This window comes from Budorcas taxicolor, chromosome 1, assembly GCF_023091745.1.
Source record: "Budorcas taxicolor isolate Tak-1 chromosome 1, Takin1.1, whole genome shotgun sequence".
NCBI lineage: Eukaryota > Metazoa > Chordata > Mammalia > Artiodactyla > Bovidae > Budorcas > Budorcas taxicolor.
This window is the reverse complement of record NC_068910.1, coordinates 129,645,777-129,789,955: the sequence shown is the minus strand read 5'-3', so window position 1 is coordinate 129,789,955 and position 144,179 is coordinate 129,645,777. Positions and strand designations below refer to the sequence as shown.

At 42.7% G+C, this 144,179-nt stretch overlaps 2 protein-coding genes across 2 annotated transcripts in view; both read left to right on the top strand.

Moving 5' to 3' along the window:
• The first annotated feature begins 33,569 nt into the window (after positions 1–33,569).
• On the top strand, positions 33,570–88,707 carry FSTL1 (follistatin like 1). The gene is made up of 11 exons (XM_052652477.1): positions 33,570–33,660; positions 33,822–33,878; positions 70,737–70,841; positions 73,004–73,133; positions 73,963–73,995; positions 75,268–75,398; positions 78,489–78,607; positions 80,440–80,552; positions 81,388–81,498; positions 82,554–82,630; positions 88,486–88,707. The coding sequence occupies exons 1-11, from the start codon at positions 33,658–33,660 to the stop codon at positions 88,528–88,530; spliced, it is 924 nt and encodes a 307-aa protein (XP_052508437.1). The 5' UTR covers positions 33,570–33,657; the 3' UTR covers positions 88,531–88,707.
• A 43,067-nt stretch (positions 88,708–131,774) lies between these two features.
• Positions 131,775–144,179, top strand: part of LRRC58 (leucine rich repeat containing 58) — an 18,144-nt gene continuing 5,739 nt past the window's right edge. The window contains exon 1 of the mRNA XM_052648859.1: positions 131,775–132,274. Coding sequence (XP_052504819.1) covers positions 131,775–132,274 — 500 coding nt within the window. The remainder of the gene's footprint in view (positions 132,275–144,179) is intronic.

The window sequence follows — 144,179 nt, the reverse complement described above, 5'->3', positions numbered from 1 at the left end:
AGTCAATCCATCAGGAAGATAGCTGTCACTGTTTAGTCTCCAAGTCGTGTCCAAGTTTTTGAGACCCCATGGTGGGTGACCTGCCAGGCTCCTCTGTCCATGAGATTTCCCAGGTAAGAATACTGGAGTGGGTTACCACTTTCTCCTCCAGGGGATCTTCCCAACTCAGGGATCGAACCCAGGTCTCCTGCACTGGCAGGTGAAAGTTCTTTACCACTAAAGCCACCTGAAAGAAAGTGAAAGTGAAAAGTCGCTCAGTCGTGCCTGACTCTTGTGACTCCGTGGACTATACAGTCCATGGAATTCTCTAGGCCAGAATACTGGAGTGGGTAACTTTTACCTCTCCAGGGGATCTTCCCAACCCAGGGACTAAACCCAGGTCTTCCGCATTGCAGATGGATTCTTGATCTGCTGAGCCACAAGGGAAGCCCAAAGCCACCTGGGAAGACTTAAATATGTTTGTGCTAAACAACAGAGCTGCAGAAAACAATGGAAGTGCAAGAAGAAATAGAGGAATTCTGAAGGAAGAGCAGAATCACTAGAGAATTGGAACCCAGAAAACATGACAGGATTGGAAATCAGTAAAGATGGGCTTTGCACTGATGAGCCAGGCTGGGCCCTGTGAGAGAGAGAGTCAGCTAGATATGACGGGACCTGAGGACTCTGGCAGAGTGTGGTATGCAAGATGATTTCAGGAGGCTTACCACTGCAATGTTTGTTTGCTTTTTACATTATGCATAAGTGCTTTAATGTTATTAGGGGCACAGGTACTTGGGCACAGAAGATAGAAACATGGTTTCATAGACCACCTAGATTAACAGACTGCCATGAATATTTCAGACCTGCATGTATTCAGCATTTCACCACAACTTCTTGGAACCAGGGATGGTAAGAACGACTGCTCTTATCATCCCTCCCATAGTGGTCATGGTAGGTTATCATTCCCATATTGAGACTGCTGTCAAGGTGGCCCGACTATGTCTCACCACCAAGCCGGGGCCCGCCCACTCTGAACCAAGGAAGCATCTAGGCTTGGTGGCAACATCGAGCACCAGTTGGACAGTCGTGAACTTGAACCAAGAAGTTTTTCACATGTTTAAATTAAGCACTTTTCGTACATGTATTTAAACACTATATTTTCTACTTGTTTATCATTTTTTTAGTACAACTTGTGTTTTTGCAGTGTTTGTGTCAGCAGTGTTTTGTTCCCAAGTCTCCTTAAAACCTGACCCGGTGGGAAAGCTTTTTTTTTTTTTTCTAACTCTTAGGTAAAAGACAGTACAGTCTTTTATGTTCTAATTCAGTCTTAATTTGATCATTTGAATATCAGGTCCTTGATACTAGCCAACCCTTCAACCTCCTCCCCCTCCCCTGGGCAAGGCCTCGACTTGACAGCTGCCTGCCTTCCAGGAAGGGAGTGTGTTTGGCATCTGCTCTTTCCACTCACTTCCTCCTCCACTTGTTAGCTGCTGTTTTACTTCTTCCCTGGTTAGAGAAGGGGAGGTCCAAGACAGAAGAGGTACAAGCACTAGGACAGGATTTTCTGACAGGTGGCTGAGTGCTCTGTGGGCCGAGGAGGTCACATCTGAGTCCTTCTTGCCTGGGCACCTGAATAGAGATCTCTGTCCCTCCCTGGAGCTGCGGAGTTATGTATTTCTAGTCCTGTCACAGCATTCCCTCCTAGCTTCTTTTTGCTGAACTTCCTCCAGGATCCTAGATGATCTGACCCAACTCCTCTTTCTCCCAAATGGCCCAAATCTGGCCCATGACAAAGAGTCATACCTTCCTTGTCCCCAAAACACTGGTAATTCAGCCCGCTCCTAACAAAGTCACTTCTACCCTTCATGGGGTGGGAATTAGTTGCAATTACTCTATTTCCCTTAACTGTAGGGAACATAGTCCACAGCTCTGTGTATGTGTGGTCCCGAGGAAACTTGTCACTCTAAGTTTGAAGAGAAGGACCCTTCTCGGGTCTCTGCAATAGCAGCAGAATCCTAAGAGCGCCTCCACACATCCTCCTCTCCCTCCACACTCTGACTCATTTTAAATATCATTGATCTGGCTAAGGGGTACAAAAATCATGAAACCAGTTCTCCACAACTTCCTATGTAAATTGCATATGAGGACTCCACCTTACACTACTTTGGCAATATACATTATATATTGCACTGGAGTCTTGGTCAAAAACCATGGTTGGAAACCACATTCTGACATCCTGCTATATTTATTTACATGATTACTTTCTATTTAAGGAAAGTGATATCAGTTATGGTAGTGTATTTTTTAAATTAATGTATTTAGTTATAGACTGAGTTGTTTTTTTTTTTAAGATATTAAGTAATGAAATACAAGAGGTAACATAGATAAGGCTAAAACACAGAGACAGTATATGAGTAATAGTCATCATAGATTGGGCTTCCCTGGTGGCTCAGTGGTAAAGAATCCTCCTGCAATGCAGGAGACATGAATTCAATCTCTGGATTGAGAAGATCCCCTGGAGGAGGAAATGGCAACCCACTCCAGTATTCTTGCCCGGAGAATCCCATAGATAGAGGAGTCTAGCAGGCTATACTCCATGGGTTTGCAAAGAGTCTGATACAACTTAGCAACTAAACACACACACACATACCATAGATTATAAATCTAAGGTATTTTATAGAGATTAATTCAGTAGAAGTGAGATTAATACATTGGAGGAAAGAGAAAATGTAGTTTTCCCATAAATTCCCAAAATACAAATTCACAATCATGAAGAAGGCTTAATAGATAGTACAGAATTTTGTACTTTGGGAACTAGAATTCCTTTTGAGAGTTAAAGTATAACACAGCTGCAGTGGACTATTGTGTCCTTTGTTTGCCACATTCTCCGACTTTTGAGGAAACTGCCCTATTCCTCTCAAATGAACATAAAATAAAAGTAGTATATTCAAAGCGACCTTGTTCCCTAGCCACAGTTGATTGTTCCAGGGCAGGAAATTGACTGGAGTTTGGCTAATTATACTCCTTCCTTAGGAATTTGAAATTAAGAGCAAGAGATTACAACTCAGTTTAACTATCCTGCGGGAATGCATTAACCATGAGTGCACTGGCAGATTGTATTTCTGAACTTGGGAAACAGACAGCCCCCATCTCAGAACCTGATGATATGCATTACCCAAAGTCATGAAAATTAGTGAGTGAAAAGCCAAAACTCTGGTTTTTAGATTTATATTGAGAAATATAATGATCCAACAGACTAAATACTCAGGCATACAGAACAGCATATCCTGTCACTGCTTAATCTGCATAAGCACCCAAATTATTAGAAAATTACTTGAAATCAGAACAACGGATGCTAACTCAGTGAGCATAGTGGCTGGTATCCGGACCAAAAAAAACATGGTGCATTTATCTCCTCCAGGGGGATATGCAATCTGGTGGGTCACAACCTGTGTTCTTTGCATCTGCAGGCCTTTTATTCCATCTGGTACTGAAAACACTCTTTGACATTCCATTGCCAGCTAATGCCATTTTTTTTTTTTTTCAGTTTAATTTATTTATTTATTTTAAGTGAAAAAATGAATATTTTTAATGATAAAAGGTACAATTCACAAAGAAGATAGCTAACACCATTTTTAATTGACATTTTATTTTTAAATATGCCAAATGTTGTAGGCCATATGATGGTCCCCTAGAAGATATTGATGTCCTAATCCCTCGAATCTGTGAATATTACCTTATATAGCAAAAGAAGTCTTTGCAGATGTGATAACATTACATATCTTGAGATGAAAGATTATCCTGGATTATCCGGGTGGGCCTAAATGGAATCACTGTGTCCTTTTAAGAGTAGGGATAGTTGATGCCCAGGCAGCAGATGGGAAAGCAACATGGCTCCAGAGGCAGAGACTGAAGTGACTGATGTGGCCACAAGTCAAGGAACTGTGGCAGCCACTACAAGCTGGCAGAGGTAGGAAGCAGATTTCTCCTGGAGTCTCTGAAAGGAGCACACCCCTGGAGTGAGCATGGCCCTACTGACACTTGATTTTATTCCAGTGATACTGACTTTGGACTTCTGGCCTCCAGAACTTAAGAAAATTAATTTCTAGGTTTTTAAGCCACCAAGTTCATGGTAATTTTTTCTTACAGAAGCCATAAGAATACAGCACACCAATACTTACAGATTCAGGTTGAGAGTCATTCTTTCTCTTACAGATGACTACTTGACTGAATTCTAATTCATTATGTGTATGAAGTAACAGAAACTGATTTTAGTAGCCATAAGCCAAAAGGGAATTTGTAATTAGGGCCCAAGGGAGCCTTACGAATTCTGAAGGCAGGAGACTGATTGGATCTCAGGAATAGGCGGAACTATGCCACCTGGGAATCCTCTTTCACGGTCTCTCATCTCTGCTCCTTTCTGAGCATCCCTCTGCTTCCTAGCCTCTCTTGCACCAGTGCAGGCTTTCTCTGTTACTCAGCCCACATAGCAGGTAATGGCTTCTTCCTTCAAAAGTTCTCAGCTGTAAATTTTGTTTTCTCAGCTGTTAAATGAAAAAGTTGGATAATATGCTTTGCAAGCTCTCTCTGGCTCTGAAATTCGATGGAATTCTATTAAGGGTCCCGTGTGGTAGATGATGGAAGGAATGGAAAGCCAACTACAGTGGGTGTGAGGGAGCAGAAGTGCCACAGAGAAGGTAGCTATGGGGTGAAGCTCAGAGCTGGAATCTCTCAAGACCCACTGAGCTCGTAGGCTTAGCCAATGGGAGGAGAGATTTTGACAGGTGGCCTGGAGCGGGGAGATTCACACTTTGTTGTTCAGTTGTGCAGTTGTTTCCTACTCTTTGTGACCCCATACACTACAGCATGCCAGGCCTCCCTGTCCTTCACCATCACCTGGAGCTTGCTCAAACTTTAGTCCATTGAGTTGGTGGATGCCATCCAACCATCTCGTCCTCTGTCATCCCCTTCTCCTCCTGCCTTCAACCTTTCCCAGCATCAGGGTCTTTTCCAATGAGCCAACTTTTTGCATCAGGTGGCCAAAGTGTTGGAGCTTCAGCTTCAGCATCAGTCCTTCCAGTGAATATCCAGGATTGATTTCCTTTCAGATTTAGTGATTGGATCTCCTTGCAGTCCAAGGGACTTGCAAGAGTCTTCTCCAGCACCACCATTCAAAAGCATCAATTCTTTGGTGCTCAGTTTTCTTTATAGTCCAACTCTCACATCTATACGTGACTACTGGAAAAACCATATCTTTAACTAGATGGACCTTTGTTGGCAAAGGAATGTCTCTGCTTTTTAATATACTATCTAGGTTTATCATAGCTTTTCTTCCAAGGAGAAAGTGTCTTTTAATTTCATGGCTGCAGTCACCATCTGCAGTGATTCTGGAGCCCAAGAAAATAAAGTCTTACTGTTTCCATTGTTTCCCCATCTATGCCATGAAGTGATGGGACTAAATGCCATGATCTTCATGTTTTGAATGCTGAGTTTTAAGCCAGGTTTTTCCACTCTTCTCTTTCACCTTCATCAAAAGGTTCTTTAGTTCCTCTTCACTTTCTGCCATAAGTGTGGTGTCATCTGCATATCTGAGGTTCTCGATATTTCTCCTGGCGATCTTGATTCCAGCTTGTGCTTCATCCAGCCCAGCATTTCACGTCATGTACTCTGCATATAAGTTAAATACACAGGGTGACAATATACAGCCTTGAGGTACTCCTTTCTCAATTTCGAACCAGTCCATTGTTCCATGTCTGGTTTTAACTGTTGCTTCTTGACCTGCATACAGGTTTCTCAGGAAACAGGTTAGGTGGTCTGGTATTCCCATTTCCTTAAGACTTTTCCAGTTTGTTGTGATCCACACAGTCAAAGGCTTTAGCGTAGTCAATGAAGCAGAAGTAGATGCACTTTTTGGTAAGCACTGTGCACTTACACGTAATAGCTGACAGAAACTCTAGCTAGATTGTTCTTTACCTGTAATTGGCATATATTATCTATGAATTCTTTCCCTTTTTTTGAGTAGGAGGACACTTTCTTTATTTTTAATAGAAATGAGTCAGACTGCCCCATTCTATATGGGTAGTCCCTCAGAGTACTTCCTATTGGCTTTGGAGGCATGTTCAGTCTGTACTTGGAACCACAGTGTGACAACTAGGTGCATCCCCGCCCATGCCCTTCACCTGGATAGTCCTACACACTCACATGACACCTCCTTTGGGACCCTACCCCTGAGGCCGTCTTATTTAGAGCACCCTTATATGTACCTACTGCACCCATTACTTGTTACTAAGCTTATCACCCTGGCTGGGAGCCAGCCGTTCACTCCACCAGCCTATGTTTACAAACTGTTCCTTTTCCACCTACATCTCCTGTGTCTCGCACAGAGCACGGAACATGGTGGAGACCCCACAAATACTGAATGTTGAGAAGGTTAAGTGTCCATTTACCCGTCTTAATGATGCTGCTCTTCCGACAGAAACCACTAGCCCCTTCCACATTCCCTGCTTTCCAAGTGCGATCCTACTTACATTATAATGAACATTGCATCCTGAGGTACAGTGAAAAGTGAGATGCCTACTACCCTAAACAGAGAAGAGCTAATGGTTTCTTAGATTAGCTTGACTTTTTTGTTCACAAAAAATCTAAACGAGACTTTTTAGGCATTTTGAGTTTGAAGAGAAAATGTTCTAGGAAATATAGGAAGGGGTCGGGAGGAAAACCAGCCCTTCCTGCTCTCAACTTAGACCCTGAAAGGAAAGCCTTTCCAGCATCTTCCAGTCTTGCTACAGGATGACATACACTTACCCACTCCAAGTTCCCCTTGTGGCTTTATTTCTTGTGTTCTCATAGTTTGGGAAACAGAGTGAATTCATTTCGAGACTTCCGTTTATATGCAATATTTTCATGATTAAATCTATCTAGGGATGGGGGAGCCTGGTGGGCTGCCGTCCATGGGGTCGCGCAGAGTCGGACACGACTGAAGCAGCTTAATAGCAGCAGCAGCAGCAGCAGCAGAGAAACATCACTCATTGCCTGACTGGGGTTATTGTTGTCTGGTTAGCTAGGCACATATTTTCCGAGCATGAAAGGAAAGGGTTGATATGTGGAGCCTCAGAAGAAATATCTTACTTGGCACCTGCTCCAACTACTTCCTTAGTACCACCCCACGCCCAGGCAACCTACCTTGTCTCAGAGGTCACAGGTCGTATCCAGGGCCCCAGAAGTTTAGAGGAGCTGTAAAGCATCTCAAGGAGGGGCTCCCATTCAGGAAGGAGGCCTTCTCCCATGAAATTAGGCTAGGGAAAATGACTCAGTTTTACGTGACTAGGAGTATGACTTCTCTGTTTTTCTTTTTAATACTAAGCAGCATAGACATAATTATTGCTCTGTCAAGGCCGTACTGCTTCTTCCAACACCAAAGTGAGTATCTGGGTGGAGGAACAGGATAGAAGGGTAGGTGAGGTCATGAGGCAATGAGGGAGAACCCTCACTTGACTCGGCAGAGCCAAGCCTTTGCAGAGGTGCACACATTCACACGCTGACCTTCAATGCTGCCTGTCACTCTGCATCAGTAGTTCTCCACTGGGAGCAATTTTGCTCTCCAGGCAACATCTGACGATGTCTGGGGACATTGCTGGTTGTCACAAGCATAGGAGGTGCTACTGGCAACTAGTGAGTAAAGTCTGGGGATGGTATAAATTAGCACTTTCTATATGATAGGCACTATACTCATGATAGAAATGCAGGAGTAAAGAAGATAGGCTTTCTGCCACCTTAAAAATTCTGGTTTGGTGGAATGTCTAACCAGCCAAATAAGAAATTATAATATTGAGTGAAAAGTGATCATTAATTAAGCAGAAAACTGGGTTTTAGAATTGGTGAGAACTGTATTCTTGCCTGGGAAAGCCCATGAACAGAGGAGCCTGGCGGCCTACAGTCCATGGGGTCACAAAAGAGGTGGACATGACTTAGGGACTAAGCAACAACAACGTTCAAATACACTGTAGAGCTTGTAGGCAAATTCCATTCTACAGTTGTAGGCTTAAAGGATACAGCTTTCAGCCAAAGGGAAAGAGATATCAACTAGAGACTCTAGATAAGTACAAATTCTAGGATCTCCTCTAGTCCCCTAGCCAGTCCCTCCTGACAAACGCTTTCTGTTGGTGACAGTGGCTGATCTGGGAGGGGAGTTGGGAGTTGGGTTCCGGTCCGGGAGTAGGAAGCTATGAACTCAGGCCCTTGGGCATGTTGCCCTGAAACTGTAGCTTAATTATCTTCATTGGTTGTAATTTCATTTTTTGTTTATTTTTTCATCTGTACATCAAGATTCAAGACATAATTTCTTACTTTGCCGTAAATGCCATGTTTTTGCCCTATCCAGAGGCTAGGTAATAATAAATAGACTCTACACATAGGCTGTGGCACTGTTTTTACATAAATCACATTTAGCTTGAGGACATAGAGTATCATTTAACTACTACAACATAGGCCTGGAAGAATTAAATGTGGCAGACTATCAAACAGTGCTTTTTTAAAGTACAATCTATTTATTTTATATTTGGGTCTGTGCCAGGTCTGTCGCCATGGAGGCTTTTCTCTAGTTGCAGCGAGCAGATACTACTCTCTGGTTGCAATGTTCGGGCTTCTCACTGTGGTAGCTTCTCTTGTTGTGGAGCGCAGGCTCTAGAGTACAGGCTCAGCAGTTGTGGCGCATGGGCTTAGCTGCTCTGAGGCATATGGGATCCTCCTGGACGGGGGACTGAACCCACGTCTCCTGCATTGTCAGGTGGATTCTTTACTACAGAGCCACCAGGGGAGCCCCCAGGTGGTGCTTTAAGAGGGAAAATTTAACTCAGGCTTGGAGGTTAGGGAAGGATTCCTGAAGAAGGAGCTCTCAAGATGTGACCTGAGGTACCAGGGAAAGTTATTCAGATGGTGTGTTGTAGTTCAGTCACTCAGTCGTGTCCCACTCGTTGTGCCCCAGGGACTGCAGCATGCCAGGCTTCCCTGTCCTTCACTATCTCCCAGAGTTTGCTCAAACTCATGTCCATTGAGTCGATGATACTCTTGGAGTAGGAAATGGCAGCCTGCTCCAGTATTTTTGCCTGGAAAATTCCATGGACAGAGGAGCCCGGTGGGCTATAGTCATTGGGGCCGCAAAGAGTTGGACACACTGATATCCATCAACACGAATGAGCCATAGGTATATATAGATATATCCCCTCCCTCTGGAACCTCCCTCCTGCCCTATCCCACCCCTCTAGATAGTCACAGAGCACTGGGTTTGAGCTCCCTGCATCAAACAGCAAATTCCCACTAGCTGTCTATTTTACAAAATATATCTATTTTTACATATCTTACATGTCTGTTTTACATGTCTAGTGTATGTTTCAATGCTTCTCTCTCGATTTTTGCCACCCTCTTCTTCCCCCACTGTGTCCGCAAGCCTGTTCTCTATGCCAGCATCTTGGAAGACTATTCTTTACTCAGTTTACAGATTCAAGTGTTAACCCCACCCAGAAACACCCTCACAGAAACACCGAAAATAATGTTTGACCAAACATTTGGGCATGCATGACCCAGTCAAGTTGGTAGACAAAAAATAACAGTCATATCACTTTAAAAATTCTATTTGTTTTAAATATATATAAATCAGGCTTCACTTAGGCCTCTCACTATATCCCTACATGGAAGAAACTATTCAAAATCTCATTTAAACAATGCTCTTCTGTTTCAGAATACTGCATTTTTTCATGACTATATTTAGCTGTGTTGTTCATAGGTAACCATTACATTTTAAGCAACTCACAGCATGTTAACTTCCAGGAACAAGGATTTCTAAACAAAGTAGTATGTGGAAAAGCAGTTTCCCCTGAGAGGCAGGGGTGTGGTTAGCTGCCAGAAACTTGGCCAAAACTTGTTTGGGAAAGTGGGGTCTCTAACAGAGACACACCCAGATCATGCCAAAGGGAGCAGAGAAACGAGTTACAGAGCAAAGAAAGGCTGGGATGTGGTCCTGGTGACACCACTTGAGTTAGAATGAATGACTGTAAAGAGCTGGTGGTGGAGGTATGAATATCCCGTGGTCAGTACAGCTTATCAGTCAAGTCTCAAAGTCAGCTGTGAGCAACCAAACTTCATCTTTCTGTTTAAATAGAATGAGAATACTGGAGTTGGGGGAGGGGTGGTGGTGGAGTAGATTTATCTTCTAGAAAATATGAGTAAGAAAGGCGAACTGATATGTCTTTATAGTACCTAATTTAATCTTTAAAGTAGGAGTTACTATATCCACTTCATAGAAGATAAAAATAAGGCGTTGACAGATTAAGCTACTTGTCCAGGGATACAGAGGTAGAAGTTGACTATGGAAAACTTACACACACAGCTTTCTCTAGTTTCTCTTCATTATGCTGAAGGTAACAGTTTGGGGTTGAATTGTGTGACCCCCATATGTTGAAGTCCTAACGCCAGTATCTTAGAATGTGACCTTATCTGGAGACAGGGTCTTTATGTGCCTGTGTGCGTGCTCAGTGACTCAGTCATGTCCAGTTCTTTGCAGCCCTATGGACTGTAGCCTGCCAGGCTCCGCTGTCCATGGAATTTTCCAGTCGAGAATACTGGAGTGGGTTACCATTTCCTACTCCTGAGATCTTCCCAACCCAGGGATCGAACCTGCCTCTCCTGTGTCTCCTGCATTGGCAGGCTGATTCTTTACAACTGCAGCCATCTGGGAAGCCCCAGGGTCTTTGTAGAGGTAATCAAATTAAAGTGAGATCATTAGGATGAGTTCTAATCCAGGACGACTGGTGTCTTTCTGAAAAGGGAAAATTTGGAAACGCCTATGGAGGAAAGATGGTATGAAGGGAAGGACATAGCGAGAAGATGGCCATTTAAAGGATAGAGGCAAGGAACAGATCCTTCCCTCACGGCCCACAGAAGGAACCAACCTTGCCAACACCTTGCCTTCAGGCTTCCAGCCTCCAGATCTCTGAGGCAATAAATGTCTGCTGTTGAAGCCACCCAGTTGGTGATAGTTTACAATAGCAACCCTAGCAAACTAATACGGTGACCTCATAGTAAGGATTTAATCAAGAAAATAAAAACTTCATCAGCTATTTTTTTTACAGAAAGTATTTGACTACTGAAATTGATTAAGCAGGTATTGGAGACTGAAAGGTGAAGGAGGAGCATGGAGGTAACAGAGAATTCAGGCAGCAGCTCCCATGCTAGGGCAAGGGGAAAAGAGAAGAGAGCAGGGTCCTCAGAATCTAAAGGCTTAGAGGAGTCGCCCTCCAGAGCCGGGATCCAGATGTGGGGGCTGCCTGTCAGTGCTGGTGCCTCCGGAGCTCAGGGGATGGACCCACCAACCTGGAACTCATCTCTGAGGAGACGTGGCCCGTGGCTGGGGCTGGTGTCTCGAGGGGGGATGAATGGTGGGAACCAGAACCCATTGTCATCAACAGGGTGAGCAGTCTTTCCTGAGGTGACACTGACAGGAACAAAAAGCAAAACCACTCCAAGAATCCCCTCAGCCTTCCTTAGTGTCACCTATTGTCAGAGTGTCACAGGGACCAGCTACTTGAGGAGAAATGTGGCTTGGTGACCTCTGTCTTATTCTAAAGATCTAAATGACTTTCCTTCAGGAAGGCCCTGCTCACCATCTCTCCTTCACCCCATTGCTAGTCATCCTGCTGCTGCTGCTCCTAAGCCGCTTCAGTTGTGTCCGACTCTTAGCGACCCCATGGACTGCAGCCTACCAGGCTCCTCCGTCCTAGGACCTGGCAAAACTTATCTGTACCATCTGGTATACCAGTTCTTCATAAATTCCCTGAAACACATTCGTCATCACATTGCTCCTCTCCTCAAAAACTTTTAGTAACTCACTGTTTTCTCTATAACCCTATTTTCTCCCTACCTTGACCAGGCTCTCAGCCCTGACCATCAGTGATTTCACTTGTCCCTACTAAATGCCCTTTCTCATTCTCCATGTTGACAATTCCACATACTCTCCACAGCCCTTCCTCCAGCCTATTTGTCACAAATAAAATGGACTATCAGGCCAGAACCCTTCAACTCCTCTCTCCTCTTCCTCTCAACTTACCTGCTCACTTTCCTCCTTCCTGCCTGGCTCAGAAGAAGAGCTTTCAGTCCTCTTGCCCCCGGCTAACCTCCTCACCTGCCTGGGCCTCAGCCCAGTCCTGCCTGTCTCTCCCAGGCCTTGCTCTCTTGTCTGTACTTTTATATCTGGCCCTTTCTGAGAGCTACTTCCTCTTCACCAAGAGTATATCCAGGTCTTCTCCCATCTGAAAAAAGGGCTCCCCAAATTGAGCTCCCTTATCATGTTCTCAGCGTATCTTCACTTCCTCACTTCTCAGTCACTCTTCCGCCCAAGCACTCTGGCATCTGTCACTGTCATTTACTTAAATGCCTGCCGTTAAGGTCAGCAACAACCAAATAATCAAGCGTGTTTTGTACTCTCTTGTTCATTCGTGTCCAATTCTTTGCAATCCCATGGACTGCAGCACGCCAGGCTTCCCTGTCCTTCACTATCTCCTGGAGTTTGCTCAAACTCATATCCATTCAGTAGGTAATGTCATCCAACCATCTCATCCTCTGTCGTCGCCTTCTCCTCCTGCCTTCAATCTTTCCCAGTATCAGGGTCTTTTCCAATGAGTCAGTTCTTTGCATCAGGTGGACAAAGCATTGGAGCTTCAGCTTCAGCATCCGTCCTTCCAATGAACATTCAGGATTGATTTCTTTTAGGATGGACTGGTTGGATCTCCTTGCAGTCCAAGGGACTCTCACGTCTTCTTCAGCACCACTATTTGAAGCATCAATTCTTTGGCACTCAGTCTTCTTTACGATCCACTCTCACATTCATGCATTGACTACTGAAAAAACCATAGCTTTGACTTGACTGATACTTGCCAGCTTTTTATATCTGTCTAGGCTTGTCATAGCTTTTCTTCCAAGGAGCAAATATCTTTTAATTTCATGGCTACAGTCACCATCCATGGTGATTTCAGAACTCAAGAAAATAAAATCTGTGACTGTCTTACTTGATCTCTCTTGTACTATCTCATCTTCGGTAAAGATTTATGATGGTTTTTGTCTTGGTTTAAAGTTAATACTCAGTCATTACATACATTTGGGGGAATATGGAAAATAACAAAATATATTAAAAAAAAAAAAAGATTCTCAGACTTCCCTGGCAGTGCAGTGGTTAAGACTCTGTGCTTCCAAAGCAAGGAGCATGGGTTTGATCCCTGGTTGGGGAACTAAGATCCTGTATACTGTGAATAGCATGGCAAAAATTTTTAAAAATAAAAATCTCCAAACCAGATAATACTTACTGTAAAGTTCCTAGGGGTTACATTCTAAGGTACTGGAAGTTCGAGCTTCAACATATGAGTTTTGAGGGAGACACAGTTTAGCCCATAACAGTCTTTGCAGAAGAAGTTTTAAGATCTAAAAGCTTGGCTTTTAGTTATTAAATGCTAATGCTCCAAAAGATTTAGGGCATAAAATCATGTGACACTATTATTATGTCATATTATTAAATTTTGAATCCCATATTTCATACTTGGATTAGATTCCTCTGAATTTCCACTGAGCTTTAAGACACTGATCAATTATAGTTCTGATTACAGAAACAAAAGAGAAATTTGAGACATGCTATTTTTACACTGATATCCCTAGACAGCACTGAAGCTTTAAATGTTTATATCTGATTTTTTGTTGTATTTCTGACTCCTCTGTCACTATCAGCAGTTTTTCTTACTGTTTACAATGTACAACTAGATCCTTCTATCACTTACCAACCTCAGTCTGGCATAGAAACTTGATAACTTGAGTGTCTTTGAATACGTAACAAAAACAAATAAGCTTTATTGGAGGGTTTAAGGGGCTTGCCTATGAATGGACTCTTTGGTGTATGGCTTCTGTGAAACCTGTTTTCATGACTTCTTTTGCTACTTCCTATCCCTAGCTGTGTTTAGATTAAGTTCAGTCCAGGTTTCAGGTGGATGAGAAGTCATTGTACAGCAGAGTTTGGGCAAGAGAAAAATCTTTTACCTTTTCACAGAAGAAAACCTTGAGCTTGTCAGTGGGAACTCTGGGATCTATTTAAATCCTCCAGTTCATGAATACTCCACTGTCATATAGAGTGGATAATATGACACAATGTCTTCTCCTCCTCCCCACCCCCGCACTTTCTGCTGTCCCTTGTCCAGTCTGCATTTGACCTAAGTTGGCATTGTCTGAGGGTAGATTTGTTACAACATAATGCAAATAGCAAAGAAGTCAGTTCTTAGTTTCAAAATAGGCTTTGCAAGAAAAAAGGGTTTTGTGATCCAAAAGCTTTGCCTTTAGATAGCAAAAGCTAATACCCACCCCCCAAAATTCAGGGCATGAAATCTTGCCAAATTATATATTATTAAACTGTGACCCCCATGTTTCTAAAAGAGCAATATAGAAAGGCTCTCTTTGTTAGTTCTGGTTATTTTGTAATTAAAGAAAACAACCAAATAAGCTAGTTCTGTGTAGGTACTCTAGTGAGAATAAAACACTGTGTTTTAAGAGAAACATTCCATAAACATGAGAAGACTTCCAGGGAAGGGTCTAGGATCCAGTCCGCCATCCCACAGTTGCACAAAAGGAAAGAAAGAAAGGCTTGAGAGAGGCCCCTGTGCCCTTCCACATGCTAAGCCAGGGAAGAAGGTGAACAAAATGCTCACAACCTGTTGGGGAGATAAAAGCCCAGGGAGTGGAGTGGTATGACTCTACCCCTGCCAGCAGTGGAGCAGTGGCAGGGTCTGGCCCTAGAGAAGGTGTGGGCTTAGAGGCCAGAAGTGCCTCAGAGAGTAGCTGTGCCCCGAGGCAGCAGGTCAGGACCCCAAGAGAGCAGGAGGGCCAGGAAGATCAGAGGGTGAGGGAAATCTTTGAAGGTGTTAGGCATGCATCAGTGGTGATGAACCCAGGGTGATAGCCCATCCTCACCAACTCGCTCCCCCAGGGGAAAAGAAGAAAGACACTGAACCCAGGGAGCAAACTCAGACTCTGCCACCAGGTAGAAGGAAGGCTGAAGAGAGTACTTAAATACAGCATTGAAAAGGAGCAGATGTCACTCCACCTACCCCCTGGCCCACACCTGAGGATGTGGTCTGAGATAGGTTCCCACTACACATGTGATTTATCCTTTCAAAAGCTGTAAAGTACAGCTGAAAAATATGCTCCCAGTTAATACTTTTATTCCAGGTCGACTTCACTGAGATGCAGAAGCTGGCAGTCTGCAAGGCATACTCTCCAGTTAGGCCACTCTTCCCCACCTCAGCTCAGAGGAGAAGGCTCATGCATGCCCCAGAGCACCTGTTACCACAGACCCGCCAGGGGGCTTGATGGGAGTCCATTTATTCACAAGGGCCAGAACCACTCAAGATATCTTAAGCAAAATAACAATAAATGATAAAAAGTTACTGGAAGACTACTAGGGTATTTCATGAACCTCTGAGACAGAAAGAGGAGGTAGACCTTGCACCAGAACCAGGCCTCTGGAGGCAGAGCCAAGCAGTCAGGAATGCACCCCATGCTCCCATTTCCCAGGGATCTTAGGCTCTCTCCCCCCTGAGTGTTTCTGCATCTCTGTTTCCTCTGTCTCTCTCAAAAGTACAGCTTTCTCTTCTGTGCATGCTTGGCCCTCCACCCAAGATCACATGCAGTTTCTCAGTTCAAAGCCTGGGAGAAACAGCCAGAAATTCAGGAGTTCATTGTAACTCAAGGAGTTTTATTTATTTTTACTTTTTATATTAAATAACTTTTTAAAAATGCAGTGTAATTGCTTTACAATGTTGTGTTAGTTTCTGCTGTACAACAATGTGAATCAGCGATAAGTAAACATATAATCCCCTCCCCCTTGAGCCTCCCTCCCACCCCACCCCCATTCCACCCTTTTAGTTCATCACTGACCTTTTTAAAAATTACTCAGCCATTAAAAAGAATACAGTTGAATCAGTTCTAATGAGGTGGATGAAACTGGAGCCTATTATACAGAGTGAAGTAAGCCAGAAGGAGAAACACTAATACAGTATACTAACACATATATATGGAATTTAGAAAGATGGTAATGATAACCCTCTATGCGAGACAGCAAAAGAGACACAGATGTATAGAATGGATTTTTAGACTCTATGGGAGAGGGAGAGGGTGGGATGATTTGGGAGAATGGCATTGAAACATGTATACTAGAAACGAATCGCCAGTCTATGTTCGATACAGGATACAGGATGCTTGGGGCTGGTGCACGGGGATGATCCAGAGAGATGACCTGGGGTGGGAGGTGGGAGGGGGGTTCAGGATTGGGAACTCATGTACACCTGTGGCTGATTCATGCCAGTGTATGGCAAAACCAATACAGTATTGTAAAGCAAAATAAAGTAAAAATAAAAATTAAAAAAAAAATAAATAAAAGGGCTTTCTATTTCCCATTGAAATCTTTTCCAATATTTAAAATTTTAAACACACACACACAAAACTCTGAAATAACAGTGCAGTGAACATTTATACATCCTTCAATTAGATTTATTAATTGTTTTAATTCTGTGATACTATCTCTCCCTGTACAGTGTATATACATATACACAGTTTTTCCTGAACCAATTGAAAATAAATAATGTATATCATGAGATGTGACCCCCAATTTCTTCTTCATGTATCTCCTGAAAACGAGAACAATTCAGGAGAGAAAGGCAGTTTGATCCAGACACCAGATCAGCTCCCCCTGCGTTGTGTGTCCCAGCAGCTGTGGTGTGGGGTCGCAAGGCACAAAGCTTCCTCCAAGGGCCCACCTCTTTTGTGGGGGACAGTTCTCAGAGAAGGCAATGACTGGGTAGGTACTCAAAATGATTCTACTGCATCCTCACTGCTTCTTACCCCTTTTAGGTTAAGGTTATATGTGTGTATATATTACATATATAATGTATACCATGTCACAACCCTTGAGACAGTTTATGAATACTTGAAACCACGAGACTGAAATCCATGGAAGACAAAGGCCTACTTCATTTTATAAACGGCTCAACCTACCCCTCCTTAATGTCTGTAAAACATTCTGCTCTTGACCACTTACAGTGATGAGATTCTGATGTTGGAAAGTTCTGGAATAAAGTAATTGTATGCAGGTTCAGTACCTATGAAAAAATAAAAGTTAAATAGCTAAGTGGTATTTGAGCACTCACTCTGTGCTAGGCATTATGCTAAGTATTTTATATAAATTATCCAGTTCCATCCTCACAAAAACCTGTGTGATATTATTATTCACATTTTACAGAAGAAACTAATGAGCAAAGAGCTTAGGTAACTGGCCCAACTAACTTACTAACTTAGCTAGTAAGCTGCAGATCTCTCATATACGTGAATCTGTAGTCTTAACCACAACTCTGTATATAAAAGCATAACTGTGCTCTGAATGCTTCTAAGGGAGCTATTAATTTTCCCCTCCTTCTATAGAGAAAGAAAACTTGAGCCCATTTTTAATCATAAAGAATGGAAATGGCCCCAATACTAAAACTGGATCATCTCAGACAACCCTTCGCATTTTAACTGCAGGAAGCTCACCAGGGAACAGTGATCACGGAGCAAGTATTCCTGTCCCATTCAGAACTATCTCTGAACAACCCTAAATACTTCCAGTTCAACTATAAGGTCACATGCCAGATAAAGAGAGGTTATCTACCCTTTTCTTAAGAAGGTGACGGTGTTGGAATGAAACCAGCCTTTCTAATCAGTCCTGCCTCATGCAACATGTCAATGGGAGTCTCTGAAGTGCTTAGCCAGGTAGCAGGCACTGTGTTCCCCACACTGACTGCATGTTCTGAGGGCCTTTCACAAGAACATCCTGGGCTAGGGGGTGTGCCCACGAAGCCTACTCCTAATTAGCCTCATCCTTGCAGAGACCCAAAATGTTGACACTTGAGTTATATTTAATCCACAGACAAGTTGATAAATACACTATACTCCTTCTCTGAGCCTGATTTGGATGCAGGGGGTGAATGTTGCCTCCCACTGGGTCCATCAGAATGTTTCCACTTACTGTTCAGGTCTGGTGTAGGGCTTCTGGGACTCAAATCCTCAGGGGCTACTCTCAACTTTATAGACCCTACTGACTGCCTCATCAGAGGAACCCTTGCTTCAGGCCATCCTGAGCTGGTCCTGCCCAGGACACTAGAGTTATGTCTTAGGAGATCATCACTCTCCTTCCTGACATCCATCTCATAGGAGACGAAATAGTCCCAACATATTGAGCTTTTCCCAATAACTCCTTATGACTCAACCACATAGATATGTTTTGAAGCTTTTCTTAAGCCCATCTATGTTTTCTATTTTTGAGGGACTGAAATGTGTTCTGAAACTTCCTTTCTGCAGTGTAAGGTACTATTTCCTGTTATTGACCTAAATAGTACTCTTTCAAGTTTCCTTGGACACTCTTTAGTACAATCTTTTCATTTTAGTTGCCAAATCTCTTTGTAAAGGAAGTATTTACACCATGTTCTCTAGGCTTTTTCAGGCTGCTTGGAAAAGACACAGCCGTATCAGTTAAGGAATTTATCACAAGGATACATGAGAATGTCAGACAGGAGGGTTCCTCTCTGTCTTGGCCGTAGACTTCCAAGATTGAGGAGCACAGCAATCTTCATAAAGACCTGGAACAACAACTCAACGTTGCTTGACTCAGTCTGAGCTCTAGTCACCCACTTTCCCTTTCTCCATCTAGCATTTATTTTTCAAAAGACAATGGATGGGATCAGTCAGTTATGCCCCACCATAACATCCCCCTTTCTGGTTGGACTCTGTGACTCTTGGCCTAGGTCATATCCAACTGCATTCTTAGCTTTTGACTCAAGGACTAATCTCTTGTTTCATCATTTATGGCCAGGAGAACAGGATAAACATGTGACATATAAACCCAGTTTGAAAGAAAGGTGGGGTCATGACAAACATTTGAGGCTTCGTGGTTTATCTCCCAATATATATTTAATAAGTTCTGTTTTATAACTTCAAGTTTTCCTTAATGCAGGAAAAGCTACAGACACTGGAAAATTGTGGAGATTAAGGAGTTAACATAGCGGATCTGAGACAGCTTTCCTTAGAAAGTCCTGACTGCAAGGTTGGTCCATGGCTGGCCTGAGGAAACTTGGATTTCAGGAGGGTTCCCAGCATTCCCAGAAATTATGAGAGTGGTCCATTGTGCCTAAATTGTGCAAACAGTGTGGCTATGCCAAACACTTGCTTTTCTTCTAAAGCTCTGGAATTCTGATAGGTACGAGGCAGAGTGTGCCTGCATGATCAACTCCCACTAAAACTCCTGGTCATAAGTCTTAATCAGCTTCTCTGATGGGCAGCATCTCACATATGTTGTCCCAATTTGTGGCTGGAAGATTTCAGTGCATCATGACTGACTCCAATAGCAACAGACTCCTGGAAGCCTGCACCTGATTTCCTCTGGTCTTTGCCCCATGTGCCTTTTCTCTTTGCTGCTTTGCTCTGTATCCTTTCACTATAATAAAGCATAGCTGTAAACACAACTATGTGCCCAGTCCTGTTAGTCCCCCTAAAGAATCACGGAACTGGAAGTGGTCTTCGGGATCCTCAACACACAGTCAACTTGGTCCACAGATTTCCATTCATATTGCAGTAGCACCATCTCTTCACATTAAAAACAAAAATAGTCTCTCTGCAAGGACGAGACATTACATTCCTCTCCTCCATATATCCATTACAGCTATTTAAGTCTGTAACTTGAAAGAGCCAGCTTTCTTTGGAAGAAGCCTTAAGTGTCTAAACATTTAATGAGGGCAAAAGAAGAAACACCAAGGGGGCAGACCCAGCTGGAGGGTGCTTCTCTGGCAGGCTCACTCTGAGCTGTATTCAGCAGGTTAATTGTGACATTTCTATCTCATGAAGAGCCAGTAAAAATGAACAGTTTCTGCCACTTTTGCGTATCCTTAGTGAACCAAATTCTTAGTTTCTGCCACTTTTGCGTATCCTAAGGGAACCAAATTCTTAGTTTCTGCCACTTTTGCGTATCCTAAGGGAACCAAATTCTTAGTTTCTGCCACTTTTGCGTATCCTAAGGGAACCAAATTCTTAGTTTCTGCCACTTTTGCGTATCCTAAGGGAACCAAATTCTTAGTTTCTGCCACTTTTGCGTATCCTAAGGGAACCAAATTCTTAGTTTCTGCCACTTTTGCGTATCCTAAGGGAACCAAATTCTTCGTTTCTGCCACTTTTGCGTATCCTTAGTGAACCAAATTCTTAGTTTCTGCCACTTTTGCGCATCCTAAGGGAACCAAATTCTTCGTTTCTGCCACTTTTGCGTATCCTAAGGGAACCAAATTCTTCGTTTCTGCCACTTTTGCGTATCCTAAGGGAACCAAATTCTTCTATAGCATGACCTTCATGTGCAGGTCAGTTCCTTTAACCAGCTGCATCTATTCACTTTCATTTTTAGGTTTTGCTGGTACATTAAAAATAATACCTAAGAATCTGAAAGAAGCCCTGCCATTGCTCAAAAGTGCCTGATTTGCTCCTAGGGAGTAGCCTAGACTCTGGAAGAATCTGTCTGTGAAGTTTTATGATAAATATCAATGATTATGCTGATAATAGAGCGCTCCACCAAAACTAGGCAGGGAAGGCATTGCTTTTCAGCTGGGGAAAAAAATCATAAACTGCTTTCTACAAAGCCCACAACTGGTGCGTTAACATCCTGCTTCTTCTCCTGAGGGTAGGAGTTAGGAGAGACAACGAGAGAAAAAAAGAGGAAGGGAGGTTAAAAGGGGGAACAGAGAGGGAAATGAAGTTGCCAGAAAATGACAAAGGGCTCTCTTCAGCCTTGAGCTCTGGCCATGAAAATCCCCATCCCCAGGGGTCCTCTCAGGAGAGGCCCAGCCCATCCACAACCTGCAACTGCCAATTAACTAACTTCATGGCACCACTGAGGCCACCTCTCATCCAGCCTAGACCAGTCCCACTCTCACTGGAACCTATAGGAGGGTGGGACCAACATTTTGATCAAACATGCAGCTTTTCTGATCTACACATAAATTCCAAAGGCAGTTCTTTACACCTACATCTGGATTGAAAGTGAAAAAGTGAAAGTGATCATCACTCAGTCGTATCTGACTCTTTGAGACCTCATGGACCATAGCCTGCCAGTCTCCTTTGTCCATGGGATTCTCCAGGCTAGAATACTGGAGTGGGTTCCATTCCCTTCTCCTGGGGATCTTCTCAACCCAGGGATCGAACTCAGGTCTCCTGCATTGTAGGCGAATTCTTTACCGGCTGAACCACCAGGGAAGCCCATACATCTGAATCAGAGGAAGGAATATCCAATAGCCCATGTCCCAGGGACAAGTCTGTTGTTCCTCTGCCCACAACCCTACACAGCCTCATGGTGTCCCAAGCTAGGAAAGAATCCAGGAATCTGGCCAAATGCCTTGTTATGGATATTTGTTGTTTCAGTCCACCTCATCTCTTTTCTTAGGAAAAACCTCTAGCCCCATGTGGTTTAGGAAGTTGTTGATCAGCATGTGATGCCTGCTACAGGGATGGTACCACAACCAAAATACAGCCAAGAAAAGGACCACCCAGTTGACAGTATGCTTTGTCCAAACACATGGTGATGGGGGTGGGGTGCAGAACATTAAACAAACAGAACCAATCAGAAACCTTCCCTGGGTTGGATGTAGGGACCTTGGGAAAATATCAGTAAACATTCCCTTCTTGTTGCAGTACCAAAGCTGAGAGGATGCAATCTGGGCACTTGCACTAGCCATCTCTTCAGCCAAATGGAGAAACTACAACTACAGATTCAGCAGAGAGTCTTCCCAGATGGTGCTAGTGGTAAAGAGCCCGCCTGACAATGCAGGAGACATAAGGGATGCGGGTTAGATCCCTGGGTCGGGAAGATCCCCTGGAGGAGGGCACGGCAACCCACTCCAGTATTCTTGGCTGGAGGATCCCATGGACAGAGGAGCTTGGCAGGCTACGGTGCATGGGGTCACAGAGAGTAGGACACGACTGAAATGACTCAGCACGTGCACTGATGAGAGAGAGAGAAAGAGCAAGTACTTCTAGTATTGAATATTGTATACATTTCCTGGGGAACCATAAAATATTACCACAACTTTGGTTGCTTACAGCCACAGGAATTTATTCTCTCCTCGTTCTGGAGACCAGAAGACTGAAATCAAGCTGTGGGGAGGGCATTTCTCCCTCTGCAGACTCGGGGGGAGACTCTGTCCTTTGCCTCATTCAGCTTCTGGGGACTGCCAGTACCATTCCCACCTCTACTTCCATCTTCATAACACCTTCTCTCTGTGTCTCCTCTCCTCCTTTGTCTGCATAGAATATCCATTTGCCTCTCTCTTATAATAATGTATGTGATCCAGGATAAGCTCCTCCTCTCAAGATCTTCAAATTAATCACATCTTTGCCATATAAGTAATATTCACTCTTTTGCATTAAAAGGTAACGTTTGCAGGTTCCAGAGATTAGGAAGTAAGTATATCTTGATGGGAGTTGGGGAAGCTTTTTTTTTTTTTTTTTGCCTACATGTCTCATTCAAGTCCCTGAGACCTTATTTCTTGCAGCTCTTCCTTAAACATCATATATCATCACCAGTCAATGAGTTCCTTCCTGGCTTCCCTGGTGGCTCAGATGTAAAGAATCTGCCTGCAATGCAGGAGACCTGGGTTCTATCCCTGGGTTGGGAAGATCCCCTGAAAAATGAAATGGCTACCCACTCCAGTATTCTTGCCTAGGAAATCCCTTGAACAGGGGAGCCTGATGGGTTATAGTCCATGTGGTCACAAAGAGTCAGACATAACTGAGTAACTTACACTTGGCTTAGGCTACCATAAGTTGGGCTCTTCCCTGGTGGCTCAGATGGTAAAGCGTCTGCCTACAATGTGGGAGACCTGGGTTCGATCCCTGGGTTGGGAAGATCTCCTGGAGAAGGAAATGGCACCCTACTCCAGCACTCTTGCCTGGAAAATCCCATGGACAGAGGAGCCTGATAGGCTACAGTCCATGGGGTCGCAAAGAGTTGGACACAACTGAGCAACTTCACTTTCACTAAATAATACACATGCCAGTGTCTGCAGCAAGCTGGGAAATGGAGGAGGCAGCCTGGTACCGTAGTCAGAACATCTGTTCTTTTGCAAGAGTTTGAGAAAATAATTTCCGTTTCCCAGCTTTGATGTTTCATAACTCTTACAAAGATAAGGCTTAAAGGACTGTTGCATTTGCTTATGCTAGGTATTTTATTGGCTTAAACACTGTGTAACTATATTTATGGCCTGATGATCAGCTGGGACTTTCTGAAATTGTGACCAAAATACTCAACATAAGACGCTTAAGCAAAACGAAGCAGACAACAGAGCTAAAAAGTCTGGGGCTTATCAGGTGCCTCTCAGTTTGAGGCTCTGATGATATTATTGGGCTCCATCTCTTGGCTCCGTCTCTTTACAGTTGGCAGCATCTCAAGTCCCAGGAGGTGGCCCCTTGCAGTTTCAAACACACATGTCTTGTACCCTGACCAGTGGAAAAGAAAGTAGATTTCCCAGATGGGTGGAACAAAAATCTTGAAATTAGATCTCATTGGCTCAATTGGTCTGACTCCTGCCAGATGCCTACTGCTAAACTGTGGTCAGAGGAATGAAAGGCAGTGACTCGCTTACCCTAGAGATCATTGCTTTACCTCTAGAGTGGAGTCGAGCACAAAGATGAGGAGTGAAAGAAGACTGATATTCTAGAGGGAAATGCAACATGGTTACCTAAAGTGGGGTGAAGGCACGCTGGCTACAAAAGGAATAAATGCATACTAAATATTGGAGTGTTTCAGGATACATATTCCTTTATTTATTCAAAGGAATAGGTTTGCCAAGTGTATGAGAGATTGTTATCATAAACCATAGTTTTGTGAATATAACATGATAATTTATACTACCAATTTATAGAACTTTCAGAAATTAGCTTGTAGAAGATTGTGTGGCTCTAGCACCTTTAGACAGGGTAGAATAGGCATACATATAAATTATACGTTGTTCTGTGTATGTAAATAAACACATAAATAGGTACCAAATATTTGCCCAAGTTGCTGATGAAAGCATCTTGTCACAGTACTCTCAATGATTAAACAAAATGTCACAATGAATTTGATTAATGTCAAAATGAATGTGATTAACAATAGTAAATATTGTATTCATTTCTAGAAATCTTTTGGCCTAAGTGTGAGATTTCGTTTTCTGTAGCAGTGGTCTTCAAACTTTTTGGTGACATACCTCCTCCAATAACAATGAACCGACCAAATATATTATAAAACATACAGGAAATATGAAATAAGAAGACAAGTTAAAGCAATCAACATTCAAAAAACACATCATTTTACTTATCAATGGTCAAAAAACCTTTATGCTCCTCTGGGAAAAATAATGATAATAAATTTAGTGAGAGTGGTGTTTTTATTTTATTTAGAAAATATTTGCTTAACATCTTGTGACAGAGAAAATTGAAGGTATGATCCTAAGTCTAGTTTATTCTGATATTTGGCTTAATGACTCTGAGGAGTAAGAAAGACAACTTTTTTTTTGTAGACAGAATTGCGTTTTCCCAAAACTCACATGTTGAACCACCAATGTGGCTGTATTTGGAAATAGGGCTTTTAAGGAGGTAATTAAGGTTCAAAGTCTTTCCTGGTGGCTCAGGATGGTAAAGAATCCACCTGCATTGCAGGAGACCTAGCTTCAATCCCTGGTTGGGGAAGATCCCCTGGAGAAGGAATGGCAACCCACTCCAGTATTCTTGCCTGGAGACTCCCATGGACAGAGGAGCCGGGTGGGCTGCAGTCCATGGAGTCGCAAAGAGTCAGACACAACTTAATGACTTGCACACATACAAGGTTAAAAGAAGTCAGAAGGGTGGAGCCCTAATCCAATAGGACTGCTGTCTCTAAAAGAAGAGGAGGACACCAGGGATGCAATCACACGTGAGAACACACCAAGGAGGTGCCCATCTGCCAGCCAAGGAGAGAGACCTCACCAGAAACCAATGCTGCCAGCACCTTGATCTCACACTTTCAGCCTCCAGAACTGTAAGAAAATAAATTGCTGTTGGGTAAGCCACCAGTTTGTGGTGTTCTAGGCATTCTACTACGGCAGCCCTAGCAGACTAATACATTCCAAACATTCACAGATCTAGATGGCAGGTGTGTATCAATGGCCCAGTCACAAGATGGTGCTAAGCCACTCAGTCATGTCTGACTCTTTGTGACCCCATGGACTGCAGCCCATCAGGCTCCTCTGTTCATAGAATTTTCCAGGCAAGAATACTAAAATGGGTTGCCATTTCCTACTCCAGACAGCACTATAAACCAATCATGCAAAAAGTTTTTTGTCTAAATTCGGCTAGTAAATTTCCATCTCCTCCGGAAAGCATTTGCTCTTCAAATTAAGTGAAAGTTACCTTCTTTAACTTTTTACAAATGCATAGATAAACTACTAAATCTCTTTGTTGGAAGATTTTAAACAGGGTTAGAAAATTTTGTGAAAGGTTTTAAAATGTGCGTACAGGTGAGTTTTTATGGGTGCCTCACCATTTTTGTTTGGGACAACAAAATCACCTAACAATGAAACGCTTCCAAATATCCAATTTCAAAATATTTTTTCCACAGCATGTTTATTTCAAAGAGCAATTACTTTCTCACTCATTAGCATCACAAATTTTCCATGTAGTGGTAGATTGTATGTAGGTTATTTTTTTAATCTGATAGGTAGCATTCTATTTGTTATCACATAAAAAGCTAACAAATTTGGAACAGCAGTCTTTATATCAGGCAAAGATTTGTGTTTTCAAGTTCAACAACATTTACGGCCTGGGTCTCAAGACAATCTGTGAGCCTCTGTGTGGCACAAAATATTTTCATAGTCACTTCCCATATCAATATTAAATATTAAAATATCCTGCTCTATGTTAATTTATAAAATTAACCACACCAATGATTCTCTATAGCATGGTATGCAGCTCTGACCACAGTATCCTTGCTGCAGTAACTCATTTGTAGCTCATCTGTGAATTGCCAGGCGCAGGATTCCATCTGTAAGGGTAGCTGTGGAATGTTATCCTGAGTCCTTCTGCTGAATTCAAAGCAGCCACTCTTCCTCGGTTTTACTTACACAGTTCTTCCAGAAGATACTGAGTTCATTCAGTTCAGTTCAGTTCAGTCGCTCAGTTGTGTCCGACTCTTTACGACCCCATGAATTGCAGCATGCCAGGCCTCCCAGTCCATCACCATCTCCCGGAGTTCACTCAAATTCACGTCCATCTAGTCAGTGATGTCGTGATGCCATCCTAAAGAAGTCGTTTATTATTAGGAATGTATCTTTTCCAACTACAGCTTTCTGTATTTGCTCATACACAAAAAGCAGTTTCTTGATTTCATTATTGAAACAATATAGTCAATCTTTAAGAAGAGAAACATTGAGACATCCATATTTTCATCCCTATGTAGTAACTTTGCATGGTGTAACTTGCTTTAATACTTGCTTTTCCTGCTAATTTTCAGATGTGTTTATGTATAAACCATATATATATATATATATATATATAATTTTTGTTTGTTTGTTTTTTGCCAATTCCAATGGTGTATGCTGACCAAAAATGTGTTTTAGCTTGTCATCATATTGTTTTCCATGTACTATTTCTACTATTCTTAATTAGAGCAGGAAGATAATTGTTTCCCCTCAACATATGTCCTTTGCTATTTTTTTTTAATTTTTATTTTTACTTTATGTTGCTTTACAATAGTCCTTTGCTGTTAAGTAAGAAACCTAAGAGTGTCTCTAAATATTTAATATCAAATTGAGTGAAATTTTCTAAAGTACTAAAATGAGTATTGCAAATATCACCCTCCAAAAACAAGTATCTGTCTTAATATCTTTATGTTCTAGATACATGGTTTCTAAAGTTCTTGGTAATTCCAAGTATTCCTACTAAGTAACTCAAAACATACTAAGGATGAAGATATCACCAATAATGATGAATATGAATCCATATTTCAAATAGTCTTATTGTTATTTTTGAGTTTGACTCATCAGATCTAATTAAGTCATTTGTTTTTACCTTGTTAGTGTGGCAGTCAGTGAGCTGTTTTCAGAAGTAGAAAATATGTCAGCTCTACCCTTTTCTTGTTAATAGGAAGGTTTATCCTCAATTTATGGTTCTGTAGCTAAAATGTTTTAATCTAGTTAAAACTAGATTGTATACCATGTAAATCCATGTAAGGGGGCATACCACAGTATATCACAATATATTAAAGGGAGCGAGCTGCAGCCATCCCTTTGTGGGGAGAACCCCTACTGTTCTTGGCAGTGGTGTTTGGCAATAGGGTGTAATCCATGACTGTCTGACACAGGGACCAAATATGAGGAACAGAGCCTGTCTACTACTTGCAAAGTTAATTTCTATTTTTAGATTGGAAATGAGTAAACATAGACATTCTAATATTCTTTTCCCATACCCTCTGGGAAAAGGGGCACCCCAACTTTGGAGAGTGCTGGTTTCACAGTGTAGGTTGGTGATTCATTGCTGTAGTGGACATTGTTGACTTGGTCCCAGCATTCAATTCCTGCCTTTCCTGTCAACATTACCCTGATTTTCTTCTGAGTAGATCCTCATTGGCTTAAACCAGTCAGCCCAGTCCAGCCTCCAATCAAAGTGATTGGTATGGAGATGTCAAGACACTCAATTCCAGCTATCTTTTTAAAACAGTGAACGCTGGGAATTTCCTGGCTGCCCAGTGGTTATAATTCAGTGCTTTTACTGCCATAGTCCAGGTTTGGTCTCTGGTCAGGGAGCTAAGATCCCATAAGGCAGTCAAAAAAAAAAAAAAGTGAACCCAAAGAGACTCTCTCCCTCACCTAGATGGGGGTAGTCCAAGGGCATGATAAGACTGGCACTGCAGGCAGTTTACCACAGTGAGAGCATAGACTGGAACTCCCAGGAGCCGCCATGTGGAATCCAGGGATGAAAAAAGATGCTGAAGGTAAAGGGGAGAGATGGCAAGAAATTAGATCGTTGGTGACCTTATTTGAGCTCCAGCTGAAGGCTTTCCTGAAGTCAAATTTACCCCTGGATTTCTTAGCTGGTAGGTGAATAAATTCATGTAATTGCAAAAGCCATTTAGTCAAGTTGACTTCCCTATCATCTGCAACCAAAAAATTCCTCATGATACAGCTATCAATCTTTTGGTTTTTTGTTTTATTATCATTTTTGATTAATCTTGTTTTATTTAGTGTTTATTATAGTGTGCCAAGTTAACCATACTCTAGCACAGAATTATCATCAGTATCCTGCAAGGTCCTTCCATTGAATTATTCCCCTAGTAGCACTATATTATCCCCATTTTACAAAACAGGAAACTGAGACCAGAGAAAGTAACTTGCCCAAGGTTACTGAGTAAGTAATAAAGCCAAAATTTACTACCAAGGCAAATTTGAACCAAGGCAACCTGGCTCCTAAGCCCATGTTCTTAATCACTACAGTGTATCAGAAAGACTACGCTACTCACATACTGTAATTCGGCATTGTCCAACTCTCTCATTTTTGCCACTATAATGAATATAAAGTAATATTTACTATTTCTTATGTAATTTTGAACAAGTTACTTAAACTCTCTGTGTCTCAATTCCCTTACCTATAAAATGGAGGTAATAAGATAATACTGATTTTATAAGGTTGTTGGATAGTTTAAATTGTACCAGTTACTTTGAACATCTTTTCTGTATTTATTGGCCATTTAGGATTCCTTTTTTGAGAAACTGCCTGTTCATACCTTTTGCCCATTTTTCTATTGAGTTTGTATCTTTTTCTTATTGATTTTCAGGGGTCATATATTGAAGTTATGTCCATTTTAGATATTGAACATCTTCTAATCTATCACATTTCTGTGGTGCCCTTGATCAACAGGAATCTTTAGTTTTTATATAATCAATTTGATCAATTGTGCCCCAAATGTGGAAAGAATAAAGACACGAAAAACAATGTTTATGCCATCAACAACTTAAAATCTAACTGAAGAATCAAAACCAACAACTAAACAAACGGGTGTTAGACACTGTATGTGTGAGTGCGTGCTCAGTCGCTTCAGCTGTGTCCTACTGTTTGCAACCCTATGGACTGCAGCCCGCCAGGCTCCTCTGCCCATGGGATTCTCCAGGCAAGAATACCAGGGTAGGCTGCCATGCCCTCTTCCAGGGGATCTTCCTGACCTAGGGATATAACCCTCATCTCTTGAGTCTTCTGCATTTGCAGGTGGATACTTTACCACTGTGCCACCTGGGAAACCCCTATATAATCAACTCTTAACCTCAGAGAAGTACCCCAATTTTTCTGAGTTTCAGTTTCCTTACTTGGAAAGTGGAAGCAATGACAAAATACTTTTCAGTTTGTTGTGATAGTTAAATAAATTAAGACCTGTTCTTGTAGTTGGTACCTGGGATATAATAATTGCAATTCATAAAGCAGAGCACATCAACAAAATAACGGCTACCATTTATAGCCACCAAGGCTGTATATTGTCACCCTGCTTATTTAACTTATATGCAGAGTACATCATGAGAAACGCTGGACTGGAAGAAACACAAGCTGGAATCAAGATTGCCAGGAGAAATATCAGTAACCTCAGATATGCAGATGACACCATCCTTATGGCAGAAAGTGAAGAAGAACTAAAAAGCCTCTTGATGACAGTGAAAGAGGAAAGGGAAAAAGTTGGCTTAAAGCTCAACATTCAGAAAACTAAGATCATGGCATCTGGTCCCATCACTTCATGGGAAATAGATGGGAAAACAGTGGAAACAGTGTCAGACTTTATTTTGGGGGTTCCCAAATCACTGCAGATGGTGATTGCAGCCATGAAATTAAAAGACGCTTACTCTCTTAGAAGAAAAGTTGTGACCAACCTAGATAGCATATTCAAAAGCAGAGATATTAGTTTTCCAACAAAGGTCTGTTCAGTCAAGGCTATGGTTTTTCCTGTGGTCACGTATGGATGTGAGAGTTGGACTGTGAAGAAAGCTGAGTGCTGAAGAAATGATGAGTTTGAACTGTGGTGTTGGAGAAGACTCTTGAGAGTCCCTCGGACTGCAAGGAGATCCAATCAGTCCATCCTAAAGGAGATCAGTCCTGGGTATTCATTGGAAGGACTGATGCTGAAGCTGAAACTCCAATACTTTGGCCACCTCATGCGAAGAGTTGACTCATTGGAAAAGACCCTGATGCTGGGAGGGATTGGGGGCAGGAGGAGAAGGGGACAACAGAGGATGAGATGGCTGGATGTTCATCATTATCCTCTGTCCATCACCAACTCGATGGACATGGGGTTGGGTGAACTCCAGGAGTTGGTGATGGACAGGGAGGCCTGGCGTGCTGTGAGTCACCACAAAGAATCGGACACGACTGAGCGACTGAACTAAACTGAGCCATTTATAGAGGTCTACTACCTACTTGGCACTTACTCTAAGTTACCATATTTAAATTCCACAAGCCTCTGCAAGACATTATTGCTGCCATTTGTCAGATGCAGAAATCTATCTTCAGGGAGCTCAAGTAATTTGACAAAGTCACACAGCTGGTATAAGGTGGCAACAATACTGAAAGTGTACTAGACACTAGACACTGTCGAGTCTGACTCTCCGACCCCATGGTCTGTCCATGTAATATTGAAAGCCAGGTTCATTTGACCTTAGACCTCACGTGCTTTCCACTATGTCAGTTTATCGCCAGAAACGATGCTAGAAAAAAGCAATGAAACTTTACTTGGATCCTGAAGAAAAAGAGAAAAGAAAAAGACAGAATTTTAATAGACAAAAGGAGGAAGGCGGAGAGGACACCCTGCCAGATTCTGAGGGAGTACAGTACATATGCCAGGGATGGAAAGTACTGTGAGTTACTAGAGGGCAGAAGGAAAACTTGTACAACATAGTTCCCTTCAGTCCAAGCACAGAGATGGGGACAGGGTAACTATTGGGGAGGGGGTGTCTATTCCCTACTTCTATTTCCATGACGAGGAAGCAGGAGTATACTGCCTGTCTAGTGAGCTTGAAGGAAGAATTGGCATTGTGTCCTTCTGAACCCTCAGGTTTGGAAAGCAGGCCTGCCCCAGGAAGCATGTATTTTCTGCTTTTCCAGAAGTTGTAAAACTACAGTCAGCTTTTACAAGCAGACTTTCCAACTCTGCTGGTGACTGGTGTTTGTTGTTGTTGTTTAGTCTACTAAGTTGTGAGTCTTTGAGATCCCATGGACCGTAGCCCACCAGGTTCCTCTGTCAGTGGGATTTCCCAGGTAAGAATACTGGAGTGTGTTGCCATTTCTTTCTCCAGGGGAATCTTTCCAACCCAGGGATCAAACCCACATCTCCACTGTGGGATATGTTCAATTCTGGGCTGAAGTACAAGCCAGTCTTTATCCCTGCGGATCTAAAAGCCATGGCTACTGTTCCAGTTTTTCCCAGGGACAAAGCTGACATTTTGTTTTCCACCCGTCTGACTCCTGCAGCTATCTTGATGGATTTTGAACTTGAATGGGCCTTGTGGGTGTTATCTGAAGACCTCTAAGACTGCAACAGTATGCATTCAACAAATCATGGTAAAAGAGTGAATACGACAAGTTCAGAGAATGAGAAGATGGCCTGATTTGAGTAGAGAACATAAAAGTAGCTTTTGTGAGGATTCATGGGATTATCCAGGCAAGAATACTGGAGTGGTTGCCATGCCCTCCTCCAGGGGACCTTCTGGACCCAGGGATCAAACCTGCATCTCTTGTGTCTCCTGCATTGGCAGGTAGGATCTTTACCACTAGCACCATCTGGGAAGCCCTATTATAAGTAACTTGTAAGGTTAGATGGATGACTTACAAGAAGATTTTGTTTTTGACATGGAAGAGCGCTTAAGTTTCTGAGCAGGGAAAGAGCATGAGGAAGACAGTGTTTATGTAGAGATAATATGGCAATGGGCTGCAGTGAAGGCCAGGGGAGGAAAACCAGGAGCTGAAGGGCAACCAGAAGTGGTTTCTAGAATTCCTGAGTGAGGAAGGATGAAGGTCTGGTCCAGGGAAGTGGAAATATGAACTGGGGTGAAGGGATGAACCAGAGAGATCAAGGGAAAAGTGCCAGGATACGGTCACAACTGGGGTCTGAGAAATGAGATACCTTTTTCAGGCACCACTCTGGAAGACGTAGATAAACGCACCCAGAGCTGGTGGGAAGCGGGTCTCAGCCTTCCGTTCAGTTCAGTTCAGTCGCTCAGTCGTGTCCGACTCTTTGCGACCCCATGAAATGTAGCACTCCAGGCCTCCCTGTCCATCACCAACTCCCGGAGTCCACCCAAACCCATGTCCATTGAGTTGGTGATGCCATCCGGCCATCTCATCCTCTGTCGTCCCCTTCTCCTCCTGCCCTCAATCTTTCCAAGCATCAGGGTCTTTTCCAATGAGTCAGCTCTTCGCATCAGGTGGCCAAAGTATTGGAGTTTCAGCTTCAACATCAGTCCTTCCAGTGAACACCCGGGTCTCAGCCTTGGGCACCTTAAATCTGAGGTATCAAGTGGACTTGTTCTTGGCAGCAAGGACACCAGGTACAGGCTAGAAAAGAAGTTAGGGTTGGGAGCAGTTTGGGGAGTCGACATCGGCAAAGAGGTAGCACATATTTGAAAGCCTCTGGGCAGCAGTTGGTGGAGATGTGAAGCATGAACATGGAGAGGACTTGGGATGGCAGGGATGGGAATAGGGACACAGGTGAAGCTGGGAGGAGAGCAAGGGGACACCGGTCGCTCCTGGACTGAAGGGAAGGACAGGATGAGGCGGCCGGCTAAGCTTGGAATTAGGATCTTGTCAGCAGAGGAGGATGGCTTCCACCTCCCTCTTCCCTGTCCCGGCCCCCCAGGAAATCCACAGCTGGATCCAAAGCAGCTTTCCTCAGGCTGGCCTGTCTCTTCTGGGCCCTGAGTCCCCTTTCTCATGCTCTGGCGACAGTGATGCCTCGGACCACGGGCTGCAAGGGTCCCTCTATCAGCTGTAGGGGGCGACTCCAGCTCCCCACGCCGCAGGGATTTTTCCCCCAGGTTCCTGCCGCCCATCAGAGCCGGGGCCCTCCCCAGCACCGCCCCACCTGGCCACCGCCGCAGCCAGCCCGCGCCCGCAGCCAGCCCGAGCTGCCGCAAGCCACCCGCCCCTCCCGGGGGTGGGGTTTAGGCTCCCCCTTCCACACTCGCTTTGTTGCAGGGGCCCCCAGGACAACCCCGCCACGCTGTCTCCACATCCTGGGAGTCAGAAAGGTGCTAAACTAGGGGCCTGGTGGGAAAAGGGGCTCAGCAGCGCTCGGACGCTCGCGGGCTCGAGGTAGCTAGGGATTGGGAGGAGGGAGCGGAGCCTGAGCCGCGGGGGCCGCTGCTGCAGAAGGGGGAGGAGAATGGGGAGGAGCTGGGGGGCAGGCTGTCGGGGAAGGAGGGGTCTTAAGGGGCGGCGAGCCCAGGTCGGATTTCCTCTGAGGCTGGCGATCCGCGAAGCTCCCACCTTCCCTTAGAGCTTGCTGCAGCCGCCTGCCCCGCGCCCTCCGGAGACCGGGACGGGACCATGGTGAGAGCGGGGTGCGTGGCGCGAAGCCGAACGCACTGGTGCGACCCCTCTGAGCGGCCGAGGGTGGCCGGGCGGAGGGGGCGAGCCGCCGGGACCCAAGGAAGTTTCCGGGGTCGGCACGGGGCCCGGAGCCTTCAGTCTGGCTCTTCTCTCTTCCGCAGATGTGGAGACGCTGGCTCGCGCTCGCGCTGGTGGCGGTCGCCTGGGTCCACGCCGAGGTAGGTGAGCCTCTGAGCAGGTCCGAACTCGGGCGCCGGGGCCACTGGGGTCTGCGCGTGGCGCGGGCGGTGCGTGCGTCCCCGGGGATGCTCTCCCCGGGTCGGACTGGGAGTTTCCATCCGCCGGGTGAGGGGGCGCTCGGAGCAGAAATGCTACTTAGGAAACTTAAACCTTAAAAATCAGGAAAAGTAGTTTGGGCCGTAAGCTGGAGCCCCACCAAGGCTAATATGGAGGGAGAGTGGGGAGGGGGAGTGAGGACGAGCAGGGCCGATTGGGACAGAGGCGGCGACACGAGCAGGAGCCGAGTTCAAAAAGGCGCCTGAGTTCTTTCCTTCACTTGAGAGGAAACTGAGAATAGTTGGAGCCTTCTCCCTTCCGAGTCTGTCTCCTGGGGGAGGGCGGGGGGGCGGTCCGGGGAGCTCAAGAGATTCTTCTTTCAGGGTAGGATATATATATATATTTTTTTCCCTCTCTTTTATAAAGTAAGATTATGATTCTCTGATTTTTTTTTCTTTCTTTGTAAAGTGCCCTGGAATTTTGTGCTACTATCAGAGCCAAATAACGGCCTTTTAAAAATCTCAGTTTTTTCCTAAACTGGGCATTGCGCAAGTATGAGCAATCCGTGGCTCTGCTCTTTGAGGGCTCCGCGTTTCCAGTCAAAGTATTTCAGCGCTTTTGGGGTAATGTTTTCTTTTCAACTCCAGTGACCTTCCTGAAACACTACAAACAAACCAACAAACCCTTCACTCACAAGCCCCTCCATTAACTCAAAGGTTTATGGACAGAAAATAAACAATTCTAAGTTCCCTGGGCTCTAGTCTCCAGAAAAGTGAGGTCAGAAACCAAACATTTGATAATTATGGCAGGAAATGTGGAAGGAATTAAAAAGCATGAGGGAGAAGAAATGGAATGTACATTACAAAAGAAATAGTTCCCTGGTGGGTGGTTATTCTCCCTCTTTGAATTTTTTTCTTCATATTACAGTTTAGCCCCACCCTTAGCATCACAGCTTTTCTGCCCAGAAAAGTCATAAAAGCCTGCAAGGTCTTCACGACTTAAAAAAATAAATGCACATTATACTGAACTCTCATTTAATTCACTACATTGTTGGGTTGATCTGGAAACAGGAGCTGTTTTTACTCACAATGAAATTAAAAATCGGGCTTCCCTGGAAGCTCATACAGTGAAGATTCTGCCTGCATTGCAGAAGACCTGGGTTCGATTCCTGGTTTGGAAAGATTCCCTGGAGAAGGAAATGGCAACCCACTCCAGTATTCTGGCCTAGAGAATCCCATAGACAGAGAAGCCTGGCAGGCTATAGTCCATGGGGTCGCAAAGAGTCAGACACGACTGAGCAACTAATACTATATTAAATTTAAAAGAGCTAATTTTTTTGGATATCTACTTGTGTTGTAATAAAACTCCATTTGAATGATGGGGAGACTAAGTCAGAAAGGTCACATAACTTATCTAGAGTCTTAAGTTGTTAAATGGTAGAAGTGAGATTTGAAGACAGTCTGGCATCACACCCCAGGCTCTTAACCACTACCTCCCACAAGGACTTCATATTTGCCATGTACTTCTTGGCATAGAGCAGACCTTGGCTGGGCTGCATACATCATTTCATTTAAAGCTTCCCAGAACCTTGTAGGGTCACTTTTGTTATCCACATTTTACAGGGGAAGAAGATTAGGTTCCAGGAGATTAGGTAACCTGCCCAAGGTCACACAGCTAGTTAGTTCCGAAGAAGGATCTGAACCCAGCTCTTTCCACCGGCAGAGATCATCTTGAACTGCAGATCAGTTTCTCATGCATTTTGTCTTCCAGGGTTTGAGTTTGAGGGAGGACCCTTCTTCACTGGCTGATTTAGTCTTAGCTAAGCAACACCCTTGCATCCCCACTGTTGCCCTCAAAAGGCAAAAACCACAGTCCATTGATGGTTGAGGAGAATCCCTGATTTGTTTTACTGCAGGTTTAGGAATTGCCAGCTAGTGTGTGAAATCGCTCTGTGAACTGGAATGCAAGTGTGAGGAGTGAGGGGGCCATAGGTTCACGCGTCACAAGGCTGTGTAGCCCAAGGTCTGGGATCTATTCTCAGAAGCTGTTTGTACTACACCCCCTCCCCCCAGTGCATTGCAGGGAAAAGCTTAGCCCTCATAGGAAGTTCCCTCAGCAGCAATTTCCTGCTTGAGGTGGAAGAGCAGAAAGTACTCTCACAGAATTCCCAAGGCAAAATCTGCGGGGAGAGAGGCAAAATCAAGAAGTGCTGAGCCATGAAAACTGAGGAAAGGAGTGGTGCAGAAAGAAGGCTGCGAACTCAAGGTATGTGAAGAGTAGGTATGATGTAGGTTTCATTTCATGACCCCAGATTATTAGGGATTACTTTTTAATGAATACAATCTCTTGGTGTCTGGACCTGGTAACATTTGGCAAGTCTTTAATCCACATTTTAATAATAACATACCTTTAATTATTAATGAAAAGATAAATTAGTGTTAGCAGTTTAGATATTACTTTCAGCATTTTATCATGTAGTTAATGGTGCTTGCAGTAGAAATTTTTTTCCTTGTTAGCTATAATAACATATAGCAAACAAAGCCAAAACTTTACTGTCTTTATTGACATCCACTTTAGTAGTCTTTAGGGCTAAAATTATACGAATATGATGAGCTTTTAAAATGAAATTTAAAAAACAAAGAGTTTTCTTGGTCCTTTTTGATTTAGTATAAGCACAAGGATTCAATTCGGCATATTTTTAAAACATGTGATTGTACAACAAATTATGTTGATATTTGAAGAAGTAAAGCCTTTGGAAATAGCTGCAGACCTCTAGAATCAGAGGTGTGCCAAGCTGGAGAAAAGGTGGTTGTCTTCATTATCAGTGTCGTCTGTAGAAATCCTGTTTGGTTGGATTCAAGGAACTATTAGCAAATCTCGTTAAAGAAAGTGTTCTGTTTTGAATGTTTTCCATGGTCTCTTATTGGCACCTCAGGGTTTTTTTGATTGCTTCCTCTCTGTCTTTCTGTCTTAATACTTCAGGCAGCCTCCATCAAAATTCCATCCCATTCAGCTGAGCTCACTCCCATGTGCTCATTAGAGTCTTCTTAGAAGGGGTGTTGGCCCATGTCTCTTGATGAGCCCTGTCTCTTGATATATTAGTGTCTGCTATGGATGAGGATTGGGGAGTGGCAGCACAGAGCAAACTACCTCTTTTCAGAACCTTTTGGGAGGAGGCTGTATGGACCTGCTCACTCTCCCTCACCACCCCCTCTCTCAGTGAGAATTACTACAATTCACTGAGAAGTGTGGATAGCAGAGGCTGGGAAAGGTTGAGAAGTCAGGTATTAGTGCGTGTGCCCTGGAGTCTTAGTGGGTGGGTCTGAGTCCAACACCATAGGCTGGAGGGGACCCTGTGGCTCAACTGCCTGCTTCCAGAAGGCAGCCTTGGCAAGTGCCCAAGCACACTCCACTTTCTGCTGGTCGTTATGTCTGCTGGCACTCTGATTTCCAACATTCCAGGTCTATAAATTCACAGGTCACATGATAAGTCACAAGTACAGGAGACTGATTCACAAATCAGAACACTTATTCCAGGGAGGGGATGCTTAACCCGTGAACTGTGAGTGCATCGCTTAAGATAATAGTGACAAGAATAACAACAATTATACAGATAGGCAAGAAGATTATTAGTGCATTGTTCCTCTGAAGCCAGATTTCTTAACCTCCTTCATACCCTATTATCAACATACAGTTAATCAACCACTAGGGGTATTATTGGCCAATATGGGATCTTTATATTCTTGAGAATTATTCTAATAGTGGATTCCAGTGGGCCAAGGTGTGACTTTTTTTCCCCCCCCCCATTTTCCCTTGATTTCCCCCGCATCTTCTTCAGGAAAAGCTAGGATTTTGATATCTGTCTTGTATATTGACCACTAAAATAATCTCTTGTTTGTTCATCCTTTGGCAAAGAAACTCCTTACTGTGATTCTGGAGGTCATTGTTAGAAAATGGGATGTTAAAATATAGCAGGGACTGTGCTGAATAGCCAAAACAGAGGGACAAGCACCCTGCAAATTGAAGCCTTGGATACTGAAAGCATCTTTAGAAGGAACATATCACAGTTCCTATAGAAGTCTCTGGATTGGGAAACAGAAAGCAGGGGTCCATTCTCGTCTATTCAGAGGAACGAGTTTGAGAGGAGCTGTGAGGTGGGGGCATGGCTGCTATGAATGTAATGTCTTGAATAAGGAAATAAAGTCTTCAAATTCAGTGAGGCAAGAAAATACAGGTTTCCAGGAGAACAGAGAAAGTAAAGGATGATCTGTAAATACCAGTGGTCACACACAGACAATTGAAAATGTCATGGTGTCTTCTTCCTACTCCTTTTAAATAAATGGACATCCAGACAGAAATTTCTAGTAGCCACAAATAGTATTAGCTTATGGCACCCCACTCCAGTACTCTTGCCTGGAAAGTCCCATGGACGGAGGAGCCTGGTAGGCTGCAGTCCATGGGGTTGCTAAGAGTCGGACACGACTGAGTGACTTCACTTGCACTTTTCATTTTCATGCACTGGAGAAGGAAATGGCAACCCACTCCAGTATTCTTGCCTGGAGAATCCCAGGGACGGGGGAGCCTGGTGGGCTGCCGTCTATGGGTTTGCACAGAGTCGGACACGACTGAAGTGACTCAGCAGCGGCAAGGACACCAGATATTATAGGATTGAAAAACAACTTATCTTTAGATAGGTTCATTTTTAAGCTAGGTGACTGATGTCCTGCAGATCAAATACATGCTTTTCTCTTAAGGTGCCATCTTCTATCATGTATGACTTTGGTGTGGGATGCTTTCTCTAGGAGTGAGTCATCAACAGCACAGACCTTGCCTTCCCGGTGGCCATCAGGCAGTATTCCCTGCTGCAGGCTGAGCATGCCCTACACAGGGCAGAGTCATGGATGAAGTTCAGGACAAGGTCTCTGCCCTCAGGTTGCTTTCAGTCTAATGGTGCGCCAGGAGATTTAAACGGTGGCAGCTAAAATATGTAAGATTATCACTACCTGATGAGCCAAGTATCTTCACTATTATTATTATTGCTTTTTTTTACATTAACAGAGGACGTCCCTTGATTTTTAAAGTTCCTTTACATTAATACAGTGCACAAATTTTTAATGTATAGCTTGAAGAACTTTTACATATGAATATACCCATGTAGCCACCACCCAATCAAGACTGAGGGAATTGATGCAGTAAGGAGGCCATAAACGCGGGGTGTGTGGAAACAGTTACAATGAAAAAAGTGAGGAATAGATATGATCAAGGTTACATTTCATCACTTGATGATCATTATCATTTAATTAGTCCAATCTCTTAATGTCTGGCCCTACTAACAAGTTTTTTGGCAAGTTTTAATTCATGTTTTAACAATGAATTAAATGAACCTTTAATAATTAATGGAAAGGTAAACGAACCCTCTCCATATGAGATTTGCGATTTGGATATTAAGCATTTTAACTTATAGGTCACAATGCTTTCAGTAGGAAATTGTTTTCCTTGTTAGCTACAAAAACATAACAAACACAGTTGAATACAGTCTTTATTGACATGAATTCATTTTAGCAAACTTCGTATAAGCTTTGGGGGAGCTGACTTGACTGTTTTGCCAATAGATATTCCAGGGCTCAATATAATCTACATTGAGAAACTAAATCAAGGATAGAAACTCAAGTAATTCCCTTTGACCACTTTGCCCTGGTCAGTATTATTTTTAAAGGGACTCTACATAAGATGCCTATCACATTAGTTCTGAAAGCTAAAAACTTTAAACCTACAAGAGAAGAGTTAAGAGTTAACAGCAATATATGCCAGTAAAAGTTATGTTTACAAAAATTTAAGGCTCTAGCAAATAATTATGATTTAAAAAGCAGAACACTCCCCACTCCAATACCCCATCCTCACACCTATGTAGAATTTATAGAGAAGTATGACAAAATGTCTTAAAAGCCATCATGAGGATTCTTGTGACATCTCACATTTTCCAAGAGGAATTTATCCTCCTAATACATGCTATTTTATTTAAATAAAAAAGTAGTATTATTTTCTGATAAAATATGGATATATGTTAATAAGAAGCTCAGGGAATATAGAAAAAACTAGAGCAAAGAATAAAGTTGCCTGTACTTCTACCACCTAAACTTAAACTAGCCTTTCATCCTTCATTTCAGAGAAATTATCAGTCAGTTAACAGATGTATGTGATGTGCCTACTAGACCCTCAGCTCAGTTCAGTTCAGTTCAGTCGCTCAGTCGTGTCCGACTCTTTGCGACCCCATGAATCGCAGCACACCAGGCCTCCCTGTCCATCACCAGCTCCCGGAGTTCACTCAGACTCACGTCCATCGAGTCAGGGATGCCATCCAGCCATCTCATCCTCGGTCGTCCCCTTCTCCTCCTGCCCCCAATCCCTCCCAGCATCAGAGTCTTTTCAAATGAGTCAAGTCTTCGCATGAGGTGGCCAAAGTACTGGAGCTTCAGCTTTAGCATCATTCCTTCCAAAGAAATCCCAGGGTTGATCTCCTTCAGAATGGACTGGTTGGATCTCCTTGCAGTCTATAGGTAATGAAAATTAGTACCTCCCTACACTAGGATAAGGGGCTTCCCTAGTGGTTCAGACAGTGAAGTATCCGCTGACAGTGTGGGAAATCCGGATTCAATCCCTGGGTTGGGTAGATCTCCTGGAGGAGGGCATGGTAACCCTCTCCGGTATTCTTGCCTGGAAAATCCCCATGGACAGAGGAGCCTGGCAGGCTACAGTCCACAGGGTCACAAAGAGTTGAACACAACTTGAGAGACTAAGCAGAGCAACACTAGGATAAATCGCCTGCAGAGATGAAACAAACATGATGAAACAAACATGATGTGTGTGTCATCACTACCTTCTCCCTTACCTATGACAGACCTTGCTAATCAATCACAGAATTCTTCCTTCTGAGGCTGGAGAAAGTTAGAAAATCCTTCTCAGGGATGCAGTGTGCGTGTGCGTGCTCAGTCTCTCTGTCGTGTCTGACTCTTTCTGACTACATGGCCTGTAGCCTGCCAGGTTCTTCTGTCCATGGGATTTTTCCAGGCAAGAATACTGGAGTGGGTTGTCATTTTCTCCTCCAGAGGATCTTCCTGACTCAGGGATCAAACCCGCATTTCCTGCGTCTCTTGCCTTGGCAGGCAGATTCTTAACCACTGAGCCACCAGGGAAGCCCCAATGCTCTGGGTAGCCGCTAGCAATCCGTTAGTCTGTGTGTGAGATAAAAAGATACTTGCTTTTTCTGTTGGAGAAGTCAATCCAATTTGGAAGTCAATCCAGACAGTGGTATGGCTTTAGCCAGAATTAAGATGATTTAGAAGGCAGAGTTTGGGACTATGTGAAACAAAGACGACATGGGGTGATAGAACTCGGGTTGCAAATGCAATGGATGAAAATGTCAGGAAAACAGTAGTCTGTTCTAGCTCCAGCTTCTAAGTTCTTTAGATGAATTCAAGCATCTTAATACCTAAGGCAAACTTTTTAACATTGGCCATCAACAAAAATATGAGAGTTGTCTTGGCTCTTCTGGTGGAGTAAATAGTTGCTCTTGCTCAGGCTCTAAGAACTGCTGTTGTCATAGATAACAGCCACCTGGCAAGAAATGGAAAGCTCTTTGGGTAGTTAGAGTACAAAATATATCCTGTAAATCTGCATTTTCTGCTGTGGTTGGAGAATTTCCATGTAATCTCTTCACAGACTTTTTATATGCTCATTTGGAAGCCATCACCAGTAAGCTGTTCCCAGGATTGTCTGAATTTATGACCTTTAAAATGTTTCCTGTATAATCTCAGACACTGTATATGACCAACTAAGCTGTTGCCAAAACAAGTCATGTGACACATGGCAAAAACCTGATATGATGCATGCACGGTTTATAATGTGTGTGGCATGGCATATTGGCTTGAATTGGCTTGAGGTGGGGAAAATGTCTCTGTTTTCTACCTTTTATTGTATTCAAGATTAAAATCCTGAGTCTGAGGCAAAATTTGCCTTTTTCCTCACAGTTTGTCATTCTGCCCTTCAGTGATAGTAAATGAATGCAATTTATTGATCTCCTACAGCAGTGCCAGGCATTATGGCAGTCAGTCTGCACATATGCTTCTATTAAGAATAGTGTGGAACTAAAAAGCAATACCATATTGGTCCCTATTCTGAAGTAGCTGCTACCACCATAGCTACTGTACAGCTCAAATGGGAGGCACATCACCTCCTTCCTTACCTCCTGCTGCTGGTGCAGAAATCTTTGCAATGCAGCTGTGGGATGGATGCATTCTCAGAATTTAAGAGGCTCCACCAGAGCTGCTGGGGCCATTTTCAGCCTGTTCACCTAGCCCACTTGACCAGTCTATCCAGTAGGTGGCAGCTTTTTGTGTGGAACTTCATCTGAAATTGTCTGTTCCTTGAGTGCTGGTGCTTTTCTTTTATTTCCCATTTTGCTGTCACTTGAGTCTTCCACTGAGTTCCTTTCTTCATTCTCTTCTCTTGTTCTTGTATCTGGGTGTTTTCAAGTTTTATCTTTTTTGTGGATCCTGTTACAAAACTTCTTGTGATTGAAAAGAACCTTATAAAATAATGAAAGAGTCCTTGACTTAGAAGTCCTGCTCTTCCCCTTTCTTACTGGTATTACCATTTTAAAGCCACCTAATTAATATCTCTGACTTGCAGCTTCAGTTAAGAGCAGGTGCTTTGAGGTAATGAACCAGGTTTGAATTCTGGCCTTGCTGAGCTGTGAAACCATGAGCAAGTTACTTAACCTCCCTGAGCTCGCTTTCCTCATTTGTAAAATGAATAATGGCCATCTCTCCTGCCAGTCAATCAATTAGATAATAGAAAAGGCTTCTCATAGCACACGGTCAATGCCAAACATTTGCAAAAATGAAGTGCCTCTTCCCAGAATGTTTTTGACTCATGATTTCAATGAGAGAATTCTCAGTTTACACATTGACATTCACAAGGTATTGTCTGCATTTGTATAGCCTGTGCCCTAGCTCAGGTTATTACTGTGTTTACTGATTTATCCTTGACAGGAAGTATAGCATAATGGTTTAGCACTCAGGCTTTGAGGCTATATTGTACTGTGCTCTGCTAAGTCGCTTCAGTAGTGTCCGACTCTTTGTGACCCTATGGACTGTAGCCTGCGAGGCTCCTCTGTCTATGGGGATTCTCCAGGCAAGAATAATGGAGTGGGTTGCCATGCCCTCCTCCAAGGGATCCTCTGGACCCAGGGATGGAACCCACCTCTCTTCCATCTCCTGCATTGGCAGATGGGTTCTTTACCACTAGCAGCCCTTGGGAAACCCTGAAGCTATACTACCTGAGTTTAAATCCTAGGCCTTATTAGCTCTGTGAACCTGGGGAAGTTATTGACCTTCTGGCTCTGTTTGCTCATCTATAAAATGGCCTTAATATGGAGTATTCACCCCATAAGTTAGCTGTGAGAATCCAACTGTACCATGTAAAGCAATGAGAAGAGTGGTTTGGCACATAGAGTGCAGTAAATGTTAGCTATTATTATCAATCTGTGGCATCTCTACTTATTGAAGGAACTTCAAAGCTGTGTATGTGTGTGTTGTGTGTGTGTGTGTGTTTGCATATTCTCACGTGCTCATGGCTGGCAGAATTCCCCTTGCCTCCTTTACTCTCTCTAGGCATTAAGGATCACCTTTTAAAAGACAACTAGAGTATTCACTTCAGTGGAGACTTTGTCACCCAGAATTCATATCAGAATGCTGCCTCCACTTAGACTTAGCCAATCTTGCCTTCAGACTTCCAGCATGTCCTCTGTAACGCCACAATTCTGTCATTCCTCTGAGAAAAGAGTTAAGGACTCATCAACCTCCTGTGCGCAGGCAGTGAGCGGTGTAAGCCAGCATAGGTCCTCTCTGAAGACTGAGTGAAGAAGGCAGAGAACTGGAAAGGGAAGAAGAGTGAGAAAAGGCAAAAAAGAGCGGTAATCAAACTCCTGTGGAATTTTTGCAGATCCAGCTGTTTAGCTGTGTCCCACCTTCTGACGTATGGAGGTGGCCACCAGATAGCTTCGGATTTTTGTGGGATTTGTCATTTACATTTGTTCTTGCTGTAGTCCCCATAGCACGGCCTGTTCCCAGGCCACAGATGCTAAATTTGGGTTTTAGAAAATGTGACCAGGCAAAGGAATAGAACCCTTTGCTTTCACTGTTTGAAAAATAAATACCTTCTCTCAAAGACAGGGTAGGAAGTGTTGCTGGAGCAGGCTGATTTGTCTGTTTGGGAACCAAGGCAGCACCGCAGTGTTTTGCATACAAACTTGAATCCTCTGCTGGGCACTGCTGTGTCTGGCAGCCAGCCCTGACTGCAGCCTCACGTGGTTGCCAGTTCCCAGGCCCCAGAGCCTGTCTCTTTATTGTTCCGTGTGTTGCTCACTTCATCTTTTCCCCCTCTACTTTCTTGTCTTTCCTCTTCTTTCTCATTTCCTTCCTCCACCATAACAGAGAGGTCATCATGGAGTGTTTAGCTGCCAAAACATGCACAGAGCACTAGGCTCACATCTCATACAGAAAGAAAACTGCACACAATCTTGATGCATTATTTTGCTTCATCCATCTGGGACAAAGTAACATTTCTCCGAGTAAACTCAAGGAGGGAAAGTAGAAAGTATCACAAGCCTGTTCTCTATGACACTCTGAGTTAGTGCTGGTGACAAAGACACAGACCTGTCCCCAAGGAGCTTGCAGACCAGTAGGGGAGGCTGACAGGGTCACCCGCCATGGTAAGTGATAGGACAGGGCTGACAACCCAACTCATCACTGGGGGTTGCAGGAAGGCCTCAGAGAGGGTGTATCCCCAAGCTGAGCCCCAAATATGAGTGGTGTTAGCCAGACAACAGCAGGGAGAGGTAAAGAGTCTTATCTAATGCTCACAACATGATGATGCTGTTACTATAATCTTCATTTATCAGTGAAAAAACCATAGCTCAGAGGATTCAGTTAGTTACCCCGAATCAGCCACCTGGTAAATAAATAGTAAAGCCAGGATCCAAATCCAGGACTTCAATTCTCAATGCAAATACTCTGTGTTCAAGTGTGCTTAAGGTCCTCTTAGTTTTATTTATGAAAGTGACTTTGAAAACAAAGCAAAGACCTTTTCTCTAGGTAACTCGAACTCAAAAACAGCTGCCCAAGCTCTGCCATTTACCATTTCACACTCTATCAGCTACCATTTCACACTCTATCACAAGTGCCTGGATCAGTGTTTCAGGCCTGGTCATGGTCATTCTAGCCACATCAGCCTGGACATGGCCTCGACTTGGTTCACGTCCAGGTGCTTCTTTGAGCCACAGTGAAGTGTAGATGTACCATCAGAGTGCTTGCTGCATAATGGTCAGTGACTCAGGAGATTCTTTATAGCAGTGCCCTTGTCCTTCAGATGTATTCACAACTGTTCCACATTGAATAAGACCAAATGGCAAGACAGCTGTAAATCTCCAGCTAAGTGTCTGGGTATGGTTGTCCACACTGTTGGCTGCACAACAGTGGCTGGCCAAGGGCGCAAATTGGGCTGACCCCATCCTGTGCTCTGCTTACAAGTCTCTATGCCCTGTCCTGGGGCTTTTCTGACCTCCCAGAGGGTCACCGTTTTTCTAACTGATGTGCAGAGCTCCCCAAACCCACCATTTTCTCTCAGATGTGTGATGCTTATTGGACTGTGGTGGCCATTTCTCCTCCATACATTTTGTAAATCAATATCATTTTAGGGTCTTAGTTTTCATAACTGGCCTCCATCAAAAGCCAGTTCTTTGTTTTTGTGGATTTTCCTTATGGATAACCTAAGATGATACAAATGGAAATTTTTAAAAAATCTGTTGTTTTGCAACCAAAAATGTGCTGCTTTTGGCTCTTGTCCAACTCAATCTAGTTGGGGAACTATGATTCCCCAGGAATTGAGAAAAGCATTCCTAGCTTCCCCCTGACTGCTGGATTAGCACAACTTCCCTCAGCCCACAGCTGAATTCCAGCTCTGAGGAAGAAATGTCTTAGACAGAGTGAACTCCCAGCCCGGAACCCATCAGAGGTTGTGTCATGTGTTTGCATTAGCTGAGCAAAAAGCAAGCAGGCTTTCCGGCCTTGCTCCCCGTCCTATCCCCCCCCTCGACCCCCACCCCGGAGAGGCCAGTTACAGTCTAGACAGTGTCTGCTTGGCAGTGAGCCTTTGCAGCACAATCTGCACAGTTCTGCAGCTCTGACTTCAGTTGCCTCTGTTCACTCATCCCCGCCCTCTCACCCCGTTTTCTTAGTTAGCCTTAAACTGTCTCAGGGTACTGGCCACATATATAAGCAGCAGGTGAATGAATTTGTGAGACCATGAGGATTCAGCGGTCTTGAGAGGTTCAGAGATGAGAAAATATCAGCAGTGCTGGCTGCAGCTGTGGCTGGGTTTGCAGTGATCCCTGATGTGAGCCAGCTTCCAGTAAGCCTCCATTTACTGGCCAGAGATGGGCTGGAGCGAACCCAGGACTGACAGTGGCACCTCGGTAATGAGCCTTGGTGAGCTGTCCTTGGTGGAGTGAACTTGGGCAAGTCACTGCTGCCCCTCATTTGTAAAATACGAGGGTTAGAGCAGGTAAGCTCTCAAACTCAGCTCTGAAATCCTATCCATATAAAAGGAGGCAGACGTTTTAGGTTGGATTGTCACGGTATTTACTTAATGGAGTTAGGCTATTTGATTAGCTCTTAACTCATGGCCCAAAGAGGAGGAGTTTGAAAGAGAAGCTGGCCCGGGAATGGGAAAAGAGAACAAATAAAAGCAGAAGTCATGTTGTGTCCCTTGCTTCCTCCTGTATGCATTGACTGAAATATAACCAGTACGTCCTATGGCACCCAAACAGTCTTCATGCCCAGGAATTCTAATTGCTGTTTATTCTACAGAAAGGAATCACTTGATTATTCCACTTTAGAAAGTAGCTAGTCTACAACGCTGGGCAAGAAATGAAGGATGCTGGGTCCTCTTGGGGTTGAGCAAGGAATCTTTTTTTTTTAAATGAAAGACCTCGAAATTCCAAAATGTGCCACTTGAGCTTTTGCTGAACTTACCAAAAAAACAAAAACAAAACTTTCTTCTGACCCTCGTAAATGTTCACGGCTTACAAAAATCATTGTCTGAAAGTGTTGCACGGACCCTATTTTGTTTTCTGAAATGCATCATGCTTTCTCACCATGTTGCCTGGCCCATGACCAGATCCTGAGTCTCCTCAACAGGAACTGATGAAGTTCCTGCCCAGGTCCCCATGCCTTCTCTCTAAATCAGTTCAGGGCTCTTGTTTCAGCGGAGGGCGCTGCTCTTTTGCCCTTGACCTCGGTGGTTAAATCGAGTGACCTGAGAGGGTGAACCCAGTAAGGAAGCAGAGACCAATGCAGATGTTTCAGTCCTGCTTAATGCCTGGTGCCTTAACTGCCCTCTAGTTCCTGAATGCCACTGGACAATCTCAGTATGCTAAATTGTGCTGACTTCTGGTTCTGAAGGGGGGACCAGCCCAGTGTTGTCTGTGGCTTTCCTAATAAGGCCACTTGTAGTGTCAGAATTGAATTGAAATTGGCTGTGCTCCAGGGTAGACTATATACACAGACACACACATAAATTTTACTGCTTAATTGACTTAAGTTTCACTACTTGGAGAATGTGACCATCTACTTATAGTTCAAATACACTTCCCTCACAAAAACAAATTCCTGTGGAAACTAATGAAAAGAAAGATACACATTACTAAATTTCCCCTAATTTGATTGCTATGTTTGTTCTGGTTTGGTATTTAACTTCTGTTACACTGTCCTGATTTCTAGTACTTGTGGTTGTGAAGTTTGCTTGTTAATGAACATTAACTTAATATATGTCATTCATTCATTCATTCCCTACCTCATTCCAGGATTAAGAAGAATGTTTTTCTTCTCAAATCCTATGGCTAGCATGTCCTACTAGTTTCTGTCAGGGTTACACTAACTAGGCATATTTTCATTTAGGACAAGGACCCGAGTTTATAGCATAACATTTGCAACAGAGAAAAAGAAAATGGAGGGAGAACTTAAAATTCCTGGTGACTCACCAGCATATCTGGCTCATGTAGATGTTAGTGAAAAATTGACACACCAGTGTGGAATTTCTGTTAGAGCAGCTAAAACTTTTGAAGCAGGATTCCAGTTGCCCTCACTGAGCTCAGACTCAGACATAACCAGAGTCGCCTTCATTGTCAGGGTCCCTATCAGGAGGACCCAGGTGTGGCTTCTGGGTGGCCCGGCCCAGCTCACAAAACCTGCTTGGAAATGGAGGCAGAATTCACAAGTGCTCAGAACGTCCACCTTCACGTTTCCAAGGGCATTCCCATCCTTGGGTCTTCACCATGTGCTATAATTGCAATGCTACAATTAATTGGAGCAGACAGAGGTCTACATCAGAAGCAGGAAATTCGCTTGGCTTCTCCTCGGAGTCCTAAGAATCTTTCAGGAAATCTGTTCATTTGTGCTTTGTTCTCCCTACCTCTCTTCTGTCCTTGGCATTTTCTGTTTTCTTTCCTTTCTTAGCCTGTGTGGCCTTGGCCTTGCCAGCAGCCACATGCCAAGAAGCAGACTTCCTGGTTTAGCTATTTATTTTAAGGGTGAAACCTCTCACTTTATGCATTAATTGGTGTCTGTATCATGTTCAACAAAAGAGTAATTTTCTGCATGCACCAAGGGCTGGCTAATGATCAAAGAAAAAAACCCCAGCACAAGGATATCCACTTCAGGTGTGAGTTCGTTTGGGGTTTCTCAATTTCCTTTCCTGGGGGATGTCTAGAAGGGAGAATGGGATTGGGAAGTGTTTTGAGCAGAGGCCAGACATTCAAGTCTTTGGTAAATGTCGGGTATAATAAATTCAGTACTCACTGCAGACTTATTTTTTAATAAAACTTGCTCAGCTATTTGTGGACCATATTGTTTAAATAGTAGTTTCAAAGTTAACAGTTTTCTGTCTGAGAAATACAATTGGAAAAGAGTCTTTGTGTTTTTCTTTGTCTTCTATGAAAAAACGTGTTAAATATAACCTGGATGATAATAAACTGTATTTTTTTGGTTATATACCCTATCTAGGCATTCTGTCTCTCTCTCTCTCTCTTTTTTTACATAAAAATAAAGAAACCATGAAGGTGATACGAAATCCTGTAAGAAAAACCGATGCTTGAGGTTTATTAACTCCACTGTTTGGTCATTTGACAGCTTAGATAATTGCATTTTCCCTCTAAATTCCTTTTACACATTTGATTAAACAGCAGGCTCTTCATTTCCTGCTTAAGTTGCTTCACTGAATTGCTTTGTGGATTAGAGAGCAGGTTGGGTTCCTCCCCAGGGACTATATTTCACCTGGTGATTGGCTTATGTTTCTGGGTAGCGTTATCACTATTTTGCCCAGTGTAGATGGCATTGTCATGTAGTGACCATAATTACTCATGTTATAGTGGCCTAGAATGCAAAGACCTTCTCATTCCCCGATGATTTGTTGTTTAATTCTGGGAAAGTCTTCTCTCTGTTCAGGTTTGGTGAAATGAGTGCACACACACAAGTGTGTGTGGCGAGGGAGTGGGGGTTGTTCCCAGGCAGCTGAGGACTATTATGGGCTCTAGAATACCAATCTGTGGATTTAGATGTGACAACAGCCATATTTGGAAAGCCATGGCATTCTCTTTGAGGGAGAGACAGAGGATTCTAAAGCCAAGGGTGTTGAAAGTGTGAGTGAGTGAGTGAGTGAAGTCGCTCAGTCGTGTCCGACTCTTTGCGACCCCATGGACTGTAGCCTAACCAGGTTCCTCCGTCCATGGGATTTTCCAGGCAAGAATACTGGTGTGGGTTGCCATTGCCTTCTCCAGGAGATCTTCCCGACCCAGGGATTGAACCCAGGGTCTCCTGCATTGTAGGCAGACGCTTTACTGTCTGAGCCACCAGGGAAGATAGAAAGCATGAGAACTGACCTAAAACAGTTTCTTGTTTCGAAATGGGTGGAGTAAATAGGAAGAATGAAAATAGTGATGGGGAAGACTACAGGAAGAGGAGGGAGCCAGTGGTGGGGATGGGAATCTCTGTTAGCTGTAGTTGGGTAAGTAAAGGAAGAAGAGGTGATAAAATGAAGAATATCTGGTCTTTATCATGAATGCTTTGTGAGGAAATGCTGTGAGTGAGCACTGTTGATACACATGACCCGAAAAGAAAGGTGACTGTTTTTGCTAGATGGATGTATGGTCTCATCCCAACAGCAAAGGATAACACACAAGCTGTAAATTAAAACAGCACCTGTATATAGTGTGTATAGCAAGGGAGATGATGATATAAAGTACCGTACATAAGGTAAGTGCTCAATAGTAGTAGCTGCTACTTCTTCTTTCTGTTGCTTGAATTCCAGGGGAGAGTAGAACCACAGGGAGAGACATACAGAGCCTAAACCCATGTTTCTCAAACTGAATACTGATTGTTAATATTATGTGCTAGGATAAAAGGGTTTTTTGTTGCAAGACTTCAGAGCCTTATAATGTTCATATGTATTATTTATTTTCCTCTCTAAAACAAAAGTAAGCAATGTTTTCCAGACATTTCATCACATAAAGCCATTTCAAAAAATACCGTAAATATTTAAAGACTAGTGGAACAGTTTGGAAATGTGGGTCAATTCCAGACAGATTTCCATAAGCAGAGTCTGTTTACATCTGACCCCAGGCTCTCAGTGAGCTTGCTGAACTTACTTCCTAAACTAATTCAGTTTTATGAAGAGGGCATGCATGGGGCTCATCTGGATCCTAGGGTCAATCCAACAGATTCTTCTGAGCCTGACTCTAGACTGGACCATTGGCATGGCCATATCTATACCTACCTAGAACTGGCTGTTTTTGTTTTTGTTTTTTTATCAGCTTGAAGTATCCAGGTGTCTTCTTTTCTATTTTTCACTTTCCCCATCCACACCCAGTCAGTCCATCAGCAGATTTTCTCAGCTCTTTTGTCAGAATCTATTACCTCTCCACTGACTGTTCTGTCTCCATCACCACCACCTTAGTCCATGCTACCATCATTTTGTACTTGGACTATTGCAGTAATATCCTAGCTGCTCTGTTTGCCCTCTAGGCTTTCTCCATCCGCTTCTCTGCACAGCAACCTGAGTCATCTTCATAAAGCACATACACTCACGGCACTCTTTCATGTAAAACCCTCTAGTAGCCTTCGTCTCATTAAGAATAAAGTGTCAACTTCTTGCCAGCACCTCCAGGGCCCTACATGCTTCAGCCCTCATTTGCTTTTCCCAGCTCACTTCTCACTGCCCTCCCTGTTGGGCCCAGTGTCACAGCCACACTGGGCTTTCTCTTGTTCCAGGAACATGACCAATTCCACCCTGCTTCAGAACCTTCACACTTTTCTTCTCTCTGTCTGAACTGCTCCATTCATCCTTCAGATCTCAGCTCAAGAGAATGGTTCCTAACCACTCGATCTAAGTGGTGCCCTCTCTCCAGATTGCTCTGTGAGACATGCTCTATATTCTTGTAAACATTCATCACAGTCCAAAATGATCTTGTTATTTGTGTTTATTCACTGTCCTCCCTCTAGAATATGTACTCTTCAGGACAGAGCCCTTCTCTTTTTCCTTCACCAGTGAATCCCAGGTTCTTAGAACTGAGCTTAGCATATATAGTAGGTGCTCAGTAAGTAATTTGTGGGATTAATCCACTGGCTAAATGCATTGCTCAGTGCACCAAAATATGTCATCTGCAAGTAGTATCCTGCCTACCTCAGTCATCTCTGTGCCAGATTCTGCAAGAATATTGTGCACCTGGGAAGGTGGTTGATAGCATGTGCTGTCGATACTTTGCTTAACTTTGGATTTGGTAGTAATGCTGGGCTTACCTAGTCTGAAACCTGATTCTCTCAGCTCCAGGAAAAGTTGGAATTTACACAGACACTAGCTGGATAGTAAATATTTTTATTCTTTTTCTCCATGATCAGCAATTCTGATTTAACTGGGCATCATTCCTAGAGTAAGCAAATGTCCCAAAGGAATGTAAAATAAAGCAGTATATTTCTGTTATTGGTGATATTTTGCCCCAAAGCCTCCAGTCAGTCTGTCTTCTGACCTCACCATTTGCTGAGACCTTTACTTTCTGGGATCCTAAAGCTTTTGTTCTTTCTTCTGTTTCATTCGAATGGCACCTATGATGTCCCCAGTGGGGGTAAAACAATATTTCTGGACTCACACATTAAATCTCAGAGAAGTCTTATATCCTTGGGAAAGCCCCAGCAGAGGTACAGTCATCAGTAGTGAGTGGAGTCCCAGGGAACAGACCACCTCTGCTTATGTGCAGTCTTACTCTCTGTAAGCTCTCCAGATGACCCACAAACCAAATTCTTGACTTCCACAGCATCTTGCTCTGCTTTTCAACGGAGCCAGTTTTATGTGTGGCATTTCTCTAGTGGTTCAGTTCAGTTCAGTTGGTCAGTCGTGTCCGACTCTTTGCGACCCCATGAACCGCAGCACGCCAGGCCTCCCTGTCCAACACCAACTCCCGGAGCCCACCCACACTCATGTCCATTGAGTCGGCGATGCCATCCAACCATCTCATCCTCTGTCATCCCCTTCTCCTCCTGCCCTCAATCTTTCCCAGGATCAGGGTCTTTTCCAATGAGTCAGCTCTTCGCATCAGGTGGCCAAAGTATTGGAGTTTCAGCTTCAACATCAGTCCTTCCAAAGAACACCCAGGACTGATCTTTAGGATGGACTGGTTGGATCTCCTTGCAGTCCAAGGGACTCTCAAGAATCTCTAGTGGTTCCGTTCAGTTCAGTTCAGTTCAGTCGCTCAGTCATGTCCGACTCTTTGTGATCCCATGAACCGCAGCATGCCAGGCCTCCCTGTCCATCACCATCTCCCGGAGTTCATTCAAACTCACATCCATTGGTCAGTGATGCCGTCTAGCCTCTAGTGGTTAGTCAGTTAAAAATGAAGGAGAACAGAGGTTTAAGAAGTATACTACCACATAATACTTGGGAATGTTTTTCCTGCAAATGATCATCTGTGTGTAGCTACTAAACTAGTGGGGTTTGGGGTAGAGTTTCTAATACAGTCCTTGGGGGAAACAAAATGAACAGAAAAGGAGGTCTTTGTGCATTGCTGGTATAGCTTAAAGGTCTCACAGGATTTTAATCTGCAAAAATAGGGCGTTTCACTACAGTGGAGCAGGATACCTGGCAGAGTCTCACTGGTGGGCCTACTGTCAGCTAAGACCTGACCGGCAGAAGTAGGCTTTACAGTTCCTTCCCCCTGAGCTGTGACTTCCCAGCTGCTCCAAGGAAAGAATACAAGGCAGGAAAGTCTCAAGAATAGAATGTGCATGTTTTCATTGACTTTAATATCAAGGCACTAAAAGTGTGTGTGTGTGTTTGTGTGTGTGTGTATGTGTGTGAGAGAGAGAGAGAGATTATTGAAAGCTGACAGCAACAGAGTAAGTCTATCAGTCAAGCAGAAAAAATGAAAGAGTTTTGAGAGATATCTACGTCATTGTGAAAGTTGTCCATGGACTTTATGCCAAAACAAAAAAGTATCTTTAAGTAGTTAAGAGAAGTCTCAAAATACGTAGTTTAATTAGCCCCTTATTTTTTTTTATGAAATAAGCCATACAAAGTCCTAAAGTAGGAGATAGCAAGCATTTACCTTATAGAGGAGACCAGAAGGGTAAAGTGACTTGTCCACAGGCACTGAAAGCTGAGTCAGAATTAGGCGTAAGTGCCCATGATGCCGGAGAAGGCAATGGCACCCCACTCCAGTACTCTTGCCTGGAAAATCCTATGGACGGAGGAGCCTGGTAGGCCGCAGTCCATGGGGTCGCGAAGAGTCGGACACGACTGAGCGACTTCACTTTCACTTTTCACTTTCATGCATTGGAGAAGGAAATGGCAGCCCACTCCAGTGTTCTTGCTTGGAGAATCCCAGGGATGGGGGAGCCTGGTGGGCTGCCGTCTATGGGGTCGCACAGAGTCGGACACGACTGAAGTAACTTAGCAGTAGCAGCAGCAGCCCGTGATGCCTGTTTATCTTCACAGGACTAGGTATTTCAGTTTCCTAAGTCCCAGAGGCAGCCAGCATACTGCCTTCCCTATGTTATCAGATAACATCTGTAGATTTCAGTTATGTTCGAGAACATTCCCAGTTAAAGTCTTAATTTTTCTATCTAAACTCTCCTCCCTGATTTAGCTCTCAGTAATGTATCAGAACTTGGAACTTACTGTTTTGAGCTGTGCTGTTCAGTAGAAAAAGCCACTAGCCACAAGTGCCCCTTGAGCACTTGAAATGTGGCCAGTCCCATTAAGATGTGCAATGGATATAAAATATATGCTGGATTGCAAAGACTTAGTATGAAAAAAGAGTGTAAACTGTCTCAGTAATATTGATTACGTGCTGAAATGGTCGTCTTTTGGCTATATTGGTTTAAATAAAACACATTCTTGAAAATAATTTTATCTATTTTTTTGACTTTTAAAATATGGCTACTGGAAAATTTTAACTCATTTGGAGACTGGTGTCTATTGGACAGTCCTGCTCTAGACAATTGTCACTTCACCAGATGTTGCATTTAGCCTCACAGTGTCTTGAGGTTGCTCTTGTTAGCTTATATTTTTCTGTTATTTAAAACCCTTACGTATTTATGCCCCATCTCCTTATCCAAACTGTCAGCAGCTGAGGAACATGGACTATGCTTTATTGTTCCTTTAGTCCCCAGCATCTAGCATAATGTTTGGTATTTTGTTGCTTGATTGTCCCGTATTTTGCTGACTTTCTCCAAAATAGGTTTTTGTCCAATTCCACTTTGGACAGTGATAAGGAAATGCAGATTAAATTGTGTTTGGAGTGTAGCTTTTTTTTCGAAAGGATTGATTTTATGTAATTCTTAATTTGTTCCAGAGAGATTAACATTCCTCTAAACTGGACTATTAAAACCCAGGAGACATGCAGTAGGTGCTGGAACTTCCTGACACTCCTGCCCAGCAGAGAGCAACAGTGTTAATTGATAGTTAAGGATTATAAATTGGCACCCAAAATTCTTGGGGAAGCTCCACATTAAACTCAGAGATTTGTGCCCCATTTTTCAGTATCTGTCTGGGTATAGGTCCAGGTAAATAAAACTCATTAGTCCCAGTGGCTCCCAACCCTGCAGCAGAGTTGAAAGAAGAGGGCTAACCACCAGCCATGGTTGCTAAGTGACTGCCAGGAACTCTGACTAGATGGCTGTAATTCCCAGCGTCCCCGAGAAAATACCAGGGGATGCACCCTGGGTGGGCCTTACCCTTTAAACATCCTACAATTTTGTGACTGAGGTTGTGGCTGAACCACATGCTCATAATTTCTAGGCTGGCTATATTGTACCTAAAATACAGTCATTTCTTCTGGTTCCCTGGGAGAGTCTGACCTTTCCCTGGGTTTTGTGACCACAGGGTCCCTGAGCCACTGTTTTTTGGTTCGGTTGCTAAGGAATGTGTAAGAAAGCACCTCTGGAAACCTCTCTTCAGGGGAGATTTATGAGGTCTCACTGCTGTGGAATGATCCCCCTCCATTGACCACATTATTGCCATATATTCATGAGAACCATCTCCTTTTGGCAATGATGTATTAAATGGCTGTCTCTTTAGAGAAGTAGTTAGAAGGATTTGTAATGACAAGGATTCTGAAGTAAAAGTGGTCTCATCTGCCCAGGTTCCCCAGCTTTGCAGCAGCAGACCCCCATGAATAGCTTTATGTAGCAGTTGAATCAAGGGAGATTAAAGCTGCAAGAGGTGGTTCATGCCTAAAGCAGTACTTTCTTTGGGTTTTTCATCTTTCCTAGATTATACCCTAGGAAAATTGAGTCCCCAAATCTATAGGTGGATTTCTAGGGTCTCATAGACACCAGGTAAGAATTCCCACATCATAAAATGGAAATAAACATTTTCCACTTAGGCAGCCTATTGATTAAGGTGACCATGTGTCACAAGTATATCTGTTTGAAAGTTCCCTTTCTACTCTCAGATATGTCCCAGTTTGATAACATACGCTGTTGTCCTACTATGAACAAGTGTACCCTTTCCCCGCTCAAGCTCACACGCCCCTACTTGCCCTCAGCACTTATCCAGCATCCCCCTCACAGAGGAACTCTGCTCCCTAGTGATATATAAATTAAGCCTGCAGCTTCCTTCGCTGATCCTCAGACTCAGATTCAGAAAGCTCCTAGGGCTAGAGACTGCCCACAGGACATTCTCACCTGCACAAACTTTCCTCCAAGAATTGACTTTCTCCGGGTGCCATCTGAATGGAGCCCTTCATTGGCATTTGGAATTGCTCTGAGTGTGTATCCGGGAGTGGGAAGTGAGGATGAGGAGAAATTGGTTGGGAAGGGTCCTCGAGAGTCTGAGAGTGGGTAGGATAGAGAGACAGACCCTGCTTGTAGAGCCTGAGGGTGATTGCCACCCACCTTGGGCATTTCCTTGGAAGACTGTATTCCTCGGACTCCAGGTTTTCCCCCTACTCCCTCCACTCCAGGGGCTGGCAGTTGCCATGGCAACACAATGTCTAAGAACTTCTAATTACATCTGTCTGTTTCTCCTGGAACCATACTGAGCCACACATATGGAGACTTCATTTGACCCAGAGTTTCTTGCTGGTTTTTAACCCCTTCTTCATTCCTTAGACTGGAGAATAATCGCCAGTATCTGGAAACTTGACAAGTACTTTTCAGCTGCACTGCCCCCGAAAGATTCCCAGGGCTTTGTCTATGTCTTTATAAAGAGGAGACTTACGCTGCTCTGCTATGCTGAGTCTCTGGGTCTCTCTGTTCTATTTTGTTCCAGTCAGCCCTGAATTCTTTGCTTTCCCCCCACCCTACTTCCCCCTCCATTCAGTCAGATTGTCTCAGCATTTGGTTGGACATCACAGTTCCTTTTAAGGTGCCCAAGCCCCAGGGGAAATAAATCACTTGGGCATAGGTAAGCCTTTGCCCTTCTCTGGCAACTCACATTTCAGTGTCTTCCAACCCACTGCTGGGTCAGCCTAGCAGATGAGCTAGAGGGGAGTGGCTGGAGACATTCTGGGGCTGGAGGAGGGGTAGAATAAGGCAAGAGGCATCTCTTTCTCATCTAGGGAGAGACTGACCATTTTGCCTTCCTTCTACCTCATAGAGCAGTGTTGGGGTGAGGTTCCTGAGAAGAGGGAACACAGAACAGCTGCCTTGATAATACGCCCATTTCCACAATTTCTCTTGGCCTCTTCTCATGTGCTTCTCTTCATCTTCTCCATTTTTGCCACCTTGTGGGGCTATTCTTGGGTGGCATGTACCCTATACTCTGAAGTCTCACCGAATTTTGCCTTCCTCTGAGGGACCTCACATTCTCACATTACCTCATCTTCCACAGCCCTTCCTTCCACCAAAATTCTCATTCCCTCAGCATGTCGGCTAGCTTATACCTTAACGGTGAACAAAGGGCATGACTGAAAGCCATTTCAGTCCTGTAGTGTTCTCCTGTCCACTTCGTCCACACACACACACACCCCAGTGTCTTTCCGTGGGTCTAAGACAATCTCTAGTTAGTGAAATTCCAAGCTAATTGTTTATGGCCCAGTAGAGAGAAGAGTGGGGTCTTGAGGCTGTTCCCCAAAAAGACTGGTCCTGGAAGTGGGCAGCGCTAGGAGAGGAACTGGCATAGCAGCTGTCTCTCTGCCCCTGTTCCAAGTCCTTAAGGAGGTGGGGTTCAGTCCCACTTTCCTGCTTTCAACAAAGGTTGATTGAGTGTCACAGGATACTATGCCAGGACCTATTACAGAACTTGAAGCATAATCCTTGTCCTTTAGGAACTTTTAGTTCAGATAGGAAGACAAAATCTGCACAATCAGTTTTTTAAGAGTGATCAAAAGGAGTTCATAAAGACAGGAATGAACATTCAGAGAAGGAAGAAGGAATTCATAACCAACCAAAAGGAAAAACTCACTGAAGATGGAGTGGTGTATAACTTGAACTAAGCCTTGAAGAACAGAAGAATTGGGGTAATTCAGACGATAAATCAGACTTCCCAGATGGTAACATTATTTTTTAGCTGGTCTTGTGGGACATTCTCTACCCATCTGAAGGTTAACGAAGCAGCTAACAATGCCTTATGTGTTGACATTTTAAAAGAGTAATGAGTTCTCATTTCAAAATGTAAAACCTCAGAAGCCCCATCCCCTTTATTTTAGTCTACTGAGGCCACCTGCTCTACTCACAGACACCTCCTGAAGTGCCTGTAGCCAGACGACCTGAGAAATGAGGATTCCTGGAGGTGAGAAGGCCGAGTAAACAATGAAGTCACCCAGAAGAGAGGAAGAAAACTGAGCCACGTGTCAGAGATCTGGTTAAATGTGGTCAAGTAGATGACGGTGTTGGCACTGGTGCCAAGTCATGTGAACCACCTTGGAGAACAGTGGCTTACCTTTCAGTTTTAGGGGGAGGCATGTGCAATTTGGGATGCTGGAAAGGGGACACGGTTCAGGGAAGGTGACCAAGTTCTCTGCCACAGTGGATTCCTTCCTTAGGAGTGTTCTGATAGCAGGTAGTGTTTTAGTCGCTAAGTTGTGTCCAACTCTTGTGACCCCATGGACTGTAGCCTGCCAGGTTCCTCTGTCCATGGGATTCTCTAGGCGAGAATACTGGAGTGGGTTGCTGTTTCCTTCTCCAGGGGATCTTCCTGACCCAGGAATTGAACCCAGGTCTCCTGCATTGCAAGCAGATTCTTTACTGACAGCTACGAGGGAAACCCTCCTGAAATCATGAGCTACCTAAATTCAGAAGAGCCCAGGTCAAAAGAGCTAGAGCTCTCAGTCTGTATCCGTATCTCTTCTGCCTTCCACCAGAGCAGAGGAATAAATCCTATATTCCACTCAGAAGTCCAAAGAATGTGAATTCTATGTGGTTCGGGGCTTGGGAAGCCTGGGGAGGTGGAGGGCTGGCTTGCTTGGGATGAAGTGGCCGGAATGTGTGGGGATGTTGGTCCAGATGTGGCCAGCACTGCAGGGGACACTTCTAAAACTGACTCTCGGAGCTCTCCCTGAGCTGCCCTAGAGCTATCTCCCCTCTTTAGTTGAGGGAGTTGGGATTTAGGTGTGTGGGTTTTGTTTTTTTTTTTTTAACTTTTAATCAACCATTTTCCTTGAACTACATGTGGAAATAATTAGAGCATGAATGCTGAGTAAATGTGAGTCCTGGCAGTCCCAGACATATTTCAGTGACAGGTTCTTGGCAGGAATGAAGAATTGTGAATCTCATGTGAATTTCCTTTAGCCATTCTCTCCCTTCTTTTCTTCCCTTTTTCTCTTGCAAGGCAAACACAAATAGAATAAAAACATTATTAATGGCATTCTAGGGGAGTAGAGGGTTCCAACCAGTTAACTAAGAGTGAAACCAGGCCCCTCAATTGGGGTCCCATTACTGTTCCCCTGATTTCCTCTGCCATGATCCAGGAGGGAATGCAAAAGCATTGCTTATGAAAATCCTTTGACTATGAAAGCTAATGTTAATTCCCCCACCAAAGCCCAGCAAAAACCCTGAAACCCTCATGAGAGTCTATACATAACCAATATCTTGAGTTTGGACACTTAGGTTAGTTTCCTTGGGAGATTGAAGTTTGATGTTCAGGAATATCTGAAATGTTAAGTTCTTATGCTTACTAGTTAAGAGATTTCTAACAATTTAAGGGGCTGTGGTATCATCAACAAGACTTGATTTTATAGACAGGGAATTTGAGGCCCACAGAGGTCAAGCACATTGCCCTAATCACACAGTATGTTAGAGGCAGAGACATGTCCAGGGCCTGTCTCCAGGCTCTTACACCAGTTCTCTTTACAAAAGACCTCACTGCTTCTGCTTGGTCTGCCCCCTGAGTTACCGATTCAGGTTTTAGCAGAAGTTTAAAAGTTTTTTTTTTTTTTGGCTACTTCTTCCCAGTGTTTGCTAAAGCATTTCTCATGCAGTGCCATTCATCATCCATTTCTTGGAGCTCTCTAGACTTCCTGGTCTAGCTCCCAGTTTTCTGAATGTGTCTACTTTGCTTGCTTGGCTGGTCTGCCTTCAGAGTCCTCATACAGTTGGGGGGCTAAATTCCAACCTACATTCTACTTGCCAAGCCTGGTAACCTGGCCCGGTGTTACGTCTGCTCAAAGGAGAAGACACCATTTCTGATTTGCACAAGGCCCCCATGGGCAGCCTGCCTTCCTCCCTGCTCCTCTCCGTGTTCATTTCATCTCAGTCACCCTCAGCCCTCCATTCCCACCCTTTCTTCCTGAGCTCATTTGTTCTCATCATCTACACACATGATGTCCAGCTGTGTACCTCTTTATTTTCAGCTGTCAGTGGGTTATCTTACAGTCGTTTTAGACTCATGTCCATAACTGACTCATCATTGCTTGTCCCTTCCCAGGGCTCCATCTCCACCAGCAGCCTTCCAGGCCCTCAAAGCCAAAGATATTGGCAGCTCCCTGGATTTTCTCCTTCCTCTCCTCTGTCCAGTGTGCTGCCAGATCTCCTTGTTCCTTAGAAATTTCTCTTGGCTTCCTTTCTTTCTCTAAATCCATGTCACCACCTTCAATGAGATTCATCACCCCAGACTCTCTCTAGCTGGTTTCTGTGTGCCTGCAACTCATTGCAGGCAGACGCTTTACCGTCTGAGCCACCAGGGAAGTGCCTCCTCTTTACCTAGTTCTTCCCATATACCACTACCCAACTGTTCTTAAAACCTTCCTGCTCAACAACTTTTTCTGTCTAGATCCCACCATTCTTCAGGGCTTGGCTCAAGTCCCGTCTTATTCATAATACCCATCTCCCAAAGTCAGCCCCATTTACTTGAGGACTGCATTAGTGTCTGTGTGATAATTTCATCTCCTGGGCTAGGTTAGAAATCCTTATGAAGGCGAAGGCCACATCCTATCCGCTTTTAGAGTATATGCCATGCGACATGTGTCGTGCCGGTCACGGGTTGCTCTCCTTGTTGTTATAGGCATTGTCAGATATGCTTTCTGATGGGTTTAAACTCCTTGCCTTGATCTTCACTGAAGAAGACTAGGAGATTACCCATACCCTCTGCTTTGTCCTTTAAAGTGGAAAAGTCTCAGGCAGACGGTTGGGAAACAGAAAAGGAATATCATGTTCAAGACTGACAGACTAATAATTCAGGGTGGAGAGTGGTCTGGCTTAAAAGTTTCCATTCAGTGTTCTGAAGAAACTGAAGGATGGAATGGTGAAACTAGGGAACTGACAAAAAGCACTCTTTAGTAAGACTGACACGTGATCTTGGGAATCCCCTAGGGTCTCTCTGAGGACTCTTTTTTTTTCCCCTGGAATTCTCTTTCTTTTTCTTTTTTTAAATTTATTTATTTTAATATAAATTTATTTATTTTAATTGGAAGCTAATTACTTTACAATATTGTATTGGTTTTGCCATACATCAACATGAATCCGTCACGGGTGTACCCGTGTTCCCCATCCTGAACCCCCCCTCCCTCCTCCCTCCCCATCCCATCCCTCTGGGTCATCCCAGTGCACCAGCCCCGAGCATCCTGTATCATTCATCGAACTTGGACTGGCGATTCGTTTCACATATGATATTATACATGTTTCAATGCCATTCTCCCAAACCATCCCATCCTCATCCTCTCCCACAGAGTCCAAAAGACTGTTAGTAGCCCCTGTGTGTCAGAGTGGAGTCACTGGATGTGCTGAGTTGGGGAGGCAGCATGGCGCTCCCAGAAAGACTGCAGCTCGTTGCGGTGGACCATGGCCTGAAGGCATGAGAGCAGAAGCGCCACCTGGGCTGACTCTTACCTCAGTCACAACTCAGATTCCGTCTCCTCATGGCCAACAGGGATGAACCCTCCAACCTCGTAGATCCTTGTGAGGCTGTTTTCAGTTCACGTGAAAGGGCCTGGCGCATTTCTAACTCTGTAAGTGCTTGCTCACTGCTGCTGCTGTGTCCTTGCGCTCTGCCTGGAGACCATTACAGAAAACTGAACTTACATAGAAACCAAACATCCAGTCGGCCATGCTGTACCTGGGCCACGTCAAGAGAAACGAATGAAGGGGGAGGCAATTCCAGAGATGGTGCTGAGCAGCTGGGAAAGTGGGAGGGCTTCCATATGAAGGTGGCAGTGTAGATCCTTGTCTGACAGGGCCAGCACTCAGAGAATGTGACAGAATCTGTAAAATAATAAAGACAGTGATGAAGGTAAACAACCTTGTCCCATTCGAAATTTGAAAGTAGTCATTTCTGGGCACATAATGTATTATCACATCATGAGTAGAAAATGTGCTATCCCATATAAGCTATGATAGAAGCTGAATGTAACCAGTGGTTAAGAATCCTCCTGCCAATGCAGAGGATATGGGTTCTATCCCTGATCCGGGAAGATCCCACATGCTGTGGAGCAACTAAGACATAACTACTGAGCCCATGCTCCGCAGTAAGAGAAGCAACCACAATGAGACTGGCTCCTGCTCGCTGCAGCTCGAGATAACCTGTACGCAGCAAGAAGGACCCAGCACAGCCGTAAATAAATAAGTTTTTTAAAACAAAATGAATATAATGAAAAATTAGGTCATTCTTGAGTGACAGATCCATAATAGAGATTTTTTTTTTTAATCTTAGGGCTAATCCTCTTGGGAGTGACGCAGCCCTTATTTTGATATCATAAAGCTCAGCCACGCTTTCCCTTAAACATCTGAGTGCATCGTCACCAGCCACTGACACCGACATCAACCTGAAAAACCCCAAATGACATTTAATGTAAAAAAAAAATTTTTTTTTATTGAGCATTTTCTCTGGTGAGACAATGTGGTGAGTCTGTGGGAAGCCACAGTGTGCAGGGGTTTAGTCTACTTGAGATAAGCTATATGTGCATAAAATATTCAATAGACCTCTAATAGATTGAAGGCCTCAAAGCCTTCTTGTTTATGAAGAAAATACAGGGTATATAGCGAGTCAGATCAACTGAGAAGCTAATTAAGCTTCAGTTTCAGTCCTTCTTCCTATAAGGCCCCTTCCAAAGCCCTGTGCCCAATTTTGCAGTTTTACATATGTATTCTTTTTCATAAGGAGGGCCCATCAAATTGTTTAAGCTTCAGGCCCCGCAAAACCAAGGTCTGGCTCTGGTGCATAAACCTTGAGATAAGGGATTGGTTGTGAGCACACACGAAGGGAGGCGCAGTCCCTGCAAACAAAGTGCCTACTGCCAAGCACATCAGAGCAACTGCTAGAAATCACTCCTTTCTCCTCTTTCCTAGAATATGTAGCATGCAGCAACACAACTTTTCAGAGAAGAATCACAGAGAACTGAGCAAAGTCACATGACGCCCCAGCCAGATTTCAAGGTCCTGAAGTGGCTTGGATTTTCCCCCGGCTTTCTCGGGCCTGTGCTACTGGGTTCCATTCCAGAGCAGCCCTCCCACCCTGGCCCCACCCAGGTCTCCTCCTGCTCGCCCCCACCCCCCCCAGTTCTGTGAATTCCTTTGTCCCCAACTCTGTGGTGCTCTGCGTATCTGAGGGGCCCTGGTGTTCCTGTGAAGTTTCCATGACTAATTCTGGCAATGCAGGGAGAGTCTTTCTCATGTCAACAAAGCCGCTCTGTCACAGAATAGTGGCAAGGGGAGCCAAAATTCCACCTTGGCATACGTACGGCTGCTTTTTTTTTTGCTTTATTCAACAAGAAAATTGGGAAGGAGGAAAGGGATGGAGGGACAGAGCCTACCCAGTTCACATTAGTGAAATGATGGTATATTAAGCTGACAGTTTTATGGCTTTGCTTATAAGCTTCCAACCCCTGCCAAAGCACACTGTTCTTCCAGAAATTGTTTTACTTCAGAAGACTTTTTTAAACATTCAAAGCATATTTTATGTTCAGACTTAATGCTGTTCGACCCAAAGACTCAGGCACACTATCACCTCTACTGGTGGTTTTGTGAACCTCTACTTGGTTTTCCCTTTGCTTGCAAAGAATCTTTTTCAATTGCAAAAATAATTGCTGATTTTTTTTAGACCTTGGATCCAAGACAACACCTTTTCTAACTCTGATTTATAAAGAGTCAAAGTGGTTTACTGGAAAGAGGGCTGGAATTAAAGTCTGGAGACCTTGGTTCAGGACACAGTTCTGTACCCGTGAGGTCTTGGAACTGTCATTACAGCTGTGAGCCTCCATTTCTTCTTTATCACAGGATGTTACATCTGGAGCGACCTTAGAGGTAACCCCTTCCTTCCTATCCTAAGAGGTTTTGAGAATAAAGGCAATAGTAAAAATTACAAACTAGTTAAAATTGCTGTACAAATAGCATCAAATCTGTAGATTACTTGGGGTTGTATAGTCATTTTCACTATATTGATTCTTCCAGTCCAAGAACGTGGTATATCTCTCTATCTGTTTGTGTCATCTTTGATTTCTTTCATCAGTGAATCATAGTTTTCTGCATACAGCTCTTCTGTCTGTTTAGGTTGGTTTATCCCTAGGTATTTTATTCTTTTGTTGCAATGGTAAATGGGATCATTTCCTTAACTTCTCTTTCTGATTTTTCATTGTTAGCGTATAGGAATGCAAGGGGTTTCTGTGTGTTTATTTCATATCCTGTAACTTTACTACATTCACTGATTAGCTCTAGTAATATTCTGGTAGAATCTTTAGAGTTTTCTATGTATAGTATCATGTCATCTACAAATAGTGAGAGTTTTACTTCTTCTCTGATCTGGATTCCTTTTATTTCTTTCTCTTCTCTGATTGCTGTGGCTAGGACCTCGAAAAGTATGTTGACAATAGTTGTGAGAGTGGGCACTCTTGTCTTTTTCCTGATCTTAGAGGAAATGATTTCAGTTTTTTACCATTGAGAATAATGTTTGCTGTGGGTTTGTTGTGTGTGGCCTTTTATTATGTTGAGTTGCCATGCCGTGTTAAGTCGCTTCAGTCATGTCCAGCTGTGCGACCCCATGGACTGTAGCCAACCAGGCTCCTCTGTCCATGGGATTCTCCAGGCAAGAATACTCAAGTGGGTTGCCATTTCCTTCTTTAGGGGATCTTCCTAACCCAGAGATCGAACCTGCATCTCTTAAGTCTCCTGCATTGGCAGGTGGGTTCTTTGCCATTAGCACCACCTGGGTTATGCCTACTTTCTGGAGAGTTTTTTTTTTTAAGAATAGTTAGGACATGGAAGCAACCTGGATGTCCATCAACAGATGAATGGATACAGAAATTGGGGTACATATATATAATAGAATATTACTCAGGTATAAAAAAATAACCCATTTGAGTCAGTCCTAATGAGCTGGATGAACCTAAAGGCTATAATACAGAGTGAAGTAAGTCAGAAAGAGAAAGACAAATATTGTATATTAACACTTGCATATGGAATCTGGAAAGATGGTACTGATGAACCTATTTGCAGGGCAGCGGTGGATATGCAGACCTAGAGAACAGACTTATGAACACAGTGAGGGAAGGAGAGGTCAGGACAAATTGAGAGAATAGCATAGAAACATACATTACCGTATGTAAAATGATGGCAAGTAGGAATTTGCTGTGTGACAAAGGAAGGTCAACCCAGTGCTCTGTGACAACTTAGAAGGGTGGAAAGGGGAGGGAGATGGGAGTGGGGTTCAGGAGGGAGGGGGCATATGAATACCTTTGGCTGATTCATGTTGATGTATGGTAGAAACCAACACAATATTGTAAAGCAATTATCCTCCAATAAAATTTTTTTAAAAGAAAGTGTCATTATCACCATGCAGAGGCTCAGAGAAGTTTTTCCCTGGTAAAAGTCAGCAATGTTCTGGTCAGTTTTTTCCAAGGAGAATTTGCATTGTGCAAATCAATGAGATCAAACCCCCAGAGCCTGGCTTACAACACATAATGAAAACAATGTAAAAAAAGCAAGTGAGGGAAATGAAATAGAAGGATAAAGCTAGAAACTTGATATAGCTCTCCACAGGGAGCAGATATTTTGTTGATTTTTGTCAATACGTCATGGTATCCACCCTTCCAGAGCACACTCCATCTCCCTACTCAGTCACACTCTCACAGGCATATATTCAGACTTAGGGGTTAATGTACCTGAGAGCTCACACTCCCAGGGAATATTCCTATGCCAATGTGCTTGCCTCTACATAGATGAAATTCTCATACGGCCCTGGAACCCGATTCCTAAAGCTGTTCTGGTGGTAAAGCAAACAAACCTATTTCAGTTGTGAGAGCTGCACAGCACCTGTGACCTCTCCCTGTGCCAGCTCCTATAGCTGTGCGCTCTCCCTGTAGCTCATGTCCTCGACTATTCCCGATAAGGGACTGTCGAGGCTCTAGGCTCAGGCTCCCTTGTGTTCCAGTCGTGACTTAGCTCTCGCTAGTTACTGTGGTCTCCGCACATCACAGAGCTTTTCTGAATCTGAAATTCCCCTCTGGATCTTCCTGACTCAGGGATCAAACCTGAGTCTCCCACATTGCATGCAGATTCTTTACCATTTGAGCCACAAGAGAAGCCCCCTCTCTGTTATATGGGACTAAAAATATGGAAACCTACAAGATGTTGTGAAGACAAAGAGATCTGTTAAGAGACTCACTCAGTTGCAGGTGCTCTGATTAATACTAGCCCCAGGCCCTGGTCACTCCCAAAAGATTTACTGACTTATACCTGGCAGGTTTCTCTGCCTGCAGCTTCTCTCCAGGCTGCCCTGCACTTTGAGTCTGTATTTCCAAGCTGGAAGGGACCAGAAATAATATCTGAAAGTAACACCTTCATCACAACACCTGTCCCAAACCTCCCAAGGTCCTCTTTGTGCATCAGATCCAGCAGAGAGTCCCCTAGATTACTTGGCAAGACCCGCCTCTTGCTACCTGCCACCCCAACTCATCTCTTCCTCACCATGCCCTCCTCCACTCACACACAAGGCAGCCATTGTCCTGTGCTATGAGCATGTTCATGCCACGTTTATCCCCTCTCAAGGTGTTCCCCCCACCCCGCCACTCAGAATCAGCAGATGGGCAAGACTACCTACCAGTCTCAGGAACTTTCTAGAAGCCTCAAGGGTGGTCCTGACACCCCTACTCCCAGAGATGATAGGGCTTGGAGAAAGGCTTTTAATAACACAGAGAGACCCCTTCTCTAAAGAAAGTTTTTCTTCCTTACTGATTCTTGCATTACAGCATGCCTGTGAATGAACAGAATTAGGGGGCAGGGGTGCTATGAGGGCTTCAGGTTAGACGTTTTTCCCCAAGTCAGCAAATTCCTGGTTCGTAGTGTCCTGATGCCCAAGGGGTACCTGCCCATTCTCCCAGCCCCCTTCCCCACATCTCCATGAGAGGACAGAGCTGCAAGGAGCTGCTAACGCCAAAAGCCAAGGCTGCACTTCTGCATTGCGGCTCCGAGTGGTGCCAGGCTCCACAAGACAAAGAGAGAGATTGCCACCTATTGACAGATGTGCCACCTGCAAAGAGAAATGCTTGTGTAACTAGCATTTCTCTGTGGTCTTCAAACAGGATGGGGTTGTTAGGTCCTTGGATTTTTCCATTCAGTCAGTGTGGTTCTCAGTATTATCATTCATTGTAAGGAAGGATGGGTGGAGACTTGACAGCCCAAGGTGATGTTGGCATCTCAGTGGGAAAACTGTTTGAACATCAGTTGCCCACTGTAATTATGGATGCTTTCTGATGTGTGGCAGGCACTCTGCTGTATGCAGCACGTCTTGTATAACCCTCCCAAGTGCTCACAGAGATTAGTGCTCCCGTTTACATACAGAAACTGAGGTTTACAGAGAGCACCTTGCCTACAACCTTGGCAACTAAGGAGCAGAGGTTCGAGGTGGAAGTCAAATCTAACTCTCTGTCATATTCTTAAGCACTTTCTCCTGACATTTGCTAATTATGCAAATCAATTCCCCCATCATAATTTCCTTAACCTCCAATCATCTAGGTATGAAAATAAATCAAATATTAAAGAACAGTTTTCAAAAAAAAAAAAAAAGAACAGTTTTCTCTTTGGTTGGCTAGAATCCTAGCTGTGTCACTTTCTACTTACTTAACATCTTAAGGCACAGTTCCCTCATCTGTAAAATGGCGATAGTTATGATGTCTATGATGTTGTCATAATGTATCATGTATAATGAAAATCACTTAGCAGGGTCCAGGCGTATATAAATCGGAGCTTAGACATCTATTGTCTGAACATCTGGGTTGGAATCCTAGCTCCTCATTTTTAGCAGTGGGACCTTTGGCAAGTTACTCGACCTTCTCATCTTCAGTTTCCTCTTCTATAAAATGTGGTTAATAATATGCATGTTTTTGTAGGGTTGTCCACGGTAAGATGAAATTTTATGCATGAAAACACTGTCATTGTTAATAGTACTATTCAGACATTGGGCTTCTCTGGTGGCTCAGTGGTAAAGAATCCGCCTGCCAAAGCAGGAGATGCATGTTTGATACCTGGATTGGGACGATCCCTTGGAGAAGGAAATGGCAACCCACTCCAGTATTCTTGCCTGGGAAATACCATTGACAGAGGAGCCTGGTGGGCTAGAGTCCAGGGGGTCTTAGCAACTAAACAACAACAGCATTCAAATGTTAGTCATTACATTTTAAGTAAACAGTATCTGTTTCTTCAAACGGATTTTTGATAATTATTTCTGAAAAATGACTTGGGTTGAATTTGACCTATCAGTAAAAGCTTTTACTTTTTATACTCACTAAAAGCAAACATAAGATAATAAGAGGCTGTGTAAAGGCCACAGATTATTCTGCAGGAAGCTCTGTAAACATTAACATGAATAGTACTTAACAGACTGATTTGCTTTACAGTTTATGACGCAATTCCAAATACATTCTCTCTCTTCATTTTCACAAGGCAGGGCTAGTATTTACCCCTGGTTTACAGATGAGGAAACCAAGGCTCAAAGAATTAAAGTGACTAATTACAGACATACAACTAGTAAGTGGTAAAGTCTTGTGGGTGTTTCCCTGTGGGGCTATCTGCTGGTGTGCCTTTGAGTGTAGGCATGTGTCTGAGTGTGCTTTTTTATGCCTTAGTGTGTCTTTTACTCATGTGACATACTCACTGGGGGTATATATTTGTCTGTATTCCTCAGTTAGCATGTTGTTTCATGAAGAGGGGGAGTTTTTTTTTTTTTCACACCGGTCAGTGATAGCCTTTTTCCTCTTTATTTTTGTACCTGCTTGCCATTCCCAGGCACAGTTTCCAAGAGGGGCTTAGCCAGAATATACTCAAATAGACTCAATTTTATATTCCACTCCTGATTTAGGAAATAACAGTTCTCCAATACTCTCAGCCTTCTGGGAATTACTTCTTTTCTTTGCTCCCTGCCAGCTTTATTGAATTCTCCTTAGCAACATCCAGAAAAGAATGGGTTTAGCAACAGCCTGTGAACCAATGAAATGAGAGCATGGCAAGCTTCTAGACCAATGGGAGCCCTGCATCATGGGCAAGCTGGCTGAGAGAGAAAATAACCTGGAATTTGCAAAGCAGCCTCCAGGTGGCAGCAGACCAGCTGTATTAGATGTAGCCTCTCCGATGTCATCATCCACTTTTGTTTATTGCTTTGGATATAGAACATTTACCAACTAAGAATTTTACAGTTACAAGCTTTGTGGTTGTGAGTTCTCTGCGTGACGTGGCAAATTCCGGAAGGAAGGAATCTTAGATTCCACCTCCCACCTTTACTATAGCCAGTTCCACAAGCCCATCCCAACCTCTGCCATCTTTGTTGGTTCTTCCACAGCCAGTGCCACCCCAGTGGACAGGAGCCTGGAAGCCCTAACGACTGCCTGCCCAGCCAGTCAGGAAAAGGGCTAGAGAAATCACGTGCTTCTTTGTTCAGCTTCCACTACCACTGGCCTGAGCGGCAGATGAGGTGGGGCTGGCTTCCTGCCACCAATCAATATGAGGGAAGGACTGTGTCCCTGACAGGTTAGTGCCTGTGACATGCACATTCTCAGTGGCACAGACCGGGACCATTCCCTGCCTGGTCAGTTCAGCTGCATGTGCCTGGACATGAATGTCTGAGCCCAAATGGTTTGAGAACAGTTCTCCCTGTCAGCCCTCTTGATCTTAAAACTGGAGGCAGACTTGGACAGGGGCTGCACGAGACCGTGTGGATAACAGCAGATGCATGTTTCCTATGGCTTAGCCATCCTTTTGCCTTTTGAGGTGGCAGTGCCTTGAACACCACTCAGTGAGATTTTTGGTCCTTCAGATACCTATATTTTCTCTCAAGCATTTCCACTTGTGCCTGGCTTATTCTTCTCATCCTTTAGGAGTCAGTGAAGGCATCCTATCTTTAGAAAGCCTCGTTTGAGTCTTGCCCTCCTGTTACACTTCCCTACTGCTTTCTAGATGTCTCTTTATTGTGTTTCCTTGGATAGCCATGGAACTTCTTGAGGACAGGGACTGTGCCTTTATATCTCCAGTCCTTAGCCTAGTACTAGCATTTAATGGGTGTTCAGTAAACATTTTCAGAAGAAAGGAAGCTTGCTAGAAAGACACACTTGATCTTTGAGAAACAATCTTAGGGATTCATAGGCAGCTGGGCCTGGGCAGGAGCAGAGCTAGCAAGATTGATGCCGGCTGTCAGGGAGAACTTCTGGCTGTGCAGGACCCTTCAGCACCGGGAGCCTCGACTGGACCACACCCAAGCCTGAGAGATAATCACCACCATTGACTCATCCAGAGACGGGCTCCTCCCATGGACAGTGTTTCCCTGATGGCTTTGTGTTTCAGGAGCAAGTAAGGAGCAAATCCAAGATCTGTGCCAATGTGTTTTGTGGAGCTGGCCGGGAATGTGCAGTCACAGAGAAAGGAGAGCCTACCTGCCTCTGCATCGAGGTAAGAACTGTGGGCGAGAGCCAGAGGATGGTGGCCAAGGCCATGTGGTTAGCTACCTGTCTACAGAGCAGAGCCAGTGATTTTGTCATCTTTATAAAAGCATACCTTGACTTTCTGAAAGAAGAGAGTCACTTTTTATCTCAGGGGTTAAAAATCAGATGTGAATGTAGGGATTTTTTTCCTTTTAAAAATTCTTTAGCTTTATAAGGTTTTCAAATTACAAAATTAACAATTGCTTTTTATAAGTGATACAGACATTTATGCAAACATAAATTAATAATCTCCCGTCATAACCTTCAAATCCGCTTAGTCTGAGGTAATCAGTGTTAACAGTTTGTGTATATTTGTTCCACATAGTTTTTTTTGTTTTTCTGCAACTATATAGAGTTTCCCCCTATTTTATGTAAAAATAAGATCATAATGTAGACAGATCTAGATATATGCAACTTGCGTCTTGTACTCTTTAATATGTAACAACAACCCTCTATGGGTCAGCACATGTAGTTCTCATTTTTTAATAGCTCAGTTATATTTAGTGATATAAAAGAACCAGATTTATGTAATCATTTTCCCACAGATGGACATTCAGGTTGTTTACCATTGTAAACAGTAATGTCTTTGGCCAAATATTCTTACGTGCTATTGCCTTTATTTCTGTAGGATTGAGTCCCACTTGTTAGGCTGAGTACTAGGCTTGCTAGGTGAAGGATATGCGCATTTTAAAATACTAGCTGGAATGCAGATTTTTCGGTTTGGTTTTGTTTTTAATGAAATTTAAAAAACAAAGTGAGCTTTTGAGAAATACTTCTTTTGTAGGCATAATTCTCTCTCTTAGCGAACATAAACAGCTTGGATGTGTGCCCTTTCCCCCTCTTTCTGTCAGAAGAACCCAAGACTGGATTCCTCCATATTGCTGCAAGTTAATTCACCCACCTTAGTAACCAGTTGAAGGATCCTGACCCATTGTCCCAGAAAGGAAGTCTCTCAACTCAAAAACTTGCAAACCAGATCTGTTAAGGATTCTGGGAGGTCGTCACTAGTGGTGTAGCTGGCCACTCTGTGGCCATTTAGGGTCCAGAAACCTGGAGGTTAACCTCAACTTGGCCACATACCATTGTGTGATTTTAAGCAAATTAATTGCTGTTGGATGCCCTGAAGACCGACCATGTTTGGCTTTGCTCAGGGCGCAAGTTGCTTTGCCCAATGTGTTATATTAATAGCCCAATGATAAATATTGGTTAAGTGAAGCTTGTCTTTCTGGGCTTTGGTTTTCCAGTCTGTAAATTGGAGAGGTCGACCTGCCTTCAGTTCCAGGGTCCTGTGCTCTTTTACCACATCTGCTCTTGTTTGCTTTAATGTCTTCACTAGGTCTAAGCAGAACTTGCTTACCCCTTCCCCCTTTAAAAAACCACAGAAGTGTAAAGAAACTAAGCTTGCCTGTCACTGTGGCACTTTAATAGCCAAAGTAGAATCAAGCTGCCAAGTGAACTTTAGTCCTTTTCCTGGTCCAGAATGATCCTCTGTCACACTTCACAAAGACCTGGCACCCCCTTCCCCTGCCGGAAAACAACCGTTGTGAGATTAGGAGAAAAACAAAATACTAAATAAGGCAACAGAGCAAAGATTCTTATAGCTAGACCCTGAAAGAATTGAAGAATTGGGGTGATGGGGGTCGGGGGCTGTGGAAACATTCCTTTCAATGTTTCCATATTCCCAGCTCTGGCTGTTTTGTGTCATAAAATTTTGGAATTTTAAGGGGTTTTTTGATATCCAGACATTGAATGACTTTCTACAAAGTGATAAAGTGACAGATAATCCAGATTCCTGGCTTCGGATAAAATGCCCTTCCTGCTAATTTGATCGGATTGGGGTCAAGGAGTGGGTATTTCTTTTCACTGAATAGAAGAGATGACCAGGGCCAGGATCAGCACAGAGCACCATGAGGGACTGCAAGGTGATGTAATCCCTCCAACACTGAGTAGGGGAGGGTCACTGATGCCAGAGCTGGGGCTCCCTGTGCCCTGGCAGGGTAGAAGTCATCTCTGCTGGGGAGGACTCCTCACAAGATGGCTGTGTGTGTGTGTGTGTGTGTGTGTGTGTGTGTGTGTGGCGCACACAAACTCAGCCTTGACTATACCAGCATCCTCCACGGTCTGTTTCAGCAATGCAAACCTCACAAGAGGCCTGTGTGTGGCAGCAACGGCAAGACCTACCTCAATCACTGTGAGCTGCATAGAGATGCCTGCCTCACTGGATCCAAAATCCAGGTCGATTATGATGGACACTGCAAAGGTAAGTAGTGCCCTCATCACCATGTCGCAGCTCCAGCCAGGGAGCCAGAGAAGGAGCAGTGGCCTGGCTTCCTGGAGTTCTTTCCACCCCAAACACAGTGCCCAAAGCTGTGGGGACCACCTAGTTGCTTAGAGAGGCATCCCCTTGGTGCTCATGAGCCTGCTGGGTTTGCCCTGGGTGGCTCTGCTTCTATCCTGCCCTTCCTGCCTCAGACTCCCCAGGTGGCTTCCCACACTGTCTGGAGAAGGATAGTGCATAGGGACCACATCAACAATTAATAGTGTGGTAGTATTTAGCTGAATTCTGTACCTTTTTAGAAAGCAGGTAAATTTCACATATTTTGTGCTTTTTAAATTTGGGTACCTTTCAGTTTTGATGACATAGATCCTCTAATTTACACTCAAACCACTGCTATCAGAGTAAGAAGGAAGGGGTTCCAAGCTTGTTGCTAATTAGACACCAGCCTCCTGCCTACCCTTGAACTTCGCTGGAGAAAGAAGCTGTTTCCCACATGTTGGTCTCCACTGCGTTTCTTTGTCCGTAATGATTCTGTATGAATTCTCAAAGTCCCAGCAGCTCCCCACCCCTCAATCTAACAAAAGGAGGTATGATATCAGGAGGGCAGCTCAGTGGCCTCAAAATTCAAACAAAGCAGGAAAGAAAAGATCCCCATACTTGGGACCTGGAAGGAGAGGAGATAAGGATTCAAGACAAAATGATGAAAAGATATAAGTGGCCCCTTAATATGGGCAGTTTTAACCCTAGCAATACACAGAATTTTCTTTTTTCTTCACTTTATGTTATGCATTTTCTTCCTTTTGTCCTACAGAGAAGAAATCTGTAAGTCCTTCTGCCAGCCCAGGTGAGTATCTCTTTTTTTCTATAGTGTGCATTCAGGGAGGAAATTCTTTTCATGATGGAAATTCCATGTTCCACAATCCCTCCCTGCAAAGCTCACAAGATCTTTAATGTGTCAGAGCTTGTGACCCAGAACTGGTCGCTCCTCAACATAGCACAGAAAAGCTGCAATACTGCATTTTTTGGTACTTGTCACGGAAAGCAGCTGATTGGATCAGAGTGTTGGCCGTGTTTTTCATTTTTGCTGAGTAATGCTGCAGGATGGAAAAGCCGCTGAGTCCCTCCTTCAGTGCTTTGTCAGACCTGTGGGTGTCACAGGACAAGCAGAATCAGGAGGCACAGCTGTTTTGGAAAGGGGATAATTGAAAATGGCAGATCTTCTTCCATGATTTTCAGTGAATACAAATTTAAAATTTCATCGATTTATAGTTACAGACTCCTTTAGCATATACTTTTCCTTAGATCCTCACATAACCTTGTGAAGTAGTTACTATAATTACCTTATAGATGAAGAGATTGAGCCTCAGAGAGGTTAAGTGAATTTCCCTGAGTCACACAGCCAGAAAGTGCCAGAGTGGGGAAAAATGCCCACAGTTTTATTTCCCTGGCTCAGTGCCCTTTTTACATCCCAACATGTGTTGGGAATTCCCTTTTGCCAAAGCTTTCCCTTCTCTGCCTCCCAGTCCACTAGACTTCCAGCCTCACCTGTTGTTGCCATGTGGCTTACAACAAACAGCTGTCCAGAGCAGGGCTTCAGCATGCCCTTCCCCAACCTCATTTTCTGTTGCTTATAATATAGGATAAAATTTTAAATGGGAGAAGTTTTTAAGGGGGACAGAGGGAAAAGCTATATAGAAAGAATCAAAAATCCAGTGGCATAAAGAATTGTAGTGTTCTCACTTATTATTAATTCAGCTCATCTATGAACCAAAAGAGCTGTTCTATTGATTGATTTTTTCCCCCTCTCAGCTTCCTAAAGTTAATGAAAATATCCTTTATTTTTCTTTTTACTTTTTTCTCACCTAAGCATAATCTCTGTTTCAACCTTCTCAAACTTTATAAATTTTTTAGACATGCGCTTGAATCCTGGGTTAGATACAATCCAGTAGCCTGGATTGACTCCTTTGTAAATGTGTGTAATAATCCTATTTTCCCTGGGTTGCTGTGAAAATTCAGTGAGATGACACATGCAGGTCCCCAGGCACTGAGCCCACCAGCTAGGGGGTGCTGGGTGACATTGGGGTCCTCACTGCTCAGCCGACCCCTTTTCCCGCAGTCGTTTGCTATCAGTCCAACCGCGATGAACTCCGGCGTCGCATCATCCAGTGGCTGGAAGCGGAGATCATTCCAGACGGCTGGTTCTCCAAAGGCAGCAACTACAGTGAAATCCTAGACAAGTACTTTAAGGTAACCCAGCACACAGAGCTGGCTGCCTATTCCCAGACCCAGGCCACTTCAGCCTGTTTCCCACCCAGTTTGGCTTTTCTCTAAGTCTTTAACTTGACCCTCCATGGCTTACAGAGTTTTTCTTCATCTGAGGAGAGTCAATGGACTTGTATTTCATGGGTCCAGGATTCTTCATGAACCTAGATACTGATGTTCCCATCGTGTTTGGTTGAAGCAACAGATTGTTCCACTTGTGGGGAGGAGAGGTGCTGCTTTCCAAAAGGAAAATGAGGGAAGAAACAGTATTTATCAATGAGTAGGGCGGCCATGCCATAGAGATCTTTCAGAGAGCCTGAGACAATTGTTAAAAGAAGCAGTTAAGGGTGCTCTTCCAGCTGATTGATAAGAACATATGCACGTATGTACATCACACTCAGATAAGCACCACATGCAGAGGTGTGCATGCCACATGGAGACTGTCGTACGCAGACACACCACACATGTTCAGGCACCCGCGTTCCCGCATAGCCACGAAAGCCCCCATCACTCACAGACAGTCACATCTCTGGGTAGAGGCCCTCCAAGGCTCATCCTCAGATGCCCTCACATACTTCCATGGTGTGTCCTAGGCTCGACTAGCTCAGACTCAGAAGCAGCCCCCACACATGAGGGACTTCTAGGCAGCTCTGTGGCCACTAACTGTGGTCAACACCAGCCTCGTCTGTGGATTCCTCTTGTTAACTGACATCATGGACCCCACCCCCGGCCCAGAGATGGAGAAATACGGTGTTGGACTGAAATAGGATATTGGTCATCTAGGACTTCATTTAAGTAGATGTTTCTCACTGTGGCAGAAAGTCGGTCTCTCTGGATTTCAGGGGCTTGAGAAGAGAAAGCACAGCCCTCTCACTCTGTCTTCTGTCTCAGCCACTCCCATATCAGGGAGCTCTGGGGGCAGGGGTAGTTCCTTATCTACAGAAAAACACACATTGCTGAGCCAGGAGATTTGGACAGGAGGAGAAACTAAAGAAAATTATTTTTTGAAAGCCAAGTGAACAGCACCTGCTGGGTCTGTTGTGAGCAGTAACTTTGGCTTGGTCGTTACAGCACAGGAACCATGGGGCCCAGGACACTTTCCAGGAGACTTCTTGGGACCTAATAACTGTTCATAGTGGCCTCTTGATGGAACATGCCTTGGGCATCACTGGCAGCTGCTATTAATTTGATTCCTAAGGACCAGGGCCCCATACATCTCCACCCTCTCTGGCAATAACTTTCTCTCATAGGTGCCTGTCTAAAAACTCCAAGGCCCCTGGAGAAACTACCCTTTCTCTAGAGCATTCTCATCCTAACCAAGAAGGCTTGCTCGTAACTGACAAACACAGTGCTCGCTCTTCCAAGTGTCCTCCAAGAAAATAGGGTTTTCACAATCTACTTCTTGATGATCATCAAAGAACCATATGGTACAATCTTCAAAGGGAGGCTTCTCCCCACTAGGCAAACAGCTGCCTGTTGCTAAGCGATCTGTATCTCACAGAGACTGTTTCTGAACCAGTGAATTGCCCTCCAGCCCAGCTGACATTCCTTACATCAAAATTAGTTGCAAAACAAATCTAATCGGAATTTGGATGAGACCAAAATCAGACTCTCATCTGAACTGGTGATTCAGTCATTATTTTTTAGACAAAAGCCCAACAGAGTAAAGAGGGAAGGCTTCGGGTAGAAAGAGCCTTTTATGACCATGTCACACACACAGAGAGCCACAGAGCCTTTTATGACCATGTCTCTCTCTCTCTCACACACACATATACACACACCCTGAATTCCTGGTGACCAGGGCTGAAACTGGAGCCAGGGTAAAAGTATAGTGATGAGAGAGCATCTGAGATCTTTTTCTAGGAATTAGGACAAGAATAATAAATAGGTATTAAGCAAGGGCCCCCAGAGTTGTTTTATACATACCTGTCATACATACCACTAGAAGATTTACAGCCTTAGAGTAGAATTTACATGATATGTGATAGTCATGCATCAGAGTCAGTAGCTGTATCTTTCTCTTCTACCTGGAAACCTGTGCAGACTTTTCTTCCAGAAATTCTCCCACCATCTGGAGAGCTACCTTGAAAGTAACATGGGGTGCTGATTATTTCCCAGGGTAGCAGAATGAGGCAGCCTAGGGAAAGAATTTTGAAAAAAAAAATTTTTTTTTCCGCTAGAAATATTTTGGAGAGCAGCAGTATCTAAATTAGAATTTGATCAGAGCCTTGAAGTTGCTGCCCTCCACCTGCAGCAAGGGCCTGGGCAGCCCGAATGGTCCCAGGTGGCTAAGGTCTCAGTTGAGGATCTTGCCAAAGGGAGCATAATGTTGAGCTCACTTGTGCTCATGGAACGTGAGCTGGATCACGAGGACAGGCTGCACTGTCTACAGTGGGGCCCACAGCACAGGGCAGCAGGGTTGGGGGCTTTGCACTTCTTCCACAAGGCAGGTTTTTGATGTGGATAACGTACAGGGCCTTTGCCTTTGATGAGGTCGGCTAAGGGTACCAATGTGAGAGGTAAGCACTGAGAGCTAGCCAGGAAGGTTGGAAATCAAGCAGGAAGAAATGATCCTGTGGTTCCCAGAGTGAGCTCTGAGGTTCACCGACATCACTGTTTACAAGCAACTTGTTAGAAATATGCATCCTGGGCTCCAGCACTGATTCTAATTCACAAGTCTGTTGTCCTTGATCATTAGGGTTTGAGAACATGGTATGATAGAGTAAATTCAAGAATGTCTGGGAGATAGTGCCAGGGATGGGGCTACAGAGACCTCCAAAGCACTCCCAGGCTCCTTGACAGCAAAGGCCTGGGTTCAGGCTGCCCCTCTTAGCAGGGTCTGGGATTGAAAGGCCCTCAGCAGCCTTTGCCCAGATACTTTCAGTCTCTCATCTTGGGGCACAGGTGCCTTCTCTGGGTGCCCCAGGGATTCGAGGTTTTGTTGCTCGAAGGGCAGAGCAGGTTTGCACTGTGTTAAAAACAAGATGAACCAGAGATGGGCCAAACTGAGTGGAGGGATGATAGAATTGAGGTTTTACAAAACGTTCCAGAAAGATCTCTTCATCTCCTTTCTAGAACTTTGATAATGGTGACTCTCGCTTGGACTCCAGCGAATTTCTGAAATTTGTGGAGCAAAATGAAACCGCCATCAACATCACCACCTATGCAGACCAGGAGAACAACAAGCTTCTCAGGTGAGTGGAATGAGGGGGTCAGGGAGAGGCCCACAAGGGCAGGCTGTATAAGAAGGGATTTGAACACCCTTCCTACCTGCTAAGGAGCCTCCAGTGTCAAAGTCAATGTGAAGTAAAAAGCGAAATAGGGTTTTGTCCTGATCTCTTCTGTGAACATTATGAACTAATATATTGAGCACCACTGATATCTGATCAAGTAGTTAGTGTTTTTGGCCAGAACTTGCAAGGAATTGAAGAAAGTAGTTTTAAAATTAATGATCACATCAGAGCAAAGTTGTTTCTTAGTGTTGTGGGTAATGTTTTAATGGTTCATTTTCTTAAGGAATTACTTCAATGTTCTATTTAATGATAAGTCTAAAATAGCTTTAGATCTGATTTTAAGATAATAAGTGCTATTTCATGTAGAGAACCCTAATTGTTACAAATGGGAGCATGTTCCTCTCCTTTTCTGGTATTATTCCAGAGTAAATATTAATAAAAATTAACCCCTAAGAATTAATAAAAATTAACCCCTAAGTAAATATTAATAAAGTTAACCCCCTAAGGATTAATAAAAATTAATCCCTAAATTAACTGTGGTTCCAGTATATTGGTAAGAATTAAAAATCGAAAGGGCTTCCCTGGTGGCTCAGCTAGTGAAAAATCCGCCTGCTATCCGGGAGACCAGGGTTTGATCCCTGGGTTGGGAAGATTCCCCTGCAGGAGGAAATAACTATCCACTCCAGTATTCTGGCCTGGAGAATTCCATGGTTTGTATAGTCCATGGGGTCACAAAGAGTTAGACACAACTGAGGAAAAAAATGAAAACACCTGTTTGTTCAGAAGAATGCAAAGCATGAAACCCAGATTCTAGGGTTCCTTTTTAATGATAACCCATGGCCTTAAGGCTTCCCTGGTGGCTCAGATGGTAAGGAGTCTTCCTGCAGTGCAGGAGACCCGGGTTTGATCCCTAGGTCAGGAAGATCCCCTGGAGAAGGAAACGGCAACCCGTTCCAGTATTCTTGCCTGGAAAATCCCATGGACAGAGGAGCCTGGCGGGCTACAGTCCATGGGGTCACAAAGAGTTGGATATGACTGAGCTTTGAACTTTTATTTTTTATGGCCTTGAAGTATAATACATGTAAATTCTTATTTTGATGACCTGAAATAAGATAATAATTTACAAATTCAACATTTGATCCTTATAACACTGCAGTGAAGAAAGGCTGCTTGTCCCCATTTCACAGATAAGGAAACAGGTGCAGGAAGCTTGAATAACTAGCTCAAGGCCATTTGGGTTGTAAGTGATTGAGCCAGGGCTCAAACCCAGGCCAAGGGGAGAGGAAGGGAGCTGGAGTTCTAGAAAACTTTTCTGAAAGATCTCTTTGTATAATAAAAGGATGATAGTGGTGCTGCTGGTTTCAAACTCATATTCTTTCAAATCACACATTCTTTTCATATCTGTTCCTACCACTTTTATTTGATTTTTCTAGTTGGGTTGACTTGATACATTACACCTGGAGCAGGGGAGGCAATTGATAGTGGAAGGTATATGCAGATAGTGAAACATTTGTCAATCCAAGTGGACAAAACCATCCAGGAAGCTTCAGTCATCTTGGGAGTATCATTTGCACAACTTGAATGATCTGATACCCCATATAATAAACTAAAGGTTGAATGCTTACTGGAGTCAGGATACATGATGGTTGTAGAAGGTCAGTGTAGAAACTTTCTCTTTAAATAGTTCCTTTGGCCACCTTCAGAGGCCCAGGTGTATGTAATTCTGATGCTTAATTCCTTCAGGAGGGAAGCTGAGGTCTTGCCGACACATTTCTCCTATGTTTTCTTTTCAGAGGACTCTGTGTTGATGCTCTCATTGAACTGTCTGATGAAAATGCTGACTGGAAACTCAGCTTCCAAGAGTTCCTCAAGTGCCTCAACCCATCCTTCAACCCTCCAGAGAAGAGTATGCCTAATCTAAGAAATGCTCAATGCTTCCCTAGTGGCTCAGAGGTTAAAGCATCTGCCTGCAATGCAGGAGACCTGGGTTTGATCCCTGGGTCAGGAAGATCCCCTGACCCAGGAAATGGCAACCCACTCCAGTACTCTTGCCTGGAGAATCCCATGGACAGAGGAGCTTGGTGGGCTACAGTCCACGGGGTCGCAAAGAGTCGGACACGACTGAGCGACTTTACTTTCACTTTCAATCTAAGAAATAGCGGGTTGTAGGGAGTTGGGGGTATTTAGAGGGGGCCAAGATAGAGGAGCAGAGAAGGCAGTGGCACCCCACTCCAGTACTCTTGCCTGGAAAATCCCATGGATGGAGGAGCCTGGTAGGCTGCAGTCCATGGGGTCCCTAAGAGTCGGACATGACTAAGCGACTTCACTTTCACTTTTCACTTTCATGCATTGGAGAAGGAAATGGCGACCCATTCCAGTGTTCTTGCCTGGAGAATCCCAAGGACGGGGGAGCCTGGTGGGCTGCCGTCTATGGGGTTGCACAGAGTCAGACACGACTGACACGACTTAGCAGCAGCAGCAAGATAGAGGAGACTGTGGAACTCTCCAGAGCTTACTAAGAAAATTCCCTTCCATGATTCTAGACTGGGCCCCAGCCCATCATCTCTATGCTGAGGTTCAGGTCCAAAAATCTTTGGGTTGATAGAGGCATTTGTTCAGTTATAGTGCCTCTGAGGGACAAGCAGGTCTTATCTGGAAGGTGGTAAGGTGCACAGACAGTAGCCGGGATGTCCTGTTCCATCCTCACCCTAAACCTCTGCCCCTTATTTCTGGTCTCACAGAGTGTGCCCTGGAGGATGAAACGTATGCCGATGGAGCTGAGACCGAGGTGGACTGTAACCGCTGTGTGTGTGCCTGTGGAAACTGGGTCTGCACAGCCATGACCTGTGACGGTGAGAAAGAAGGGGCGGCAGGGAGAGCGCTGTCTTCATGAATCACCATGAGGGAAGTCAGGGTGGGGATGTTGGGGAAGAGTGCAGTGGCTGGGAGAAAAGAAACTGGAGGGCAAGAAACCAGCTCCCACTTGGACTGTCAGGGTTCCTAGAGAGCAGCCTTGAGGCCACAGCACTTACGCTAGATGAACTATGTTAGGAAGTCACTCCAGAGGCTGGGAATAAGAAAGATTCAAGACCCAGGGCAAGATCGAGTGTTGGTAAGAGATTAGAGTGGTAAAAGTAGTAAGGAAAGCAAACACATATTAGTGAGAATTACAAGCATTTCTTGGAGTAGGGAGTGGCACCCCACTCCAGTTTTCTTGCATGGGAAATTCCATGGACAGAGGAGCCTCGTAGGCTACAGCCCTTGCAGTCACAAAGAGTGGGACACAACTGAACACACACACACACATGCGTGCATTCCTTCTAAGCACTTTACATATTAACCCACTTAATCCTTATGACAGCTTAGGAAATCCTCTATGTCAAAGACTTAGGTGATTGGAAGGCAAAACGACTTCTTGCCATCTGTGCCCGGCAGGAAAAGGAGACATGTTCATAAGGATGTTTGAATTAACAGGATTGGGTTAGCCTAAAAAAAGAGAAAGTTGAAATAGTTGAGACATGGGCAGGGCAGGTTGGGAGACATCAGACATCTGGGGAAGGGGGAACAGTGCCCAAGCCAGCATCATCACTAGCACTGTTCTATAAAGAGATCTTTCAGAAAACGTTTCTAGAACTCTAGCTCACACCCTCCCCACTTAGCCTAGATTTGAGCCCTGGTCCAGTCACTTACTACCCAAGCATGTTACTTTGGAGGCGTCCCGTTTCCCTGGGACACTTTTTTTTTTTTCCCCTGGGACACTTTATATTCAGAGAAATGTGGGTATTTCATTTCTCTTTCCATAAGTTAAATGGGAGATGAAATTGAGAGCCTTAAAGGTAGGTATTGGAGGGATCTCTAACAGGCTTCCCCCAGCCACCACTGCTCTGAGCCTTGATTCTTCTTATAGGAAAGAATCAGAAGGGGGCCCAGACCCAGGCAGAGGAGGAAATGACTAGATATGTCCAGGAGCTTCAAAAGCACCAGGTAAGTTGCAACCTCTGTGCTGGTTCAGGTAGCCCTGTCACCACCAGGCCCGTCCTCCACTCAGACACTGCCTAATGCCCCAGGTGACCAAGGACATGTGCTCTGTTGCATACAGTAGGTCCCGAACGATACACCTATATACCTGTGCCATGCAGATCATGATATAGATAGTTCCCTGATGGAGTCCTTGTGGAGCCAATATGCCCCAGCAGGTGTAGATTACAAGTTGGTAAATTGCTTTATAAGTTAGAATCAGGTGGGTGATGGTTTGCAAATAAGCATGGTCAAAAGAAGCAAAATGGCTGGCTGGGGAGGCCTTACAAATAGCTGTAAAAAGAAGAGAAGCAAAAAGCAAAGGAGAAAAGGAAAGATATAAGCATCTGCATGCAGAATTCCAAAGAACAGCAAGAAGAGATAATAAAGCCTTCTTCAGCGATCAATGCAAAGAAATAGAGGAAAAGAACAGAATAGGAGACTAGAGATCTCTTCAAGAAAATTAGAGATACCAAGGGAACATTTCATGCAAAGATGGGCTCAATAAAGGACAGAAATGGTATGGACCTAACAGAAGGAGAAGATATTAAGACGAGGTGGCAAGAATACACAGAAGAACTGTACAAAAAAGATCTTCACGACCCAGATAATCACAATGGTGTGATCACTCATCTAGAGCCAGACATCCTGGAATGTGAAGTCAAGTGGGCCTTAGAAAGCATCACTATGAACAAAGCTAGTGGAGGTGATGGAATTCCAGTTGAGCTATTTCAAATCCTGAAAGATGATGCTGTGAAAGTGCTGCACTCAATATGCCAGCAAATTTGGAAAACTCAGCAGTGGCCACAGGACTGGAAAAGGTCAGTTTTCATTCCAATTCCAAAGAAAGGCAATGCCAAAGAATGCTCAAACTACTGCACAATTGCACTCATCTCACACGCTAGTAAAGTAATGCTCAAAATCCTCCAAGCCAGGCTTCAGAAATATGTGAACCGTGAACTTCCTGATGTTCAAGCTGGTTTTAGAAAAGGCAGAGGAACCAGAGATCAAATTGCCAACATCTGCTGGATCATGTAAAAAGCAAGAGCGTTCCAGAAAAACATCTATTTCTGCTTTATTGACTATGCCAAAGCCTTTGACTGTGTGGATCACAATAAACTATGGAAAATTCTGAAAGAGATGGGAATACCAGACCACCTGACCTACCTCTTGAGAAACCTATACGCAGGTCAGGAAGCAACAGTTAGAACTGGACATGGAACGACAGACTGGTTCCAAATAGAAAAAGGAGTATGTCAAGGTTGTGTATTGTCACCCTGCTTATTTAACTTATATGCAGAATACATCATGAGAAATGCTGGACTGGAAGAAACACAAGCTGGAATCAAGATTGCCGGGAGATATATCAATAACCTTAGATATGCAGGTGACACCACCCTTATGGCAGAAAGTGAAGAGGAACTAAAAAGCCTCTTGATGAAAGTGAAAGAGGAGAGTAAAAAAAGTTGGCTTTAAAGCTCAGCATTCAGAAAACGAAGATCATGGCATCTGGTCCCATCACTTCATGTGAAATAGATGGGGAAAGAGTGGAAACAGTGTCAGACTTTATTTTTGGAGGCTCCAAAATCACTGCAGATGGTGACTGCAGCCATGAAATTAAAAGACTCTTACTCCTTGGAAGAAAAGTTATGGTCAATCTAGATAGCATATTCAAAAGCAGAGACATTACTTTGCCAACTAAAGTCCATCTAGTCAAGGCTATGGTTTTTCCTGTGGTCATGTATGGATGTGAGAGTTGGACTGTGGAGAAGGCTGAGCACTGAAGAATTGATGCTTTCGAACTTTGGTGTTGGAGAAGACTCTTGAGAGTCCCTTGGACTGCAAGGAGATCCAACCAGTCCATTCTGAAGGAGATCAGCCCTGGGATTTCTTTGGAAGGAATGATGCTAAAGCTGAAACTCCAGTACTTTGGCCACCTCATGCAAAGAGTTGACTCATTGGAAAAGACCCTGATGCTGGGAGGGATTGGGGGCAGGAGGAGAAGGGGACGACAGAGGATGAGATGGTGGATGGCATCACCAACTCAATGGACATGAGTTTGGGTGAACTCCGGGAGTTGGTGATGGACAGGGAGGCCTGGCGTGCTGCGATTCATGGGGTCTCAAAGAGTCGGACACGACTGAGTGACTGAACTGAACTGTACTCAAAGAAGCATTCCTATTTCTTGTCATGACCGGTGCCCAGACCCAAAGACTGTGAGCTCCTTGAGAGCAGGCTCTGTGACCTGTTCACCAGTGTAGCCCTGCATTTAGTACAGGGCCTGCTGTATAATGGGCTTCCCTGGTAGCTCAGTTGGTAAAGAATCCGCCTGCAATGCAAGAGACCCTGGTTCGATTCCTGGGTTGGGAAGATCCACTGCAGAAGGGATAGGCTACCCACTGCAGTATTCTTAGGCTTCCCTGGTGACTCAGCTGGTAAAGAATCCACCTGCAATGCAGGAGACCTGGATTTGATCCCTGGGTTGGGAAGATCCCCTGGAGAAGGGAGAGGCTACCCACTCCAGTATTCTGGCCTGGAGAATTCCATGGACTGTTTAGTCCAGGGGGTCACAAAGAGTCTGACTGAGCAACTTTCACTTATGAACTTAAGAACACTGCTGTATAATTGGCTCTCAGTGAGCATGAAATTAGTGGATTTAGACCATAGCAGAAAGGATTTGTTAAATGCCAAGCTGGCTGGAACAGCCTGAGATAGAGATTCTGTTTCCTAGAGACCTGAAAGGATAATAAGAATTCTGTTCAGGTTCTATGTCATTAACTTGAAGGCCTTCTTGGCGAGAAGATTCTTAGCAGATTAGTGATTCACTGACATATGTTACTGAGGGCCTAGAGAGAAAACCTAAATGACCTAGACTCCTAGGACTATCTTTCCACTGGTTACCTGTAGTCCTAACAAAGGATATTGCTCCTTGAATCATCTGTCTGTAAACTGGGTCTGGTAATACAAGCCTTCTCTCTGACATATAAGTTTTTAAGCAATGTAATGCTTACAGGAACTATTGAGATGAAATATGTGACTTGAGAATCAAGAATTATTTGTATTAATAGTAATTGCTCATATTTATTGATGGTTTTTCATGTGCATTTGTCACTGATAGTGTAGAAACCTCATGTCAGTTTTTAAACAGATGCAAAAGCTCCTAGTCCTTGGCTTTTTCATATTTCAGCAGCCTTGAGCTTCCAGATTAGTATAAACCCACAAAAGCAAAAAGCACTTAATAGGAATTCCTTTCATCTAGGGTGGAAAAATGATCAGAGTAGACAGTGGGGAGTGAGTTATAATAGCTAACATTATTTAGTCTGTCCGTTTTACGTCAGTTGCCTCAGAAGCAGACACTAAGGTAAGAACTCAAGTACAAACAGTTTATTTGGGAGGAAGTCCCCAAGAAACACCAGCAGGGGAGTTGGGAGGTGAGCCCAAGGAGGGAAGAGATAATCAGTGTGTATTCCGGCACATTACCACTGGGGGCAAGTGGAGCTTAGTCCTGTCACAGAACTCTGGGAACAGTTCCAGTGCGCAGGGGGCAGGGAGCCGGGCTGTGCCTGCATGAGCTCCCAGCAGCTACTGGCTGAGAGCCGCCACCAGCAAACATGAATTCCCTGGCCTTTCTGGCCTGTCAGCGCGTATGGGCAGAGCGGGCTTCAGCAGCCAGAGAAAGCCGCAGGCAAGAAGATGCAGGGGCTGGCAGTAAGAAGCCAGGCCAGTGTACTGAAATGTTGAAGATAAGGGCTGTGGATGGGGCACTGACGGTGCCTACCAGATGCCAAACACTGTCTTTTATTCCCTGTTTAATTTTTTATTGAGATGTAATTCACGTACCATAAAACTCACCCTTTTAAAAGTATGCAATCAGATGGTTTCTGATATATTCACAAGATTGTCAGCCATTACCACTGTCTATTTCCAGATCATTTTCATCATGCCCCAAAGAAACACCAAACCCATTAGAAGTCACTTATATTCTCTCCTCTCCCAGCCCATGGCAACCACTATTATACTTTCTGTTTCTGTAGATTTGCCTATTATGGACACAAATAATTGGAATTGTACAATATATGGCATTTTCTGTCTGACTTTTTTCATTTAGTGTAATGTTTTTAAGGTTTATCCTTGTTGTAGCGTGAATCAAGACTTCATTCCTTTTTAGGAATAAAGAACATTTCATGGATAGATATACCACATTTTGTATATCCATTCATCAGTTAGTGTATATTTAGTTTGCTTCTACTTTTTGGCTATGATGAATGATACTGCTGTAAACATTCTTATACAAGTTTCTGTGTGGACATATGTTTTCAGTTCTCTTGTGTGTGTACCTAAGGAGTGGGATTGCTGGATCACAGGGTAACTTTGTGTTTAATCTTTTGATAAACTGCCAGACTGTTTTCCAAAGTGACTATACTATTTTATATCGTAACCAGTCATATTCCAATTTCTCCACAAACTCACCATCATTTGTCATTGTGGTTATTTTTTATTAGACATCCTAGTGGGTGTGAGATGACATCTCATTGTATTTTGATTTTCATTTCCCTAATGATTAATGATGTTGAGCATCTTCTTATATGCTTCCTGGCTATAAGAATGTCTTCTTTGGAGACATTTGCCACTGTTAGAAGAGGTAGTATTTACTTTATTACCCTTATTTTGTAGTTGAAGACATTGAGGCACAGGTTTCATAATAATGCCCAAAGTCCCCCAGAAAGTTGCACAGCCATGATTCAAGCTCAGGCAGTCTGCCTCCAGAGCCTGTCGCTCTCAATGCTTCTCTAAATTTGGATTCAAAACATTTTGTAGCACTTCCATGGAGCATCCTTTTCTTCATTTTTCAAATGAATATAATGTCCGACCTTGCTGTTTCATAGGAGTTTAGAGTCGGCTCTTAATTTAGCCACAGTCCTATGCAACTATGTCATGGTAAGACATGATCCTTGCCCTCAAGTTGTTCATCATCTGTGGAGGAGACAGGCAAGTAAACAGGACTAAACTTTAACATGAGCATGTTTCTGTCAGTGCTGGCCTTGAAGACTAGATCAGTTCAGTTCAGTCGCTCAGTCGTGTCCGAATCTTTGCGACCCCATGAATCGCAGCACGCCAGGCCTCCCTGTCCATCGCCAACTCCCGGAGTTCACCTAGACTCACGTCCATCGAGTCGGTGATGCCATCCAGCCATCTCATCCTCTGTCGTCCCCTTCTCCTCCTGCCCCCAACCCCTCCCAGCATCAGGGTCTTTTCCAATGAGTCAACTCTTCGCATGAGGTGGCCAAAGTACTGGAGTTTCAGCTTTAGCATCACACCTTCCAATGAACACCCAGGACTGATCTCCTTTAGGATGGACTGGTTGGATTTCCTTGCAATCCAAGGGACTCTCAAGAGTCTTCTACAACACCACAATTCAAAAGCATCAGTTCTTTGGTGCTCAGCTTTCTTCACAGTCCAACTCTCACATCCATACATGACCACTGGAAAAACCATAGCCTTGACTAGACAGACCTTTGTTGACAAAGTAATGTCTCTGCTTTTTAATATGCTGTCTACGTTGGTCATAGCTTTCCTTCCAAGGAGTAAGCGTCTTTTAATTTCATGGCTGCAATTACCATCTGCAGTGATTTTGGAGCCCCAAAAAATAAAGTCTGACACTGTTTCCACTGTTTCCCCCTCTATTTCCCATGAAGTGATGGGACCAGATGCCATAATCTTAGTTTTCTGAATGTTGAGCTTTAAGCCAACTTTTTCAGTCTCAGATAAATGCCAATAATTTTTAATATTTCATAATGTTTATTTTCTCTTGCCTCTCAAAGGAAACAGCTGAAAAGTCCAAGAGAGTGAGCACCAAAGAGATCTAATGAGGAGGCATCTGGGAATGGTGTCCAGAGCCTGGCACCTTCTCTTCAATTTCAGCGCTGAGTCCAGTATATGCAAGTGTCTGCTACAACCGCCAAATCACCTGTATTTGCTTATATAGCAATGAGTTTTATTTTGTCTATTTGTTTTGCAATAAAGGAAATGGGGATGGCTGGCTAGGAGGGGAAAGGCCAGAGCCTTCATTTCTAGGAGTGTTTTGGGAGAAGCTGTCAGTGGTGCTCAGGGGCCAGAGGCAAGTAAGGAAACTGCATCAGGGTTGGGAGAGTGGACCCAGATCTGGAACCCTTCCGAGTATAGCACAGCTGTGAACATGCTGCAGGGAGTGCAGGCAGTGAGAGAGAGCTGAGCAGGCTGTCCCAGAGGAGGGAATTGGGAAACTCAGTGAAGAAGACTGCATTCTGCTTCCAGCCCTTCCTGCCGCCATCAGCATAACAGACCTCTAGCATCTGTGCTTCTCCTCAAGGCCCCAGCCACTGGCTCTAGATACACGGCCATCCTGCTAGTTCCCCAGTGTCTGAGAGAGGGTGCCCCCAAATGATGCAGATACTTGGAGACTTTGAGCCCCTTAGAGATCTAACCAAATTTTTAAAATACTTTTTACCAAAGGTGCTATTTTTCTGTAAACTTTTTTTGGCAAGTTGATTTCATTCTTCAATTATTATCATTATATTATTGTTGTTGTTTAATATTTTATTTTCTTAACTAGAAATTAAGCTTTTGTAATTATTTTTCATTAGTCCTGCATTTCAGAGATGGGAGAGTTTGGGGTTCTTCCTTGTGCAGAGACTGCTATCACCCAGACATCCCCCCACCCTGCCACATGCAGCCTGGAATTCTCCTGTGGTTTCCAGTGGGTCTGCAGTCTGCCAGAGGAGCAGGGGGTGCCTCAGACAGAAGCCATGAGAAGTATCCCCACACAAAGCCTTTAAGATCCAAAATGCTAACTTGTTTTCATTTATTCTGATAGAGCCATACAAATCAGTATTCCAAAGAATGGAGACAAGTGCAGCTAAGCAAGACTTAGATGTTCCCAGTCTATCAATATGCTCATTGATCCTGCACTAAGTAGGAGAGTGACTGTGGCCCATCTCTTCCTATTTCTGGGCCTTAGTTTCCTCAGTGAACAGGTAGGAATGCATTAAACTATTGATTTGAGGAAGTGTAAATTCTGTGATTCTGGTAATAGGTCCAGAAGGAGAAAATGTGATTTTTCTCCTCCTTAGGATAAATGAAACCTTGTTTTTATGTAAGAATCAGATGACCAAAAACAAGATGACCAAATTTGACCTTGGTCTGAATGGCCCCACAGGTCGTGCTATGATGTAGAGCCCTCAAGTAAAGCCTGCCCAGGAAGAGAGTGAGAAAGAGAACCACTTCTTTGTCTTCGCTTTTACAGTTCATCTTTAACCTTGTTGGGAAGAGAAATGAATCTCCCTTTAGAGATGAGGGGAAAAAAGGTTTACATTTTAAGACAGGGAAAAAAGTGGAATCAAATCCTAGAAGTGTGACTGGGGAGAAGTCAGTCATTTCTGTGTCTTTTGACCCCTGTGATAATTAACCCCACTCAATACCATGTTTAAGATGCATTTGGAGTAACAAAATTAGAAACTTGACATAAGACCTCATTTTCAGAAAGCAGATTACAGACCACCAGAGGGAAATCCTGAGGGCTGTATTGCACAGGCAACTCTGAGAAAGTTGCGCTGAAAATGGAATTCCTTCTAACCAGGTTTCCTTTTTCTCCTTTGAAAGAAGAACATTCCACTTTGTTTAGAATTCGGAGTTTTTGTAAATCATCCCGCTTAAAAGCTCTCTTCCAACCCAACTTATACAGTTTGAAATGCACCTCCCTGTCAAAGTGCCTTGGAGAGCTCCCAACAGCACATCTTGACCAAGTTTTGCCAGCCCTTGGACACCAGAAGAGAGGGCGGGAGTACCAGTCTGTTTAAAGCAAGAAGGCAGAATGTCTCCTCACCTGTTACCTTTAGGTCAGTGGCTGCCATCCAAGATGACCCTACCCTGCGATGTTGAAGTCCCAAGATCTAACCTGCATTCCTCCTGTAAATAGGGAAGCTACACCATAGAGTCACGTGATGATGATCATTCACAGAAAGCTGCTAAATACCCTAGTTTGGGGAGTCTTGCATAGAGCTTTGCATGGAGCAAAGAAACAGAATTAAATCAGGTTCAGTTCCTCCAGCTCTCTAAAAGCACAGGGCTTAGACTGCAAGCTTCCTTGGGCTTTCTCTGTGTGTCTATGGTTTTTATAAAGACATTATAGCATCTGTTAAGATTCAGTGTCCATGGAAACCTTCTCACATGCCATGGCTCTGGACTCCATCATTGTTTTTGGAAAGCAGGACTCCTCCACCTGCTAATAAGACCATCTGGACCAGTCTGAATGTCTTTCCTTTACATTTATGTTTTTAAATAGTCAAATTTCAAGAAGCAAATTTGGACAGGTTTCCGTTGCCTGTGTGTTTGTGAAATGTATTTGTATTTAGTAGGCTTCCATATTGCATTTAACTTGTTTTTGTAACTCTTGATTCTTTTTTGGATACTATTGATAAATAAAGAAATTAAAACAATAACTGTGTCATTTTCCTTCCCCTCAATTAAGGCCAAATAAAGTTGTGAGAGGGCTTCCCAATGGCTCAGTGGTAAAGAATCCTCTGCAGTGCAGGAGATGCAAGTTCAACCCCTGGGTCGGGAAGATCCCCTGACGTAGGAAATGGTAACCCATTCCAGTTTTCTTGCCTGAGAAATTCCATGGACAGAGGAGTCTGGCAGGCTGTAGTCCAAAGCATTGCAAAGAGTCAGACATGATTGAACATGGAGCAAGAGAGAGAAACATTATAAAAATTATAAAAACATTAACCATTTACCTTATAAAAGTGAATTTGAGTTTCAAGAGGCCTGAAAAGTTTATCCTAATCTTGGGACTGAAGCAGTAGGCAGGAATGTTTGCTCATGGACTGATAAAACAAGTTTATTTTAAAAAATAAATCACTGATGGTGGGTGTGGATAAGAATTGATGAGAAGTCTGGGAACATTCCCTTTTAGAAGAGATTAAACTAAATGACTCCTAAAGCTGCCAAGAATCTGATGAGACTGAAGGCTGATTACAGGTAAACTTGTATGAGAAGTGAAACAAACCTGGGAAGGTGGCACAGGAAGCTTGTGAAGATCTGGTTGACTAACCTTAGTGGCTATTTACCTGATACACATGCATCCCATGGAGTAAACATTTCCAAGTGGACTGCATGTTGTCTGATCAATACCATCTTGGAGACATATGACTGATACTTATTTTCCAACTACCTGTCCAAATGATTCTTACAGGTATCATTCACTCCCCATGACCATTAATTCTGTCTTCCAGAAGAGCGCATTACAGATGATGAGGTTTAAGCTGTCTTAATTATAGTCATAGAAAGGCAATGCCAAAGAATGCTCAAACTACTGCACAATTGCACTCACCTCACACGCTAGTAAAGTAATGTTCAAAATTCTCCAAGCCAGGCTTCAGCAATACGTGAACTGTGAACTTCCAGATGTTCAAGCTGGTTTTAGAAAAGGCAGAGGAACCAGAGATCAAATTGCCAACATCCGCTGGATCATGGAAAAAGCAAGGGAGTTCCAGAAAAACATCTATTTCTGCTTTATTGACTATGCCAAAGCCTTTGACTGTGTGGATCACAATAAACTGTAAAATTCTGAAAGAAGTGGGAATAGCAGACTACCTGACGTGCCTCTTGAGAAACCTATATGCAGGTCAGGAAGCAACAGTTAGAACTGGACATGGAACAACAGACTAGTTCCAAATAGGAAAAGGAGTACGTCAAGGATGTATATTGTCACCCTGCTTATTTAACTTAATATGCAGAGTACATCATAAGAAAGGCTGGGCTGGAAGAAGCACAAGCTGGAATCAAGATTGCTGGGAGAAATATCAATAACCTCAGATATGCAGATGACATCACCCTTATGGCAGAAAGTGAAGAGGAACTAAAGAGCCTTTTGATGAAAGTGAAAGAGGAGAGTGAAAAAGTTGGCTTAAAAGTCAACATTCAGAAAACAAAGATCATGGCATCTGGTCCCATAACTTCATGGCAAATAGATGGGGAAAGAGTGGAAACAGTGTCAGACTTTATTTTGGAGGCTCCAAAATCACTGCAGATGGTGATTGCAGCCATGAAATTAAAAGACGCTTACTCCTTGGAAGAAAAGTTATGACCAACCTAGATAGCATATTCAAAAGCAGAGACATTACTTTGCCAACTAAGGTCCATCTAGTCAAGGCTATGGTTTTTCCAGTGGTCATGTATGGATGTGAGAGTTGGACTGTGGAGAAGGCTGAGCGCCGAAGAATTGATGCTTTTGAACTGTGGTGTTGGAGAAGACTCTTGAGAGTCCCTTGGACCGCAAGGAAATCCAACCAGTCCATTCTAAAGGAGATCAGTCCTGGGTGTTCTTTGGAAGGAATGATGCTAAAGCTGAAACTCCATTACTTAGGCCATCTGATGCGAAGAGTTGACTCATTGGAAAAGACTGTGATTCTGGGTGGGATTAGGGGCAGGAGGAGAAGGGGACGACAGAGGATAGGATGGTTGGATGGCATCACTGACTCTATGGACATGAGTTTGGGTGAACTCCGGGAGTTGGTGATGGACAGGGAGGCCTGGCATGCTGCAATTCATGGGGTCACAAAGAGTGGGACACGACTGAGCGACTGAACTGAACTGAACTGAATTTTACTCGTTGAGTTAGACAAGGCTGTGGTCCATGTGATTAGATTGGCTAGTTTTCTTTGCAGCCAAAGATGGAGAAGCTCTGTACAGTCAGCAAAAACAGACCGGGAGCTGACTGTGGCTCAGATCATGAACTCCTTATTGCCAAATTCAAACTTAAATTGAAGAAAGTGGACGAAACCACTAGGCCATTCAGGTATAACCTAAATCAAATCCCTTATGATTATACAGTGGAAGTGACAAATAGATTTAAGGGACTAGATCTGATAGAGTGCCTGATACACTATGGACAGAGGTTCATGACATTGTACAGGAGACAGGGATCAAGACCATCCCCAAGAAAAAGAAATGCAAAAAAGGCAAAATGGCTGTCTGAGGAGGCCTTAAAATTGCTGCAAAAAGAAGAGAAACAAAAAGCAAAAGAGAAAAGGAAAGATATACCCATTTGAATGCAGAGTTCCAAAGAATAGCAAGGAGAAATAAAGCCTTTCTCAGCGATCAATGCAAAGAAATAGAGGAAAACAATAGAATGAGAAAGACTAGAGCTCTCTTCAAGAAAATTAGAGATACCATGGGAACATTTCATGCAAAGACGGGCTCAATAAAGGACAGAAATGGTATGGACCTGACAGAAGCAGAAGATATTAAGAACAGGTGGCAAGAATACACAGAAGAACTGTACAAAAAGATCTTCACGACCCAGATAATCACAATGGTGTGATCACCCACCTAGAGCCAGACATCCTGGAATGTGAAGTCAAGTGGGCCTTAGGAAGCATCACTACAAACAAAGCTAGTGGAGGTGATGGAATTCCATTTGAGCTATTTCAAATCCTGAAAGATGATGCTGTGAAAGTGCTGCAGTCAATATGCCAGCAAATTTGGAAAACTCAGCAGTGGCCACAGGACTGGAAAATGTTGATTTTCATTCCAGTCCCAAATAAAGGAAATGCCAAAGAATGCTCAAACTACCACACAGTTGCACTCATCTCACATGCTAGTAAAGTAATGCTCAAAATTCTTCAAGCCAGGCTTCAGCAATACATGAACTGTGAACTTCCAAATGTTCAAGCTGGTTTTAGAAAAGACAGAGGAACCAGAGATCAAATTGCCAACATCTGCTGGATCATCAAAAAAGCAAGGGAGTTCCAGAAAAACATCTATTTCTGCTTTACTGACTATGCCAAACCCTTTGACTGTGTGGATCACAATAAACTGTGTAAAATTCTGAAAGAAGCGGGAATAGCAGACTACCTGACATGCCTCTTGAGAAACCTATATGCAGGTCAGGAAGCAACAGTTAGAACTGGACATGGAACAACAGACTAGTTCCAAATAGGAAAAGGAGGATGTCAAGGCTGCATATTGTCACCCTGCTTATGTAACTTCTGTGCAGAGTACATCATGAGAAACGCTGGGCTGGAAGAAACACAAGCTGGAATCAAGATTGCCGGGAGAAATATCAATAACCTCAGATAAGCAGATGACACCACCCTTATGGCAGAAAGTGAAGAGGAACTAAAGAGCCTCTTGATGAAAGTGAAAAAGTTGGCTTAAAACTCAACATTCAGAAAACAAAGATCATGGCATCTGGTCCCATCACTTCATGGCAAATAGATGGGGAAACAGTGAGAGACTTTATTTTGGGGGGGCTCCAAAATCACTGCAGATGGTGATTGCAGTCATGAAATTAAAAGAGGCTTACTCCTTGGAAGGAAAGTTATGACCAACGTAGATAGCATATTTAAAAGCAGAGACATTACTTTGCCAACAAAAGTCCATCTAGTCAAGGCTATGGTTTCTCCAGTGGTCATGTATGGATGTGAGAGTTGGACTATAAAAAAAGCTGAGCACCGAAGAATTGATGCTTTTGAACTGTGGTGTTGGAGAAAACTCTTGAAAGTCCGTTGGACTGCAAGGAAATCCAACCAGTCCATCCTAAAGGAGATCAGTCCTGGGTGTTCTTTGGAAGGTCTGATGTTAAAGCTGAAACTCCAGTACTTTGGCCATCTCATGCGAAGAGCTGACTCATTTGAAAAGACCCTGATGCTGCGGAAGATTGAAGGCAGGAGAAGGGGACGACAGAGGATGGGATGGTTGGATGGCATCACTGATTCAATGGACATCAGTTTGGGTGGGCTCTGGGAGTTGGTGATGGACAGGGAGGCCTGGCATGCTGCATTTCATGGGGTCACAAAGAGTCGGACACGACTGAGCGACTGAACTGAACTGAACTGAATTTTATTCATAATGTGTGAAGTCTTGCTTCTCTAAGTAGGTCACCTTGATTGGACTTGAGGTATTACTCAAACGCTAATAAGATACTAAAATGTTATCTCTGGTTGTGTTATTGCTACAAATTAGTGATCTTATTAATCACAGTTCGATTCTGTAAACTTTCATTCTCAGAATTCTTAAGCCAAATATGATGGATACCTTGTCCACAACCATTTAAATACTGATTGGCTTCTCTCAATCTTCTAAATGTGTGCTCTGCAAACACTTTTCCTCCTATTATACGCTGCCTGTGTTCTGGAAATGAGAATGAATTAAAATAGCCTGAAAGTAGCATAATTGAGAAGGTAAGCAACCTATAATCAAAATATATTATGAGGTTTTTTTTTAATTAGAACAAATTACTTTGATTAACTTTAGTTTCAGAGTGCCTGTATGTATCAAGTTCCCACTGGTCCTCTTAAAATATTTCTAAAATAAGGGGAAGGAGGGAGTAAGAAAAGAAATCATTTGAATGAGTAAATCTAAGCAGATACCCTCCTGGAGTAAATCTAGCATAGATGGAAGACGTGAAGAGAGTAAACCCTGGGCTATTGCTGCTGAAGGCTGATGCATGATGTAACTAGGAAGTACCATGTTACTGCCTGAATGAGAAGTCTTCCTGTCAATGGGGTTTCATTTTTTTATAATTATTTAACACATTTCTTATTGAAAAGCTAATATATGCACATAGTAACACAAAATTCAAATCGTGTCAAAATACAGTGAAAAAATGTATCCTCTTAGAGGGTGTGTACACTTACAGATTTGTTTATAATTGCCAGTTGTCCTTCAGAGAAGTTTGTATGCATTTACTTACAATTGCACCAAAAATACATATACTGAATGTGTATATTTTCCAAAATTTTTGCAAGCACTGTGGGCTTCTAATAGAGAAAAAAATGGTAACTCATTGCCTTATTTTTCTTTTTTCTGTTTTGTAAATAAATTTATTTGTATCATTTTTTAGATTCCATATATAAGTGATATCATATGATATTTGTTTTTCTCTGTCTTACATCACCTGGTATGATAACCTCTAGGTCCATCCATGTTACTGTAAATGGCATTACTTCATTCTTTTTTATGGCTGGGTAATATTCCATCGTATGGATATGTGTGTGTGTGTGTGTGTGTGTGTGTGTGTGTGTGTGTGTGTGTGTGTGGTGTGTATATGCCACATCTTTATCCATTCATGTGTCAGTGGGCATTTAGGTAGCTTCCACATCTTGGTGATTGTGAATAGTGCAGCTATAACCACTGGGGTGCATGTATCTTTCCAAGTTAGAGTTTTCTTCAGATATATGCTCAGAAGTGGGATTGCTGGATCATATGGTAACTCTATCATCCTCTTAATTCCTTAAAACCAAATTCAAATGCCATCTTCTCCCTTATCTCTCCAGCTAAGGTAGTGACTTCCTCTTCTGAACTTTCTAACTTCATGGTACTTATCACTTCACTAATTTGCATTTTAGCTATTTGACAAATGTGTTTTCTCTCTTTCTAGTCTGTAAGCTCCTCAAGCATTGGATTTGTGTTTGATTCATGTTCATGTTCTACCATGGTACCTGGAACATTGCTTTGTACAAAATCAGGGCTCAGTAAGTATTTGCTGAATAAAAAAGTAAATGATACAGTCACAGTGAAAAACAAAGATAACACAGAGAAACGCACATCTATTTATGTAAATTTCTCTCTCCTTGCAAAAACAATATATGTTTACATGAAACCATATAAATCAATATATCTATGACTAAAGCTGTGAATAGACACATCCCTTAAACTAAGCACATTATTATTTCTATTTTTTTTCTAATTCAGACCTTCTTCTCAATGACTGACAGCAATAGCCTCTTAACTTATCTCTGCTCCTAGTTCTTCCCTTTCTACTATTCCAGTGCCCTCAACCGGTACCTTCCTAAAGCTCCTCTTTGATTATGTTACTCCTTAGCTCAAGAATTCCAGGAATTCTTGCATGGTAAAGTCTGGAAAAAGCTGAATACTTGTTTTCTAAAGGGAAAGAAATCACAGTTATAACCAGTGTTGTTGCCTTATTTTTAATTAATTTAATATATTATTCCTTATGTGAGATTGAAAATCTTTCCATGAATTATTGGTCCTTGTTCTTTTCTTTCATTCCCTTCATTCATTTTCTATTGATTGTTGGCCTTTTTCTTACTGGTTTGTAATAGTTCTTCATAAATTATTATTAGCCGTTTGTTGTCAGGGTGGCAAGATCTGGCAGTAGTAGATCAATTAATTAGAAGGTTACTTCAGGAATGAGATGAGAAATAATGGTGACTTGAATTAAGATAGCATTGGGGAACTAATAGAAGGCTAAGGAGGTAACATTGACAAGAGCTGGCTAATGACTGGCTATGGGAGTTGAGGAGACAATGGTCAAGAATGACCCTAAGGTTCCAACTTGGATGACTTGGTAGATAAAGTGCCATTTCCTGGGGTCGGTAAGAGAGCAGGAGAAACCCACTGGCTGGGGAAGGGAGGAAGGAATGGGAGATGAATTCAGTTTTGCACAGATTGAGTCTGAGTTTGGAGAGATCTTGTGAGTAGTTGAATAGGAAGGTTTGGGAAGAGATCTGGACTAGAGATAAAGGTTTTGGAAAAGTATAGAGATAGTATGCCTTTGTACAGACAAGATGGTCTATGGAGAATATATCAAATGAGGGAAAAAAAAGAAAAGACAATGTTGAGTTGGGAAACTCCATAATAAAGACAGATAACCTTTTTGAGAAATTCTGGATATATGTATTTCTCCTGCTTCCTTATGGCATCATTAACAAAAAGTGTACACAGTTAGAAGAATGGTACAATGGGTTGAATTCATACATGAAAATACATCATGTAGAAAGTTCAGACGGGCAATAGTTGTAGGGATTCTATAGACAGGTCAAAACTGAGAAGGAACCACTATGAATGTATGAAGGGAAGTAACACAACTTGCTGGAAAACAGGTTAAATAAATTTAGGAAATAGGAACAGGAAATGCACCCAGATCATGACCCCTGGAATGCATATGTCTTAACTGACTTGCCATGGTCAGGTAAGAAACTTAGGAAACTTGATAATGTTAGGACCTGTAAAAAGAATGTATTGCCAGGAAAATAAGAGACAAGATTGTTAATGGATAAAAATAAAATATTTAACCAGGAAACCCATACACAATTGTCAGGAGGATGAAACATTTGAAAGGAAATTTTGTCCTACAGAAGAGAAGGGACTTTATCCTTGTAGGCCTAGCCTCATTTAAATTATATAAGTTAGCAGAATTTGTCATTTTCCAAGGAGCAGTGACAACTCAAAATGCCTGCTTAAAAATTCTTCCACCAGACTCCACGGTTGAACCAGGTAGCCAGTAACATTTATAATTTTACATATTCTTTGTCTTCTGTAAATGCCATTTTTAATCTCATATTTCAGCTTCTTGCTAACTGACCTGTGTCATAACAACACTGTTCTTGTTGTGACTGATAACTTTGTTGCTGTTGTGTTGATAACTTTGTTGTGTTGTTGTATAGTCACTAAGTTGTTTCCAACCTTTCTGTGACCCTGCCAAAGGGTAGACCACCAGGCTCCTCTGTTCATGGGATTACCCAGAAAGAATACTGGAGTAGGTTGCCATTTTCCTTCTCCAGGAGATGTTGCCGACCCAGGGATCAAACCCACATCTCCCATATTGGCAGGTGTATTCTTTACCACTGAGCTGCCAGAGAAGCCTGATTGATAACTTACTGAGAGACAATATAATGTAATGTTTAATACCAGTTATCTTAAGTTTACATCCTGATCCTCCCCTGCTCTTTACCTCTCTGTGTCTCAGTTTCCTCTTGAAGTGGCATAACGATAGTACCTACCTCATTTTTTTTCTTTTTTTTTTGAGGATTCAGTGAGGTATTATATGTGATTTTTTCAAATAGTCTTTGGTACATAAAAGTGCTGTGTAAGTATCAAATACCATCCTTATCACCAATTATTTTAATCTGTTTTACAATGCAGTGTTAAAATTTTCACAATGACTTTGTGAAAAAGATATTTTACAGATGAGGAACACAGTTTGTAAAGTTTAAGGAACTTAGGTAAGAGTTCACAATTAGCAAAGAGCAGAGTTGAGATTCAAGTCTGCATCCCTCTGTTACTCATTTTACCTTGCCATAATCCTTCCCTTCATTTCTAAAATTATTACGTCAGTATGAACCACTAATTCGTCATTAATGTTCTCTGTGTAATTGCTGAGCATGTTTAGTAATTAATAATTTTTTTTAATTTAGTTCTAATAACTGTCTGCATATCTTCTCACTTTTAAGTAGATACGTGAGTACAGACTAGGCCTCTTAAGTTCCCTGAAGCATGACCCCCAGTCCAACTTGGTCTCCCCAGAGATGATGCATCCAGGGGTCACACCAGCCAGCGTGGGGCCCCAGCCACCTCCAGTGCACACCTCAGAGGTTTGGCCAGGTAAACCTCTCTGATGCGCCTCCTTTTTGTGGCCTTCTATGGGGAGGTGTTAGAAGCAGATATATGTCTTATCCCCTTCAAAATGATTTTATCACTGAATCCAGTAATTCAAAACATTTGGGTTTTAAGCCAACTAAGATCTCTGGTTCCTGGTTGATTTTCTGAATTTCCTTTTCTCTTACATACCTTTTCCTCCTCTTTCCCATAACCTAATCTTGATTCCTACATCGCCACCTCCTTCCAAAAGGAACAAAGGAGGAGATTCTGTACAAAAAGCATAGAGACAGGAGAGATTTGGAAAGTGAATTTTAAGAATAATAGCGGCTCTGAAATCAACTGGGCAAATCAGAAAAGTTCAAGAGTTGACCTCACCTCTGATTTTCTATGATTTTCATAGCCTTTGTTCAGGTATGCCAGAGAAGGCTTTTACAAATATAGTAATTCCTGTCCATAATCACCTTTAGGAAGATGTCTTTCTCTTAACTTTGTATTGGTAAAGTGCCCATATAATAACATCAATACCAAAACCCAAAAGTTCTGGCTTAGAGAAAACCTGCTCTACCCTGAAGTCTCCAACAAATCGTCTGTCACTGCGGCACCACATCAGTGAATCATACACAGAGCAGAATGTTCAGGAGGTTTTTAATCATCTTTCATCTCACAGAAAAGATTGTTAAATTTTATTCAGAGAACTTGACGTGTGAGAGGCATGAGATCAAATAAAAGTAAATCTTGTAAATAAGATAATTAGAGATAAAGAAACAGTTCAGTTCAGTTCAGTCGCTCAGTCGTGTCCGACTCTTCGCGACCCCATGAATCACAGCACACCAGGCCTCCCTGTCCATCACCAACTCCCGAAGTTCACTCAGACTCACGTCCATCGAGACAGTGATGCCATCCAGCCATCTCATCCTCGGTCGTCCCCTTCTCCTCCTGCCCCCAATTCCTCCCAGCATCAGAGGCTTTTCCAATGAGTCAACTCTTCGCATGAGGTGGCCAAAGTACTGGAGCTTCAGCTTTAGCATCATTCCTTCCAAAGAAATCCCAGGGCTGATCTCCTTCAGAATGGACTGGTTGGACCTCCTTGCAGTCCAAGGGACTCTCAAGAGTCTTCTCCAACACCACAGTTCGAAAGCATCAATTCTTCGGCACTCAGCCTTCTTCACAGTCCAACTCTCACATCCATACATGACCACAGGAAAAACCATAGCCTTGACTAGACGGACCTTAGTCGGCAAAGTAATGTCTCTGCTTTTGAATATGCTATCTAGGTTGGTCATAACTTTTCTTCCAAGGAGTAAGCGTCTTTTAATTTCATGGCTGCAATCACCATCTGCAGTGATTTTGGAGCCCCCCAAAAATAAAGTCTGACACTATTTCCACTGTTTCCCCATCTATTTCCCATGGAGTGATGGGACCAGATGCCATGATCTTAGTTTTCTGAATGTTGAGCTTTAAGCCAACTTTTTCACTCTCCACTTGCACTTTCAACAAGAGGCTTTTTAGTTCCTCTTCACTTTCTGCCATAAGGGTGGTGTCATCTGCATATCTGAGGTTATTGATGTTTCTCCTGGCAATCTTGATTCCAGCTTGTGCTTCTTCCAGTCCAGCGTTTCTCATGATGTATTCTGCATATAAGTTAAATAAGCAGGGTGACAATATACAGCCATGACGTACTCCTTTTCCTATTTGGAACCAGTCTGTTGTTCCATGTCCAGTTCTAACTGTTGCTTCCTGGCCTGCATACAGATTTCTCAAGAGGCATGTCAGGTGGTCTGGTATTCCCATCTCTCTCAGAATTTTCCACAGTTTATTGTGATCCACACAGTCAAAGGCTTTGGCATAGTCAATGAAGCAGAAATAGATGTTTTTCTGAAACTCTCTTGCCTTTTTCATGATCCAGCAGATTTGCAATTTGATCTCTGGTTCCTCTGCCTTTTCTAAAACCAGCTTGAACATCTGGAATTTCACGGTTCACGTATTACTAAAGCCTGGCTTGGAGAATTTTGAGCATTAAGAAGCAAGACTTTATTAATCTACAGACCTATAAGAGATAAAACAGGGGATCTCCTATAGTTTTAGTCAAAGTCCAGTACACTGGGCCTGTTACCTCCTAATTTGTTATGTTTATGACAGATAGGTGCCTAGGGCAAAGAGAACATAGTTCACAAAAGAAAGCCAGGAGCTCCAGTGGCTAAAGGAAAGACAGTTTGGTCCTTGGTCAGATGTTATTCAAATCTCTTAATGGTAGTCATATGTACGGGAATACTTTCTCCCTGTGAAAAAGAAAACCGCAGTTGTATATTAGAGGCAAAACCTGCATTCAGCTACAATGCATTCCTGAAAGACAAACGGGAAAGAACAGTTGTGAAAAATGAGTTCTCTGTTCCTCCTAAGAGCGGCAGCCCTCAAAGAAACCATTCCAGGGGAGGATGTCCAGGGTGTCCTGAGAAAAGGAACAACCCTATTGGTTGGAGGGTTTCGAAGTCTTATGACAAGATGAATAACACTCAATTCCAGCAATGCATTGAGTTTCCACGTACAGTGAGGTGCTTTAAAGAGTGTGTTTCTCCAGGGCAGTCATGCTGCCTTTCTCCAGGGGAGCCAGGCACCTTAGAGTCTTATGTCCGTGGAGCACTCTTGAGTTGTAACATACACAATTTAAGCCATTTTCCTTCTCTTTCTCCAACTTCCATGTTGTTACCCACAAGAATCAAAAGGGAGTCCCAGTTCCACGTGTTCCAGGTAAATCTGCTCCACCCTGGCCTCCACACCTCCGTCACAGAAAATGAAGAGAGCTCAGACCTCTCTGTGCTCCTGATAACACCCTCACACTTTAAATCACAGCTAGGCCATCAGAGTCTGCCTTGAGACCACCATATCTAATCTCATCAGGTTTGATTCCCAATTTATATTTACCACCACTTCTGTGGTGGCTCAGTGGTAAAAAATCCACCTGCCAATGCAAGAGACATGGGTTTGATACCTGATCTGGGAAGATCCCGCATGCCACAGAGCAACTCAGACCGTGCACAGCTACTGAGCCTGTGCTTTGGGGCTTCCCTGGTGGCTCAGATGGCAAAGAATCTGCCTGCAATGCAGATGACCCTGGTTTGATCCCTGGGCTGGGAAGATCCACTAGAGAAGGCAATGGCTACCTGCTCCAGTATTCTTGTCTGGAGAATTCTATAGACAGAGGAGCCTGGAGGGCTGCAGTCCACGGAGTCACCAAGAGTTGGACACAACCGAGCGACTAACACTTTGGGCTTCCCCAGGGGCTCAGCGAGTAAAGCATCTGCTTGCAGTGCAGGAGACACAAGAGACTTAGGTTTAATCCATGAGTCGGGAAAATCCCCTGGAGAAGGAAGTGGCAACCCACTCAAGTATTCTTGCCTGGAAAATCCAGTGGGCAGAGGAGCCTGGTGGGCTACATACAGTCCATGGGGCTGCACAGAGTCAGACACAATTGAGTGACTAAGCACGTATATACAAGATACACCAAGGCCTTCAGTGCCTCTTAGCCCCACGTGGCTCTTTACGCTCCCTTTTATTGACCCCATTTCCAACCTATTCCCAACTTCTGAAACCCTGCTACTGTGCTCTCTGAAACTTGCTACCAATCATCAGCACACCCCTTCTGTTCTCAACTTCTGTTAACATTTCCCTCACCTTCTGCCTCCAGCTGAAATTTGACTCTGCTGAAGACATTTCTTCCCACATAGGCCTTTCAAGTGGTGCTGGTTTTCGAACATTCCTTGTACACCTGGGTAAGGGAATTTCTTTATTCTCATTATGGCTTTCACATCATTCTCCTATCCTCCTCTCTGTACTTGTGTGTGTGCATGCTCAGTCACTCAGTCGTGTCTGACTCTTTGTGACCCCATGGACTGTGGCCTGCCAGTCTTCTCTGTCCATAGGATATTCCAGGCAAGAATACCAGAATGGGTTGCCATTTCCCAAAGCTTGGGTCAGGAAGATCTCCTGAGTCTCCTATGTCCCCTGCATTGGCAGGCAGATTCTTTACTGCTGAGCCACTGGGGAAGCGCTTCCTCTCTGTACACTTCAGTTTAAAATCTCATCCCGTTAGACTGTAACTCACCACCCTTCCAGTCTTCTATTTCTCCCCACCACCATTCCTTGGTTTTAGTTGCTGGCTTTGTCAAGCTGCCAACATCACTTCTGTCATAATTCTTGGTGTTACTATCTCATGTATAATACATTCATAGACCTTCTTGGACCAGAACCTCCTTTCCTCCAGGGACCCTGTTTTCCACCTTATTTTAACCACCCTCCCCATAGTTGGGACTTAGATTTTGTCATTAGCAATAACCAAACCACTTTATTACCTCAATTTCAAGCACTGAAACTCTCCAACCACCACTTCTATCCTTCCAGCTCACTCACTATTTCTTGTACCCAAGTCTAAAATACTTAGGAAGCCATTAAGACCCCAAACCGAATTATCTTACCACTCTTTCACTGTCCTTCCCATGCTTCACATCTGTCACCCTCTAATCTAGCTTAGATACCATAATTGATTATTATTTTCATTTTCTAGCTCTTATCTGTCTTCCCTTGTCATACTTACATGGCCAAATCCCAACATCTGGTTAACCTGACTCTCCTCCCAGTCTGTGTCTACACACAAGCAACTGAATGAGGCTAGAGAATAACACAACCGTGCTGAGCATTCTCACTTTAAACTTAGCCAGCCACAAGCTCAAAAGTGCTTTTAGTACTGCCCAGGAAGCCTGTTACTTTTCTTGGGTTATTCCCTCCTGCTCTCTTAGTGGACCATTTCTTTCTTTCTTCTCAAACCTCCAACACCACCATTTCCAGCCTCACAGTCACCTGATGATTTGTCCCGTTTCACTGAGAAAATTAGAAGCAAGCAGAGGAGAATTTCCGCAAGCTCCCACTACCACAGTATCTACCTACCTTCCTCTTGTCCCCATACTCTGTCCACCCTTTTACATAATCCTACACCCTTTTACATAATCCTACCTAAGGCAAACCCTTAGGTATGTGCATTAGACCCATCCCCCCTGCCTACTCAGAGGCATTGCTCAGTAGTTCTTCCCCCATCTCCTGCATCAACTTTACCCTCCCCATGTGTTCATTATCAACATACACAGTGTTACTTCCGTCATCTAAAAAAAGAAAAATGAGACCCTGTACCTTTCTCCGTTATACACATTTCTCTGCTGCTCCCCTTTGAAGCAAACTGTCCTCCATGTTCCCTCTCCAGGGATCTATTCTCAGTCCTTATCTTACTTGACACATCAGCAGCTTTTCGAAAAAGATTTATTTAATTTCTTTCTCTATTTTTGCCTGTGCTGGGTCTTCATTGCTGAGCACGGACTTTCTTTAGTTGCAGTGAGCAGGGTCCACTCTTCCTTGTGGTGCACGGGCTTCTCATTGGATGGCTTCTTTTGTTGAAGAGCACAAGCTCTGGGTGCACAGGCTTTAGTTGTTGTGATGCATGGGTTTATTTGCTGTGGCATGGGGGATCTTCCCAGAGCAGGGATTGAACCTGTGTTGCTGGCGACGGAATGAAACACCAACACTGCAGAGTGGTTTGAATCTTTATATTTTAACACTTGCTTCTTACAGCTCCTTTATTTTATATCCCTTGCACAACAACCTACAGGGCAAGCTGCCAAGCACTATGATTCAGAGACTATACAGTGCGCAGGCGCAGGGCGAGATAACCTTTACCTTGGCTTATTTACTGCAGCTAAGACTTTGTTTTGGGGAACTTCCTTATCAACTTAGAATCCGTTTTGTCCCAGGGTCTGTTCCTTTTGAGGAATCAGAGAAACATCCTTGTGTGCAAGAAATGTTCTTTTCCCACAGGAACAAACAGGATTCTTAGCTGAACATCTCGTTTGCAAGAATGTTCAGCTCAGGTTGAGAGTCTCGTTTGCAAGCACTTCTCAACCTTCCTTAAACCTAGTTCTCTACACTGGGCAGAACATCTCGTTTGCAAGAATGTTCAGCCCTGGTTGAGAGTCTCGTTTGCAAGCACTTCTCAACCTTCTTTATACCTTGTTCCCTACACTGTGTCCCCTGCATTGCAGGTGGATTCTCAACCACTAGACTACCAGAGAAGCCGCTTCAGCAGCTTTTGACACAGGTAATCACTCCTTTCTCCCTGAGACATTTTCTTCACTTGGCTTCCAAGCCATGACGCTTCCCTAGTTTCCCTTCTACTTTACCCTCCATTTTTCCTAATCTTCCTTTGTTGGTTTCTCTTCACCTTCCTGACCTATAAATGCTGGAGAGTTCCAGGACTCAGTCCCTGGACCTCTACTCATCTCTATGAGTGTCCCCTTGGTGAGCTCATCTAATCCTATAATTTAAAATACCATCTCTATGTTGACAACACCCAGGTTTACATTTCAGTCCTGGACTTCTAAGCCCAAATTTCATATCCAACCACCTACTCAACTTTGGCCCCTCAAATGTCTGAAATGGACATCTCTAACTTAACTCATCCCAAACCGAAGTCCAGACTTCCTGATTATTATAAATGGCAATATCACACTTTCACTTGCTCAGTGCAAAAACCTTAGTCATCACTGACTTCCCCCTGTCCTTCTCACCCATCATCCAGCCTGTCAACAAGTTCTATCTGCTTTACCTTAAAATATATATACTTAACTCACTCTCTTCTCACCACTTCCACTACTATCACCTTGGACCAAGCCATCTTCTTCTTCTCCTGGATTATTACAATTTCCCAACTGTCACCCTGCTCCCATGCTTGCCTCTCTTGGGTCTTTTCTCAAAAGCAGCCAGAAAGATACTTTTAAAATATAAGACAGATGATTTCATTCCTATGTTCAAAACCCTCCAGTAGCTTTCCATCTCTTCCCATAGTATGAGCAAAGTTAAAACTCTTACAATGATCTATAAAGTGCCACACAGTCCAGCCTCCTGTTATCTTTCTGACACTCTCTCCTACACTTTTCCCTTGCATTCTCTCCATTTCAACCACTGGCCTCCTTTTTGCCCCTCAAACCACCAGCCTTCACCTATCTCAAGGCCTAGCACCCTCATCTCCTACAAATCTTTGTTAAAATTTAACTTATCAGTGAGGCTTTCTCTGGATTGTTCCCTTTCTCTGGATCACTAAGATGTATCCGATTCTTTGCAACACTATGGACTGCAGCACACCTGGCTTCCCTGTCCTTCACTATCTCCTGGAGTTTGCTCAAACTCATATCCATTGAGTTAGTGATGCTATCCAACCATGACATCCTCTGTTGCCCTCTTCTTTTGCCTTCAATCTTTTCCAACATGAGGGTCTTTTCCAGTGAGTCAGCTCTTTGCATCAGGTGGCCAAAATATTGGAGCTTCAGCTTCAGCATCATCCTTCCAATAAATATTCAGGGTTGATTCTCTGGATTGCCTATTTTAAATTGGAACCCTCCTCCCCACCCCTTACTCCCCTCTTCCCAGTCTTCCTTCCCTGCTTTCTTTCCTCTATTTAACTCTTCACCATCTGATATACTACACAAATATTTATTTTATCTTGAAATATACATACAGTAAAGTGCATATAAGTGTCCAGCTCAATTAATTTTCACCAACTGAATAAACCATTTAACCAGCATCTGGGTCAAGAAAAAGAGCATTACTAACACCTCCAGATCCTCCCATATTCTAGCTTTTAGAGTTAGATCCCTCTTCCACACTCCAAGGCTAACCATTATCCTGCCTTCTAACAGCATGGATTAATTTTGCTTGCCTCTGTATTTCTTACAAATGGACTCAAACCATGACAGACTACATATTGTAATCATCTATTTATTTCCTGCTTATTTTGCCCCACTCCTAGTGCATGAGCTCCACGAGGGTAGGGATTCGTTTCCTTCATTGCTGCATCCCCAAAGCCTAAAAGAATATCTGACACGGAACAGTAACCCTGCGCATATCTGATAAAAGAATGAAATAGCAGACAAACAGAAATGAGAGTAGGAGAGTTAAGAAGGACCTGAAGTCTGAACGAAATCTTGAAGGATGAGCAGAGTCCATGAGGCAGTCCAAGAAAGGCATTCCAAGCTCAGGCACAGTCTCTCCAAAGGCTTGGCAGAATGAAAAAGTAAACAGAATCTAGAAACCACAAAGAGTCAGTAAACTGAGAGCAATGAGCAATGGCCATTGTATTGAAAAACAGAGACCCAGGAGACTAGAAAAACTGGCAGAAGCCTGATCTTAAAGGGCTGTATGCAAACAAGTTACTGATAGGAGATGAAGAAAGGTAAACTCTTGGGGCCTTTTAGGCATTTCCAGGAATTTTTTAAGTGTTGAAATTTAGGGATACATGAAACAAGGACTCCCTGAAAGTCAGCTCATTCATAGTTTATCGTAGTGTCTCAGAAGAGAGTCTGTGGCCATTGTGGGTCAAAGGCCTCTACTCCTAAATGCAAGGCTTAATAGTATGGGGAATAAGCAACTGCTTCTTTTCTTTCCTTTAAAGGAAAGTGAAGTCGCTCAGTCGTCTCCGACTCTTTGTGACCCGTGGACTGTAGCCCACCAAGCTCCTCCGTCCATGGGATTCTCCAGGCAAGAATACTGGAGTGGGTTGCCATTTCCTTCTCCAGGGGATCTTCCCGACCCAGGGATCGAACCCAGGTCTCCCACATTACAGGCAGATGCTTTAACCTCTGCACCACCAGGGAAGCCCTTAAATACAAGAATACAGTCTCTCAGAAAACCTCCTATAGAGACACAGAACTTCAGATCCAAGTACTAACATCAAAGATTTCAAGGGAGGAAAGGAAGCCAGGTTGAAAGAAGAAGGGGGAGGAGGCGGGAGAGGAGGAGCGAAAGGGGTGACCTTACAGACGTCTCCTGCCACCTACAGATACCCAGGTGTTATGGGACTTTTCCCTGGGCCTCTAGAGAAGGGAGGCCTGGAACTCGGCCCTACCAGAAATCAGACCAGACCAGAACCAGAATTCGAGTTCTCTGCCAATCCTCAGCTCAGGGTGAGGGCCCTTCGACCAGATTCCTGCGTCCAGGACTGGGGGACTAGAAAAACAGGGAAGGATAGGAAGGGTTAAGGAGAGGAAAGAGAGAGGGAAGGGGAGAGAGGTCAATAAAGTCTCTTGTTCCTTACCGGTTGGGGCACTCTGGCCAGTTGTCCGCGTCAGGAGGAGACCAGGGACAAAAGGCTCCCAGTTGCGGCCACTGGGTCTGGTCCATTGGCAGGCAAGCTGGCCCCTGAGTACCCCGAGTGGTCAGGATGTCAGTCTCAGAGAAGAAGAGTGCCGCCAGAGTCGCCATTTGTTGCAGGAAGGCGGACCCCTTCCAGGGCCCGAAACTGGGCTCTTGTCTAACACTCAGAAATGAACTGTCTGAGGAGACACATGTGCTGACAAAGCAAGAGATTTTATTGGGAAAGGGCACCCAGGTGGAGAGCAGTAGGGTAAGGAAACCCAGGAGAACTGCTCTGCCGCTTGGCTCGCAATGTTGGGTTTTATGGAAAACCAAAAGGAAAGAAAAACTCAAAATAGGATATTTAATTCACTGTGTCTGTCTAGTTAGTCTTGTTTTCCTGGAATAAGCAAGGAGCCAGGAGCCTTGCCCTCCTCACCTGGTTTTGAAGGGATGGCACCCCATCCTCACAGTGGAGGATGCTCTGAGCATCTCACCTCCCCTAGCAGCCAGTCTCCACATCTGTGAATTTAAATCACCTGGAAGCCTTATTAAAACACGAATTATTAGACCTACCCCAGAGTTTTTGATCAGGAGGTCATGAAGGGGGCTTAGATAACTGCATTTCCAGCAAGCTTACAGGTGGTGCCAGTGTTGCTGGTTTGGGGATGCTGCTTGGAGAACCACTACCCTAGCCACCAGCCAGGCGAGAAGGCCGGCATGCCCCTGCTGCACCCAGTTCCCTCCATAAACAACTGCCCTCACTCTGCACTGTTCACTCATTTAACCTGTGTCTTCTCCATTAACCTGTCCACTGAATAAGGGCAGGAGCTGCATCTATCTTGAGGTTCATGGTGCAGTGCCAATGTCGGGGCCTGACTAAGCATTCTACTGATATTCAAATTAATAGATGAACGACTCCAATTGGCTTCCCAAAGAAAGAACAATGGTGAGGACTGTGACCACATAGTGAGGATGGAATCTCCAAAACCCATGGTTCCAGTACCCTGTCTTCTACAAAGAAGCACAGAGAATGTGCAGGAATGACAGTTCTGTAGTTTTTTTCTTTCTCTTCTTCCAGTGAAGTTTGCATGCTCCCTCCCCATCATCTCTGAGTTTCAGCTTCCCCATCTATTAAATGTAGGGTTGCCAGATAAAATATAGGACACCCATTTAAATTCAAATATCAGGTAAGTAGTTCATCTCTTTTTGGCATATGTATGTGGCAATAATTATTGTTTATCAGAAATTTAAATTTAACTGGGCATCCTAATTTTTATTTACTAAACCTAGCAAACCTACTTATATGTGGATAATAATATTTCTTACCTAATAGGATTCCCATGAGGATAAATAACTAATTAAAATGTAGAATAAAAAACCTGAAAAGCCTTAGAACAGCACTGAAGACAAGTAAAAACTGTTAGTATTTACCGTTGTTTTTATTATAGCTATACAACACAGACACAGACACACACGCACACACGCACATACGCGCACCTGGCTATAAAGTAACACTTCTTCAGTTGCCTAGTCCAGTTCTGACAAATTTTTAAATGATATTTTGAAATCTTCATGTCTTAACTTATGACTTCCATTTTATTATTTCCTCCTTAGGTTCTATCGTCAACCTAGAGAATCTCATGAATAGCAAATCAGCGATTTTATAAAGGTCCTTTAAATATTTAAAGCCAAAATGACATAATCTTCTAATCTTTTCTTAAGATCAGGTTCTAATTATTTGAACTGTTACTATATGAACCTGATCCTTTTCTCTAAAGCCTGTATGGTTCCTCCACATTTTATTTTTTCTTTAGTTAGAAAAATATGTTTGTTATAATAAACTCATAGGGAGGAAAAAAGATTATTCTTTCCTCTTGCAATATTGTCTGATTGTTTCATAATCTGTACATATAAAAGGTAAAATAAGCATCTGCTTTTTTTTTTTTTTTTTGAGTTTCCTTTTCTTGTTTTTGTCTTTTTATATTGAGACAATTATGCCCGGTTAGCTTATTTAGAGCATGATTTTTATTTTAAATTTTGCCCATTATTAGTGATTTTATGGCTCAGAAGCAATGCATAAAGGGCACAATCTATAATCCTACCCTCTTAAAGACAAGCCCTTTTAATATATTGATATAATGAAAATAATAGGTGTACGATGTTCCAGGAACTATGCTAGGAACTTTTAGCATAAATCTTTTCATTATTACAGTAATGCCATGAGAAAAATACTATCGTTATCAATCCTCAATCATTTCTGCTTTGGTTGCTGGACAGTTGCTCCACTGAGCACCTCTTGCCGAGGTCACAAAAGACCTGCTTCTGCTAAGTCGCCTCAGTCGTGTCCGACTCTGTGAGACCCCATAGCGGCAGCCCACCAGGCTCCTCTGTCCCTGGGATCCTGCTAGGCGCTAAATGAGATAAACATTTTCTGTCTTTATTGTCTAACTTGCCAATACATGTTGCATTCTCTCCCTCCCTCCATTCCTCTGTCTCTCTTTTGTCTTTCTTCCTTTCCTTTCCTTTCTCTTTCTTCCTCATTTTTCTCCTCTTTATCTTTTTTGAGGTAGGGTGGATGAGTCATTACACCCTTCAACAATACAACATAACAAAAGTAATATTAAGTTGATTTCACTTCTCTAGTGTATCATGCACCAGTCTTTTTCCCCTCCAAATTCACTTAACCTCAGGGCTTCTACATTTTATTTTATATATTTTTTTAAAGTATGCCTTTAAATAAATGGAAAGATATCACATATTCATGGGTCAAAAGAGTTCATATCATTAAAATGGCAATGCTATCTTTTGCCTGTCAACCTATCAACACTATAGTGCCCATCAACACTATCCCTATCAAAAAATCAGCTTCTGTTTTGGTCAGAAGTTGACACACTGGATCATAAAATTTATATGGAAACTCAAGGGAAACAGGATAGCCAAAAAGAAGAATAAAGTTGGAGAACTCACACTTTACATTTTCAAAGCTTATTTAAATGGATAGAATTAGAATAGAATAGCAGAATAAAACTTAGGGAATAAAAAAATATATAGAAATTAAACAATACAATCCTAAATAACCCAATTGGCCAGAAAAGAAATCTTAAAGGAAGTTAGAAAATACTTTGACATGAATGAAAATTAAACATAAAATACCAAAACTTATGGGATGCAGATAAATCAGTGCTTAGAGGGAAATTTACTGCTGTAAATACTTATATCAAAAAGGAAGAAAGCTCTCAAATCAATAATCTAAACTTCTACCTCAAGTTTTTAGAGAAAATCAGACTAAACCCAAAATAAGCACAAGGGAAATAATATTGAAGTCGAAGTATTTATCTCCTTATGGAAGGAGAAATTAACTTATGGAAGGAGAAATTACAGAATAGAAAAATAATAGAGAAATACAGCTAAAAGTTGAAGAATTGAAGAAAAATTAATACCAATCCTTCACAAATCTTCACACACAAAATGGACGACAAGGGAACACTTTCAGTTTATTCTGTGAGGCCAGTATTACCCTGATACTGAAATCAGGCAAAGAAATCATGAGAAGAGAAAACTACAGGCTGATATCTCTAAAGGATATAGATGCAGGGACTTCCCTGGCAGTCCAGGGGTTAAGCACTCCTGGCTTCCACTACAGGAGGCACGGGTTAGATCGCTGGTCAGGCAACTAAGATCACACATGCCATGAGCCACACGGTCAAAAAAAAAAGAAAAAGAATATGCAAAAATCCTCACAAAAATACCTATAAATGGTGTATAAAAAGGATTATGTGTGTGCTGTGTGCTTAGTTGCTCAGTCATGTCCAACTTTTTGTGACCCCATGGACTGTAGCCCGCCAGCCACCTCTGTCCTTGGGGAGTCTCCGGGCAAGAATACTAGAGTGGGTGGCCATGCCCTCCTTCAGGGAATCTTCCCAACCCAGGGATCGAACCTAGGTCTCCCACACTGCAGGAGGATTCTTTACCATCCGAGCCACCAGGAAAGCCCAATAATACTGGAGTGGGTAGCCTATCCCTTCTCCAGGGGATCTTCCTGACCCAGGAATTGAACCGGGGTCTCCTGCATTGCAGGTGGATTCTGTACCAGCTGAGATACCCGGGAAGCCCAAAAATGATTATACACCATGACTAAGTGTAGGAATATAAGATCAGTTCAATATATAAAAAATAAATCAGTGTAATATATCATATTAATAGAATGAAGGACAAAGACCACAGCATCATCTCAAGGGATGCACAAAAAACATTTGACAAATCCTAAATTCATTCTGTTGAAAAGCATTCAGCAAATTAGCAACAGAGGACAACATCCTCAACCTGATAAAGTCCATGTATAATAAACCCCAGCTAAAACTATATTTAATAATGAAAGACTGAAATTTTTGTGCTTATAATTAGGAACAAAACAAGAATGTTTACTATCACTTCTACTAGTCAGCAATGTACTGGGGGTTCTAAGACAGTCAGACAAGAAAATGAAATATAAGTAATCAAGATTGGAAAGGAAAAATAAAGCTATATCTATTCATAGATCATATGATCTTATAAATAGAAAATACTAAGGAATCCACAAAAAAATACCATTACAACTAATGAACAGATTTAGCAAAGTTGCAAGGTACAAAATCAATATACAAGACTCAATTGTATTTCTTTTGCTAGCAAAGAACATTCCAAAAATAAAATTAATAAAATTGCATTTACAAGGCATGAAAAGGTATAGAATATTTAGGAATAAATTGAACAAAAGTATAAGATTGATACACTGAAAACTACAATACATCACTGAAAGAAATTAAAGAAAAAGCAAATAAATGGAAAGACATCCATGTTCAGAGATTGGAAGACAATATTGTTAAGATGGCAGTAATCCCAAAGCTGATCTATAGACTCAACACATTCTCTATCAAAATCCCAGGTGCCGTTTTTGCAGAAACTGACAAATTGATCTTAAAGTTCATACAGAAATGTCTAAACAAGAACAGTCAAAACAATCTCATAAAAGAACAAACTTGGAAGACACACTTCACTGTGTCAAAACTTACTAAGAATCTACAGTAATCAAGACAGTGTGGAACTGGCATGTGAATAGATACATCAGTTCAGTTCAGTTCAGCCGCTGAGTCATGTCTGACTCTTTGCGACCCCATGGACTGCAGCACGCCAGGCCTCCCTGTCCATCAACAACTCCCGGAGTTTATACAATAAAACAAAATTGAGAATCCGGAAATAAGCCCTGATTTATGGTCAATTCATCTTTGACAAGGATGTCAAGACAATTCAATGGGAGTGTCAATGAAACAAATTAATAATCAATCCAGAAAAGAGATAGCATTGTAGATAACTATACTTCAATTTAAAAAAGAAATGGAAAATTTTATTCAAGCCAAGCTGAGAATTATAACCCAGGAAGCAATCCTTCAGAAAGCTCTGAGGACTCTTCTGCCTATGTATTACTTCCTGTATAGAGGCCGTGCACACTTGGACAAATACCCCCACTCTTTGGACTACTGTTTCCTCACTCTCACATGCTGTGGTTCCTAGAAGACAATGGCAGAAGTCCCTGCCAGATCTAATCCTCCAAGGAAAAGTAGAAGGAATTAGCTTATGTGCAATTGTCTTCATCACCATCACTTTCCTCCTGGAAGGAGAGGTCCATGGGGCCACGAATGGTAGTCACTCTGCCTGAGGCTCTGGATATTACAACACAAGGAACTTAATTCCCCTGTGTCAACCATGGTAGAGTGGAAAGTATTCAAGCCTTGAAATAGTTAAGTCTGGATTCAAATCCTAGGTCCTATCACTTTCAGCTGTGTAGCTTTCAGTAATCTATCTTCTTTCAGCCTCAGTTTCCTCCTCTGCCAAATGGGGTAATATTAGCATCTACCTCAGAGGTATGATACTTTGGCCACCTGATGCGAAGAGCCAACTCATTGGAAAAGACCCTGATGCTGGGAAAGATTGAAGGCAAAAGGAGAAGAGGGTGTGGGTAGCAGAGGATGAGATGGTTAGATAGCACCAACCGAATGGACATGAGTTTGAGCAAACTCCAGGAGATAGTGAAGGACAGGGAAGCCTGGCATGCTGCAGTCCACGGGGTCACAGAGAGTCAAACACAACTTAGCAACTGAACAACAACGACAGAGGTATGGAAAGGTACCTGGGTCCACTCTAACTATGTTCCTTTTGTTATATGCTTTATAAAGACCTTGAACCCTTCCTTAATGAGTTCAGACACAGTTTAGAAGAAGTAGAACTGACACACAAAAAATTATCCATCAAATTTTCCCTCAAGGAGCTGCAGAGTTCAGCAGAGCACAGTTAGATAGCAATGTTAACACTTTCCAGGATTCACAAGTGGAGCAGCAACTTCATTTCTAGCCTATTACTTATCGCACATGGGTTCCCCTTCTTAGATGATTTAAATCTGTTCACAGAGTCTACAATCTCAGATGCACAAATGCTAGGTGGTATAAGAAAATAAGGGCTTCCCTGGGAGTTCAGCTGGTAAAGAATTCACCTGCAATACAGAAGACCCTGGTTTGATTCCTGGATCAGGAGGATCCTCTGGAGAAGGGATAGGCCACCCATTCCAGTATTCTTGGGCTTCCCTGGTGGCTCAGCTGGTAAAGAATCTGCCTGCAACGCAGGAGACCTGGGTTCGATCCCTGGGTTGGGAAGATCTCCTGGAGGAGGGCATGGCAACCCACTCCAGTATTCTTGCCTGGAGAATCCCCATGGACAGAGGAGCCTGGAAGGCTACAGTCCATGGGTCACAAAGAGTTGGACACGACTGAGAGACTAAGCACATACGAAAAAAAAGGACATGAATTTTGGATTCAGAAAGAATGGATTTGAATTCTAACTCATATGCTTATTAGCCATGCCCTTGGTCAAACTATTTGCCATCTTGGTTCCTTCACACAGGAGGGGGACAGCACTAACAATTACCTTGCAGGTTCAGGGCAATGACTTAAAATGATGTAAGTAGAGTGCCAGGCACGGGGTGAGAGGCTGATCAACGGCAGCTATGCCTACTCAGACTGTCACGTCATAAAGCTGACATCCTTACCAGAGGGAGAGAAGCCTCACCAATAGTAACAGCCACACTGATCTGCATGAAAGCTGTCAGTGTGGCCTTTCTTCAAACCCAGAGAGATTCTACCTCGTCACCCTCCCTTGCCCAAAAGCTGTAGGCTTCTGTTCCTGAGTTTCTTTAAATCTCCAAAGTGCCCAGAAGTGACTGATACATTTGGCATCTGGTGGATATTACTGAATGATGGCTTCTTTGTGGTGAAATGCATCCTGCTTGAACTCACTCGGGTACTTGTGGATGATTCTGAAGGGCTGGTTGTTCACATCTGTCTCTGTTGTGTGGCAGACATATTTCTCATCTAACTTGATGGAGTATTTCAGGACAGAGAACACCCTGTAGAAGGCATTCATCTGCTCTTCCAGGACCCCCACTGTACTGCGGTTGCTTAGGTCCCTCTCTGCCTGGTCCAACCAGGTAACATTGGGCATGAGGTACCAGCCCTTGGAGACGCATGTGGCCACGTCCTCATCATCAATCGTATCAAACTGCACCTGGGGCATTTCAGAGTCTGGTTGGAAAAAAATAACAAAACAATTAGTTCTTTTTTAAATTTCAGCCACAAGAGGATCAGGCTAGCAGAAATCTTGCCCTGAGTTTCTATATTAAACCTTATATAGGCAACACATCTTGAGGTTCACCATAGTCAAAATTTTGATCCAGGCACAGTGAGAGGATATCAGGATACACACATGTGCCTGCCCTCATTTACCACTACTGGTCTCATCTACCACTGCTGTCTTTATTTCTGGAAACTTACCCTAGTTGAGGGGATTCATTTCAGACTCTGCCACCCTCAGATATCCTGCTGAGAATCACAGAAGATAGCAAATGATTATCAGCACCACCTTCCCGTCTCTTCCAAGTCTTGCCCTGAGGAATTCTGCCATGCCTCCCTCCACCTTCATGAGACCACTCTCCATGTAATCCTGCAAAGAATGAGGATCCTTGGGGCACTATAGAGATCCACTGGTTCAATCCAATCTTACATTTTAATAGTGAGAAGAGTGAGAAAATGAAGCCTGGAAAATCTAAATGATTTGTCCAGAGTCATAGAATTACCACTTGGGCCTCCTGACTCCCAACACAGGGCTATTCTCCCCAAACCACACGTCATATCTCAGAGTTTTCACGTAGGTATTATGAAACATTTTGGCTTTTCAGTGCTACAGTTTGTTTGGTGAGTTTGGGATAAGACCAATGTTTTCGTTATGTTTTGTTTGCATGAATGACTGATGTATCCAGGTACGAATGTAATAGCTATAGTTCAGAGCAATATTTTTAGATAAGATGAACTGACATTCTAAATACCTAACTCTCATCATGGGAATAAGAAATACATATAATAATTTGAGTAGGAGAGAAAAAGTGAGAACATCAGAAGAAAAAATTTGTAGTCTATCTTTGTGAACAGAGGCAGAGCTTGAAACCAAGTTAATCCAATAATTCCCTTACCTTCTACTATTTGCTTTATTGTACTTTGACCTCTTCCATTTGGTGTGATGGCCGAGCATTTGTAGACAGCTTCATCCATGAAATCTACATTTCTTAATAAAAGTGATAGAGTCCCCTCAGAAATTTCCTCCAGATCCACAGAGACTCTTCCCTCATACAAGGAGTTTTGTTCCCCTAGTTGCTTGGTGTTATTGCTGAACTGATAAACCAACTTTGAGAAAACTTCGAAAAAATCATAGTGCCTGAAAAATCGGTAATATTCTGTATCATCCTCTACCTCATATTCCTCTTTGATGTCTTCTCGTTTCCAAGCAAACTCGAGATTTTCTGTGCCCTCCACAAAGAAGAAATGACAGGAAAGAGGAACATCAGTGGAAGGATGTGCCCGTAACTCTCCGATAGACACTGAGGATAGCAAAGAACAAATGAAGCTAGTCAAGCGTTTATAAAGCCCAGCAAACACTGCAGCACATAGGATTTAACAACAGATAAAATAAATTACTCTAGCTATTTCAAGCACAAAGGAGTTTAGGACAGACAATTAGACATTTATAAAATCATTGGAAGGCTAGAGAAATGAGTCCAAAGAAGGAAATGAACTGAGACTTTGGTCCTTTTCTGCTTTAGACTCTGAACTGACTTCAGATTTCAGAACTAAAACGTAGGCTTTTTTTGAGTCATGGGCATTCAGACTTGGACGGGACATATACCATAGGCTTTCCGGAATCTCCAGCTTGGCCACTGCAGATCTGGGGACTTCTTACTCCATAATCACTTGATCTCTTCATATAGATTTTATGTGTTCTGTTTCTCTGGAGTACTCTAACTAATAATCAGGTAACATTTATTAAATTTTACCATGCATTAGACATATTCTAAGAGCTTTTCCTGAACTAATTCATTTAACCTGCATACTTACACCAAGGTAGATATTATTATTATCTTCAATGTATTGTACTACTGAGAAAACCAAGACACAGTGAGGTGAAGTAAGTTGTTCAAGGACACACAGCAAGTGAGAAATAGGGCTATGATTCAGACCGCAATAGCCTGGCCACACAGCTCTCAGTCTGAACTGGGTTCGATCTTCTAACAGTAGTTCAGTTCACTTCAGTCGCTCAGTTGTGTCTGACTCTTTACGACCCCATGAACCGCAGCACGCCAGGCCTCCCTGTCCATCACCAACTCCCTGAGTTTACCCAAACTCATGTCCATTGAGTTGATGATGCCATCCAACCATCTCATCCTCTGTCATCCCCTTCTCTTGCCTTCAATCTTTCCCAGCATCAGGGTCTTTTCAAATGAGTCAGCTCTTCGCATCAGGTGGCCAAATATTGGAGTTTCAGCTTCAACATCCGTCCTTCCAATGAATATTCAGGACTGGTCTCCTTTAGGATGGACTGGTTGGATCTCCTTGCCGCCCAAGGGACTCTCAAGAGTCTTCTCCAAAACCACAGTTCAAAAGCATCAATTCTTTGGTGCTCAGCTTTCTTTATAATCCAACTCTCACATCCATACATGACTACTGGAAAAACCATAGCCTTGACTAGACGGACCTTTGTCAGCAATTTGCTTTTTAACACACTGTCTAGGTTGGTCATAACTTTCCTTCCAAGGAGTAGGTGTCTCTTAATTTCATGGCTGCAATCACCATCTGCAGTGATTTTGGAGCCCCCAAAAATAAAGTCAGCCATTGTTTCCACTGTTTCCCCACCTATTTCCCATGAAGTGATGGGACTGGATGCCACGATCTTAGTTTTCTGAATGTTGAGTTTTAAGCCAACTTTTTCACTCTCCTCTTTCATTCTCATCAAGAGGCTCTTTAGTTCTTTACTTTCTGCCATAAGGGTGGTGTCATCTGCATATCCGCTGCTGCTGCTAAGTCACGTCAGTAGTGTCCGACTTTGTGTGACCCCACAGACGGCAGTCTACCAGGCTCCCATCCCTGGGATTCTCCAGGCAAGAATACTGGAGTGGGTTGCCATTTCCTTCTCCAGTGCTGCATATCTGAGGTTATTGATATTTCTTCCTGCAATCTTGATTCCAGCTTGTGCTTCATCCAGCCCAGCATTTCTCATGATGTACTCTGCATATAAGTTAAATAAGCAGGGTGACAATATACAGCCTTGACATACGCCTTTTCCTATTTGGAACCAGTCTGTTGTTCCATGTCCAGGTCTAACTGTTGCTTTCTGACCGTAGGCACTTGTTCTAAGTTTAATGAATAAAAAAGCGACTAATGAAATAAACGATCAAATGAATATAAAGAAAGACAGATGACAATGGAAAACAGGAGTCAGGGAGAAACGACTTGTCTGCCCTTTAGAAGGATGGATTTGCATATAAGAAAACGAAATGTCTTCCTGCTCAGATTGTTATTTGTCTGACATGGTTATCATCAAGAAGCAGTGAATTACAGGTGTAAAAACTCTTTTTAGATTGTAATCCAAATTCTAAGTTTAAGAACTAAGTTGCTAAACTTAAACGTAGTTCTAAGTTTTCTTTACTAGTCATTTGTAATTAGGCAAGTCAATCTCTCTTATTCTATAGTTTTCTTACATATAATTAGGGTAGGAACACCTGTCCCAGCATTGTTATGAAATGCTTGGGATCTTAGAGACACTTTTTATATGACAAAGTTCAATCATTTTCCAGAGGGACAGAAGGAGTGGACCAGATGGATGCATACCTTAGTAAGCTTCCACTCTTCCCAGCCTCTCTCATAAAAATGTGCAGTTCACTCATGAAAGGTCCTTAATTCTAGCTTCTCAGGTTATATCCAGGAGGTCTTGCTACAGCTGTACACTTTCTAGCCCCAAGGGAAAAGGTCTCAGATTCAGGAATCCAAAGGCTCTAGTCAAAGAATCATGAAACAGGAACTGTTGATGATGTAACTGGTAATATAAAAGCCAGGCTTTGACTGATGTGTCTGCAGATGGTCCTACTTGAATCTGAGTAACCCTTTTGTCTATTTCAATCTGTTTTATTTCTAGGCCTTTGTATCTTTAGCTTTCCAAGGTCCAAGAAACTGAGTCAAAATCTCAGCAGAAAGATACCATATCTAAAGCACCTCATATTAGACTGTCACTGTTGCTATAAAATGCATTATTAGCTTTCTCTTTTCACTTACATATATACCCTCTCCTTTAATTTATTTGGTTGGGTTGTTCCTAACTATGAATGGATTACCATCTCACTTTGCCTTACTGCTCCTTTCTACACACACACACACACACACACACACAGTAGCCAAGCATCCAAAGAAAAGAATCAGTAAATGTAATCTGGGTGAACCTGGCCTTGCACTAACTCCTGATTCGATCCCTGGCATCCCTAAGGATGCCTTCCACTGCTGCCAGGCTTTAAGAGACTGGCAGAGCTGCTGAAGGTCCCTGAGAGACTGAATGTACCTGAAATCTATAAAGGTGTTTGATCACTTTTCAAGTAATTATATTTCAGGTTTTGGATACATGTGATTTTTAAAAGAAATTTTTGCATATATATTTTTGGTTAGCTGAATTAACTTTTTCAACATCTATATACTATTTATCTCAACATTTTTTAAGAACTGAACATAAAAACTTATACAAACTCTATGTTGACTGCCCATCCAGAATTTTTAGGACAGATCTGATCTCAAATATTCTGTGATGCTATACTCTAAATCGACATTTATCAGGCACTTGAAGTGGGGAGGACTGTCCATTTTTTTTTAATTGAAGGAGTTCAAATTATAGATGTAAATCAGTGTAATTATCCAGATATGGCCTCGAATGAACAATTCAAGTTGGTGGTGCAGGCAGCGAGGCTTTTCTCATTTAAAAACATGAAAATAGAATAAACAATAATGCTTTACTATTTGGGTTTGTTAGATTTTCCCATCTGTTCTTCACCATTTCCTGTTAAACAAATAGGGCATTGTTAATTCCATCTTGAAAAAATGAGAAAACTGAGGTTCAGAGAGATTAAGTCATTTGTTTCTTTTTTTAACCTCCAAATCAATATTTCCCTCACTCTTCCAAAGTTGTTTCAGAAATATCCATAAAGATTTTTTGAAAAGTGACTCACCTACATTATGAATAAGTAGAAGTATGTTTAAAGTCACCAAAAAGAAAGACATTCTGTAAGGAACAGAAAGAAAAGCAGAAAATTTGCTTCAGCTAAGAAAGAATGTGAACCAGCACAACCCAGCCGCCACCCCACTGGGTCCAAGAAAGGCCCCCACAGACACCACTGTCAAGCTCCATGCCCACCGGATGCACTCTTAGCTGACAGAGGCTTCCAGCACTTCGGCATTCTGTGTGAGATTGTCCACTGAGTCAAGTTCACCCAGGCTGATCGTAGACAGTTTGTTTGATTTGCTATATGAACCTGGAACTCTATTTCTACAATAAGCAAGTCTGTCTCTATAGGTGAGTCACATTTGAATTATTCTGGATCAGAGCTAACCCTAAAATGATGTTTGACAGGTCAGTGACAGCTTCCCGAGCAATTGTCACTGGTCTTTCTGGATGTTGCTTGGGGGAAGTCAGCAGTGGGGGAGGTATAACTAGTAGATATCCAGGTGCATCTGAAAAGTTATGGATTGATGCTTCCCAAACAGAGAAAAATAACAAGAGACAGTACTAAACACACCTGCCCAGCCAGGGCTGCACTTTACTGGGAACGGTATGAACAAGCCTGGGACATCTTTGGAGCGGGTAGAAAGGGCTCGGGGAATACTCAGCCTCTTTAATGAACTCTGATGTAAATGTACATCTGCAGCAAGTAAAGGCCTGGATCCAGTCTCCCTCTCTGGTCTCACCTCTCACAGTTCCCCTACACCTGAAGTTCCACCAGCAGCATCCCTAGGTCATGGTGCTATTCCAACCCTCCTTGCCTGGCACATCCCCTATCACCGCCACCCTCATCTGCCCTCCACAACTCACTTGTCATTCAAAATTCCACCACTTCCTATAATCATTCAGGGGAAAAATAGAACTCCACAATGCCCCAGGTCTATGATACATCACAATAAGGGCAACTATGTATATCAAATATTAACAAATGCCAAATTTAATATTCAAAATAAGCCTATGAAATGATTGCTATTATCTCTCTTTTTTTCTCTTCATTATCTCCATTTTATAAGTGAGGAAACCAAGGCATAGAGAGGGTAAATAATTCATCAGGGTTACACAGAACCAAGATACTCATCTTTCAGGTTAGTTGAAGCCTGTCATGTCACCTAAATTCTGTCCTGATAATCCCTGCACTTTCACTGAAAACCTTGGGACGTCTCATCACTTAGGGTGTCCACCAAAAGAACAGGAAGCTCATGGCTGATGAAGCAGATGGTTTGTGGAGTCTTTTTGCTAGAAGCCTATCGGACCCTGGAGAATATGTGCTCTGTGCATTTAATATTAAAGATACAGAAGTCTTCAGAAGAACAAGAGGATAAAGAAACAGCCCTTGCTAGTAAATGTCTAAATAAAGCATTTCTGGGGTCAGTGGGACAAGCGGAAAGAGTCTTTGCTAAAAATATATACTCTGAAACTAGTGACAACTACTGATTAAAGAAACATCTCCCCATGGTGTATGTAGAAAAAATTTTTAAGATATATCTAAAGTAATAAAAGATAATATGTCAGATAGCAGTCACTAGAGCTCTAGATAGTTAATAGAGACTATAGTCAAATGTCATAGAGATAAAAAGTTGTAGGAATATAAAAGGCCTTTTCAACTCAATGAAATTTCATTATTTCTAAGATTTAAAGTTTTTCATCATTATTAAAGATTAAATCCTAAAGCCTTCCTGATTCTCCACCTAGTCAGACATAATCATTTTTCCATACTTCCAACAAATTCTGTACTTCTGTATAGTGCTCTCACACATTTAATAGAGGATATTTTAATGATTCTAATAGTAACACATTTTAATTGCTTTAAAATGTTAGAAAAATGGAAAAGAATAAAGAAGAATATTACAACCATTTCTAAGTCCATCACCCAGACAACCACTACTACCATTTTGGGAATGTGTACACATACTCAGTATGTGTACTTTTTAAGAGAACTAAATTTGTATACAATTTAGTGTGCAGTTTAAATTTCCTCATGACACTGTTTTATGATCATTTCTTCATCATTAAAATTCCTACAATCTGGTCTACTCTTTTTTATAGTTATGTGTGTGCATATCTTATCATCCCTACTAGACTGTAAGCCTCCTAAGGGCCTGCCTAGGTCCTCTCTTCCATATTTCCATCATTGTGTCCCACATGTCATAGAGACCCAATATGTTGCTTTAATTAAATTAAATTTAATTTGGTGTATTATTCTTAAAAATTTTCATTCTATAATGGGAAAAAGCAGAAAAAAGAAGTTCATACACTACTGAAGATGAGCATCCACTGTGCCAAAGCAGAAGTTCCAGCAGTGTACCCCAGTATTGCCTCTAGGATTTGTACCCTTTTCACCTCTCATTTACAGAAAACCTATGAGAAGATCATCAACTAGCTTGATGTACAGGCATACACGTAAAGGGACCACATACAGTTGGAGTAGATACCTAAATAATTCAGGCATGTTATCCATCATTTGGCTCTCCAGTTTACAATCAAGGCCTACAATTGTCCCAAAGAGTCTGTTTATTGAAAGAGCTTACCTGTATCACAGCTGGTCCCTCTAATCAGCTAGGTGAGAAGCAAGTGAGATGGAGTCAGCATGTCTTCAGAGGAATGGTTGTGTGGCAGTCCTCAGGGAGAGGGCGTGGTGATACTGTTATTATCAAGCTGTTGCAGCAAAAGCTCAGCAAAGAGCTCTGTGAGATGTAATATTTCTCATGGCAAAATTTGTTGACTTAAAAAAAAAGTGCTTGCAAGGCATTATGGATGAACAGTGGAACTAGTAGAATACCATCATGTCCAATATTGGAGAATCATTCTGCACCCAATTTTTAAAAATCACACTTTTGAAGAATAACTGAATAACATGGAAAATGCTCACTATACAATTTTTAGTGAACAAAATCAAAATACAAAACTTAACATATGTTTATACACATGTATTATTTCAATTTTGTGAGGGAAAAAAATGTGTGCATATGGAAAAGGAAGGAAACACATTAAAAACTCAGTGGTGGTTACTTCTAGATGGCAAGATTATGTGTGATTTTAGTTGTTTTTTATTACACATCTCTGAATTTTCTGTAATGACCTTTTATATTTATATTATAATAAATACTTTATAGCTGAAAAACTAATGAAAAGGACAAACAGAATTTACATACATAATGTGGTACAGAGAGTACAGGAAAGAGAGCAAATGAGATTTATTCTCCATTCTCTTCCTCTCAGGAATGAGTACGGCTTGTGTCTCCTGTTTGAAGTCTTTCTGATTAACCTTTAAATTCAAGGTCAGTGGTGGCCTGCTCTTTATTAGGGCGCCTTTCCCTCTCCCACCACCACAGCAAACGGATTACTGAGTCTGAACTGGGTTGCCCTAGTCTTTGTACTCAGCACATAATGCAGGTGAATTACAGACAAGGGTTTGAAGAAACACTTGGCAAATAAGACAAAGAGAAACAGCAGCCCTCCTGTTGGGGATCAGTGCCAGAGGCATCTTTACCTTGGATCCCTGACCCTTTCTGACTGTGAATGAAGCAGTTAGTTCCTCCCCTTGCATCTCCAGAACCTCTCAGTTCCTCTTTAGTGGTTGAGTGACGGAAAGACCTCTGAAGTTTCGAAGTAAACTTAAAACGACAAACATGAACTGTTGAGGAATGTCTTTTTTTTAAAAGCTCCTACGACATCTACCATGGACCTTTTACACAGTTGCCCAATAAAACTGTGGAATGGAACCTAATAGAATGAAATAATTGTGATCAGTTCTAATTCCCCCTGCAGGACTTGAGGCTTGATCTACATTTGACTTCCACTCTGAGGCAGAGGAGAGACATCCTGATGTTACTACCACAGTTTTGAGAAATGAGGAAGAATATTTTGTCCCCATAGACAAGCTCTTTCTATAGGTGCCACACTCCCACAGACTCCCTCAAACCTAGGAGTTTTTCACATATTTCTACTTGAGCTAATAAGGAAATGGGATTTTTGAGCTTCCAGTAAGAAATGAATCAGAGATGCTCTCCTCACCTGATATCCATACCTCTCCCGTCATGATCTAGACCAACTTATCATTACAAGCATTACCCCTCCTTTGTATGTTATAATAACAGTACACCTTAGATTTGGGGGGCAAAGTTACAATTTAAAATATTTTCTCCCATTATTCTCCAAAGTGCACCAATACTGGGCTATCATAACCACCAGGACAAAGCATATCAGCCAAATCAGACCCTTCATTTCCCAAACACAAGTTTTCCTTCTCGTTTCTCCCATTCTTTCTCAAGAAATACCTTCCTCATTCTTTTCCTCTCTGATTTCTTATGCTTCATCCCATCTCTATCAAAACCTCACCACCCAATTAAGGCTTTCCTAACTACAGAAGCCTGAGATCGTCTCTTTCCTCTGAATTCTCATAGTTTTTGTTTATGCCGCTATACAACAGTTAGCAAATGCTACTTAATGTTTTAATTGCTTTGGGTTTATAACAGCTTTATTCAGATAAATTCCACACATTATACAATTCATCTAGTTAAAGTGTATAATTCAATGATTTTAGTATATGCACAGAGTTATATGTACAACCATCACAATCAACTTTAGAACATCTTCATCACCCCAAAAAGAAACTCTGTAGCCATTAACAGTCGTCACCCCCCATACCCGCCTCTCTCCAGCCCCTGATAATCATTAATCTATTTTTTGCTTCTAAGAAAGTGTTAGTCATTCAGTCATGTCCGACTCTTTGTGACCCTATGGACTGTAGCCTGCCAGGCTCTTCTGGCCGTGGAATTCTCCAGGCAAGAATACTGGAGCAAGTTGCCATTCCCTTCTCCAGGAGAACTTCCTGATCCAGAGATCAAACTCAGGTCTCCTACAATGCAGGCGGATTCTTTACTGTCTGAGCTACCAGGGAAGCCCTTTTTGTTTCTATAGGTTTACCTGTTTTGGACATTTCGTGTAAATGGAATCTTACATCATGTGGTCTTTTGTGACTAGTTGCTTCTAGTCGCCTGCGTTCTCATAGTGTTTTCAAGATTTACACATTGTAACACATATCAGTAATTCATTCATTTTTATTCCTAAATAATATTCCACTATATGGATAAATAAACACATTTTAAAAATCCATTCATCAGTTGATAGAAATTTGGGCTGTTTCCACTTTTTGGCTGTGATGAATCCTGCTGCTATGAACACGTGCACAAGTTTTTGTTGGATATATTTTTTCAGGTCTCTTGGATAGACACCTAAGAGTGGAATTGCTGGATCAAATGGGAAGTCTATCTCTTTAACCTTTTGAAGAACTACGAGATTGTGCCATTTTACATCCCTGCCAGCAGTGTATGAGGATTCCAATTTCTCCACATCCTTATGAGTACCTATCTTTTGGTTTTAGTCATCCTAGTGGGTGTGAGTGGGTTTTGTGGTTTTGATTTGCATTTGCTAATGATGTTGAACATCTTTTCATGTACTTACTGGCTATTTGTAGGTCTTCTTTGGAGAAATGTCTATCAGATATTTTGCTCAATTTTAAACTGGATTATTTGGGGTTTTATGGGTTTATGTATTAGATTTCTTGCCCAGTTTTAAATTGGATTACTTTGGGTTTTCTGGATTCCCTTTAATCTGTTCAGCTCAGTTGCTAAGTTGTGTCTGACTCCTTGCAACCCCATGAGTTGCAGGCCTCCCTATTAATCTGTTGCACTTCTATAAATCTCTTGATACCAGTGATTGTATTTGGATGAAATCATAAATTTTGGACTCATATTCTACTATGTTGGTATCCAATTGCTTCATAACTGTGACATGGTGAGTTACTTAACTTTCCCACACTTCAGTTTTGTCTGTAAAAAATGGAGATAATATCTTACAGAATGAGTATGAGGATTAAATAAAATAATGCCTACAAAGCCCCTAGGACTCAGTAGCCTAGGTACCTGGCCTAAGTATCTGACTGAGAAAGAAAACGTTAGCTATTATTTTTCATTTATCTCTGTATATCTCCAATGTATAGTTCAGTTTCTTACACACGAGGTGTTCAATAAGTATTTATGAATGAATAAGTTGGGGACTAAAGGTATTTTAGCTTGTTTATAGTTGTTTATGAATAGCTATCTATGAAAAGGTAAAACAACCCAATTATAGGAACACAGGCTTCACAAGTGGATAAAATTTAAAACATGCATAGCCACTCAAATTCCTCAAACAATTACCAAGGAAAACACCTCACCAGATGTGAGAAAACCCCTATATGAAGTGAACTCAATGGAAGTAGTCATGAAGATGCTTTTACAGCTCTTAGTCAAAGCCACCCAGATGCAAAAACGTCATGTCATTATTTGAATCTTCAGCGTAAAGACATCCCATACGTCAGTAAAGATTCAGTAAAGATAATGAGGAAATCTTAATCTACCAATTAGTATTGATCTATCTATTCTACAGCAAGAATACACTGAGGGAGAGGAAGGAACTGCTAGTAACCAAATTGGGAGACCTTAAGTTACAAAACTGGCTGCAGACTCACTCTGCTGCTGCTGCTGCTGCTAAGTCGCTTTAGTCATGTCCGACTCTGTGCGACCCCATAGACGGCAGCCCATCAGGCTTCCCCGTCCCTGGGATTCTCCAGGCAAGAACACTGGAGTGGGTTGCCATTTCCTTCTCCAAAGCACGAAAGTGAAAAGTGAAAGTGAAGTCACTCAGTCGTGTCCGACTCTAGCGACCCCATGGACTGCAGCCTACCAGGCTCCTCCATCCATGGGATTTTCCAGGCAAAAGTACTGGAGTGGGGTGCCGTTGCCTTCTCCGGCAGACTCACTCTAGGCTCCTGTAAACAGAGAGGCGGACTCCTCCTCAGAATGGATTGAAAAGATTACAGCTCCCTCTGTCTTCTATGCGCCTTAAACAGAAAGTAACTGTTGTTTGAGATTTGGACTACAGTTGGTAAGATGTCAGAACTTTAAACCATCCCAGGCCAAACTGGATAAGCCAACCTCAGAGTGACTCAGCAATGGAAATAATCTAAAACACTGCATGCCAGGCTAAGCAACTGACCTTCATCAGATGAGGAATGAAGAGACATGGGGTTAGGAGAGGAGGGAGACAGATTGATACATAGCTTGAAATAATGAAAGTACTGCTTATCAGAGGTAGCTGAGATGAAGGTTAGAAGGTATGAGGTTTCGATATAATTTGGAGATAGGGTAATAAGCATATATCTTGGGTGTCAAGATCAAGGGCAAGGAGAGTTCAGACAAATCTCTCAAATTCTAATCCCTAAAACATTGCCTGGTCCAGAAGAGAAAACCACCATTTATGCAGAAAATTGAGTAAAGGTTGTCCTCAACTTTCTTTCTTTTTACCCTGATCATAAACTAAGAAGTGGGAGAGAATAATAGGTATAACAATAACTGCTATTATTAGTAGTAATAATTGCCACTTACAGATTATTTACTTTATGCTACATATTGAGCTAAACCTTTTAGATTTAGCTCTTAACTCCGGGAGATGGTGACGGACAGGGAGGCCTGGCGTGCTGCGATTCATGGGGTCGCAAAGAGTCGGACATGACTGAGCGACTGAACTGAACTGAACTGAATAATCCTACAAAATAGATAATAATCAGATAATGAGATCGACTTAAGTAGATTAAGTAACAAAATCAAGATTAAGAGAAATATGATTTCCAGAGATGAGACTTGAAACCTATATCTGATAAAAGCCAAAGTCCACATTTTATATACTTTAGGACATGGTCTCCCAGCGAGTATGGTTTATAAAATGATTCTTCAGATTATTTTTTGTTTCTTCTACAGTTAGGCAATAGCAGCCATCCTAGTCAGGCATGCCAAAACCTATACATGTATTTATTTCATTCACTTGCCCAGTGCCTACTATGTCTCAGGTGTGGGGCCAAGGTAAAGAGACACAGTTCCTGCCCTCAGGAAACCTGGACAGGGTGGCTGAAGCAGAAAGGGCTCTTCATTAGTCTCCCCCTTTTTTTCCCCAGTAACATTCTAGTCAGGAGACTTATCCTGAAACAGTCAATTTGACCCAAAAGTGACTCGCTGGTGAAGTTTCGCTAAGTGGGCAAGCATGCCATGCCTTTTCCCAGCTCCCTGTACCCCATCTCTCTTTCCCTAGATAATGTACCATGCTGACCATGCTGCCTCCTTTTCCCTTCACATTTCCTGGGGTCCCCATTGCCTCCATCACTGTGAAGGTTCACAAACCGCTAAAGCTCCTTCACCTCCCAGGGAGTTTTCAGAACTCAAGTTGACTGGACAGTATCAAGGCCCACTAGATTATGGAGGGACGCTGCTTTATTTAGACCCATTTGGCTTCAACAAAGTACCTGAGATAGAGAGGGTTCCTATGAACAATAGGGGGACCCTTCCATTACTCTCAACATAGCTTTAAAACTTTCTACTAGTAGCCTCAGTCTCTGAGACTATTTTTGTCTTTCCTCCCTTAATTTCACTGATTTGTGATCTTCTCTATTTCTGAATCATATTTGAATTCTTTTTTCTCATTTTATGTTACATTCCTGTAAGTTTATTTTTATCACAGGCACATTCACATTTTTAAGAGCATAAAACTGTATTAAATATTTGCAATTTTCACGTATTAGGTTCCTGCTAATGTAATCTTGATCCAAAGTAAGGACAGTCTAATTTTTAAAAGGGCCCTTTTGAAACAGGTTTCAAATTCACTAGGTTTTAAAAACACAAATGACTGGCAAGAAAAAAGCACTTTATTCTCCTTTTCAGGAAGAAAGCAATTTAATGGAATTGGTTACACACAATCTTTTAACACTTTTATGGATAAACTTTGTAAAAAAAGACACTAAATATTTTTATTTCTATTCATGACTTTCCAAAATTATAAAAAGCAATTTCATAAAAGATTTAGTTTAGGGTCAGGTAGACAATGTTAATTAGAAATACTGACTTAAAGCCAGAGTGTACATTTTCACAGTTAAATTGTGGTTTTTGCCCTGAAGTAAAACATTAATCTGGAGAAGGAAATGGCAATCCACAATGCTTTCCGCGTTCTTAAACTGATCGATTACTTAGAGCTGTCTCGAATTAACTAAAACTCCTCCATGGCTCCCAGATTCATTTCCAGCCACTTCAACTTAAACCAAAAAACCACAGTACTTCAGCTAAAATGGCGAAAGGCCCTTATTTGATACACATTCCTTTAAAAAATGCTGTAGGGCAAGGATTATCCATATTTTATGGGTGGAGAAACTGAAATTAAATCCCTTGTACGAGGAAATAAGGCTATTTAAGAGCTGAACCCCAGGTAAGAACCTAAAGAGTTCTGATTTTCTAGTCCAGCTGCCTCCGCCCGTCAAAGTCGTCTTGGTTAATCCTGGGACTTGAAATTCCTGGGCCTTGCAGTCATGGAGGTGAATCACTACATTCCTGCGCGTTCGCTGAATCCCGCAGACCAGGGGCCCCACTCCTAAACTGGGTAGGAAGCGAGAAGCCGGGGCACCATGACGCGCGAACCCTCAAAACGAAACAACTAAACTGTCCCCGGGCTGTTTACCGAGGCGGTCCTCGACCCCGGGGGCAGGTCAGCGGACGCCAAAGACTATAAAACGTGGCGGCCCACACACTGCCGGATTCCGAGGGTAACTGGGTAGCGCCGAGGACGCCCGGTCTCCGCCCCTGCCCGGCGCGCCCCGACCGCACCGCGCGCCGAGTGCCGCGGGAGGCGGAGCCCGGCCCCCGAGCGGCGCGCGCACCCAGCCGCCTCGCGTCGTGTGACTCGGCGGGGGCGCGCGGGGTTAGCGCCCGCCCGCGCCACTTCCGACGCAGCCCGCGGTTCAGGTTCCGGGGCGCCGCGGAGCTCCCGGCCTGTGGGTCGAGCGCGGCCCTCTGCGGCGGCCGGGATGGAGGAGGCTGGAGCGGCTGTGGCCACAGCCGGGGAGGCCGAACTGAACTTGTCTCGCCTCAGCGTGTCTCTCGAGACGCTGGAGTCGGAGCTGGAGGCGCGGGGCGAGGAGCGGCGCGGCGCGCGGGAGGCGCTGCTGCGGCTGCTGCTACCGCACAACCGTCTGGTGTCGCTGCCGCGGGCGCTGGGCAGCGGCTTCCCGCACCTCCAGCTGTTGGACGTGAGTGGCAACGCGTTGACCGCGCTGGGGCCGGAGCTGCTGGCGCTGCGCGGCCTGCGCACGCTGCTGGCCAAGAACAACCGGCTCGGCGGCCCGGGCGCCCTCCCCAAGGGCCTGGCCCAGTCACCGCTCTGCTGCAGCCTCCAGGTGCTTAACCTCAGCGGGAACTGCTTCCAGGAGGTGCCCACCTCGCTGCTGGAGCTGCGCGCGCTGCAGACCCTCAGCCTCGGCGGCAACCAGCTTCAGAGCATCCCGGCCGAGATCGAGAACTTGAGGAGGTGAGCGGGTGCCTTCCTGAGAGTAGGGGAGGCCCGGGACGGGGTCCGGGAGCTCCGGAGTCCCCCACCTGGTCTTGGCGCCGTGGGGTCACGTACCCATCTTAGTTCAGGCTCTTTTTGAACTCTTTAACTGCGAGTACTGCCCTGCCAGCTCGTGGAGCTGGAGTGAAGATCTAATAAGGTGATGGGTGTGACAGCAGCGTTTGGTTTGTTGTATTTGTCCTGTGCAGATTTTCAAGACAGTTTTTCTGTCGTCTTTTGGAGTCTGGGGGAGTGATCCGAACCGAGCACACACTCGAACAAATGTAAATCCGCGGATGTCACTTCTTTACTCCGAAGTCTTGGGTGGTTTTCCATGCCTATAAACCAATGTTTGTGTTTTGTAGCGTGACATATCAGGTACTCGGAGCTGATCCTTGCTCTTCACTACATTTCCTGCTCCATCCGTTCTCTCTGTAGCGATACCAGCAATTTGTGGTTTTGTGGTATTCCAGTATTTGTGGAGTTCACTAAGCTGTGCGCTTTACCTTGTAGGCACTGACTAAATATGTGTTGAATGGATACAGTTCCTCTGTACTGCTGCTCCCTTTGTCTGGAATGTTGCTTGCACTTTGGCAAACTCCTGTACATCCTTCAAAACTTGTTTTGAAGGCCATTTCTTTGTTTCTTTCCTTTACTGCTTCCTGGACAACAATTAGTTATTGTCTAAACTGTACTTCTTTTGTACCTCATGCACCCTTCCATTGCACTTAACCTTATTGATTGTAACTCCGTGTTTACAGATCTGCCTCATTGACTGGATTATTCAGTAAATATATGTTGAATTAAATGGAAAAAGGAAGCAGAGAAGTAACAGAAGTCCCTTAAATAAAGTGAGAAACAAAGCAAGAGCAAGTGTTTTGTCCAAAGTGAAAGAAAAGTAACTACCATCTGTAAACTATTTTTGCATCCTTTACTGAGTTTTCATCCTTTACTGAGTTTTCTGAGATAACCAGATATTAGAGCTCAGAGTCAAAGGGATCTCAGAGTTCAGTGTAGTGAAAAAAACACTGAAGTGAGAGTAAGAACTCTTCGTGTCCCAAGCTTAAGCAAGTCACTTAACATATCCTGACTACGGTTTCCTAATCTGCAAAGGAAGGCGTTTGGACAAGATGTCCGTTTGTTTACTCATCAGCAGATTTTTATGAGGTACCTACCCTGTATCTGGCACTGTCCTAGGTGCTGGGGATGCAGTGATGAAAGGGATCCTGCCCTCCTGGGGCATTGTAACAGAGGAGAGGTTAAACAGCTGTTAACTGCATTATCTAATTACAGTTGTTATAAGTTTTGTGAAGAAGTAGGAGTGCCTTGAAATGAAGTAACTTAGTTTGGTTTGAGCAAGTAACGTTTGAGGTGAACTTTTAAAGGTAGAGTTAGGAGTTAACGAGGATGGGATGGGATCAGTCCAGGTTGTAGGAACGGTGCACTTGAAAACCCTGAGGCAAGAGGGACTGAAGGCCAAGATTTTGAAAGGAGGACATTGTACTAGAGCATAGTGAGAAAATAAGCAACAGGAAAGGTGGCAAATATAAATTTGGACCAGATCCTAGGCCGTGTCATAACTTGAAGGCCATGGTAAAGCTTGGATTTTATTTGAAGTACGCCTGAGTTTTATAAAAGCACGGCTGTCTTGCTGCTGTGCAGGAATAGAGTGGGGAGCGAGTAGAGCCGAGAAGAGACTTTGAGGGCTGGTTGGAAGGAGTCTGTGCTAGTAAAATGAGAGATGATAGTAACTTATACTAGGGTAATGCTAGGAGACGTAGTAAGAAATAGAAGAGTTGGAGAGGAATTTAAATGTAACCTTGTTCTTTCTAATTTTGATGTTATGTAGTGGGACACAACTGAAGTGACTTAGCAGCAGCAGTACAACATTCTCATTTGAATTTTTTTTAACATACTAAGGAAAACTCAGGATAAATATTGTTTCCATCACATGGGGGAAAAGATAGGCAAAAGTCCCATTTTGTTTTAATACTTACAATGCAGCAGGCCTTGGAGTAGGTCCTCTAAATATGGTTTTTAATTTTCACAATTAAAATCTCACAAATATAGACACTAGTTGAATATAGGCTGAAAGGGTCATGTAGAAATGCTATATACTCTTAGAAGAAGAGACAGCCTAGGCAATTGGCCTGATTCACCCTCTTCTCTTTACAGATGAAGAAATGAGATTTAGTATCAGTGATTTGCTTGAGGCCAAATAGTGACAGTGAGATTCATGTGGTTCAGTCCTCATAGGCTGCTTACTACTTACTGCTGAAATAATACATTAAAGCTTCAAAAAAGGAGAGGCATACTCAAACCCTAACTAAAGTACCTGCCCAAGAACACCATTTTCTCTTAGAATATACATGGGCTCCCTCGACCTCATTAGTAACCTTGATGTATTTTGTGTGCAGAGTGTATAATCCATGGAAAGGTTCCCTTTTTCCCCACCTTCCATCCTTCCAGGAAGGAATAACAAGTAAATAGTCCTGGCTTAATTGATGGATTTGACCCTCCAGATTTAGCAGGTTATCTTGATGTGTGTTTCCTGTACTCAGTTGATCCTAGTGATAAAATTTTTAATAAGTGGTTTCTGAAAGATGACTTTGAAGAATAACAAATAAGTACAAGGTAAAAATCCTGTTTTTATCATTAAATTCATTCTGCTGGAGTAAATTAGGCTCAGTGTGAATCATGAGGTTGTGGATGCAGATTCTTTCCATCAAAATATGAAGTTCTTATTCAACAAGTAGGTATACATCAGCTAATACATGGACAAACTTGGTTTTGTTCTTACAATGTTGGAAAAGTAGGTATAATTCTTGTTTTGACCATGACCTGTTTCACTATTTGCCTGATGTGGCTTACAGTCAGGCAGTCAGTTCAGTTGCTCAGTCATGTCTGACTATTTGTGACCCCTGGACTGCAGCACGCCAGGCCTCCCTGTCCATCACCAACTCCCAGAGTTTACTCAGATTCATGTCCATTGAGTAGGTGATGCCATCCAACCATCTCATCCTCTGTCATCCCCTTCTTCTGCCTTCAATCTTTCCCAGCATCAGGGTCTTTTCAAATAAGTCAGTTCTTCGCATCAGGTGGCCAAAATATTGGAGCTTCAGCATCTGTCCTTCCAATGAATATTCAGGACTGATTTCCTTTAGGATTGACTGGTTGGATCTCCTTGCAGTCCAAGGGACTCTCAAGAGTCTTCTCCAACACCACAGTTCAAAAGCATCAAGTCTTTGGTGCTCAGCTTTCTTTATAGTTCAACTCTCACATCCATACATGGCTACTGGAAAAACCATAGTCTTGAGTAAATGGACCTTTGTTGGCAAAGTAATGTCTCTGCTTTTTTAATCTGCTCTTTAGGTTGGTCATAACTTTCCTTCCAAAGAGTAAGTGTCTTTTAATTTCATGGCTGCACTCACCATCTTCAGTGATTTTGGAGCCCCCCTAAAGAAGGTGTGTCACTGTTTCCCCATCTATTTGCCATGAAGTGATGGGACCGGAGGCCATGATCTTAGTTTTCTGAATGTTGCGCTTTAAGCCAACTTTTTCACTCTCCTCTTTCACTTTCATCAAGAGGCTCTTTAGTTCTTCTCTTTCTGCCGTAAGGATGGTGTCATCTGCATATCTAAGGTTATTGATATTTCTCCCAGCAATCTTGATTCCAGCTTGTTGCTTCATCCAGTCCAGCATTTCTCATGATGTACTCTGCATATAAGTTAAATAAGCAGGGTGACAATATACAGCCTTGACGCACTCCTTTTCCTATTTGGAACCAGTCTGTTGTTCCATGTCCAGTTCTAACTGTTGCATACAGATTTCTCAAAAGGCAGGTCAGGTGGTCTGATATTGCCATCTCTTTCAGAATTTTCCACAGTTTATTGTGATCCACACAATCAAAAGGCTTTGACATAGTCAATAAGGCAGAAATAGATGTTTTTCTGGAATTCTTGCTTTTTTGATGATCCAGCGGATGATGGCAATTTGATCTCTGGTTCCTCTGCTTTTTCTAAAACCAGCTTGAACATCTGGAAGTTCACAGTTCATGTATGGCTGAAGCCTGGCTTGGAGAATTTTGAGCATTACTTTACTAGCATGTGAGATGAGTGCAGTTGGGCAGTAGTTTGAGCATTCTTTGGCATTTCCTTTCTTAGGGATTGGAATGAAAACTGACCTTTTCCGGGTGGCTTTAGAAATTAAAAATATGAGAATTGTGATAGAAATAAAAACTAAATATTAATGTCCTGGAATGTTTTGAAGCTAGCATGCAATAGGTTGATATCTTACAAAAGAGAGGACTCAACCAGATGATAAATAGAATGCAGTAAAATTTAAATCAAAACTCTTTACCCATTTAGAGTCACATACTGAGTTTTTCTCTGGCTCTCAATTCTTCCTTCTGACTTCTTTCTTTCAATGCCTTAGTCTGGGACAAATACCAAGAAATGATTCCTCCCTTTGTGCTGCTTTTGAACATATAATGTACTTCAAAAGCCTGTGGTGAGTATGTGAAAATGATTTAGCATGGACATGCTACCTCAGGAAAACAGCTTTCTCGATCCACAAGTGTATGATTCTTAGCTTTCTGTGTTTTTCTTATTTTCTGTGTTCTGCATCTTTATGAACCAATCTATCTTACTTTAATTCCAGCTGCCTGTTACCAACCATAATATAGGACTCATGTGTATTTTTGTTATATTTAACATCATTTTTGTTTGGGTGGAAAAACAAAACATGTCCTACTTACACCTGTGTTTCAGTTGTTTGGCACTGAGGGGAGCCTAGTGTATGTTTCTAGTGGGTTACTGGGCTTCCTAGAAGAAAGGCACCCAGTATCCCAAAGGATTGGAGAGGTGAGATACTCTTCAGGAAACAAATTTAAGGTAGGCCTGTTAACCCTAAACAAAAATGAAAGGAAGAATTGTCCTCTAAATTTTGTGAATGATTTTTATTATTTGTCAAACACCAAAAGAATAGAATTGTTTCAAGGCTGAGTAACAGAGTTGCAATGTGGACAAACACAAGAACTTTTAAACAAACACTACAGTTTTGCTTTAAATTCTACAGTAGTTTCCTTTATCCTTATCGAAAAGCATGTTTGGAAATAGTAGAGTGTGTTTTAGAAATGTAATTCCCACAAATCATTGAAAACCTTTAAGTCCAAGAACTTTGGAAATTATTTGAGTTTGAAAGTGGTACATAAGCCTAAAAATGTAAATTTAATATGCTGATTGTATATGTTAATTAATGATACCCATCAGTTGCACAGAGATTCATATGGTTTTGAAATCATAGATTTGGTTATATTTTGGGACAGCATATCTTTTTCTGCCAAAGTCACATTAACTATTAAAAGTTTGGCATCCTTTCGGTGTACTTCCCCACCAACTCCAAAACACTGAGAGAAAACACTAAGTAATAACTGGCTACCAGATGGTAGTTTCTCTTAGTTCCTGACTTAAATGTATAGAAATGACCATATTTATATTTGCTGTCAGATTCACTTGTCCCTTTCATCACTTTCTTTTCTTTTCTTCCTCACTAGACTGAATTGCAAGTTGTTATTTTACTATCAGATCCTTTATAAAAGGACTTCCCAGTATGCTAAAATTTTTTTCCTAGTGGTCTCACTAAAAAGTGTTCTTTTCCCAGAGAAGTTTCTGTTTTGGATTCCAAATATTCTTTTCTACTCTACTCTATTCCATTCCGGTCTATTCTTGTAGCTCTCATGTTTAAAAAATAAAAATTTCTAAGTAACTGAGAAATAACTTATACCATAATCTGTAAGATAAAAAAAAAAAGCTTGCCTAGGAACCTCTTTCACCAGTGCTTAAGCACTTACATGTAGGAGAATTCAGTTTTGTATCCAGACTATTGATTATTGTATTGTGTTGATGAGATGGCTGGATGGCATCACTGACTTGATGGCCTTGAGTCTGAGTGAACTCTGGGAGTTGGTGATGGACAGGGAGGCCTGGCGTGCTGTGATTCATGGGGTTGCAAAGAGTCAGACACGACTGAGTGACTGAACTAAACTATTGATTTTTGCCACAAGGTAATACTTAAAAGAGAAAAATAAAATAGGCTATCAGGATTAAAGTTTTCTGTTTACTTTTATTGAGCATTGTAAATCTAAAGAGAGAAATGCAGTCTTGAAAAGATTCACCCAATAAGAAATAGAAAAGAGGTATCATAAGTATATTTTTTAAATGACAGAGATTCAGATTCAGATTGGCTCTTTGAATCACCATACATCAAGGAAGGCTGAGATTATGAAATACAGATAAGAAAATCAACAAAGAAAAGAAATTTTATCTGAGAAAATACGTATAAGGCAGTCCGTAAAGGACTTTAGGTTTATTTCCTAACTTCAGAGGATAAAGGAGGGAACTTCATCAGTGCAAAAAAAAGAAGAAGAAGTTTTAAAACTGATAACTATGAAAACCCCAACTGGAATTTCCAGAAATAAAAATATCTGACTAGGAACTCGGTGGGCTGATTGGCAGACTGAAGTCAGCTGGTGAGCCGTGAATCAGTAAGCAAAAAGAGATTACTGAGATACTCTGAAATGCCACACAAAAAGATAAAGAAGTAGAAAGTATGAAAGAAATGTTAGCCGAGGTGGAAAATAGATCTTGAAGTTCAAAGTGCTATTTGCTAGGAATTCCAGAAAGAGAATAGAGAGAATATAGGAAAGGCAGTGCCAGAAGTAATAGTAGTTGAGAATTTCCCACCATTAAAGAAAGAGAGCACTCTAAACTGGTATCTTGATACATCATAAAAAAACCCTTTAGAACAGTAAGGATAAAGAAAAAAGATCATGAAAACTCCTAATAAGAAGTAAAGCAGAGATTGCCTTCAAAGAATAATAATAATATGGGCTGTAACAAGATAGTAGAACAATATCTTCCTCGTGCTAAGGAAAAGTATTTGTCAACCTAGAATTTTATGCCCAGCCAAGCTGTTATTCAGGTGTGAAGGGAAAATATAAAAACATCAGAGATAAAGGACTTAAAGATGAACAACTGTGAATCCATACTGAAAGAATTTCTAAAGGAAGTACTCCAAGAAAAATGAACTTTAAAAGAAATAACAACTGCCAAAAACAGTGGTGAACAGAGAAATTGATAAAACTTACTGATGATTCTGAGTAATTATTGATTGGGAATAAACTTCAGTTTATTTTCAAATCAAGGTAGAACTAATTCTAGATGATAATACGAAGATGACAGAGAAGGGAGCATGGATATATGTTTGGGCGTGAGAAGAAGGGCAAAGAAAATTGGAGGGGTAACTACTGACGAAGTAGATGTAGTACATACAATTCAAAATAATAGAGGAGGAATGAGACAAAAGAAACTTGATGGACACAGCCAAAAGCAGGCTGTTGGGAAAAAGATATTGAGATACACCATGGTAATAGAAAACACCAGGGCAAACATATCAACATTCAAGTTGTGCACTGTTTACAAGAGTTTCACCTAAAATAGAAATACCTCAGTAGGTTTAAAGTTAAAGGGTAGAAAAAGATGTACCAAGCACCTCTCTATCGTTTTACATCTGAACTTGATTGCTGTAGGTTCCAGTCTGGTCTTCCTGCTCTCACCCCTCCCATTGCACTTGCCTCTCTCTGCCACTTCTGCTGTTTTCCATACAGTAACTGAAGTGATCCTTCTAAAGTGTAAGTCGAGTTACACAACTAGCCTTTGTTCACACCCCTTCTGCCTAGGATAAATTCAAAATCCTTGCTAAGGCCTGAAGGTCCTCTGTGATCTGGCTTTCCCAGGCTACCTTTCTGACTTCCCCAACCTCCACTAAACCCCCTCTGTCAGCCTGATGTACCCACACTGGCTGTGTTGCTCTTTCACAGCACACCTGGCTTTTTTCCACCTCAGAGATTTGTACTCCCTCAGTCATTTCAATCAGATCTCCATTCAGGTGTCACCTCCTAAGATAAACCTTTTTTGGCCACCCAGTGTACTCTACTGAATGCAGAGTTCTGGAGAAGAGCAAGGAGAGATAAGAACGCCTCCTTACATGAACATTGTAAAGAAATAGAGGAAATCAATAGAATGGGAAAGACTAGAGATCTCTTTGAGAAAATAGGAGGTATCAGGGAGACTTTTCATGCAAGGATAGGCATGATACAGGACAGAAATGGTAAGGACCTAACAGAAGCAGAAGAGATTAAGAAGACATGGCAAAAATACACAGAGGAACCAAAAAGGATCTAATGACCTGGATAACCATGATGGTGTGGTCACTCACCTACAGCCAGACATCCTAGAGCGTGAAGTCAAGCAGGCCTCAGGAAGCATACTATGAACAAAGCTAGTGGAGGTGATGGTATTCCAGCTGAGCTATTTCAAATCCTAAAAGATGATGCTGATGATGCTATGAAAGTGCTGCACTCAATATGTCAGCAAATTTGGAAGGCCTAGCATCGGCCACAGGATTAGGAAAGGTTGGTTTTTATTCCAGTCCCAAAGAAGGGCAATGCTAAAGAATGTTCAGGCTACCATACAGTTGTGCTCATTACACAAGGTTATGCTTACTGTCCTTCAAGCTAGGCTTCAGCAGTATGTGAATTGAGAACTTTCACATGTACAAGCTGGGTTTCAAAGAGGCAGAGGAACCAGAGATAAAATTGCCAACAATTGTTGGACCGTGGAGAGAGCAAGGGAATTCCACAAAAGCATCTACTTCTGCTTCATTGACTATGCTAAAGCCTGTGTGGATCACAATAAACTGTGAAAAATTCTTAAGGAGATGGGACTACCAGACACCTAACCTATCTCCTGAGAAACCTTTACGTAGGTCAGGAAGCAACAGTTAGAAATGGACATGGAAAAAAAAAAAAGAAATGGACATGGAACAACAGACTGGTTCAAAATTGGGAAGGAATGCAGTAAGGCTGTATATTGTCACCCTGTTATTTAACTAATATGCAGGGTACAAGCTGAAATCAGGATTGCCAAGAGAAATATCAGCAACCTTAGATATGCAACCATTCTAATGACAGAAAGTAAAGAGGAACTGAAGGGCCTTTTGATGAGGATGAAAGAGGAAAGTGAAAAAGCTGGCTTGAAACTCAACATTAAAGAAAAAGAAAATAGGATCATTGCACCGAGTCCTATCACTTCATAGCAAATAGAAGGGAGAAAAGTGCAAGCAGTGACAGATTTTATTTTCTTGGGTTCCCAAATCACTGCAGATCGTGACTGCAATCATGAAATTAAAAAGACTCTTCTTCCTTGGATGGAAAGCTATGACAAAGCTAGAGATATTAAAAGCAAAGACATCACTTTGCCGACAGAGGTGCATATAGTCAAAGCTATGATTTTTTCCAGTAGTCATGTACGCATGTGAGAGTTGGACCATAAAGAAGGCTGAGTCCCAAAGAATTGATGCTTTCAAATTGTGATGCTGGAGAAGACTCTTGAGAGTCCCTTGGTCTGCAAGGAGATCCAACCAGTCAATCCTAAAGGAATTCAACCTTGATTATTCATTGGAAGAACGGAAGCTGAAGCTCCAATACTTTGGCCACCTGATGCTGAGAGCTGACTCATTGGAAAAGACTCTAATGCTTGGAAAGATTGAGGACAGAAGGAGAAAGGGGCAACAGAGGATGAAATGGTTAGATAGCATCATCAACTCAAAGGACATGAGTTTGAGCAAACTCCTGGACAGAGGAGCCTGGTGTGCTGCAGTCCTTGGGATTGCAGAGTTGGACACGACTTAGCGACTATAAACAATAACAGTAACATCTACAATATCACTTCCATCACTGTCTGATTACCTCCATTTTTCTTCATAGCACTTAAAACTATCTGGCATAATATGTATACATTTATTGATTTACTTCTTCTTAAGGTCAAGAACTTGGTCTTATTTACACTATATACGCAGAACAGTACCTGACACATGGTCAGTGCCTAGTTCCTATTTGTTGATTCTATTATATAGTAATGTTACTCCATTTTAAAGAGGAAACTGGGAGATAATGCGATTAAGTAGTGGGCACAAATTCTTACACTGGTAAATGGAGGAGCTACAATTAAATGATATAAATACTAACAAAAATAAAACTGGTAGACAGTATTGATAATTAGAGGAAGTAGATTTTAAGGTGAAATGGATTAGAAGGAAGAATGAGAAATGCTTCATGTGAATTAAGGAATGATGCAACAAGAAGTTATTATAGTCATGAACCTGAATGGATCTTCAGTATAGCTTCCATATTTTGAGGAGAAAGAGAGCAAAAATTGACAAAACTCTGAAGGGAAGTTTCTTTGGTGGCTCAGTGGTAAAGAATCTGCCTGCAGTGCAGAGGAGACTCAAGTTCAGTCCTTGGGTCGGGAAGATCCCCTGGAGGAGGGCATGGCAAACCACTCCAGTATTCTTGCTTGGAGAATCCCATGGATAGAGGAGCCTGGCAGGCTGCAGCCAATAGGATCACAGAAAGTCAGACACGACTGAAGCAGCTTAGCACGCATGTAAGATGCTCACACTAAAGGGAAGTAGAAAGACCATGGTTCTAATAGAAAATTAACCATTGGGATAAGAAGGTGAAATCATGAGAGATTATAAAAAATTTGAATTGCACAATTAACAAGCTCAATCCTAATAGCTCCACATTCTTTTTACACATACAAAATGTGAACAAATGCTCTAGGCCACAGAAGCACAAGGTTATGCAGAACATATGTTTAACAACAACAAAACTCCCAACAGATTAATAAGAGAAAGCCATATAACCCATGAGAAAAACAGGTAAAGGATAGGAATAGGCTGTTTTCTAAAGATGTACAAATGGCTCCAAACACAAAAAGATGCTAAACTTCACTAATAATGAGAAAAGATTACAAGTACAGAATGGTATCATTTTTCACACCGGCTAAGTAGTAAAAAAAATATTAAATAGGAAAAAGGGATAAAGCAAGTGATGATAGTAAGTATTGGCGGAGCTATAGGGTAATGAGTGCTCTTAAATGCTAATTTAGATTGTAATTCACTGTAACTCTGCAGGGTAATTTGGTTTTTTCTTTTAACATTATAGCTTATACCCTAAAATCTGCCACTGCTCAGGTCCTTCCCATGGAACTCTGATTTAGTGGATCTGAATGGGGTCTGGCTTTTAAAGCTTTAAAAGTGTCCCAGTTAATTCTTAACCTGGAAATTTGGGTAACAGTTGAGTAGACTTACTTTTCCCTGCATTTAAAGTTGTCTTAAAAGAATGATAGTGTCTACTGAGTTAGCAGATATAGCAGGAAGACAAAATAATATAGTAATGGGAAAGCTCTGTATGTATACATTTTAGGTATATAGTAAGAACTGATTTTGCCACCTCTGCTCTCCTTGCTCCAGAAAGTTTTGGAGAGAGCCTGTCTACCGGTCATCACCACAAGGTGCAATATTTGCTGTGTCTAAAATACTGTTAGCATTATTAGATGATTAACTGGAACTTTATTTTCATAATAGTGGTTCAGTTTTGCACAATTTGTTTAGTTAGCCTCTGAAGTTTACAGTTGCTGTAATAGCAAAGAAGAAATATAAACTTAAGTGTGTTTTTCCATTCTTCAGTGAAATGATAATGTATCGAATCTAAACCCACCAACATAGAATACAGGGCTTCTATAATCTGACCTTTCTCCAGCTGTACTCTGGGTTCCTCAACATGAATTCTATTATGTGTCAAAAGGTATACTCATTATCCCGTAAAAACCCTCTTTCCAACCTGAAGTTCCCCTTTCCTGCTATCCTAAATGGATTAAATTCATAATCCAGCTGAAGTCACAACATTTTCGGGAGCCTTTCTAATCAGAACTAATGTCCTTTTATTATTTCTCTACTTGTTAAACCCTTGTATCATTTA

Bases quoted from the DNA above. Each gene is read 5' to 3' on its own strand.
- FSTL1 (XM_052652477.1), top strand. The intron at 70,842-73,003 runs GTAAGAACTGTG...GGTCTGTTTCAG, and splicing joins CTACCTGCCTCTGCATCGAG to CAATGCAAACCTCACAAGAG. The intron at 73,996-75,267 runs GTGAGTATCTCT...CTTTTCCCGCAG, and splicing joins AAGTCCTTCTGCCAGCCCAG to TCGTTTGCTATCAGTCCAAC.